At 46.5% G+C, this 121,896-nt stretch overlaps 1 protein-coding gene across 1 annotated transcript; it reads right to left on the reverse strand.

Annotated features, from left to right (window-relative positions):
• Nucleotides 1-58,641: 58,641 nt before the first annotated feature.
• Nucleotides 58,642-121,157, reverse strand: LOC139266599 (retinitis pigmentosa 1-like 1 protein). Its single transcript, XM_070884195.1, has 6 exons — nucleotides 120,612-121,157; nucleotides 115,316-115,493; nucleotides 91,846-96,388; nucleotides 90,686-91,791; nucleotides 60,423-60,484; nucleotides 58,642-58,656 (listed from the first exon to the last, which is right to left on the reverse strand). Exons 1-6 carry the CDS (start codon nucleotides 121,080-121,082, stop codon nucleotides 58,642-58,644), a joined length of 6,375 nt encoding a protein of 2,124 aa, XP_070740296.1. The 5' UTR covers nucleotides 121,083-121,157.
• Nucleotides 121,158-121,896: the final 739 nt, after the last annotated feature.

Below are 121,896 nucleotides of genomic sequence, written 5' to 3' on the forward strand. Positions count from 1 at the left end.
GACGACGTGCGGTGCCCCGCCTGTAAGGAGGTGGGGCACGTCTGCAAGAACTGCCCCGCCATCAACGCCGCTAAAACAGCCAAAGCGGCTAAGACTGGTGCCGCCGCCACTCCTCCCCCTAGTACCATCCGCGTGCCGGGAGCCGTAGGTGTGCAACATCATCAGAGGCCTTTGTCTTTGTGGCCTCCGGTGGGAGGGGGAGAGAACGTCCGCGCAGAAGAAAGGCGCGGAAGAAAACAACTCAATACCCTCCGGATAGTCCCCTCAGTGGGCCACACAGCCCAATCAGCGCACTCGCCCCCGCCCCCCCCACTATCGCCGCTGAGCGCGGTACATTCTGGCATTCCGAGCCCGGGCCCGAGTCCCTGACCGCACCTGCCTCTGCGGGGACTTTGCCACACACGGTCGGGCTCGGGCAACATAATCGGAAGGAGGGAGCGGAGGCGGGAGCCCCAGCAGACATGGAGTTCTCCCTGTCCCCTCCAGGTAAAAAAGGAGGCACCACTCCAAGGAAGCGGAGGATGACCAAGATCACTCTGTGGAGGAGTTGGTGCCCAGCGCGAGTCCCGCATCCCCCACCAGCGCTCCCAAACTACACCAAAGGCGGGGGGGGGAGTCTGTCCCTCGGGAGGGCGAGACATCCAAGGATGCCTAGCCTGAGCCTCCCGGGGATGGGGAACAAGAACTGCCACTTGCGGGGGACGTGGGGCCGCGAAAAGAAAATGTCGTCGCCGGGTCAAGCGTCCCGAGGACTGAGGTAGGCGGGGCCGATGAGGCTGACTCCAAGCCCGCCCAGCCAATTATTGACATCCCCTGGGATCTGCTCGACCTGGCAGAAAAAGAACAAGATTTTAATGAACTTCAGGAACATCTGCCCAATGGGCCGGGGGTGGTGGCGGGGAAGGTGTGGAACCCCAATTGTCGCCCCTGGCATTCGAGCCGGGGGACTTGGAGGACCTGGAGCTGTTTTTTGGCCCAGTCTCGCCATGCTCCCCGGTGCCTGGGGTGGAGGGGGACCCCCGTCCACTGCCGCTTCCTGACCCGGCATCCCAGGAGGAGCCCAGGGGGGACTCCTCTGCCGACGATCCTGGGGGTGGGATCGTGACACAGGTAGGGCTGGATGGTGCGGGTGGGCTGTTTCCCGTACCCCATGCGGTCGACTGACCAGCTGCTGGTGGCGACTTCCCGGAGGGGGACGGGGACTCGTCGGAGAGCGCGGGAGAAGATCTGGAGTCCATCGTCAGTGAGGTGGTGGATCTCCTCGTGCTCGCTGCTGAGTTCCCCCTCATTCCTGTCAAGGAACTCCAGGACTTTTTGGTGCAATGCCAGAGTCGCCACAATAGAGCCCATCTGGCCCTGGACAAATGGTCCGAGCCGGCGCTGCTCATCAGGTCCATCCGCGCTGCCATCAAAACCATGGGCGCGGACAGGACCCTATCAAAACCAGAAACCCTTGAGCTGCGCCGGCTCAGAACGTTCCTCGCTGGGCTGCTGAGTGAGTGGAAGTCATCAAACGACTCCGCGCCCCCCACCCACCCGCCCCCCCCTCCTGTCCCACCGTAGTTTAAGTTAGAAGTTGCACTATGCTATTGTCATGAAGATAACCTTAGCGAGCCTCAACATCAACGGCAGCAGAGAGGCATGCCGTAGATTTAACAATTTTTCGCTTCTATGGGAGGGGAAATATGCGGTGTGCTTCATTTAGTGAGTGTGCCCACAGCAAACGCGCTTCTTTGAAGAAGTGTCCGGTCTTCTAGGCTCCGTTGACGTCGGCGACTGCATTGTCCTCGGGGGGGATTTTAACTGCACCCTCGAGGCGAGGGACCGCTCCGGTGCCCCTCAGAGCATGACGGCGATGGAGAAGTTGAGGGACCTGGTCGGGTCCTTCGACTTGGTGGACGTCTGGCGAAATCTCCATCCCGACTCCAGCACCTTTACTTGGGTGAGGCCTGGAGGCGGATGGTCCAGAATCGACCGCCTTTACATGTCTCGGGTGTACGTTTGCTGCGTTCTGGCGGCCTCCATGCGGCCGGCGCCATGCTCGGACCACCACCTGGTGTGGGCGGAGCTCGCTTCGCTCCGCGTACCGGTGGGGTCCGCCTACTGGCATTTTAACAACCTGCTGCTGGAGGATGAATGGTTCCAGCATTCGTTCTTTCGCTTCTGGGCCGACTGGAGAAGGAAGCAGGGGGGCTTCCCCTCCTTGAGGGTATGGTGGGACGTGGGCAAGGTTCACGTCCGTGTCTTCTGTCAAGAGTACGCGAGGGGGTCAACCAAGAGGCGGGAGGCCAGGGTGGGGCACCTAGAGAAGGAGGTGCTCGACCTGGAAGCCCGTCTCGGTCATGTCGTCGAGGACCCGGCCCTGCGGACGGTGTACGAAGTGAAGAAGGCCGCGCTGAAGGACCTGCAGCTCGTTGGGTCCCGAGGCGCGTTCGTGAGGTCACTGATCCGGTTCCTGCGGGATCTGGACCGCGGCTCCCCCTTCTTCTACTCACTGGAAAAAAGACAGAGTGTCCGTAAGCAGCTCTTGGCGCTGCTAGCTGACGACGGATCCCTGGACTTGGATCCAGAGGGTATCAGTAACAGGGCCCAAGACTATTATGGGGCTCTGTTCTCTCCGGATCCGTCCAGTGAGGAAGCGCGTAGAGTTTTGTGGGAGGACCTGCTGAAGGTTGTCTCAGAGGACGCTGAAAATCTGGACAGTCCGCTAAGTCTGGCGGAGCTGACCGGTGCCCTTGACCGGCTCTCGAGGGGAAAGTCCCCGGGGCTGGACGAGCTGACCGTGGAGTTCCACAGGGCGTTCTGAGATGCCTTGGGGGGCGACTACGTGTAGGTTCTGGGGGAAAGTCTGCCGACCAGGGAGATGCCCCTCTCTTGGTGCAGGGCAATCATCATCCTGCTGCCTAAGAAGGGTGATCTCCGCCTCCTTAAGAACTTGCGCCCGGTCTCCCTCCTCAGCACGGATTACAACATTTTTGCCAGGGTGATGTCTGCTCGCCTTGGCGCCATGCTGGACCACATGATCCACCCCGACTTGGCAGGAGCTGGAGGTCAAAGTCGCCGCTCGCCGAGGGCGCTGGACAGAACTGCTCCGAGTGCTGTCCTACAGGGGTCGAGCGCTAGTCATAAACCAGCTGGTGGCTGCTATTCTGTGGTACTGGCTGGTCACTTTGACCCCTCCCCTTGCATTTGTTGCCAAGATACAGAAGAAGCTGGTGGACTTCTTCTGGAACAACAGGAAGCACTGGGTCTCTGCGGCGGTCTTGAGTCTCCCGCTTAGGGAGGGCGGTCAGGCGTTGGTGTGTGTCAGCACCCAGCTAGCGACTTTCCATCTTCAGATCCTGCAGAGATATCTCTACGTTGAGCCCCCTCCTAGATGGTGTGCGCTGGCGACGTATTTCTTCCGCCAGCAGTACAGCCTCAATTATGACACGCAGCTACTGTTTGTGAGCCTGGGGGATGTCAGGACCGCCGTGCAGGGGTGCCTGTCTTTTACTAGGAACTCATCAGCGTCTGGAACAGAGTCGCCACCAAGCACAGCTCTCCCCCATCTGGAGTGGCAGCTGTCCTGCAGGAGCCGCTGCTCAGGAATCCGTACCTCCACGACCGAGGTTTTAAGTGGCAGGTGGACGAGAGGGCTGTGGCTGGCGAGGTGACCAGGGTCAGGGTCCTGCTCAATGGCGGAGGAGCAGGCTGGATGGCGCCAGACGTGCTGGCATGGTTCCTAAACTGGGCCAACGTGCGGCCAATGCCATCGAGTCGCTAAAAACAGCTATGGGCCCTAACTCCGTTAGGTGTGTCGAGGAGGCTCAAGCACATGTGGAGATCCCATCCGAACTGACCCCCATTCAGACGGAATTCCTCATCGGTGCCAAGCCCCGAAACCTCCCTCGGGAGCCGGTGCCTCACAACTTGAGACTCCTCAGGGAAATCCTCTCCATGACTTTCAGTTCTGCTCAGAGGGGTTTCCTGTACAGGCTGCTCTTGCACAATCTCTACCTTGTTATCCTCGTCTGCCATCCGGACACGCCATGGCACACCATCTTGCCGTCCGGAGGAGGCGGGGGTCCTCAATGGAGTGCACTCAATGCGGGAATCCTCCCTTTATTTATTGGGGACTTGGCCTGGAGGGTGTTACATGGAGCAGTCCCGTGCAATAAGTTTTTAAGTCGGTTCACAGGTGATGCGTTCATAACAAAGGATGAAACTGAGTACTGTGTACAGTGAGCAAGTGTGACCTTAGCTCCTTTAATAAGACTCCAGAGTGCAGGTACCTCGTGGGTGGCCTGCTTATATACTGTGTTCCCAAGGGATGCTGGGATCCCTTGGGACTCCAACAGGTAGGGTCTTTGGTGGTAGTGTAATACAGGTTGCAAGGAGTTAAATACAGAACATCACTTCCCCGTAAGTCAATAGTACACTTATTTACAAGTTGAGACGATCTGGGGCTTTTCGCTCCCTTGTCGATCGTCTCGGTACAAATACGGGTGTGGGTGAGTTGGTCAGTTCTTCACTGGGCTGTTGGGCAGCCGGCCTTGCCGGGCTGCTGGGGATGGTGAGTTCGGCTTCGTGTTCAACCATGATGTCAGTTGCCACTTATGTGTGTGTTGGAGGGTGAAAGTTGGTGGTGTCTTCTTCAGGTTGCTCGTAGCTGTTGGTGAGCCGCAATTTGATTTGGTCCAAATGTTTTCTGCACGTTAATCCATTGGCCAGTTTGACCTGAAGCACCCTACTCCCCTCTTTGGCTATGACCGTGCCAGCAAGCCATTTGGGACCATGTCCATAATTGAGCACAAACACAGGGTCCTTGACCTCAATATCGCATGACAAATTTGCACGGTCATGGTACACAGTTTGTTGATGCCGCCTGCCCTCCACCTGATCATGGAGATTAGGGTGGACAAGAGAGAGCCTTGTTTTGAGTGCCCTTTTCATGAGCAGCTCGGCTGGGGGAACCCTGGTGAGTGAGTGGGATCTGGTACGGTAGCTGAGCAGCACTCGGGACAGCCGGGTCTGCTGGGATCCTTCCGACATGCGTTTCAAGCTTTGCTTGATGGTCAGTTTCAAGCTCAAACTTGAGGTCGAATAAGTACTGGTGCATTTTCATTACCCTGTAAACGTATGCCAGAGCCCCTTTTTCAATCATGCTGTAGGCTCTTTCAGCCTTGGACAAACTCCTGAACGCATAAGCGACCGGTTGCAAAATCCCCGATTCATTAGCCTGTTGTAACACATACCCGACCCCGTATGACGACGCATCGCAAGCTAGCACTAATCATTTATGTTATGTATTTAACCCCTTGAAACTTGCATTACACCTGACCACCAGAGGGCCCACCCGTTGGAGTCCCAAGGGATCCCAGCATCCCTTGGGAGCACAGTGTATAAGCAGTCCACCCACGAGGTACCTGCACTCTGGAACCTGAATATAGGAGCTAAGGTCATACTTGCTCATTACACACAGTACTCAGTCTCACCATTTATTATGAGTATAACAATTGGTGACGAGGTAATGAACAACTGCGCGAAAATGCAAAGAACATTCGGCATCCTGGAGAAGTTCTCAGAAGGGGACGATTGGGAGGCCTTCGTGGAGAGACTTGACCAATACTTTGTGGCCAACGAGCTGGAAGGGGACAAGAACGCCACCAAACGAAGGGCGATCCTCGTAACTGTCTGAGGGGCAACATCTATGGCCTCATGAAGAATCTCCTGGCCCCGGCAAAACCAATAGAAAAATCCTACGAAGAATTGTGTACGTTGGTCCGGGAGCACCTAAATCCTAAGAAAAGCGTTTTGATGGCAAGATATCGGCTCTATATATGTCAATGATCAGAGGGCCAGGAAGTGGCGAGCTATGTCGCTGAACTAAGGCGCCTCGCAGGACTTTGTGAGTTTGAAGGATTCCTAGAACAAATGCTCAGAGACTTTTTTGTACTGGGCATCAGACATGAGACAATCCTTCGCAAATTGTTGACTGTAGAAACTCCGAATCTAAGTAAAGCCACAATGATAGCCCAGACTTTATGTCCACCAGCGACAACACCAAACAGATTTCGCAGAACAAAGAAGTTTCGACCAGTACTGTGCATAAAGTAACGTGGGTTTTGAGCAGAAATGTACAGGTAGAAAGTACACGCTGTCTGCTGTGGCCCAACCTCAATTGACCTAGAGTCTGCCATCGTCTGTTAATGCGAGGCAGTTAACACTCTGTTGGCGCTGCGGAGGTGATCATCGGCCCCATCGATGCTGCTTTAAGCACTATGCATGCAATGATTGCAGAACAATGGGACACCTCCAACGAATGTGCAGGCGAGCTGCAAACCCTGCAAACCACCACGTTGCAGAGAAAGATCGATCCACAGTGGATCAGATTGAGTTGGAAACTCGTACGGAAGAGGCAGAAGTGTACGGGGTACACACGTTCACGCCGAAATGCCCACCAATAATGCTGAAAGTTGAACTGAATGGCATACCAGTATCTATGGAGCTGGACACGGGGGCAAGTCAGTCCAGAATGAGTAAAAAGGCCTGCGACAAGCTGTGGGGAAAGAAGGCACATAGGCCCAAGCTCAGCCCCATTTACACTAAACTAAGGACTTACACCAAGGAACTAATCCCTGTAATTGGCAGTGCAGAAGTCAAAGTTTCCTATGATGGAGCAGTGGATGAACTCCCGCTGTGGATTGTGCCAGGGGATGGCCCCACGTTGTTTGGCAGAAGCTGGCTGGGGAAAATCCGCTGGAACTGGGATGACATCCGAGTGCTTTCGTCCGTCGACGATGCCTCATGTACCCAGGTTCTAAGCAAGTTCCCATTGTTATTCGAGCCAGGCATGGGAAGCTTCTCGGGGGCAAAAGTGCAGATCCATTTGGTTCCCGGTGCACGACCCATCTGCCACAAGGCTCGGGCGGTATCGTACATGATGCGTGAAAAAGTGGAAATTAAGCTGGACAGGCTGCAACATGAAGGCATCATCACGCCGGTGGAATTCAATGACTGGGCCAGTCCGATTGTCCCACTACTCAAGGAGGATGGTACCGTTAGAATTTGCGGGGACTATAAAGTAATGATTAACCATTTTTCGCTGCAGGACCAGTACCCGCTACCCAAGGCAGATGACCTATTTGCGACCCTGGCTGGAGACCTCGGCCTACATGACACAGGAGCTGGAGGAGTCTTCGAAAGGCCTCACCTGCATCAACACGCACAAAGGTCCGTTTATCTACAATCGGTGCCCGTTCGGGATTCGGTCGGCTGTGGCGATCTTCCAGCGGAAAATGGAGAGCCTGCTAAAGTCGGTTCCTTGCACAGTGGTTTTCCAGGATGGCATACTGGTTACAGGTCGGGACACCGTGGAGAACAAGAAGAATTTGGAGGAGGTTCTTAATCAGTTGGATCGCGTGGGGTTGCAAAATCCCCAAATCATTAGCCTGTTGTAACACACACCCGACCCCGTATGACGACGCATCACAAGCTAACACTAATCGTTTACATGGATTATACAGGACAAGCAGTTTGTTAGAACATAACAGATTCCTGGCTTTCTTAAAGGCAGCCTCTTGTGAATTCCCCCATACCCAGTTGTCTCCCTTGCGCAGTAGTACATGTAGGGGTTCTAGCAGTGTGCTTAACCCAGGTAGGAAATTACCGAAATAGTTAAGGAGTCTCAGGAATGACCGCAGCTCCGTCACGTTCTGTGGTATCGGTACGTTCTTGATGGCCTCCGTCTTGGCGTCGGTGGGTCTGATGCCGTCTGCTGCGATTCTTCTTCCTAATAACTCGACCTCCTGTGCCAAGAAAACACACTTCGAGCATTTCAACCTGAGTCCCACGTGATCTAACCGACTAAGAATCTTCCAGATTCTTCAAATGCTCCATGGTGTCCCGACCTGTGACCAGTATGTTGTCCTGGAAAACCACGTTGCGAGGAACAGACTTTAGCAGGCTCTCCATGTTCCGTTGGAAGATTGCTGCGGCTGACCAAATCCTGAACGGGCATCTGTTATAGCTGAACAGACCTTTGTGCGTGTTAATGCAGGTGAGGCCTTTCGAAGACTCCTCCATTTCTTGCGTCATATAGGCCGAGGTCAAGTTCAGCTTAGTGAACGTCTTCCCTCCAGCCAGGGTCGTAATAGGTCGTCTGCCTTGGGTAGCGGGTACTGGTCCTGTAGCGAAAAACGGTTAATCGTTACTTTATAGGACACAAATTCTGACCGTGCCGTCCTCTTTAAGTGCCGGGACAATCGGACTGGCCCACTTGTTGAATTCCACCGGCACGATGATGCCTTCTCACTGCAGCCTGTCCAGCTCAATTTCCACTTTCTCATACATCATATATGGTGCCACCCGTGCCTTGTGGTGGATGGGTCATGTACCAGGAATCAAATGGATCAGCACTTTCGCCCCCGAGAAGCTTCCAATGCCTGGCTCAAACAACGATGGAAATCTGCTCCGAACCTGGGCACATGAGGCGTTGTCGACAGACGAAAGTGCTCGGATGTTGTCCCAGTTCCAGCGGAGTTTTCCCAGCCAGCTTCTGCCAAACAATGTGGGCCATCCCTGGCACAATCCACAGCGGGAGTTCGTGTACTGCTCCATCATAGGAGACTTTGACTTCTGCACTGCCAATTACAGGGATTAGTTCCTTGGTGTAAATCTTAGTTTGGTGTAAATGGGGCTGAGCTTGGGCCTGTGTGCCTTGTTGCCCCACAGCCTGTTGATGGCCTTTTTACTCATTATGGACTGACTCGCACCCATGTCCAGTTCCATAGATACTGGAATTCTATTCAGTTCAACTTTCAAAATTATTGGTGGACATTTCGTAGTGAATGTGTGTACCCCGTACACTTCTGCCTCCTCGGTACGAGTCCCCAATTTAGCCTGATGCACAGTGGATCGATCTTCCTCTGCAACTTGGTGGTTTGCAGGGTTTGCAGGGTTTGCAGCTAGCCTGCACATTCGCTGGAGGTGTCCCATTGTTCTGTAACCATTGCACGCATAGTGCTTGAAGCAGCATTGATGGAGCCGATGATCACCTCCACAGCGTCAACAAGGTGTTAACTGCCTCGCATTAACGATTGATGGTGGACTCTGGGTCATCTGAGGTCGTGCAGCAGCAGCCGGCGTGTACGTTCTGCCATGTATATTCCTGCTCGAAAACGACGTTACTTTGTGCACAGTACTGGCCGAAACTTCTTTACTCTACGAAATCTGTTTGATGTTGTCGCTGGTGGGCATAAATGCCTGGGCTATCGTTATGGCTTTACTTAGCTTTGGAGTTTCAACAGTCAACAGTTTGCGAAGGATTACCTCATGGCCGATGCCCAGTACAAAAAAGTCTCTAAGCATTTGTTCTAGGGATCTGTCAAATTCACAATTTCCTGCGAGGCGCCTTAGTTCATCGACCTAGCTCGCCACTTCCTGGCCCTCTGACCGTTGACACGTGTAGAACCGATATCTCGCCATCAAAACGCTTTCCTTAGGATTTAGGTGCTCCTGGACCAGCGTACACAATTCTTCATAGGATTTAGCTGTTGGTTTTACCGGAGCTAAGAGATTCTTCATGAGGCCCTAGGTTGTTGCCCCACAGAGAGTAAGGAGGATCGCCTTTCGTTTGGCAGCGTTCTCATCCCTTCCAGCTCGTTGGCCACAAAGTATTGGTCGAGTCTCTCCACGAAGGCCTCCCAATCGTCCCCTTCTGAGAACTTTTCCAGGATACCAACTGTTCTTTACATTTTCGTGCGGTTGTTCATTACCTCGTCACCAATTGATGCGTTCATAATAAAGGATGAAACTGAGTACTGTGTACAATGAGCAAGTATGACCTTAGCTCCTTTAAAAAGATTCCAGAGTGCAGGTGCCTCGTGGGTGGCCTTCTTATATATCGTGCTCCCAAGAGATGCTGGGATCCCTTGGGACTCCAACAGGTAGGCCCTCTGGTGGTAGTGTAATACAGGTTGCAAGGGGTTAAATACATAACAACGGGCTCCCAGGCAATTTCTGCGGTCTGGAAGAGTCCCTGTTCCATGTTTTTACGGAATGTGCGAGGTTGCAGCCGCTATTCCTTTATTTGAAGGAGCTGCTCCTCAAATTCTGGTTGCACTTCAGTCCCACTCTCCTGATCTTTGGGCTCTCTGTGCGGAGGGGAGCGGGCAGGTCGATAGGCTTCCTCATAGGATTGCTCCTGGGCATGGCCAAGGGGGCCACCAGCCGGTCCAGGCAGCGGGCGGTCGAGGGGGTCGTTCAGCCCGACTGCCTGCCTCTCTTCCGCGCCTACATCCGGGCCAGGGTGTCCCTGGAGATGGAGCACGCGATGTCCACCGGTACGCTCGCAGCCTTCCGTGAGAGGTGGGTGCCGGAGGGACTGGAGTGCATCATCACCCCCGGCAACCAAGTTTTAATTTGATTTTATGTCTAAAGTTTAATTTGTTTAATTTGTCAGTTTTAGTGTTCCCCCCCTCCCACACCTTTTAGCCAGGGGGCACTTGTATAATTTCTGTTCTTAGTGCCCTAAACGCACCCCCCTCAAAAAAAAAAGGGCACTAGAAACATTTATTTTGGAGTGTGACCCCCCTTGCAGAGGGCATTTGTTTAAAGTACACAATTAAAATAGTTGTACTGGTAACGTGTAGTGTGATTGTTACACCTTTGCTAATACTGGGGAACAAAGAAATGGCAGACCAATTGAACAAGTACTTTGGTTCGGTATTCACTAAGGAGGATACAAACAACCTTCCGGATATAAAAGGGGTCAGAGGGTCTAGTAAGGAGGGGGAACTGAGGGAAATCTTTATTAGTCGGGAAATTGTGTTGGGGAAATTGATGGGATTGAAGGCCGATAAATCCCCAGGGCCTGATGGACTGCATCCTAGAGTACTTAAGGAGGTGGCCTTGGAAATAACGGATGCATTGACAGTCATTTTCCAACATTCCATTGACTCTGGATCAGTTCCTATGGAGTGGAGGGTAGCCAATGTAACCCCACTTTTTAAAAAAGGAGGGAGAGAGAAAACAGGGAATTATAGACCGGTCAGCCTGACCTCAGTAGTGGGTAAAATGATGGAATCAATTATTAAGGATGTCATAGCAGTGCATCTGGAAAATGGTGACATGATAGGTCCAAGTCAGCATGGATTTGTGAAAGGGAAATCATGCTTGACAAATCTTCTGGAATTTTTTGAGGATGTTTCCAGTAAAGTGGACAAAGGAGAACCAGTTGATGTGGTATATGTGGACTTTCAGAAGGCTTTCGACAAGGTCCCACACAAGAGATTAATGTGCAAAGTTAAAGCACATGGGATTGGGGGTAGTGTGCTGACGTGGATTGAGAACTGGTTGTCAGACAGGAAGCAAAGAGTAGGAGTAAACGGGTACTTTTCAGAATGGCAGGCAGTGACTAGTGGAGTGCCGCAAGGTTCTGTGCTGGGGCCCCAGCTGTTTACATTGTACATTAATGATTTAGACGAGGGGATTAAATGTAGTATCTCCAAATTTGCGGATGATACTAAGTTGGGTGGCAGTGTGAGCTGCGAGGAGGATGCTATTAGGCTGCAGAGTGACTTGGATAGGTTAGGTGAGTGGGCAAATGCATGGCAGATGAAGTATAATGTGGATAAATGTGAGGTTATCCACTTTGGTGGTAAAAACAGAGAGACAGACTATTATCTGAATGGTGACAGATTAGGAAAAGGGAAGGTGCAACGAGACCTGGGTGTCATGGTACATCAGTCATTGAAGGTTGGCATGCAGGTACAGCAGGCGGTTAAGAAAGCAAATGGCATGTTGGCCTTCATAGCGAGGGGATTTGAATACAGGGGCAGGGAGGTGTTGCTACAGTTGTACAGGGCCTTGGTGAGGCCACACCTGGAGTTTTGTGTACAGTTTTGGTCTCCTAACTTGAGGAAGGACATTCTTGCTATTGAGGGAGTGCAGCGAAGGTTCACCAGACTGATTCCCGGGATGGCGGGACTGACCTATCAAGAAAGATTGGATCAACTGGGCTTGTATTCACTGGAGTTCAGAAGAATGAGAGGGGACCTCATAGAAACATTTAAAATTCTGACGGGTTTAGACAGGTTAGATGCAGAAAGAATGTTCCCAATGTTGGGGAAGTCCAGAACCAGGGGTCACAGTCTGAGGATAAGGGGTAAGCCATTTAGGACCGAGATGAGGAGAAACTTCTTCACCCAGAGAGTGGTGAACCTGTGGAATTCTCTACCACAGAAAGTAGTTGAGGCCAATTCACTAAATATATTCAAAAGGGAGTTAGATGAAGTCCTTACTACTCGGGGGATCAAGGGTTATGGCGAGAAAGCAGAAAGGGGGTACTGAAGTTTCATGTTCAGCCATGAACTCATTGAATGGCGGTGCAGGCTAGAAGGGCTGAATGGCCTGCTCCTGCACCTATTTTCTATGTTTCTATGTTTCTAAACCAACTAGTTCTTAATAGCAATGTGTTGCTATGAATTGCAAAGAACCCACGAAGCAAATACATTACAGTCAGGTTCTCCTAGTCTCTCACTGTAACTTTGACAGAAGATCGGTGAAAACTCCAGAGTAATGCTATAAACAACCAGTTACACTGGGGGGAATTTTAACCTAAAAAACGGGCAGGATAGGAGCGGGTTGGGGGGGGCGGGATTTAAAGTGTTAAAAATCTGAATCTCGACCAGATCCCGCCTCCAATCCGCCCACTTCCAGTTTTAACGTGGGGTGGGGAGGTGGGGGGCAGGGATGGTCGAGGAGTCAATCTGCTGCCAGGTGGCAGGTCATCTATTTAAATATTATAATGAGGCTGGAAGCCTCTGCTTTAACCTCCATATTAAATTTAACTTTAGCTCGTCGGGTTTTGCACGCCCTGTGAAACACGCCAGCTAAAGCAAGGCGAAGACTGCTGGATCCAGGGTCATTGCCATTACATTTACCTCCTGGTTCCAGGCTCTTTACCTAACCCACCCCTTGCGATCAGAGACCCCCTTCCCCACAAGGCCTTAGATCCCCACCATGAACTCTGCAACTCCCAAGCTCCTCCAGCCCTCTGATGTCATCTGCTTCCTCCCCCTTCTCCTCTTTCATCTCCCCCACTCCCGCCCCCCACTCCTCTGGCCGCTGACCTTTGCTGACAACAACCCCCCTGCTCCTCCAGTCCTCCCTGTGACCTCGATCTCTTCAGCCCCCCCCCTTCAGAGGCTTACCATATAAATCAGGCCCTGCCGTTAAATTCGGCAGGGCATGTGGGAAACCCGCTCTCCCGAGGTTTCCCAACCACTTGGAGCTCTCCCCATCACCCCCCATGCATGCCTCCACCCCCCCGCCCCACCCCTCCTCGACTCCCAACCCCACTTTCCTATTAAAATTCAGCCCACTGTGTCTGCAGGGATTCAGCCAGTCTTCCACCACAGTTACATGGGAGATCAGGAAATCTCTGCAGAAATTTTACCCCCAGGCATCCTCTTGTGCTCTTCTCTGCATTATCTCTGGTGCCTGAACATCTCCCTTGTGTCTTGGCAATCAAAACTGGACTCAGTGCTCAAGGTGCGATCTGACAGGAGCACTGTGCAGGTTGATCAGAACTTCCTCAGCTTTGTAGGACCAGTCTGCCAAAGAACTCATGACAAAGAGTCATTCTGTCCCATGTTCATCTTGGGACTTGGAGATCTTGAGAGAAGGGCTATCACCATCTCAAGAACCTCATAATATTTTGCAGCAGCCGCACCTCATGTGACACGTAGGAGAAGTCTTTGGAATAGGGCACATACAAACAAGGGGTGGACACGGAGACAGAACCACATGAAGTTTTTTTTTAAATAGTTATAATAAACCACAGGAATATTTGATGTAAGATCTGCTTGGTGGTTGGTTCTTTTGTATGACAATGAGAAATAGGTATTGTGTTGATGTTAAAGCTCAGAATTAAATGTAATGGCTAGCTTTGAGGAGCTAAGATTTTACTTAGACCATAGTGAGGCTGTTGATGGGCTGAGACTTCCCAATAATAGTACTCTATTCTTCTGTGAAGGTGCACCAAATAATTCTGTCTCTCAACGATGTGGCAGCGGTTGCCACTACACCTGCTCCCTGTTCTATATCATCAGGCTTTCTACATCTTCTGGCACATCTACCATCAGTGCTTTGCTGACTGCAAAGTTGTGAAGCACACTACATGCAAGACGTCCCCTCCAGTGTTTGTTCCACTCCTCCCCCTTCCACGATGGCCCACGCACGTTCTGCAAGGGGAGGGGGGTAGAGGGTGTGCATGTGGGCTCTTTCTCCTCCAGCTCCAGCCTGCTTTCTGGTGTGTGCCACGTTTCAGGGTATTGTTTTTAAAAGTTTCAAAAATTGCACAATATTTATTTTGTAAATGTGCCAAAGTTGAATGTTGCTGTCATGGTGGAAAAGCTGATAGTCTGTGTGTGAGATGTGAGTTGTGGGTCAATGTGGGTTGTAATAGTGTTGAGTGTGTGAGCATGAGGGGAAGGAGGTGTAGTGAAGTGTACTGCAGTGATTGTAGGAGAGTAAAGGGTGGTGGGGGAGGGCAGTCTTGTGCCCACTGTCAGTGATGTTATTAATGAGGCTGTAAGTGGGGAAGCTGTGATCAGAAAATATTTTAGCACTCTTCTTACCCTAAAAACCGTGGTTAGATCATTGATTTTTTTTTACAGCTTTGCAGCCATGTCCTTGGTGCAATGCTTCTGACATTGACATACTCGGCGAGTTTTTTCCTACTGTCTGCAAAGAAGATGTGTAGAGGGCTTCCTGCACCCGGGGGGAAGATGATGTCCCTCTCCCTATCCACAGCCTGCACCAAGGTCTCCAGTGCAGCATCGGAGAACCTTGGTGCCTGCTCATTCCCTCTTTGGGCCATTTCTTAACCAAGTTTTTCCTTGTCTCGTGCACGCAGAGTGCTCCTCCCCTTTAAAAAGTGCTAGCTGCTTTTAAGTGGTATCATAGACTCGATAGCTGTACCCCCGATAGGGCGTGCAGCCAATGAGTAGTGCAGGTAGCGCTGGCTGCATACCTGGATTATTAAAATCAGCAGGCAGCACGAATACTGTGTGCTGCCTACATGCACATTGACTGGCATGTGCAGTGCATGCCTTGCCCCCTGTGTACCTGATGCTGGGCATCATCTGATTTCTAAGCCATGAATTTTTACTGAGGCAACTTTCACAGTCACAAAGTCATCGGACCTTCTGGCACAGTCTTGCCATAAGCCAAATGGAAGACCAGTGAGTCAGGCCTTTCCATCTGTTCTTGCAGCATCTTGATAGGTACAGAGTCTCTGTCCACCACAAACAAGATCAGCACTGTAACTAGGAGGGAATCCCTGATCAGGGTTTTCCACATTCTGAGCCTTGGGGGACGTTGGCAGACTAGTAAACCGAGTGAAAGCCTGCTGAATGATAGATGTGGGGCTCATCTTGTGGTTGAAACTCAGAAATGTAGTAAACAATGAGGATCGTAAAAGATTTGAGGAGCACATAAATAGACTGGTGAAATGGGCAGACACCTGGCAGATATAATTTAACACAGTGAAATGTGAAGTGATGCATTTTGGTTGGAAGAATGTGGAGAGGCAACATAGACTAAATGGTACAATTATAAAGGAGTTGCAGGAATAGAGAGACCTGGGGGTTTATGTACACAAATCTTTGAAGTTGGCAGAACAAGTTGAGAAGGCTGTTAAAAAAGAATATGCGGTCCTTGGCTTTATAAACAGAGAGATAGAGTACAATAGCAAGGAAGTTATGTTAAACCTTAATAAATCCCTGGTTAGGCCCCAGCTGGAGTATTGTGTCCAATTCTGGCACCACACTTTAGGAAGGATGTCAAGGCCTTAGAGAGGGTGCAGAGGAGATTTCCTCGAATGGTACCAGGGATGCGGGGCTGAGAGAAGCTGGCCTTGTTCTCCTTAGAGCAGAGAGGTTAAAGGGAGATTTAATAGAGATGTTCAAAATCATGAAAGGTTTTGCTAGTGTAAATGAGGAAAAGCTGTTTCCAATAACAGAAAGGTTAGTAACCAGAGGACACAGATTTAAGGTAATTGACAAAGAACCAGAGATGAGATGAGGAGAATCTATTTTACGCAGTGAGTTGTTATGATCTGAAATGTACTGCCTGAAAGATTGATGGAAGAAGATTCAATAATAACTTTCAAAAGGTCGGTGGATAAATACTTCAAGGGGGTTAATTTGCAGGGATGTGGGGAAAGGGCAGGGAAGTGGGCCGAACTGAATAACTCTTTCAAAGATCCGGCACAGGCACGATGGGATGAAAGGCCTCGTTCTGTGCTGTATTGTTCTATGATTCTATGATCTATGAGTCTATTAGCAATTAGACTCATAGTTGATGCCAAAATATTCGAGTGAATATGGAGCAAATGTTATGTCTGCTGGTGTACATGACAAGATTACATGAATCATTTAACTTTATATAAACTGGGAAAGAATTATTACATTTACTTAGGAACCCATCATAGCCTTTTCTCCATACAGTACTTTAAAATGATAGCATATGCATGTTGAGTACATCATGAAATAGTAATAGGGTGCTGATGACTGGTGTGCTGCATAGAAAACGGGTGAGTGCACAGAGACACCACAATTCCTTGATCTAGTCAGGAAGGTTTGCCTGCTAAAGTTAACATTTTGAATCACACGTGTCTGTCAGCAAGGCAGATGGTGCTAGGCTGGATGTTTTCTTTGACTTGGACTGGGCATCAGCAGGGCAGTTCAGGAGCTTTATGAATGAGGCACTGCTACCCAGAAGCAAAAGCTGCAGTGGCATACTTGGGCAGAACCACAAAGAGAAAGAGGGAATTAAACAATATTTATCAAACTTAAAACAAGAACTAAGGCCAGAAATGCTAGCCATGCACAACAGGTTGGTCAGCAATCTACTAATTGACCTGCTGTGTATTCCCAGCATTTTCTGTTTTATTCCGGATTTCCATCCTTCACAATATTTCTTTTTACCTTTAAAACTGGAGCACATTTTTTAATAAGCTTGGAACTTTGTTCATTGTTAAGTTGGTGACTGTTTGCCAGTTCCAGAGCAGTTCATTTCTGGAGTGTTGTTTTGCGTGTAATCAGATATCTGCATTTCCTACTTGAACCAGCATTCATTGAAGCAATTCAGGAGCAAAATTCAAAAGGAAATTGTAGTTAAAAATAATTCTCATCAGTTAATTTCTCTTTCTCATGGTCCTTTTTGCAGATTACTTAAATGTTTGGGAAGGGGAGATGAAACACAGAACGTGTTGTGTGCTCAGTTTGGAGCCCAGATGTTCCCTTTATGGAAGTAAAAGGGGAGACTTCCTTCCTTTTACAGAACAATGCTCACCTGTTGTTGTTTTCTTAATATTATCTACTGTAACAGCCTGTTTTCACACGAGACTTATAAAAGCAATTAAAAAAAGCAAAGAAAGGCTTGCATTTATATAGCACCTTTTACAACCTCAGGACATCCCAAAGTACTTTACAGCTAATAAAGAACTTTTGAAGTGTAGTCACTGTTGCATAGTAGGAATATGTGCAACTAGAATGTCCTCAAATATTTAACAGAGTAATTGTGTGAAAATTCATGTCCGAGTAGCACTATTCTCAAAAATAAGAGAACCTGCTCTTGCTTGCTTTCATATATAATTATACATAATATGATGACCAGTAGGTGGAGCCCCAGGCCTCTGCTGCAGTGTGAGAACCAGCTGCTGATGCTTAAAACAGTGTGATTATATATTCTATCTGATAGCACTGTACTTGCTCAGGATTATTACAGATGACTGACCAATTCAGATTTTACAACCTCTTTTAGTTCAATTCCTCTGATCTGGCTGCTTTAACCTTGCTACTTGGTTTTACAAACTGGATCACCAAAGCAGCACAATTATACTTTAGCTTAGCACTTAACTCTTCTAAATTTGTTGTGAAATCGGTGCTTTTACAATGTTTTCCCATCACTCTATATTTTAAGCTAGGAGTTAAAGTTTCCCTTTAAGAATCATCTCCCACTGCAGAGTTACTTTACTTTTCTTTATGTGATCTCTATGTCATTATATACCTTAGTAAACTAATAAAATAAAATCAATCAGTCGCCTGAAAATGTAAATATCAGACCGCATTTTGTTTCAAAAGGTTAATAATTTAAAATCAAGTGTGTGCTCAACACACCATTACAGTTCTCTTGATTAATGTTTTTGTAAGGTTTTACTTTGATATAGTAGCATCATTTTGTTGTATTGATATTTTGTAATTTCTTCCTCTGATTAATATTGTACTTCCACTCTGTTTTCACATGCAAGCACACGTACAAACCTGAAAGTAAGTTAAGTAAGGACAAATGACTAGTAACATTGCATTGACACATGATAACAGTATTAAGGTGCCAGCCTTGGCTCAGTGGTAGCGCTCTCACCTCTGAGTGAGAAAGTCATGGGTTCAAGATCCACTCCAGAGACTTGAGGCTGACACTTCAGTATAGTACTGACGGAATTCTACACAGTCAGAAGTGCCATCTTTCAGATGAGATGTTAAGCCGAGAGCCCATCTGCCTTCTTAGGTGGATGTAAAAGATCCCGCAGCACTATTTGAAGAGCAGGAGAGATGGTGTCTCCTGGTGTCTTAGCCAAGGTTTATCCCTCAACCAACATCACTAAAACAGATTATCTGGTCATTTATTTCTGTTTGTTCATTTATTCATTGCTGTTTGTGAGAACTTGTTGTGTGAAAATTGGCTGCCGTGTTTTCTACATTACAACAGTGAATACTCTTCAAAAGTACTTCTTTGGCTGTAAAGCGCTTTGGGATATCCCGAGGTTGTGAAAGGCACTACATAAATTCAAGTCTTTCTACTGTTTCTAGCTCTACGAAAATAACAAAAGTGCAACTCTCTTGTTATTCTCGGTGAATATTAATTTTCAAACGTGCTAAACCCAAGCCACCTGGTTGCATCTTTCTCCGTTACAGGCTGTATGATATGAATGTAAGTTCTTCGCTCTTTCTTCTTGCTTGTATTCAAAACTCACCTCATCTATCACTGGAGCTCAGAAAGGAGCGAGATGATGTACGGAATCTGGGGTTGGTGTCCATGTTGCTATCAACCTACTGAGATTTACTCCTTTGATTATGCTATTGCTAAAAGGGAAAAGACCAGTCAGTGACAGGCCTTATCACTTCCCAATTAGCTGTACTCCCGTCACTGCCAGCATTTGATTTCAATATAATAATAGAGCCCTGTCATCGTCAGAAGATGACGTTAGTTATTTATTCCTGTAGCTTTTTGTTTTGATCTACAGTTCTACAATATAACTGAAAAACTATTGGATTATAAATATGAGAACTGAAAATCCACACCCCTGTTAGCACATTCCTACACGAACTCCAGAGAGAGTGCAGCGGATGGGCTGAAAATGAGACCGAGTCCTGGATATGTTAGGTTCTGGCCTCCCACCTGCCCCCCCACCCCCACCTGCTCCCCCCCCCCACACGCCCGAGTTCTCATAAGACCTTGTTGGGTATGGATCTTCTGTCCACCCCTAAAAAAGCTAATTGCACAGGAGGAAATGTGGCAGATGGCTGGGATTCCCAGGTTGGGAGGTCCATGTCTTTGGCCTCAGATCCAGCTGGTGAGACATTGGAGGTTGGAATATCGAAGGAAACAATTAGACTGCTGCTTCAGTGGGAAAGGTGGGGCCCACCTGGGAGATCAGGCCTGGATTGTTAGAATCTCATGGAGCAGAAACATTTTGGGAAATGTTTCATGCAACTTAGAAATTTTTGCACATATGCCTGGGTTGTTGGTCCTGTGAGTTTCGGTCACATGTAATTAAAAACTAAGCAGGATGGCCTTTAATAACATTTCATAAAGTTTCCTTCTATGCCGTGAATTTCTATGATTCTACGATATACTGATATTTTGCTGGCAACATAATTCACTTGTTTTTTTTCCAATATGGCAGGTCATTTGAATGTTACATCAATTTTTATCTAAAATTCTTTTATTAACTAACTCTAGATCTGTGAAGGCTTTTTTTTTCCTTTGTAGTTTTCTGATTTACTTTTCTTGTCTCTAACAGGTAGTGTTGGTGGGAAAGAAAAGTCAGGGAAATATACCAATTAGTACATGATGTGTTTGTCCATTATGCCCTGGAAAGTCTAAATTTATGCCCTCCAAAAGATAAAAGATTATCCCCACAGAAATGGATCTCTTTCTTTATAGATATAAGAGAAATAGACATCTTCGAACCTTCTCAGTATGGTTGATTGGCTCTGGAGACTTTTTTTTTCTGGGGATGGAGAGAGCACATAGGAAAGACATGCAATAATGTTTGAAAAAATTGCAAAAATGTTTCAATTCTTCTGGATCTATTTATCATTTCTTGATGGCTAATGAGTCAACTACACCAGCTTTGGTACTTTGGCACACAGAACGTTGCATTAGATAATATTTATAAAGTGTAAATGATGCTTTGCACTGATATGGTGCAAACTAATAAAAATTCTAGTTTTGAAAAGGTAGAGAAACAGGAACCCTAAGCAACCCCCAAGCAACCCCCTGGCACTAACTTCATTGCAAATATAAAATGAGGATTATGCGTTTAAAAATAATTATGTACAGATTTTCCCTATTTTTAAACTGTCGATTAAGAAAAATTAGAAAATGTCTGGAACAAGTTATTGAAAATCAATATTTAGCATTCGGAACCTATTACATCTATAATATTATAAAAATATTTTTTTTTTACTGAATCAGTTAGAGAAATTGGCGAGTTTATGTTCTGTTCTTACATCTTCCATTTCTTTCTTTACATGAAAGATCACTTGAACCAGTACAAGTGAATTGTTTTTAAATTTATTGTTGTTAATATTTTTATGCAGGGTGGCTGATTTAGTCATGTTGCTGGTATAATTTATGGCCTTATCAATATGTCAGAACATATATCACACAAAAATTTGTAAAAATAAAATACATAATTTTGTTCAATTTAAAATGGTATAAATCATGTTTGCTTGTGTTTTTCCCATGGATGTATTTATAGCTAGGATTTCTCTTGTCTGGACAACTCTTTTTATTTCCACTCATTTTCCTTAGTCTGACATCTTGCACCAAGAAGACAGGTGCATAACCTTCTCCCAGACTCTGGCCATCCCTGTTTAGCTGATAGAATGATTGCCCCTTCTGGTTTTCCCTCACCTAATGGCTAACAGTATAGCCTCAGTTCTTTGTTTCCCTGCTTGATGCAGCTTAGGTCAGGGATCGTATGGTGCATTGCAGGGACCCAAACCTGCATCTATTCCTGCTCAATGCATCCAATGCATCTTTACCACCAGTGGGCTATTTGATATGTTATATACCATTGACTGTCTCATATTTTTTTCTGTATAATGATTGCAAAGTCATTTGTAAAATTCTGTTAAGTGAAACTAAGGGCCATATTTTCTTCTGTTTGATATTTTTATTGAAAACTAAAAAGGGATGAAATGCCAGTTAAGAAGTGCTGATGGGCTAATTGCTCATGCTTAGCATTGCTCTCATGATTGTTTCTACCAAAAGATCAGTTTACAAGAAAATAAATGCCAGTTTAACTGTTTAAGACATTGCTAAATGGAATTATGAAAAACTTGTGCACAATTACTATTGGGTGAGAGACAGTCAAGAAAGGATTATGGGCCCAAATTTCCCCATGAGTTGCACCGTTTTTTTTGGTGTAACTTGATTTTTCTGGTGTATCTTTTAAGTTGCAAATATGGCCATTTAATTTGCGCTAGTGTAAGTTAGGTTTTTTGTTAGGTCAGTTTTTTTTTCAAAAGAGGGCATGCCCAGCCACTTACACCATTTATGCCAATTTGGCCAGAAAAAAGTTGTACTAAACTAATTTAGGGCAACGTATGTGTCCACTTTTGTCCGCACAGAATGACTTTACTTACAATTAAGGAACTGGCGCAAGTAACTACATTTAAGGCACCACCAAGCACCAAGCAAAGCACAAAAAGTAATAAGCAATTAATTAACAAATAAAGTAGAAGGAACCCTGCACCTAAAGCACCAAGACCAAAGTAATAAGCAATCAATAAATAATAAATAAAAAAATAGAGGGAAACCTGCACCTAAAGCACCAAAATCAATCAGTAAATAACAAATAAAAAATAGAAGTCCTACCTTAGGGAACACAGCGGGCCGCCGATGAGGGAACCCATTCGGCCAGGGCTAGGGACGACGTGCTTTAGCCCCTCCCACACAGCCTGCAGCACATGTTTGCCGAAACGGCCTGCCAGAAGCTACTGCACATGCACGCAGACTCTAGCGCGCATGTGCAGAGGTCCCGGTACTGTTTTCAGCGCCAGGACCTAGCTCTGCATACCACCCTCTTTCTTCTGCGCCACGCCAGCTCCACAGACGGCCCGAGAATCGGCCATGATCGCACGGAATTTTTTTGCCGCTGCTTCTGAGGTAAAATGTCGGCGGGGAGCTCGGAGGTGTGCCGAAAAAACTGGAGGGCTAAATTTGGGCCCAAAGCCACTGCCTAAACCATCCTTGAAATAAGCACCAGATATGCCAAATCAGTCCTGATTGTATAGGTAGTGACCTCCCAGACTTGATGGGCTAAGGTAGCTGAAGTTGGATGGGGGCTGCACAGCATGCCAGAGTACTGGAAGATGCACAGAATGCTAGAGACAAGGCAGGGGAAGCGAGGCTGGAGAAAATTGTAGAGGTGGTGCAAGGATGAGTTATGGATCGATTTATAGATGAGGATGAAGGATTTAAAATTCAATGACTTTGGAGACAGAGAACCAGTGCAGGCTAACCAGGACAGAGGCGAGGAGCGCAAGTCAAGATATGTGCAGTAGTGTTTGGTACGATTTGGTGTTCGGGGCAATTTGGAGTTTAGGGATATGATATTGAAAGAGAAATAGAAAAATTAAGTCTAGGAGTAATAAAGGTGTGGAGAAAGGTTTTGATGGCAATGGGACTAAAAGTACACATAGATGCAGGAAAAGATGAAATGGGTCGAGAAGGGGGGAGGGAGAGGAAAGGCTGGGCTCGGCGGCATCTTTATAAAGTAGAACTCAAACTGGTTTGTTGTTTGCTCCTCAGTTTGCCTCCATAAAATGGGACTGCACATGGTCTTCATAGGCAGCTTGTCTGTTCTCTGGAAAGGTCCTTTGGCACACTGGACACTCATAAACAAAGTGCTTCATGACGTGCTGCTCGAAATCAAAGTTCTCCAGGTTGAGCGGGAAGACGACCTCACACACTGGGCACTTTTGGCTGTCAATGTTATCCTCTTCGGTGTCCTGTGAATTCTCCTTGCCATCCTGGCTCTGTACCAAGTCAATGCTCGCACCGGTCTGCGATCCTTCGATATCAGAGTGTGCGGCAGGCCACTCGGCCCAGCATAGGGACAGCGTGCTTCGGCGCCTCCCACACAGCGTCGGGATGCGAGGAGTTACTGCACATGCGCGCACACTCTAGCGCGCATGTGCAGAGGTCCCGGCACTGTTTTCAGCGCCAGGACCTGGCTCCGCCCCCAAATCGAGTTGCCACGCTGCGCCACCATCGAGGTGAAGCTGGAGAGTGGCCAAAATGGGCCTGAAGATTTATGGCACTCTAATCAGTGTAGAAAAGTGGCAGAAATTTGGTGAGTGCGCCAGAAATTTGTACGGGCCAAAATTGGGCCCTATATAACTGCAAGTCAGACCTGAATTTAATGGTCATAAAGAAGATGGTGGTTTTCAATTATTACTATGGAAGTGACGGAATTTATTGGGTGTCTCACATTGCAGCAGCAGGAGGACAAGAGTGTGGTCCAAGAGCACACGGGCCATATGTGGCACAGGACTTACAGGCACTACGCCAAGCACAGGTCGACCACAGCAGAGTCACTATTTGAGCATAAATGAGGACCAGTGACTGAGCAGGCTAGAGATTGGCAGGGATATTTGTTTGAGTACTATATTATATTCACATGACATTACATGCACATTCTGTGTGAATTGATTTTTAAAAATTTGTTCCTGGGATGTGGACGTCACTGGCAAGGCCAGCGTTTATTACTCATCCCTAATTGCCCTTGAGAAGGTGGTGGTGAGCTGCTTTCTTGAACCGTGGCAGTCCTTGTGGTGAAGGTATTCCCATGGTGCTGTTAGGGAGGGAGTTCCAGGATTTTTACCCAGCGACAATGAAGGAACGGCGATAAATTTCCAAGGCAGGATGGTGTGTAACTTGGAGGTGAACTTGGAGGTGATGGTGTTCCCACACGACTGCTGCCCTTGTCTTTCTAGGTGGTAGAGGCCACGGGTTTTGGAGGTGCTGCCAAAGAAGCCATGGTGAGTTGCTGCAGTACTTCTCGTAGATGGTACACACTGCAGAAACGTTGCGCCTCTGGTGCAGGGAGTGAATGTTTAAGATGGTGGATGGGGTGGCAATCAAATGGGCTGCTTTGACCTGGATGGTGTTAAGCTTCTTGAATGTTGTTAGAGCTGCAAGTAGAGAGTATTCCATCACACTCCTGATTTGTGCCTTGAAGATGGTGGAAAGGCTTTGGGGAGTCAGGAGGTGAGATACTCGCTACAGAATACCCAGCCTCTGACCTGCTCTTGTTGCCCCAGTACTTAAGTGGCTGATCCAGTTAAGTTTCTGGTCAATGTTGACGCCCAGGATGTTAATGGTGGGGAACTCGGTGATGGTAATGCCGTTGAATGTCAAGGGGTGGTGGTTAGACTCTCACTTGTTGGAGATAGTCATTGCCTGGCACTTGTGTGGCACAAATGTTACTTGCCAATTAAATCTTTAAGAATTATAGCTTTCCTTAATCTCCATATCTATCCCGAGTTGCTACTTTACAGTAATCTTCCTACCTTACCCTTTGTGCACTTTTTTAAGTCTTGTTCCAGACCTCCTGCTAGGTCCCCAAAGTAGTGAACATAGATTTCAAATTCTCCATGACATTTCTGCTCACTTGTTACGTAAGTATCAAATTTTCAATCTTGTTGCTAAGCCATTTTGCAAAAATTTGGAGCATTGCAAAGCTGCATTGAATAATTTTATATCATTTACACCTGTTAAGTGGATAATTAACTGCTTGAAAAGTGTTCAAAGATCATTTTTGCATGTCATGATGGGTTGTTTTTTCTCATTCTTGCGAATCAAATTTCATTCAATGAAATCATACATTACAAAACACACATTTCCACTTTTTGATTTGTAATGTGGCTAAATGAGATCTAAAATATGATGAATGTTCAGAACTGTTGTCACTGTTGAAATAATTGAGTCTCACAACTGACATCTCTCAACTGACTGAAAGGCTTTGGAGATGGAGAGGTGTACACACAGAACAGCCAGCCATCAGATTCTGCTCTCTTTGAGGTGCATCCGTTTGACCTCACACAGAGCTGTTTGATCATAATATTTTCTCAATAGCGATTGTTACTCCTGACTAGATGGATGGGTTTTGGCCATCCCATTAAAACTAGGGTTGCTCCATAGAAATACATTAAGTGTAATTGATTCACAGTGAGTCTTTGGATGTCCAGCCCATCCAGGTCCCACTTACGTGGCTTCTACTGTATTATCTATATGTCTATCTATATGGCTATCTATCTGTCTGTCTGTCTGTCAGGTGTGTGCCCATAGGGCATGGGAAAAATTTCTCTTAGGGCAAAAAATAAAATACTTTTTCACTATCCTTCTTGGTTCAAACCTCCCAGGAAATTTAAAAAAACACGTAATTGCTTAGTTTAGTGTCTCATCATATCTCTTACAAACTTTTAGCCAGTCCTCTGACTCACTATGAGCAATGTCACAGGAGATCTACTAAAACCTAAAATAAGGTTGACCATATGTAGAAAGTGAAACTGAGGCATTGTTCCTATCAGTTGGAGGTGCGCTTGGATGCTTTGAATATATTATTGTCAATTGCACCTCACAATTGCACAAACGTAGGTCCCCTGCAGTCAGAATCAGGGGAAGTCATAACTGGGAACAAAGAAATGGCAGACCAATTGAACAAGTACTTTGGTTCGGTATTCACTAAGGAGGAGACCAACAACCTTCCGGATATAAAAGGGGTCAGAGGGTCTAGTAAGGAGGAGGAACTGAGGGAAATCTTTATTAGTCGGGAAATTGTGTTGGGGAAATTGATGGGATTGAAGGCCGATAAATCCCCAGGGCCTGATGGACTGCATCCCAGAGTACTTAAGGAGGTGGCCTTGGAAATAGTGGATGCACTGACAGTCATTTTCCAACATTCCATTGACTCTGGATCAGTTCCTATCGAGTGGAGGGTAGCCAATGTAACCCCACTTTTTAAAAAAGGAGGGAGAGAGAAAACAGGGAATTATAGACCGGTCAGCCTGACCTCAGTAGTGGGTAAAATGATGGAATTAATTATTAAGGATGTCATAGCAGTGCATTTGGAAAATGGTGACATGATAGGTCCAAGTCAGCATGGATTTGTGAAAGGGAAATCATGCTTGACAAATCTTCTGGAATTTTTTGAGGATGTTTCCAGTAAAATGGACAAGGGAGAACCAGTTGATGTGGTATATTTGGACTTTCAGAAGGCTTTCGACAAGGTCCCACACAAGAGATTAATGTGCAAAGTTAAAGCACATGGGATTGGGGGTAGTGTGCTGACGTGGATTGAGGACTGGTTGTCAGACAGGAAGCAAAGAGTAGGAGTAAATGGGTACTTTTCAGAATGGCAGGCAGTGACTAGTGGGGTACCCGCAAGGTTCTGTGCTGGGGCCCCAGCTGTTTACATTGTACATTAATGATTTAGATGAGGGGATTAAATGTAGTATCTCCAAATTTGCGGATGACACTAAGTTGGGTGGCAGTGTGAGCTGCGAGGAGGATGCTATGAGGCTGCAGAGTGACTTGGATAGGTTAGGTGAGTGGGCAGATGCATGGCAGATGAAATATAATGTGGATAAATGTGAGGTTATCCACTTTGGTGGTAAAAACAGAGAGACAGACTATTATCTGAATGGTGACAGATTAGGAAAAGGGGAGGTGCAACAAGACCTGGGTGTCATGGTACATCAGTCATTGAAGGTTGGCATGCAGGTACAGCAGGCGGTTAAGAAAGCAAATGGCATGTTAGCCTTCGTAGCGAGGGGATTTGAGTACAGGGGCAGGGAGGTGTTGCTACAGTTGTACAGGGCCTTGGTGAGGCCACACCTGAAGTATTGTTTACAGTTTTGGTCTCCTAACTTGAGGAAGGACATTCTTGCTATTGAGGGAGTGCAGCGAAGATTCACCAGACTGATTCCCGGGATGGTGGGACTGACCTATCAAGAAAGACTGGATCAACTGGGCTTGTATTCACTGGAGTTCAGAAGAGTGAGAGGGGACCTCATAGAAACGTTTAAAATTCTGATGGGTTTAGACAGGTTAGATGCAGGAAGAATGTTCCCAATGTTGGGAAAGTCCAGAACCAGGGGTCACAGTCTAAGGATAAGGGGTAAGCCATTTAGGACCGAGATGAGGAGAAACTTCTTCACCCAGAGAGTGGTGAACCTGTGGAATTCTCTACCACAGAAAGTAGTTGAGGCCAATTCACTAAATATATTCAAAAGGGAGTTAGATGAAGTCCTTACTACTCGGGGGATCAAGGGGTATGGCGAGAAAGCAGGAAGGGGGTACTGAAGTTGCATGTTCAGCCATGAACTCATTGAATGGCAGTGCAGGCTAGAAGGGCTGAATGGCCTACTCCTGCACCTATTTTCTATGTTTCTATGTTTCTATGTTTCTAATTTCTGAACACACAGTAAAAATCTGTCTGCACAACATCTCAGTTACTTCCATGTTTTATAGTTGGTGTAGGAGCGAAACCATTAGTTACCCTCTGTGGCTCAGTGGTTGTACTTTCGCTTCTGTATCAGAAGGTTGTCGGTTCACATTGCACCCCAGAGACTTGAGCATCAAAATCTCTGCTGACACTCCAGTGCAGTACTGAGGGAGACGTTAAACTGAGGCCCTGTCTGCTTTCTCAGATGGACATAAAATATCCCATGGCACTAGAAACAGGATTAGGCCATTTAGCCCCTCAAGCCTGCTCCGCCAATTAATTAGATCATGGCAGATCTGCGACCTAAATCCATACACCCGCCTTTGGCCCATATCCCTTAATACCTTTGGTTAACAAAAATCTATTAATCCCAGATTTTAAATTAGCAATTGAACTAGCATCAATTGCCATTTGCAGAAGAGAGTTCCAAACTTCTACCACCCTTTGTGTGGAAGTGCTTCCTAATTTCACTCCTGAAATGTCTGGCTCTAATTTTTAGACTATGCTCCCGAGTCCTAGAAGCCACAACCAGTGGAAATAGTTTCTCTCTATAGAAACATAGAAAATAGGTACAGGAGTAGGCCATTAGGCCCTTCGAAACTGCACCGCCATTCAATAAGATCATGGCTGATCATTCAACCTCAGTACCTCTTTCCTGATTTCTCTCCATACCCCTTGATCCCTTTAGCCATCAGGGCCATATCTAACTCCCTCTTGAATATATCCAATGAACTGGCATCAACAACTCTCTGCAGTAGAGAATTCCAGAGGTTAACAACTCTCTGAGTGAAGAAGTTTCTCCTCAACTTGGTCCTAAATGGCTTACCCTTAATCCTTAGTCTGTGACCCCTGGTTCTGGACTTCCCCAACATCGGGAACATTCTTCCTGCATCTAACCTGTCCAGTCCCATCAGAATGTTATATGTTTCTATGAGATCCCCTCTCATTCTTCTAAACTCCAGTGAATACAGGCACAATCGATCCAGTCTCTCCTCATATGTCAGTTCCGCCATCCCGGGAATCAGTCTGGTGAACCTTCGCTGCACTCCCTGAATAGCAAGAACGTCCTTCCTCAGATTAGGAGACCAAAACTGAACACAATATTCCAGGTGAGGCCTCACCAAGGTCCTGTATGACTGCATTAAGACCTCCCTGCTCCTGTACTCAAATCCCCTAGCTATGAAGGCCAACATGCCATTTGCCTTCTTCACCGCCTGCTATACCTGCATGCTAACTTTCAATGACTGATGTACCATGACACCCAGGTCTTGTTGCACTTCCCCTTTTCCTAATCTGCCGCCATTCAGATAACATAGAAACATAGAAAATAGGTGCAGGAGTAGGCCATTCGGCCCTTCGAGCCTGCACCACCATTAAATAAAATCATGGCTGATCATTCACCTCAGTACCCCTTTCCTGCTTTCTCTCCATACCCCTTGATCCCTTCAGCCATAAGGGCCATATCTAATTCCCTCTTGAATATATCCAATGAACTGGCATTAACAACTCTGCGGCAGGGAATTCCAAAGGTTAACAACTCTCTAAGTGAAGAAGTTTCTCCTCATTTCAGTCCTAAATGGCCTACCCCGTATCCTAAGGCTGTATCCCCTGGTTCTGGACTTCCCCAACATCGGGAACATTCTTCCCGCATCTAACCTGTCCCGTCCCGTCAGAATCTTATACGTTTCTATGAGATCCCCTCTCATCCTTCTAAACTCCAGTGTATAAAGGCCCAGTTGATCCAGCCTCTCCTCATATGTCAGTCCAGCCATCCCTGGAATCAGTCTGGTGAACCTTCGCTGCACTCCCTCAATATTTTAGAAAATATTTTTATTTACCAAACAGAATAATTAAGGATTGTAAAATCACATACATTTTGAAGAATGTGTGCGGTTTGATGGTTTCACTGTCAGTTGTGGTAGTTAGTGAATAACGAGGTGTAGAAACTGGACCATTTAGAGGAACAATTAATAGATTAGCATATTTAAAGGTGATAAATTGGGCTCATTAATCTATCTGCTGCTTAAGTGTGAATTGTCTGCAAGCATTATAAAATCATACATATAAATGGATATGACCATTCACACTATACACAGAAAGGAGGAATGCATCCATAAAAACTAAATTAAGAACATTTTGAATTTTTAACAAAGGCTTTGGACAGCATTCAATTTGAGTGAAATAGACTGTAGCGTAGTGCCATTTATAGTGTGGTGAAGTAAACAAGGTGTCGGTGCTACCTCCAGGGAATCACTGTGGCACTTGCAGTGATATTATTATGATGAAAGTGATGAGGACTTTTGCAGATAATTCTCCTAATTAATTAACAAAGGCTCTTGTCCTGAACATTCACGGGTGAGCAATCCTGACAATTACGTTGGGATCTCACCCACTGGGAACCTGTACCATAGACCTCAGAAGTGCCCATCAAGATGAATCCTGGCATGACTGCCAGTTTTGGGGGAAGTACTGGATTACCCATGGAAAGCTATTTAAAGTGTCTCCAGTAGCCTTTCTGTACGGGCAAGGGCATGTTAAATATATAAATATTTCTTTTTAAATGTCTTCCTTCTTCTGCAGTTCAGGCCACAGATCCCCAGGTGGGGCCCACATGTGCCCTTCAATGGGCTGGTATATCAAGTGTGCAACTGCCAGTCCTACGCCAGGTGCCTCTGAGGGCTGGGGATATAGAACCACCTGCTGTTGGGAGTCAACAACAACAACTTGCATTTATATTGCATCTTTAACGTAGACAAACATTCAAAGCCCCAGCCCCACCCTCGGCCCTGGCCCCATTCTCTCTAGCACTGCTGGCCTTGTAAGGGTTGGGGAAAGACTCCACCTCTTTCAATACCCTGGAGAATCACTAACCTAAGATGAGGACCCTGCAATTATCTGGGTCCTGGCCTAGTTTTACAGCCTTCCCAGTGCACCCGCTTGGAGTTGTGGCCCCAGTGCATTTTTAAATGACATGCAAATAAAAAAGTCATCCCGTTGAATAATTGTTAGTCTTAAAACCGTCGGGTTTTTGGTGTGTAGTTCGGTATTTATTTTTAATCCTTTTTGGTCTCACAAAATTCAGTATTTTTTTCAGTATTCCAGACTTACCTCAACAGAAGAAAACACAATCAGTTTAAAATGCACTACTTACTTGCCGTGGTGGCAATTGTGGGCATCCTGAATAATACCCAGAAATAGTCCACTCAAACAAGTGTGAGGGAGAGTGCCTCTGTGAACTTGGGGGAGGGATATTGGTTGGAGGTGAAGAATATCTCATTGCCCCTTAACCATCAGTAGATTGATATGTCATTGCTAAGAGTCATAAGATTGTTAATGCATATAATGGCAATTCAAAAAAAGATGTGAGTCAGAAGGTTGTGGGCTCAAGTCCCACTACAGAGACGAGCACATAATCTAGGCTGACACTCTAGTGCAGTGCTGAGGGAGCACTGGACAGTCGGAGGTGCCGCTTTTTAGATAAGACATTAAACCGTGACCCCATATATAAAAGATCCCATGGCATTATTTCAAAGAAGAGCAAGGGAATTCTCTCCGGTGTCCTGGCCAAAAGTTATTCCTCAACCTATATCACTAGAAAAACAGATTACATACAATTTATCACATTGCTATTTGTCGGACCATTTCTGTGCTCTATTTAGCTGCCACGTTTCCAAACATTACAACAGTGACTACACTTCAAAAGTACTTAAATGGCTGTGAAACATTTTGGGACATCCTGAAGTTGTGAATGTGTTATATGAATGCAAGTTCTTTCTTTGTCTAGTGTGTGTCTGTGTAACAGAATGATTTATTGGGATAATGCGATGACTTAAGCACACATTGAAGAAATACAATGGCCCCAATTTTAACTCTGCCCATCTGACGAAAACCTAGTGGGCAGCAGTTAAAAAGAGTCACTTGCCCCCTCTGATCCCGCTGCTTTCCTGCCATGTCCCGATGTTAACCTGCTCTTTTGATGTCAGCGGGAACCAATCTGCAGTTTTAATTAGAGGCCTGAGTAGGGGAGTAGTGATGGTTTTACTGTCAGGCCAGACCTGCCAGGAGCTGGATCGTGGGCCAGAAGAAACTCAGGCAAATAATTAAGTAAATCGAATTCAAGTTTCTTTGTTGGGCCTACCTTGCTCCGGGTCCCTTCCCCTTCCCGCTCCCCTTTATCTCGTCCGAGCCACCTCCTCACCACTTAACTGGTTTCCCAGCTGCCGCTTCCTGCCTGCCAGTCCCGCTCCTACCCGCTGGCCAGGTAGTGGATCTGGTCAGATTCGGGTGGGTCAGAGAGAAATTTACGGTAACGAGGCCCAGCCATTAAGATCGACCAGACCTCCACAGCCCTGGACTTCCCACATTCGTCATCCGCTTCTGGACTGACATGCATCGTACTCGCCCCACCCCCACAGTGAAATCACGGCCGATGGATTAGTGAAGGGGTTAAGCCAGCAAAAATTTTGAGCAGAGCATCCTTTTAACAGGGAGGAAGAAAAACCTCTGGAAAATGTCCCCTCATTCTCTGCTGTATGCAATCACCTGCAGCAAAAGGTAAAGTCGGCCGGGATCTTTTACTTCAGTGAACTAATATTACGAAGTGTTTTGTCAGCTTTTGGCGGTGCCAGCATTTGGCATATGATCAATAGAAGTGACACCAATTATTTGTGCCAAGTGTCCACTGGAATTTGGAGATATATGAAACATCAGTGGAAGACCATCAATCACAGGACCACTGGGGCTCCAGCCTTATCAAGCCGACAGAATACTGAGCATACAGGAGGACCCTTGAGGGCTGAGTGCTCCCCTGAACAGTAGATCATCAAAATCAGTACTTTCAAAATCAAAAAGTAAGATGGAAATAAAGTCTGTGACATAAAAGCTTTCAAAATTATCCACAGTAAAAACAACACAATTATAGCCCAGATTGAAACAAATATAAAATGCAATCTTCAAATTCAGCTTAACTAAGATCTGCACTGCAACTGTTTAGTTTCAAGTTGATGTATGGTCCTATAGTTATTATTAATGATTTTGTGATTTTACCTTTAAAATTTTGGGTGGATTATTTATTATGTCAGCACTATGTAGGCATGATCTATGAAAGGCAGCAATAATCTTTGTTCTTGGCCTCACCAATTTAATGCACCTTGGCTATTAATTATATTAATCAAAAAGGAAAGGGGGAAGCTGCAACATAGAGATAGGTGAAACTCATTAATATCATTTTATAATATGTAGCAGAATTACATATTATTAAAGCAAAATAAAATGTTATCAATAAGTAATTTAAAAAAAGGTGAAGCTGAGACGCTGGAGACTGCTCCTCACACTGCAATGTTCGAGCGGCTCTTTTAGAAGTGCTTGTTTTGCCACCAGTAAAAAGGTAATTAAATTCCACGTGGTCTATTTTTCAGACAGCATTGTTCCATTGCTCAATAAGCATTTATATGCAAAAATGATAGGGGGTCATTTACATCTTCCTCGTTTGGGCGGTAAACCAAAGGAGTGCATTGCCCACTCATTGTAGGACTCGCCTCATGTCCATTTCCATTGATTTCAATGGAATGGATGGGTTCGATAACGGACACTCGATCTGCTCTGCCATTTTACCACTCAGCTGGAAAAGACCCCCTGAATAGAGTAAACAGATAAACTGGCAACAAATATGTGTTATTGTCTTAAAAATATTCCTGTATCTCATCTCTTGAATTTCTGTCACACTGGGCAATTCTTTTCATGCCTGCTTTTATGAGTTTGTGCTCCTGTTGTAGATCCTTGGCCCAGGGGAAGTGCAGTGTAGTATAGGCACCCATGGTTTTCTGCACATGAATTCCAAATATGTGCTCCCACTGGATGAGGCTGTGCACTGGGAACAGAACTTGTAAAATTAACCCTTTTAGCTTTGTGAGTTTTTATTAAAACTAAACTTACATGTTGGAATTTTGTCATGACTAATGATATTTTTATTATGAAAATATAATCCATATAAAGTCAAAATGATAATCCAAAATATTTTTATTATTAACTAGTTGATTTCCTGTGATGTAGTCTACTGACAAAAGTATAAAAAAGAGTTGGATTAAGTAGGCTGCAGCAGCCTCTGGGCTTGCTCTGAGGTTGAATCCCAGATTTATTCAGGGGCCAATGTGTAAGGTTCTGCAAAACCAACCACGGAGACATGTGGCAGGGAGAATGGGAAGATATCATGTTTAAAATGACCAACTGCAGCCAACAGCCTGTAAACAGCGGAGGATTATGGGACTCTGGCCACCCTGTACAGTAACAGACAGTGTTGCAGGGGCATGGAACCGGACAGGGGATGAGCCAGCTACCGTAAGGGGGAAGAGTGTACATTTGGTTCCTCCAGGAAAATGGATACAAGGCAACTTTATATTTTAAAAGGACATTTATCCAGCTTTTCGTGTAAAACCCTCACAGAAGAGGCAACATGTCCAGGCAAAATCGCCCCAGTAATACACAAGGCAACACAAAGAGCATCAGTTTGAATAATTAAACAAAGGCCCACAGGTCTGATGCAACCATTTTGGCCAGCCCAGACAGAGTGGCACCTCTGTTGAGATAGTGAACAACCATCTTCATTCACCCCATCAGCGAGCGACAGGATACAGGAGGTGTGGCTAATCTCCCATTCCAGACAGATCGATACACATCGAATTGCCATTCACAACCCATTTTATTCAAGGAAGACCCAAGACAATGGCATGCAGTTTTGGCACGAAGATGAACGGACTATAAGAAAAGCTGCAAAAACACACAAGGAGGTTGGAGGTTGGAGTCAGCTTTTGCATTGAGTTGTAGAGTTGAGTTAAGAAGGTGGGAGTCAGTTTTCATTGTGGTTGAGTTGAGTTAAAGGGGAGTTGAGTCAACTTTTCACAGGGCCCTCGCTCTGGGGATGGTGTGCTTAACTCCAGCAGCTTTTTGCTTAGGAGCCAACCGAGAGGCAAATAGAAGAAACCGATGCAACATCGAGGGGGAAACCGAACCGACCAACAACGTAAAACCCACTCCAGAGGGACCCCGAGCTGAAATAAGTGCCCCCAGAACCCCGGAGTTGATAGGATTGTGAGTATAGCTCAAACCCCCTCACAGACTCAATTTAGGACAGGAATTGGTAAGAAGGGTGGAAGTGGGAGGTGGGGTTGTGTGTGGGTGGAATGTTTCAACCTCTTATCTTCCCCTTCCCTGTTGTGAGAATTTTTCATGTTGTTGAGTGAGATTGTGCCATTACTGCTATTTACGACCTTTTCCTATGCCCTCTATCTTTGTGTTTACTATTCTAAATAAACAACATTAGCCATTTTGCACTCTTACCCACTGTGTCTGGTGCCTTGTTACTCACCCATCCTCATAAATCGCACGTACAGAACCTCAGGGGAGTGTGGATTCGAACCCATACCCCAAGCTCCCCTTACAATGGCGACCACAAAGGGACATGCGTTGAGTGAGGGTGAAGAGACAGTCAGTCTTGGTGGAGAGGAATATAAAATAGAGGGTAGGATTGCTAGGTATGTAACAGCAAGGATAAACTGCTCAAGGAAGTGGGTGCAGGCGCTGCTGAGGGCTGAACGGCCTGAGGACGCAACAGCCAGGTGGACCCAGAGTAAAGATCATAAAAGATCAGTGGAAAAGGCAGTGTGGCTGATTTGCTTTTGGAAGCAAATACAGGTCTTGGATAGGCAGGTAGACATCCTGCAGACAGAGTAAGCTGAGCAGAGAGAGAAGCTAATAAAGACCAGCAAAGAAAGGGAAAAGCTGGATCAGGATTTAAAGTGGGAGAGGCAGGAAGAGAGAGGGATGGAGAAAGCTATCGCAACCACAGGGAGTACCTTCAGTCCCAGGTAACTGAGGGAAAAGGTTACGTCAGGGGACTGCAGGAGGAACTTGCCCAGGCTCAGAACCAGGGAAGGTTGGGAGAGGGTAAGAGTCTCCAGCTACAGGCTGCGCTTCAGGCGTGCCACAGCAGGACAGAGGCGGATCATCGTTCCTTTCAGGAACAAATTGATCGGCTCACCCTGGCTCAGGCTGAAGCCAAAGCAGCCCTTGTTCTAGCCGGAGCAAAAGCTCTGGAAGTGCCCGAGACTCGAATCCCCACCCGGCCCGACCCCAAAGCTCTGGCCCTAGCTGAGGCAAAAGCCTTTGGCTGGGCTGAAAGCAAGGCACCCAGTAAAGGAGTGGTGTGCCTTATCAGCCCAGCCGAGGTGCGGAAGGGGGAGCATAGTGAAACAGGCTGTGGGGAGGAGGATAGGGAGGAAGAATCCACAGCCCCATTGGGGATCCCGGAGGAGAGGCAGGGTGAAATGCTGGAATCTAAACCTCCGGGACCAGCCCCAATGTGCCACATCAGGCAGAGTAGATTCGGACCACCCGCAGTGGGTCAGGCTGAGGATCCCCTACAGAACCAATACGTGGTTCCCCACAGTGTGACCCAGCTGCAGCAGATGGTGGCCCATGTGAATAAACTTACCCGAAAAGGAGACCCCTCTGTCCACTATGAAAGTAGAGCAGGTAGGAGACATAAATGACTGCGATGAGGCTGAACGGAGCAAACTGCTCCTGTTCTCACTGGACCCAGCCTGTGTCAGGCTCTCTCTGCTGAGAGCAAGAGGGGTCAGCGAACAGTGGCCGCTCTCCAGGAGGATATCCTGGAGGCCATGGGGTTGAACGATGGCTGTTTGTTCTACTGGGTACAGGCTGGGGAGACCCCCCAGGCATTCGCTGATCGACTATGGCCAGTGTATGAGGAAGCCAGTGGGGGAAATTTGGACCAAACCCAGCTGGATGCACACCGACATGGTCGCTGGCTGCGTGCACTGGTGGCAAACAGCCTATCTGAGTTGCGCGCCCAGGCCAACCTGTGGTTCGATTTCAGAGACCCCCAAGCCACAGAGGAGACGGTGTTGAGGCAGCTGACCCTCTCTTTTCGCGATGGCAGAATCGGGGGGGAGAAACCCACCAAGGGGACGGTGTGTGAGATCCGCCCTGGCTCTGATAAGAGAGAGTGGAGGCAAGAAGGGAATTGGCAGGCAGGCAGGGAGGTGGTTTGCTACGGGTGCGGGAAGACAGGGCACGAGGAGGGAATGCCGGGCTCCGAGGCAGGAAAAGAGAGGTCCACAGGCCCCAACCTCAGCCCCAGTCCCCGCGGCCGCAAATCCTCCCAAGCCAGCTGTGCCCAGCCTTCCGCCCCTCTCGAGGGTTTCCTCGCGGCTCTGCAGGCACTCCTTACCCAGACTGGGAAGGTCGCAGCCGTGACCGAGGGAGAAGTTCCTCAGGCCCAGACCAACACCCCTCATGACTAGACCCCAAGGAACCCGTGTACCTCTGCCCGATCACTTATGATGCGTGGAGCAGACCATGTGTCATGATGGGGATTGAGGGGGTCTGAGGGGAGTATCTGTTGGACACAGGGGCCTCGTGCACCCTGGTTCATGTAGACGACCCGACCACCTCACCCCTATCCAGTGGGATCCCCTACTGCCCAACCAGCTTCACTGGAGAAGAACGCGAGAGTTTCTTCTCCAAACCACGGCAGATACACATAGGCACCCTCCACACCATGTGGAAGTGTGTCCTTCTGCCGTGGGAGGGAGTGGGTAAAGGCATCCTAGGGGCAGATTTCCTCAGCGGCCAGAAAATTCTGGTCGACCTGAGGAACCACTGTCTGTGGGGCACAGCTGACACCGGGGAGGGGGAAGGTACAGCAGTCATCAAGGGGAAGCAGGGGAAGGGTTCCCTCTGCACTGTAAAGCCGAAGGAGCGATATGACCTCGACGCTCTGGTAGACGGCACCCCGATGATCTATCAGGCTTTTGTGCGGGCTAACCTGGCGGCATTTGCCAGGCATAAGCACGACTGTGGACAGGTAAACGGGGTAGAGGTCAGAGTAGATGGGGACCCTATGTCTAAGCCCCAGAAGCAGTATAATTTTCCCAGGGAGGCTGAGGCAGACCTAGAGGTCGCATTGGGATCTCTAGTCAGACAGGGAGTGTTGAGACCAATAGCCACACATGTGAACTCTCCACTTTGGCCGGTTAGGAAAACGGACAATTCTTGGAGGGCCACAGTGGACTACCGAGTCCTCAATAAAAATATCCCTGCCTGTGCGCCCACAGTGGCAGCCGCAGCCGACCTAGTGGCAGCCATCCCCGCGTCCGCAGCCGTCTTTACGGTACTGGACATTTTGAATGGGTTCTGGTCCATCCTGCTGCGGCGGGAGGACCAGTACAAATTCGCCTTTACATTCAAAGGGCAGCAGTATACCTGGAACTGTCTTCCCCAGGGCTTCCACAACAGTCCGAGCATTTTTCATCAGTGTATGGCCAACTGCCTGAAAGAGTTCAGCAGACCCGGACAGCTAGTCCAGTATGTGGACGACCTCCTGCTATTCTCCGATTCGGAGGAAGAGCACGGTCTCTTGCTGGCAGAGCTATTGGGACTGCTGCACGAGGAGGGTTTTAAAGTCAACCCTAAGAAAGCACAGATCGGCCAGACAGAGGTAAAATTCCTGGGGCTGACTGTGCGGGCAGGGGAGAAAGCCATTGATGAGGCTAAGAGGAGGTCAGTTCAGGAGTTGCTGGCTCCGACTACAGTTACAGGGGTGAGGTCGTTCCTGGGTCTGACCGGTTACTGCGGGGACTTCATTGAGGATTACGCAGTCATTGCAGCCCCCCTACTCCGGCTCCTGCGCAAAGGCATAGAGTCGGAGTGGGATGAGGACTGTGATGCAGCGTTTACCCGCCTTAAGGGAGACCTGCAGAAAGCTCCGGCCCTGGGAATGGTAGATGAGGACGAGGAATTTTTTCTGGAGGTAGCAGCCAGCGGGGATAGCTTAAGTGCTGTGCTGATGTAACAGCGGCACGGCCAGCTGAGGCCAGTGGTCTACTCCTCCAGGGTCCTCACTGAGGTTGAGAGGGGTTACTCAAACTGTGAAAGGCATCTGCTGGCCACCCACTGGGCTGTGAAGCGGTCGCAGATGTTTACAGGAGTGTCCCCAATCACCCTCCTCACCCACCACACCACCACTCAGATGCTGCTGGATGGGAGAATTAAGGATGGGACAGTGAGCAGCGCACACATTGCTCGCTGGACCCTCCTGCTCTCACAGATGGATTTGAGAGTAAAAGGGATGTGTGAGCCCCGACTGGCAGCCAACATGCTATACCCCGGGAAAGCCCACCGTTGCTCCAATGAGGGGGTCTGGGACATGGACATAGGGCTCCGGGCGGGGATCCATCCCCACGGCCGGGAGATCTATGTTGACGGGTCCAGCACAGTGGTGGCGGGGGAAAGGCTCACAGGGTGTGGGATTTATGATCCCCAGGCAGGTATTGCCAGGGCCATAAAGCTCCCAACCACCATGAGCGCCCAGCATGCTGAACTGTTGGCAGTCATGTATGTAGTCACCCACCCCGACGAATTCCCACGGCCCCATACTATCTGTTCAGATAGTATGTTCACCTGCAATGCCTGCACAGAGTACCTAGCCATCTGGTCCCGTCGCGGGTATACATCTGCAGACGGTAAGCCCCTGGCCATAAAACCCCTACTGCAGCACATCATGCAGGCAGTAGGGACCGGGGCAGACATTTGCATTCACAAAGTAAAAGCCCATTACATACATGAGCCTAGGGCTGCAGGGAACCAAAAGGCAGATCAACTAGCCAAAGAGGGAGCCCGAATGGGAACCAAGTGGAACCCGCTCGAGGCAGGCCCCATAGCAGCTATCCGGGCTGGACAGGGGGCACAAGGGAGCACAGGGGTGGCTTTGGCCCCAGGCCTCCAGCAGGTACAGGCGCGAGATCCCATCCTCAAGTCCGTCATGGACAAGCTGACTTCGGGAGAAAAGGCCGAAGGACCGTACGGAGTCACAGGCATCCATGTTAGGGAGAAGATGTTGTTTAAAGGAGAGCAGTGGATAGTGCCCCAGCAGCATCAGAGGGAGTTCCTTCAGCTGGCCCACGCAAGCCCTGGAGCTGGACACCCCGGACCGGAGGTCACCTGGCAATGGGTGGAACAGGTCGGATGGTGGCCCCAGCTCCGGGAAGACACTTGTGAATTTTGCGCGAACTGTCTTGTCTGTGCAACCAATAATCCAGATCCCCAGAAAAGAAAGGTGTCTCTAGGACATGCAAGGAGGGTAGTGGGACCATGGCAATCGATACAAATCGATTACATAGGGCCCCTACCTGTGGCTAAGGGAGGGTACTGGTACTGCCTGGTTTTGGTGGACACTTTCACAAAGTGGGTTGAAGCCTTCCCTTGCCAACAGCAGCGGGGACCGCCAGGATATTGGTTAGGGAGGTGTTCTCCAGGTGGGAACTTCCACAGTACGTGGAGTCCGACCGGGGGAGCCACTTCACCGGACAGGTCATGCAGGCAACCCTTAAGGTGCTGGGGATTGGGGGGAAGTGGCACACAACCTACAACCCCCAGTCCTCGGGGCTAGTGGAGCGTATGAATAGGATCTTGAAAGAAAAACTCAGGAAGGAGACTGGGGTTTCCCGCAGAGGTGGGTGGAGAGGTTGCCCCTGTTTTGATGGGGATCCGGGCCAGCCAGTCGAAAAGCACGGGGTATTCCCCATACGAGCTCATGACTGGAAGAGCCGTGCGAACCCCGACCCATGTACTTGCCCCGGTCCTGACGGAAGCTCAGGTAATTGAGGTGAATAGGGACCGTTTTACCAAGAGTCTGTTGGAGCACTTCAAGCAGATTCACTGGCAGGCGGCCACTAACATGGGGAAGCAGCATCAGACCAACCGATTGCTGTTGGAACCGAGCAAACACCACGAGTGGCAGGTGGGGAACCAGGTCATGGTCCGCAACTTTGCCAGGGTGGGAGTCTTTGAGCCACTATAGATGGGGCCTTACAGCATTGTCGACAAGGCAAGCCCCATGGTATACACGGTCGAGATGCCCCACCGGGTTAAATGGTTTCACATTAGCCAATGTAAATTGTTTAACCCTAACAAGGCAAAACCTCGTGGGAAAGGGCAGCCCGGAGGGATAATCCCGAAGGGAAGCCCAGGCCCCCAGCCCACCACTGCAGCCCCACCGATCCCACCACAAGGAGCAGTGAGTTGCTTCACAGGTACAAACTACCCACAGATTTGGGACCCACCGGAAGGGGGATTCCCACCTTACATATGGGATGAGGACTCACCTCCACCCATTAGGAGACCCGCTCGGACTCCACAGCTAAGGGTGTCACCGTCCCTAGCAGCTTGTTTTACTTTCCCGAGAGGTAGTAGGGGAAAAGGGCCGCGCAGGGCAGGCAGCCAGTCACTGGACGTGACCCCGCAGCCAAGGTCTCCTGACGGGGAAGGGGTTGTACCGGAGACAGGGGCCGCCGACAGTGAGAGCCTGTCGGGGCTAGCCTAGCCTTCGGTGCAGACAGCCAGACAGCCCAGAGCCTGCAAGCGAGATAGTGGCGGTGGGTCCCAGCAGTGAGTGGTCCCTAGAAGAACGAGAGTCTCCTGACAGGGAAGGGGTTGTACCGGAGGAAGGGGCCACCGACAGTGAGGAGCCTGTCGGGCCTAGCCTAGCTTTTGGTGCAGACAGCCCAGAGCCTGCAGGAGAGAGGGTGGCGGCGGGTCCCAGTAGTGAGTGGTCCCTAGAAGAACTGAGGAAACGCTGTGAGAGTATCAGCTGCGAGTGGTTTTGGGTGGAACCTTTGTACAACCCAAAGCCCCCAGAGGATACGGGAGTCCCCGGCAGTGAGGAGCCTGTCGGGGGGATTTTCGTTGCACCCGAGGGCAGTGAGCCATCCCTGGAGGGGGTGAGGGGCTGTACAGCCTAGTAAGCACCACCAGAAGCTCGGGGGACACCTTGGCAGGGGAGACAGAGGGGCCGCGGAGGTCGGTCCGGTCCAAGAGGCCAAAGGAGAGGTGGTCTCCCCCCTACATTCCCCCGCATAAAAGGAAAACCAAGGAGCGTCCCAGGGATTAGCACAGCCACCCGGGAAGGGTGGCAAGCAGGTTAAAAAGGTGAACAGTAGGTGTGTACAGATATATATAAAGATTTCTCTAGTGTAGTGGAGCTCAGGTGGCCTCTGCAATATAGGAAGTATAACAGTGAGGCTTTTGAGCCAATAGGATAGGGAGCCTGGACTTCTTTTTTTCTCTCACTTCCTCTTTTGTGTAAGGTTTGTTTGTTGTTTCAAGTGTTTATTAGTTGATACCCCTTGACTTCCACAGTAAATTGCGGTTTGCGGTCAGACCGATAGGCACACACAGTTTAAACCCGTGCAGGGGTACTGTGAGGTGCAGACAGAGTGGAAAATGGGGGAGGGATGAGTCAGGGGGCTCAGGGTTTTTGAACCAAATGAGGTTTTGTCTTTCAGAAGTGGAACCAGAGATGAGGAAAATCCTGCTCCTGTGCACCTACATCAGAATGTGCATCGGCTGCCGGGGAGAGACTGAAGAAGCCATTAATTTTGGATGCTCACGGGGGCAGGCACCGACTGTCACCACAGGAGAAGGGACACCAGGGGTAGAGGGGACCGTAATATATACCCACAGGGGAAGGTGGCCAGGGTGGTTGGGGTCCAATTCCACTAGATACTCCAGCCACCCCGGGGTCACGTATGGGGAAGCATCAGTCTTCTGCCCCAGCATTGAGGTGACCGCATCCCGGGTTAGGGTAGTGGTTGGGAAGAGGGTTCGCCTGACCTGTAAGGGGCACATCCCGGTGGGAAGGTGGTGGTGGCTCAGGAAGCTGAGCAAGGACATGGGAAACCCGACAGCAGATTGGGAGAGACTGGACAACAGCACCTTCCGGACCATCACGGGCACCCAGGGGGGAGTGAGTGTGTGTTGGGATAAATGGTGGGAGGCGGAGTTAGGAGTGTATGTGTGCATGTGGGGATCAGAGAAGATATGCCCGGCAGGCATCTCCATAGCGTTCTCCCGACAATGGCAGGATGAAGGGGAGGGGATGGGATGGGACTGGAGCATGGTCGCATGCATAGTAAGCCACCCCAACTCCATCCACGCCACCGAGTTAAACGCACACCTCAGACAGCCACTGCCCACAGCTCCGACCGAACCAACTGACACGGACAGATGCCCTACCACCACCCAGGGACCAGAGAACGGTTTGGTTTTGGTTCCCACGGACAAGCTGCTATACCAGGGGGTCATCCTAAACCTTACCGAGGTGCACCTACCTGAGTGGTGCCCAAAAGAGACAGAACGCCTCTACAAGGCTTTCCTTCGAGAAATGTTCAGGACATTCTATAAGCTCGATTTTGACTATTTGTATAAGACTTTGCTGTACCGTCTACAACCCAAAGACAACGTCAAACCGAAAGGACACAGAAGAGGGACCTGGAATGATGTTTTTACCGATTTCAACACCAGGGCATCAATGATTAATAGCATGGACAATTATGTAGCACATTTCGGATACCACATTCCATTTTTACCAGAGCACCTGACAGATCTGTTCAAAGCAGCACAAAAATCCTAGAAACATTATTTCACCCTACAACAAAAAAACAGTAAAATTGGGAGCCCAGATAGCTGACTTAAATTCAAGGCCCTGGTGGGATTGGGGGTTGGACGTAAAGGTCTCGGCCTGGGACCTCATCCTCTCTCACGCCCTGGTAGTGGCACAGCTGATCATCGTAGCCGATTTGCTGGTGATCTGCTGCCAGCTTAGGAGAAAGGGCTGTCGTTTAAAAATTAAGAAAGCTATGCGGGAGGCCAAGTCAAAGGCCAAACGAAAAGGGACGGCGAGCAAAGTCTATGCAGTATGACGGGATTGATTGTAGGAGCCGAATGTATTGCACTGTAAAGAAAAGTCTGTACCTTGTAAAAGGTCCGTACCTCCCTATCTGTAATACTATGATGTGTGATACTGTGTACTATTATGATTTTGGTGAAGGGTATTGGTTAAGAAGCATTTTTATATTTTCAGTATTGTATTGATTCCAAATGTATGAATACCATTGGTGTATTTTAATGTTTTATCGTGGATTTAGGTAAGATTTGGGGAAGATTGGCTCTGTGAGAGGGAAAAGGTTTTGCTTCACATTTTGAAAACACCCTGAGACCGAGTGTTTTAACGGGGGACTGTAAGGTTCTGCAAAACCAACCACGGAGACATGTGGCAGGGAGAATGGGAAGATGCCATGTTTAAAATGACCAACTGTAGCCAACAGCCTGTAAACCGCGGAGGATGATGGGACTCTGGCCACCCTATACAGTAACAGACAGTGTTGCAGGGGCACGGAACCGGACGGGGGATGAGCCAGCTACCGTAAGGGGGAAGAGTGTACATTTGGTTCTTCCAGGAAAATGGATACAAGGCAACTTTATATTTTAAAAGGACATTTATCCAGCTTTTCGTGTAAAACCCTCACAGAAGAGGCAACATGTCCAGGCAAAATCTCCCCAGTAATACACAAGGCAACACAAAGGGTATCAGTTTGAATAATTAAACAAAGGTCCACAGGTCTGATGCAATCATTTTGGCCAGCCCAGACAGAGTGGCACCTCTGTCGAGATAGTGAACAATCATCTTCATTCACCCCAATCAGCGAGCGACAGGATACAGGAGGTGTGGCTAATCTCCCATTCCAGACAGATCGATACACATCGAACTGCCATTCACACCCCATTTTATTCAAGGAAGACCCAAGACAATGGCATGCAGTTTTGGCGTGAAGATGAACGGACTATAAGAAAAGCTGCAAAAACACACAAGGAGGTTGGAGTCAGCTTTTGCATTGAGTTGTAGAGTTGAGTTAAGAAGGTGGGAGTCAGTTTTCATTGTGGTTGAGTTGAGTTAAAGGGGAGTTGAGTCAGCTCTTCACAGGGCCCTCGCTCTGGGGAAGGTGTGCTTAACTCCAGCAGCTTTTTGCTTAGGAGCCAACCGAGAGGCAAATAGAAGAAACCAACACAACATCGAGGGGAAAACCGAACCGACCAACAACGTAAAACCCACCCCAGAGGGACCCCGAGCTGAAATAAGTGCCCCCAGAACCCCAGAGTTGATAGGATTGTGAGTATAGCTCAAACCCCCTCACAGACTCAATTTAGGACAGGAATTGGTAAGACGGGTGGAAGTGGGAGGTGGGGTTGTGTGTGGGTGGAATGTTTCAACCTCTTATCCTCCCCTTCCCTGTTGCGAGAATTTTTTGTGTTGTTGAGTGAGATTGTGCCATTACTGCTATTTACGACCTCTTCCTATGCCCTCTATCTTTGTGTTTACTATTCTAAATAAACAACATTAGCCATTTTGCACTCTTACCCACTGTGTCTGGTGCCTTGTTACTCACCCAGCCTCATAAATCGCACGTACAGAACCTCAGGGGAGTGTGAATTCAAACCCACACCCTAAGCTCCCCTTACAAAGGCCTTTCCCCTGCCTGGGCCTTCAACTTAATGAGGATTTTACTAAGAACATTTTATTTACAGATACTTCAACCTACATAATTAAACTTTTGGTTTCACCTTTTTAATGGTTGGAGATATTTTAACTTATTTTCAGTTTTTGTGTGGAAGTTTAATGGCTGCCTTCTATACAGACAAACATTCATAAAGAAGGCAAGTAAAAACTACCAAGCTCATCAATGGTGCAACCTTTCGCAGTCTGTCCAGTCACCCATAGCAATAGTAACTCCTGAAAAAGAAAAAATATCTGCAGCCAGTTCAGGAAAAACTAGAAAATTCCTGTCTGATTCTTTAAGCAAACAGGCAAAGCTCCAGGACACCGTGGTTGCCGGGACTCCTCGCAATATTAGCTACCTCGCAATTTACCACCAAAACTTGAAATGTCCTCTTCTCCCAGGAACTTGTCATGTTCTCTTTGAAAGGATTGCAGTAACTCCATGCTCACTGCGTGTCTCAACATTTTGTTCTGTCGGGTAATGATTCAGTGAAAATAAATACTTCCTGGCATCTAATTCCTACTCTGCAGACTTTATAAGCACAACAACAACTTGTATTTATAAAACACCTTTAATGTAATAAAATATCTCAAGGCGCTTCACAGGAGTGTTTTAAAACAACATTTGACACTGTGTCACAAAACGAGAAATTAGGGCAGATGACCAAAAGCTTAGTCAAAGAGGTAGATTTTAAGTAGCGCCTTAAAGAAGGAAAGAGGGAGGTGGTGTGGTTTAGGGAGGGAGTTCCAGAGCTTGAGGCTTAGACAGCTGAGCACCAATGGTTGAGTGATTCAAATCAGGGATGCTCAAGAGACCAGAATTAGAAGAGCACAGATATCTCAGAGGGTTGTGGGGCTGCCGGGGTTACAGAGATAAGAGGGGCGAGGCCATAGAGCGATTTCAAAATAAGGATGAGAATTTTAAAATTGAGGTGTTGCTTAATGTAGGTCAGCGAGCACAGGGATGGTAGGACAAACTCTGTCCTACCATCCCTTTCCATTTCAAATTAACTATCTAATCAGCTTGTATCCAATCCCCTCATCATTTTAAAAACTTCAAACAAAATCCCCTCTAAGTCTATAGGCTAAATTTTCCCCAAAGCTTTTTTTTGGCGTACTTGAAGAGTTACGCCCGTTTTTTTTGGGCCCAATTACGGCAAAAAAAAGTTCTAAGTTTCCCCGTTGGCTTTCTTCATTTTGGCGCAGCCTAACCTGTCCTTTAGTTTTGGGGGTGGTGTCTTGATCTGCGCCAAAAAGATCAGGTTGCCACGGTAACCAGGGACACAATGCGGGCTGAGGCTGTAAAGTGAAACATACAGCCAGCTCGCAACACATTAAAACACATTGCATCAACTTAAAAACATATTAAAACACATTGCATCAACTTAAAAACACCTTAAAATATATTGCATCAACTTAAAAACACATTAAAATATATTGCAGCAATTTACTTCCAATTATTAAAGCCAGTCCCGCTCCCCGCCTGTAGTCCTGGCCGAAGGGTTTGCCGGTCTGCTTCCCTAGCATGCTGTGAGCCCCTTGCCTGTGCCGGTCCAGCTCCTGCTCCAGCTCCAGCTCCCTCATTCACCGCCGCCCCGCCCGCCCCCCACCCCGAGCCCCGAGTGCCTTACCGGCCCACTCCCTGCTCCTAGCCCTGGCCGAAGGGCTTGCTGGTTCCGGTCTCTCTCCCCCCGCTCCCAGCCCTGAGTGCCTTCTTGCCGGTCTGATTCCCCCACCCCGTGCAGCCCTGGGTGCCTTGCCAGTCCGATCCCCCGCCTGACCCTGGCCCCGAGTGCCTTACTGGTCCCGCTCCTTGCCCAGGCCGAATGGTCGCCTCCGTCCCAGTCCCCGCACCTAACTACACCTGAAAGTCTTCCCCCACCCCCTCACCCAATCTCCCCCCGCCACACCCCCACCCCCTTCCACCTGCCCACCTCTCTCTCTCTCCCCCTCTCTCTTACCTTTTCTGCTGCTGCTGTCCAGGCATCTGCTGCACTTACCTGCGCCGATTTCCTTACCTGCGCCGATTTCTTTAACTCTCCAGAAGGTTTCTCTGCAGAGGCCACATACGCTTGCCTAAGCAGAACTGGAGTAACTCTCAGCGGGCCAAAGTTGCCTAAATGGGCAGAATTGGCGTGGGTGGCAGGTTTTGTCCTCTTTGGCTGAAAAAAACGTACCTAAAAAAATTGTAACTAACTGGTGCTGGTGCAAATTGATTGGGGAAACTGTGGATTTCTAAATTAGGCCAAAAAAAGCAGCCTGCTCCCAAAAAAGGGTGCAAATCACTGGGGAAAATTGAGTCAAGGAAAAAGCATAAGGGATCCTAGGCTTCATAAATAGGATTCAGTTATTTGCACTGTTTCTGGCTGATTGTCACTCCATTATCACATGACTTGATTGCTGATTGGTCCCCTTGGAAGATAAGCCACACCCAGACGTTTTTCTGGAGTGTGTAATAGAACTGCCCAGCACAAGTTCTGAGTGACTTTGCAAAGTGTAATTCGAGCCATTCTGACTTCAGAACTCCCATTCAAGCAGTCACACAGAGGATAGCGCTCCCAGCAAAAGCCTCCCAAATCCCTGATTCCAGCCCGTGCATCCCTCCCCCAGCCGAAGTCCCTGACACTCCCAGCCCAAGTTCACCCACTCCCCCTGAGCCCAAGTTCCTTACCGCCCCCCAACCCAAGTGCATGCCTCCGCAGCCAAAGTTCCTGACAAACCCAACCCAAGTGCTTACCCCCAGCCCAAGTTCCTGACCTTAACCCCCCCTGCCATCCCCATCCCCACCCCCTGCCATAGATGGGGCATTGTGTGTGGGTCACGGATTGTTAACAGGTTTATTGGGTATGAAGTGAATAGTGACAGTGTCGTGACTTCCGGATTTCATCCACTGTGGGTGTAAAGGGGGTTGGAAGAATGTCTTCCCTGAGTATTCTCTCTCTCTCTCTCCCACTACCTCTGATGTTTTCTCTCTCTCAGAAGGCCACAATAATGCAAAGACTGGAAGCAATGTTTCAACAGCAGACCCCATGTGGATTCGTCGTGGGCCCACTTCCGGTTCCGGGTCCGAAGCGTCTGCGTATGCATGAGAGGCGTTGGGGGCAGAGTCCAGAGGACACAGGCGCAGAAAAAACAGGGAGAGGTGGCGGGCTGGGGAGAGAGAGAGGCGGCAGGCGGGCAGGGGAGAGAGAGAGAGGCGGGGGGGGGGAGAGAGAGAGAGAGGCGGGGGGGTGGGGAGAGAGAGAGAGGAGATAGGCGGGGGTAAGAGAGATAGGCAGCGGGCAGGCGGGGGAGAGAGGGAGACATGGGAGGGAGAGAGAGAGAGCTGGACGGGTAGAGAGAGAGACGGGGGAGGCAGAAATAGGGAAGAGAGAGAGAGAGAGATGGGGAAGTGGGAGGGGGATCGGAGGGGATAGAGGGAAATCAGGGAAGATGCATCATGTTCTTCCAACCCCCTTTACACCCACAGTGGATGAAATCCAGAAGTCACGACACTGTCACTATTCACTTCATACCCAACAAACCTGTTAACAATCTGTGACCTACACACAATACCGCATCTATGGGGGGAGTGGTAATGTTGGGAACTTGGGAGGCATGCACTTGGGCTGGGGATGGGGGTAAGGAATTTGGGCTCAGGGGGGATGAATTTGGGCTGTGGGTGTCAGGGACTTGGACTGGGGGAGGCATGCACTTGGGCTGGGGTCAGGGATTTGGGAGACTTTAGCTGGGTGCTCTATCCTCTCTGTGACTGCTTGAAGGGGAGTTCTGAAGTCAGTATGGTTCGAATTACACATTGCAAAGTCACTCAGAACTTGGGTTGGGCGGTTCCATACACACTCTAGAGAAATTTCTGGGTGTGGCTTATCCTCCAAGGGGACCAATCCGCAATCAGGTCATGTGATAATAGAGTACCAATCAGCCAGAAACAGTGCAAATAACTAGATCCCAGAAAAAAGACAGTGCATATAGTCACTCTGTTATAACTAAGGGCATTGAGTACAAAGACAAAGAGGTTATGTTCAATGTATACAAATCATTGGTTAGGCAGGGATTAGAATATTACATCCAGTATTGGGTGCCTTTAGGATTGGTGTCAAGACCATGGGGAAGGTGCAAAGGAGATTCACCACGATGATACTAGAAATAAGAAGCTTTAGTTATGAGGAGACACTAGAGAAATGGTGATTCATTAGAACAAAAAAGGCTAAGGGAGAGACTTTCGCATTCATTTTCGGCGGTTTTCTCAGCGGTATAGCTGTTTTTCTGAGAGAAACCGCCCAGCGAAAGTTCCCCCTTACTTTTTGAATGGAACCGCCCACATCGCGAAATGACCACCGGGAGCAAAACCGCCGACGTGCACCTATGTGCACCGCCGAGAGAAGTGCCAGGACGTAAGTTTGGCCTCAATGGAAGCCCATCCAGATCGCCGAGGGAACTGCCCACGGGAAGCGGCCTGAAACAGGGTACTCTGCAAAGAAAGGTAAGTTAAAGGTTCTTTACTTTTTTTTGAAATTGTAAAACGGCGATTAACTTTAAAAATGTCTTGGGAATGGTTTTTAACTATTTATTTTGTTTCTAGTGAAAAAATATTTTTTAGGTTTTCCTCCCTCCCTAGGCCCAACTGCAGCCTCGGGCTAAACTTTTAAAACTTTTTAAGAACCGCCCGTTCTCACTAGTTTCAGCTGTAACCGCCCAAAAACCATCGAGAATCCTGGTGTAAGAACCATTTTCTCGCTGGCCGGTTTTACTTATCTCATTAATGGAAAGTTACGCCAGCGTTAATTGATGAAGCTTAGCGGTCTTTTCTAGGCGGCAATCAGATGGTGAGGGCTCTGGGGAAAGTCTAGCCCTAAGAGTTCTGATAGAGCTGTTCAAAATGATGAGGTTTGGATAAAATAAATGAGGAATGGGGTGCTGTAAAATTTATTGATTCTGCATAATGGAGTTTTATAAAATGTTTCAGCTAGTATCTGAGAATAGCGAAAGATTTGCCAGAATATAAAGATTCTTTACTTAAGATAGTCTCAAACAGCTGAGATAAAGTAGTTGTCACCTGATCAGCTATTTTTTCCTTGTTCTTAATCCCCAGGATAAGTGTAAGTACATCCGATCAGAAATAGAGGAGATTATTTGGACAGCCAACTGATGCAATGTATATTTCCACTGACCTGATAACTCACAAACGTCAGAACCATTAATGAGTTATGACCATGTCACTTAATAGCGATTTGGGTCACATCTCATTTCCCCACAGTCTTTTATTCTTCGTCCTCACCTGATGGTGCTGACTCATACTGGAATATGGGGATTGTTCAACAGCTGCTGCTATCCTCTGATGCCTCAAACTAACACCAATCTTCATGTGTGAGCTCTAACAATAGATTGTGGGGAAATAATAATCCTGATCCTGTCCCCCCCGATGTACATGCACTTTCTGGCAGATGACACTGGATAGCAGTCAGAAGCAGGAAACCTGACTTATTTCTACAAACCCTAATCCAGGGTCATTGAGCCCAACTATGGTGCATCTATGGCCCCCAACTTAGAACGGCCAATTCAGTACAAAGTGGAGATTTAACTTGAGAGCTTCCTGGTCTGTTTGGCTCACTGGAGTTGATCATGTTTGCCCAACGAACTTACCAAATGAGCCTTCAAGGGAGCTAGGTCTTTGCCCCCATTCTCTTGATATGGTATGTGACGATGTAATCTAAATGTAATATTATTTATTATTTTAGTTACTGGAACCATTATTTGCCTTTGAAATGCCTTTGAAGAAAATGACCGAAGCACAGGCTTTAAGCATTAACATCCCTAATCCGCATCGCACAGCAACAATCAGCTAGCAGTAGTGCTGCCTCCAGCTGACAGGTAGATATAGATCTCTGCACATCCAACCATGATATAATTGAACTGATCCACAGGCCAGGGTGTGATCGGGCCTGATATAAAGCACAATTTTCTTTTATAGACAAAATTTCTAATGTGTGCGACAAGGTGCAAATTCCAATGTCATGATTGCGAGTATCAAACACTCCAAGGGTCAGCTGTGGCCTGGGTTAAGTACAGAGTAACCTCATTCAACCCTGCCCCCCAAATTTATCTTAACAACCTCAGACCTCAGAAAAAAACTATTATATGGATGTGACTGTTTTCCACAGCAGCCATTCTCTGAATGAAATTACTAATTTAGTCCCATTTCTGCTGCATTGTATGGGGACTACATTGAAAGTGTGCAAATTTGTTTCACATGTCAGTCAATAGAGAGACAATTCTTTCATTCTATTAGTCAGAGTCAGGGGTGTAGTCAGAAGTGTACATTTGTACATACTCTATACTATTTTCAATTTTTGAAGTGGTGTATGCTTACTTCAAAACTGCTAAAACGATAATGTATGCTTTGGGATTGATCCCCCGATATGAAAATTAGAGAACCCAAATGCAGACATTGCAGTACCTAATGGTCCCTCCTGTCACCCATAGAAGCTGTCTCACTTTCAAATGCTTCATGGTGGCATTGCAGGCAGCTGTAGGTGAGGGAATAATGGCTTCTGTTAGTGGCCACAGAGGCCTGGAAAGTGTAAATGAAACCTCTTATGCCAAACATAAATACCAGAGGAAAAGTAATTACCAGTTCATTGGACTTCAGATCATTCTCTGCCAATATTGTCTGGCTGGTAAATTCCATGCACTGATTCTTCCTCCTTGTGGCCTTCAGATGCCAATGATTTAATTTTTCTCCCAGGCCTACTGTAGCTTCCATCCGCATGGCCCCAACTTCCTCTACATATCCTGAACTCTTGCAGTTCCTGAACTCTCCTGCAGAACCTGAGCTCTGCTCCAGATCCTGAGGACTTGTCCTGGTTCTGAGCTCTTTCAATATGTGTCCAAATCTTTGAGTGCAGCACTGCTGAATGGGAAAGAGGTTGCTGTAATATATTTGCTTCATGGGTTCTTGCTTAAGAATTCACAACAACATATTGCTATTAAGAACTAGTTGGTTTATTAGCAAAGGTTTAACAATCACACTTCACATTACCAGTTCATCCACCAGGCTCACACCCACATTTCTCATCATGGATTCCCTGAACCCAACTGACTGGGGTTTTATTGAGTCTTGCGAACATCATGTGACTGGCTGAGCCACTCCCAACGCAACAGCTCGACAACTATTTTAGTTGAAAAAACAGAAAATCAAATGCCCCCTGATTAAAGGGGGACACACACCAAACATTTTCAAACAAGTGCCACCTTGTTTTTTTGGGGTTTTTTTGTTTTTTTTTGAGGGCACTGAAACACAAATTATACAAGTGCCCCCTAGCTAAAGGGGGGGGGGGGCACTAAAACCATCAATTAAACAAATTAAACTTTACACAATAATAATCAAATTAAAATTAGGTTGTCGGGGATGATGATACACTCCAGTCCCTCCGACGCCCACCTCTCGCGGAAGGCCGCGAGTGTACCGATGGACACCGCGTGCTCCATCTCCAGGGACACCCTGGCTCGGATGTACGCGCGAAAGAGAGGCAGGCAGTCAGGCTGAACGACCCCCTCGACCGCCCGCTGCCTGGACTGGCTGATGGCACCCTTGGCCGTGCCCAGGAGCAGTCCTACGAGGAGGCCTTCGGACCTACCCGCTCCCCTCCGCACAGGGTGCCCAAAGGTCAGGAGTGTGGGACTGAAGTGCAACCAGAAATTGAGGAGCAGCCCCTTTAAATAGTGAAATCGGGGCTGCAACCTCACACACTCCATAAAAACATGGAACACGGACACCTCCAGACCGCAGAAATTGCAGGCGGCCTGGGAGCCCGTGAACTGACTTAAAAATTTATTGCACAGAACTGCTCCGTGCATTACCCTCCAGGCCAAGTCCCCGATAAATAGTGGGAGGACTCCTGCGTAGAGTGCACTCCATCGGGGAACCCCGCCTCCTCTGGACGGCAAGATGGTGCGCCATGGCGTGTTGTGACGGCAGACGAGGATGGCAAGTAAATCTCCTGGCACTCACGCATCCTCTGCAGGTCAACGGGATCCTCAACCGCGAGGAGCACGTCATCGGGGTTAGCCGAGAGGGCGACCTCCAAGTCCGGCCCTTGCAGAGCCATTCCCGTCAACCTCGTCCGGTGGAGGCGCAGGAAAGGCTCCACGCAGGTGGCATATAACTGGTCGGACATGGGGCATCCCTGACGCACCCCTCTCCCAAAGCGAAGGGGTGCCATCAAGGACCCGTTAACCTTAATCAGACACTCCTCGGCGGCGTACAAAAGTTGGATGCGGGCGACGAAATGCGTCCCGAACCCGAAAGCGCGCAGAGTTCCGAACAGATAATCGTGATCCAGCCTGTCGAACGCCTTCTCTTGGTCGAGGGATAGGAAGGTGACCGACAGACCAGCCTTTGGGAATGATGGATGAGGTCCCGGACCAGATGGATGTTAGCATGGATTGTCTGGCCCGGGACCTCAACAGCTCTACAACTCTTTTTGGGGACACAAAATAAACATTAGTTCAAGTGACCCCCAATCTGGGACACGCCAGACACTTTTCAACTGCCCCTTTTTTTTAAATGTTTTTTTTTTGTGTTTTTATTTTTGTGATTTTTTTGGGGGGCATTAAAACCATATATTTTACAAGTGCCCCCTATAAAAGCGGAGGGGGACACTAAAACCGGCAATTAAAACAAATTAAACTTTAAAACATAAAATCAAATTAAAATTTGGTTGCCGGGGGTAACGATGCACTCCAGTCCCTTCGGCGCCCACCTCTCGCGGAAGGCAGCGAGCGTACCGGTGGACACCGCGTGCTCCATCTCCAGGGACACCCTGGCCCAGATGTAGGCGCAGAAGAGAGGCAGGTAGTCAGGCTGAACGACCCTCTCGACCGCCTGCTGCCTGGACCGGCTGATGTCCCCCTTGGCCGTGCCCAAGAGCAGTCCTATGAGGAGGCCCTCGGACCTACCCGCTCCCCTCCGCACAGGGTGCCCAAAGATCAGGAGTGTGGGACTGAAGTGCAGCCAGAAATTGAAGAGCAGCCCCTTTAAATAATGGAACAGGGGCTGCAACCTCGTACATTCAATAAAAACGCGGAACACGGACTCTTTCAGACCGCAGAAATTGCAGGCAGCCTGGGAGCCCGTGAACCGGCTTAAAAATTTATTGCATGGGACTGCTGCATGCACCACCCTCCAGGCCAAGTCCCCGATAAATAGTGGGAGGACTCTCGCGTAGAGTGCACTTCATCGGGGACCCTCGTCTCCTAAGGATGGCAAGATGGTACGCCATGGCGTGTCCGGACAGCAGACGAGGATGGCAAGGTTGAGAGCGTGCAGGAGCAGCCCGTACAGGAAACCCCTCAGCGCAGAACTGAAAGGCACGGAGGAGATTTCCCCGAGGCGGCTCAAGTTGTGAGGTGCCGGCTCCCGAGGGAGGTTCCGGTGTTTTGCGCCGATGAGTAATTCCGTCCGGACGGGGGTCAGTTCGGATGGGATCTCCCCACATGCTTGAGCCTCCTCGACACACCTAATGGAGTCAGGGCCCAGAGCTGTTTTTAGAGACCCGATGGCATCGGCCGCGTGGCGGACGTCGGCCGAATTTAGGCGTCGTGCCGGCATGTCTGGCGCCATCCAGCCCGCTCCTCTGCCATCGAGCAGGTCCCTGACCCTGGTCACCTTGCCAGCCACAGCCCTCTCATCCGACTGCCACCTAAAACCTCGGTCGTGGAGGTACGGATTCCCGAGCAGTGGCTCCTGCAGGACAGCCGCTACTCCAGCCGGTGGAGAGCTGCGCTTGGTGGAGACTTTGTTCCAGACCCTGATGAGTTCCTGGTAAAAGACAGGCAGCCCCTGGCCGGCGGTCCTGACGCCCCCCCAGGCTCACAAACAGGAACTGCGTGTCGTAGTTGAGGCTGTGCTGCTGGCGGAAGAAATACATCGCCAACACATGCCACCTAGGAGGGGGCTCGACGTAAAGGTATCTCTGCAGGGTCTGAAGACGGAAAGTCGCTAGCTGGGTGCTGACGCACACCAACAACTGACCGCCCTCCCTAAGCGGGAGACTCAAGACCACGGCAGAGACCCAGTGCTTCCTGTTGTTCCAGAAGAAGTCCATCACCTTCTTCTGTATCTTGGCGACAAACGCAGGGGGAGGGGTCAAAGTGACCAGCCGATACCACAACATTGCGGCCACCAGCTGGTTTATGACTAGCGCTCGACCCCTGTAGGACAGCACTCGGAGCAGTCCTGTCCAGCGTCCTAGGCGAGCGGCGACCTTGGCCTCCAGCTCTTGCCAGTTCGCCGGCCAGGCTTCCTTGTCAGGGCTAAGATAGACTCCCAGATAGAGGAGATGGGTCGTGCTCCAGGCAAAAGGCCTGAGCTCCTCCGGCAGGGAGTTCACCCGCCACTGACCCACCAGGCGTCCGGAACATTTCTCCCAGTTGATCCTGGCGGAGGATGCGACCGAGTAAATCTCCTGGCACTCACGCATCCTCCGCAGGTCAACGGGATTCTCTACCGTGAGGAGCACGTCATCGGCGTAAGCCGAGAGGACGACCTCCATGCCCGGCCCTTGCAGAGCCAGTCCCGTCAACCTCGTCCGCAGGAGGCGCAAGAAAGGCTCCACGCAGATGGCATATAACTGGCCGGACATGGGGCATCCCTGGCACAACCCCTCTTAAAGCGAAGGGCACCATCAAGGACCCGTTAACCTTAATCAGACACTCCGCGGCGGCGTACAAAAGTTGGATCCGGGCGCCGAAATGCGTCCCGAACCCGAAAGCATACAGAGTTCCGAACAGATAATCGTGATCCACCCTGTCGAACGCCTTCTCTTGGTCGAGGGATAGGAAGGCGACCGACAGACCAGCCTCCTGGGAGTGATGGATGAGGTCCTGGACAAGATGGATGTTAGCGTGGATTGTCCGGCCCGGGACCTCAACAGCTCTACAAACCTGTGATCATACTCGCAGGTGCATACCTTACAGTTGTAGCCGAATGAACAATATTGTAACAGACCCCAAAACACTGCAAGTCGTCTATTTGTAAACTTCAAAGGGCCAACTTCTTTCCTTATGGGCCCACGGAATTCATTAAGTTCTGGTGTCAAGAGCACAGGACAGCAAATGACACAAGGTCAAGTCAAATGTGGGCAGCCATATTATAATGATCAGAAAAGAAAGACTTCCCTCCATAGATCTCTAGGACACATTAATACCCCCATGTAGTTAATCGAACCAACATTTTTTTTTTGCTTTTTCTCCCTTAGCCATTAGTCTATTATACAGCTAGATTCACTTTAATAGCCGAGAATTTCTGGCCCATCATTGCAGCAATGAAAGTGTAACAGAGCAAATTAGCACCTGCCGTGATGGGGAGAGGGTCATTTAAACGATAGGAGTGGCCTCCTGTGCTTGTAGCAGTGTAACAGGGGTGCCCAACAAACAGAGCCAGCACCCTGCTACTCTGAGAGGGGGAGCAAGAGGCAGGAAGTAAAGGTAGCCAAAATATAAAACTATTGCTTCACACACTGGCAGGCCCTTATCCCACAAGCAATTGAGCTTTCTGGATTGCCATTTGCCATTTTAGCTTTGGGGCCTACTTTATGCTGAGAACAGAATCTGCTCTTAGATCTAGAAGTGTGACTGGTGGACCTCCCAATGGAACACCCTCAGACATACTCCTGAACTGTCGACAGGATCTAAGATGAGGAGGGGGTGGGGTCGGCAAAACAAGTGCCCGAGCTCCCAGGACACTGTTCTGGTTAAAAGGGCCAGAAGCCCAGCAAATCAAAATCCTCCGTCCACAAATTATAATTGCCAATGTAAACTTGATGTGCTGTAATTATTGTCCTTGAGGCGAATAGCATTGATGCATTTAAGGGGAAGTACACGAGGGAGAAAGGAATAGAAGGATATGCTGATAAGGTGCGATGCAGTAAGGTGGGAGGAGGCTTCTGTGGAGTATAAACACTGGCTTAGACCCGTCTATTAATATATTAAAAATCCTACATCTGCATGTCATTCCAGTCCATTTTTTCATTATGTTTCTATTTGCATGTTTGCATAAGCAGTTTTCATTATAAATGTGCAAATAGGAACTTATAATGACAAAATGGGCAGGAATAATGTGCAGATGTAGGATTTTTGATATAATAATAGATTGTAACTCTGCTGATAAATCCTCAGTTTTATCTTAGCTAAGGTAAGCTATTCAGCCAATTTTCTATTTAATGTGCAATCATCATCATAGGCACTCCCTCGAGATCGAGGAAGACTTGCTTCCACTCTAAAAGTGAGTTCTTAGGTGACTGAACAGTTCAATACAGGAATTACAGTCTCTGTCACAGGTGGGACAGACAGTCATTGAAGGAAAGGGTGGGTCGAACTGGTTTTCCGCAGGCTCCTTCCACTGTCTGTGCTTGGTTTCTGCATGCTCTCGCCGTTGAGACTCGAGGTGCTCAGTGCCCTCTCGGATGCATTTCCTCCACTTAGGGCGATCTTTGGCCAGGGACTCCCAGGTGTTGGTGGGGTGTTGCATTTTATCAGGGAAACTTTGAGGGTGTCCTTGAAATGTTTCCTCTGCCCACCTTGGGCTCGCTTGCCGTGTATGAGTTCCGAGTAGAGCGCTTACTTTGGGAGTCTTGTGTCCGGCATGCGGACAATGTGGGCCGCCCAACGGAGCTGGTCGAGTGTGGTCAGTGCTTCGATGCTGGGGATGTTGGCCTGGTTGAGGACGCTAACCTTGGTGCGTCTGACCTCCCAGGGAATTTGTAGGATCTTGCGGAGACATCGTTGGTGTCAATGCAATGCAATGCACTGACAGAGAGAAATGACACTTAGCGGGTGAATTTCAGCTCGGGGATCTCCTGTACATCTGCTGCAACTTCAGTGAAAGAGCCTCCGAAATCTCGGAAGACTGATGTAAGCACTGTTTACACTGTCATTGCAGGGTTTTCACAGCTCTTCTGCTGGAGTTACAGCAAACACGCGGGAAAATCATGGTGGGAATTTCCTCCCCTTAGTATTGAATCCTTTCAGGGTTCATTAAAAACAACAGATCTGCCAGTTCCATTGAGTCCAGCTGATTATACGCTGGGACTTCCACTAGCGATCTTGTTGGATTCATCGCTAAACAACCCCTTTTCTGTTTGTGGCAAGAAAAATTCTTCCATTACCCGGAAAAGGTCGAGCCTTATCAACTTCTCATAAAAAGTGATAGCATCTGGAAAATAAACTCCATGTCCTTTAAATAAACTTTTGTGATCAATTCTGGAGTACTCTTAATATGTAAGTAACCACTGTCCAGATATGGTAGCGGGGATAATTGACCTTCCCTGACCACTTATCAGAAGGATGTTTGAGGTTAATCTTCTAATCCTAATTCCAAGATGAATATACACAATTAGTCCAGAAGATGTCAGGCTCGCCTGCCTGCTTATAAATTCTCTCATGGTTTGAAGATCTGTGAGGCACCAATTAGACAGAGTATTTGACTCAACAATCCTGTTCCTCTTGACACTTAATCCTGGATATTCCTGGTAAATGCCACCTAATTTAAGGCAGTACAGAGGCAGCCTGCAAAGGAAATGGGGGAGGAGGGCTTCTGCCTATGTCCTGCTGCCCCCACCTCCCCCTCAAAAAATTTTCTCCCCCAACCCTGCCATAACCTGGATCTTCCTGTCCTAAGCCCACCCCAGATTATATCAATGAAGAAGGGGAGGCATAACTTGCAGGTCCCCACCATTTCCCTGTATTTGCATCAGGTTCCTGTCTCCAGAAAGCACTACCTCTATAAAAGTGGTGTTGAAATTAGTACAGTGTCCCAGAAGCAGGAAAAGATGATGGGAGCCGGAAGTCATGGAAAATAGTGTTCCTGCAGGACTTTGAATACCGGCTTCCATCACGTTATCAGGATTTAAATGTATCTGTAACGAATTTAAAGTCAGAATAATCTTGTAAGTAAATAATAGATTTCCCTCTTGAAGTTCATATGTTTATATCCCAAAGAAAAAGATGATGAGGCCAGGGAGAACAAGAGGAGGGAAGCCTGGAGAATCTGGCATCACATGTGTCAGCACCACCCAAAATGTAGATACCTACACCAGAGGGTCTACTAACCAGGGCGGTGGTATATGAAGGTTACACTTTCCTCCTAAAGCAGCCAGTGAATTATACCAGCTGTTGGCACCAGACCTACAGATTCTTTCTACCAGGGGTACCGGTTTTTAGTGGCTGTAAAGCTAACAACAGCTCTAAATTTTAATGCCACTGGACATGTCCGGGCAGCATCAGGTGACATAAGTCACATAAATCGATCAGTAGTGCACCACTGTATTCTTCTCTTCTTAGGCAGTGCCCCAGAGTCGAGGATGATTTGCTTCCATATTAAAATGAGTTATAAAGTGACTGATGAAACCAATGCAGGATCTACAGTCTCTGTCGCAGGCTGGGCAGATGTTGGTTGGAGGGACGGGTGGGTGGAGTGCTTGATTTGTCGTGCGCTCCTTTTGCTATTTGTACTTGGCTTCTGCGTGCTCCCGGCGAAGAGACTCGAAGTGTTCGGCTCCTTCTCGGATGCTTCTCCTCCACTTTGAGCGGTCTTGAGCCAGGGATTCCGAAGAGTCGGTGGGAATGTTGCATTTTAAAGGAGGCTTTGAGGGTGTCCTTGAAGCGTTTTCTCTGCCCTCCTGGGGGCTCGCCTGCCGTGACGTAGCTCGGAGTAGAGTGCTTGTTTTGGGAGTGAAGTATCGGACGTGCGGATGATGTGGCTCGTCCATCGGAGCTGATCGAGCGTGGTCAATGCCTCAATGCTGGGAATGTCGGCCGGAGAGAGAACGCTGATATTGGTGCGTCTATCCTGCCAATGAATTTGCAGGATTTTGCGGAGGCACTTCTCTAGTGCTTTGAGGTGCCTACTGTACATAGTCCATGTCTCTGAACCATATAGGAGTGCGGGTATCACTACCGCTGTGTAGACCATGAGCTTGGTGCCGGGTTTGAGATCCTGGTCTTTGAACACTCTTTTCCTCAGCCAGCCGAAGCCTGCACTGGCACACTGAAGGCGGTGTTGGACTTCGTCATCAATGTCTGTCATTGCTGCTAGTGGGCTCCCAAGGTATGGGAAATGATCCACATTGTCCAAGGTCTCGTCATGGATCTTGATAATCGGGGAGCAATACTGTGTGGCCAGATAGGTTGGCAGAGAATCTTTGTCTTCCTGATGTTTACTGTAAGGCCCAGACTCTCGTATGCTTCAGTGAAGGTGTCAACGATGGTTTGGTGTTCGGACTCTGAATGTGCACAAACGCAAGCGTCATCTGCATATTGTAATTCAATGGCAGAGGTTGGAACAACCTTGGATCTGGACTGGAGACGTTGGAGATTGAACAATTTCCCACTTGTCCTGTAGATTAACTCCAGGGGAGCTTGGTAAAGGTGAGATGAAGCATTGCAGTGAGGAAGTTTGAAAAGCATGTTGGTACAATGACACAGCCTTGCTTGATCCCAGTCTGCACTTGTATTGGGTCTGTTGTGGATCCATTGGTAAAAATCACGCATGCATGTCATTGTGAAAAAGGCGGAGGATGGTGACAAATTTTGAGGACAGCTGAATTTGAGAAAGACGCTCCATAATCCCTCTCGGTTGACAGAATCGAAGGCCTTTGTGAGGTCAAAGAAAACCATGTACAGAGGTTGGTGCTGCTTCCTACATTTTTCTTGGATTCTCCTCAATCTTCCTCAATCGTCTCCTCCCAGTGGCTGAAAAGTGTTGAAATCTCAACCTCCGAAAAGAATGACTCCGACACTTTCAGCTCCGGCAGAAGTTTCTTTAATTTACTTGCTAGCAAGGGGCAGGTCACACTCAGTCAATGGCTAAGTGAACACCTCCGCAATGGTACAGTTTCACAAGATATTTATACAGTAAAACCCAAGTTATGGCCTCTCCCTGTGTATTGGCTATGTCACGTAGTCAGTGAATACAGATAAAGAGTTAATTACTACATCCTTGTCCTGACATGGTTTCCAGATATTTCCTTTTGTCAGGGTTATTAGTTGGCCAGCCGGCCATTACTCCATGAGAGTGTGGTAATGAGCTATTACCTGTCTTGCATTGTGTCAGGATTGTTCAGTTTCCTAGTCAGTTTATCTGTTTGCATCAGATGGATGAGGTCTCTACAAGAGATAATGGCTGGTGGTTTGAGTCTAGAAGAAAAGGGTGGGGTGACATGGAACTCTTGTCGTGTAGACAATAGGAGAGCATCATGGGGGGGGGGGGGTACTTGTCTCAGCATGACTTGTCTCCTAGCTGTCTGATGGCCATCAGCCATCTCAAACCAGGTTTAGCTGTTTATGCAAGCTGACTGCAACTTCCCAAAAAACACTACAACTTCCCAAGGCATTACAACTTTTAACCACCGGGACCATGTCTCAACAAACCTATCTTTTGTGCATTTCCTAGCCCCGTAACTTCTCATCCGAATAAATCCACACCTGCGCTTCTAACTTAAAATGTCTTAAACTTCCCACATACAGGACAACACTATGAAGGGTTAAAAAAACTTCACTTTGTTTGAAAAAGTGGGTGGAGCTAAAACAAATAGGCAGCTCCACAACCTTTCCAAACAGGTTTCCAGACACAAGAAAAAACACAGAAGCACTCTCATTCAAAGACAAGACATTCACACACTCTCATTCAAAGACAAGACATTCACAAAAGTCTCTCTCCATTCAATAAAGCTTTTTTTTTTTGGCTAGCTTTATTTTTTTTTGAATCCATAAGTCACTATCAGGTTCTCTTTCTTTTTACATTTGATTTACTTCCTCTGTTAATTTTACATGGGCTTGAAGAATCGGAACCCAGGCCTTTTCTATTACTTTCCTTTTTTTTTTCCTCTTCTACCTGGATCTCTGTTTATAAGACACTCCTCTAGACATGTTGTTCTCTCTAAATTAAATGAACCATCGGGTGGAAATGGCCTGTTTTCACCCTTAGTCCATTTTACCCATTCTCTTAGGTGGTCAATTGAAGACTGACCACAATTCTGGAGCATAAAATGGGCTGGGGTCCCTTTTGGTGGTGGTTTACTTGCTCCAGCCCCCATTCTGGATGATTAAGATTTTCCACAGTTTCTGATCTCACAATCCTTTCGGCCAACCGAGTTCTCTACGCCCACTTCTCCTGGCCGTTACGTGGCCTGAAAAGGCTCTTAATTCGGGCTCAGTCTGGGTGTGTGAGATATGTTGGCACGAACTAACTGTAGTTGATCAATCAGTTACTGTTTCTTTTCTTAATCAATCCTTGTGTTTTTTTTTCCGAATCACAATTTTCCCTCGTGACTCTTCCCGTTTCTCTAATGGCAATGTCGCACAAAGGTATTGCACACAACAGTATAACAAGGACAACTAGGACAAACAATATTCACGCGAGTACACATATCATAACCTTACACTCTATCTAAACAAATAATCAATTCTCAGTCTGCGTTGTACGCCACTACAGACCGAGTCCTTAACTTATCCTAATAAAACTTATAAAAATGATAAAACTTATGGTTCCATACCCTAACTCTTATCACATAAGAACCTTTGATCGATTGCGCTTCTCTTTTTTTTTCCTACTCTTATCACATAAGAACCTTTTCCTAAATAAAAACAATAAAACTCTTATCACATAAGAACCTTCGATCGATTAGCGCTTTTTTTTTTCTAATCTTATCACATAAGAACCTTCAGGAACTTTTTTCGATCGACTAGCGCTGTTTCTACCTTACCTACTGAAACCTTCCTCGGGCTGTTTCGAGATTTTTTCAGAACCAGTTCTCTTCTGCTTGCGAGCTGAGAAAGAAGTGGTTATAAAAAATAACTTTAGCTTTTAAATGTCGAATCTTGTAGATTGCAGTACCTCCCCTGTGGATTACATATGCGATTCAACAGTGAAGAAACCTTCTTGTGAGCAAAAGGCTCACCTTGTTTGGCCACTGAAGCCTTTTACTGGAGAGGCACTATGCCTGTATCCATTTTACTCACAGGACAGAGAGTATGCAATCTCGGTGGAACCTCCAAGAAGTAACTGGCGAAATCTTGACCTCCGAAAAGAATGACTCCGACACTTTCAGCTCCGGCAGAAGTTTCTTTAATTTACTTGCTAGCAAGGGGCAGGTCACACTCAGTCAATGGCTAAGTGAACACCTCCGCAATGGTACAGTTTCACAAGATATTTATACAGTAAAACCCAAGTTATGGCCTCTCCCTGTGTATTGGCTCTGTCTCGTAGTCAGTGAATATAGATAAAGAGTTAATTACTACATCCTTGTCCTGACATGGTTTCCAGATATTTCCTTTTGTCAGGGTTATTAGTTGGCCAGCCGGCCATTACTCCATGAGAGTGTGGTAATGAGCTATTACCTGTCTTGCATTGTGTCAGGATTGTTCAGTTTCCTCGTCAGTTTATCTGTTTGCATCAGATGGATGAGGTCTCTACAAGAGATAATGGCTGGTGGTTTGAGTCTAGAAGAAAAGGGTGGGGTGACATGGAACTCTTGTCGTGTAGACAATAGGAGAGCACCATGGGGGGGGGGGGTACTTGTCTCAGCATGACTTGTCTCCTAGCTGTCTGATGGCCATCAGCCATCTCAAACCAGGTTTAGCTATTTATGCAAGCTGACTGCTAAAATGCAGAAAGTTCTGGAAGGACCAGGACTCCATTTTGTTATATATATATTGCAAAGGGCACACAAATACCGTATGGTATCAGCTTAGATAAAAATACATTTCCACAAAAGCTCCTCCCAGAGTTGCAATGTGGATTTCGCCCACTAAGGGGCAAAACAGACATGATCTTCACCGCGCATCCACTGTATTAAACAGGCGACCAATGGCCTGTTCAGGCAGTGCCCGATGTTTTCATCTCCTTACCCAAAGACCCTCCAGAGCAGAGATAGTGAGCACTGGAATTTTATTGATTGGTGAAATTCCCATGTCATTCCATGATGGATTCTATCCATGTGACTCCTTCTAAAATATTTAAAATCTGATTCACCTCAGGTGATTGCTACAGATGCACTATACACAGAAAAGTTGTATTTTGTATAACCATTTAGTATAACAACTTGACATTTGAGTTTTAAAATGTTGTTAGAAAGTTTATTGAACCATTGCTAAAGAGACTACGATATTTGGAGGATGGAGTTTAACTTGCAGTGGGTTTCCGACAGGGCATTGCTCCTGGCAGGAGGAACTTTAACTCTCCCTCATTGGCAGGAAACAAACAGAAAAGCAGTTAAAATGGAATGGCCCCATTTCCCCACTCTATTCCCCATTTTAACGCTGCTGGCTTTGGTGGCCGACGAGGTTCCTATCGGAATCCAGCAGGAGCCTCATTCATAAATACAAATCGAGGTCCTGTGGCATACATGGGATCCCGATGGAATTTTAACCAGCACCTGAGTGGGATATCCCACCGCAGCCGCCCCCGCCAGGCAAAGCTATCAGGAAGTTAGCAAGGGCCCTGAAGCAAGGTAACCAAGGGCTGCCCGCTGGCACTCAGGTGGGAACGAGGGTTCCGGAGGCATCTTGTGGTATGGAGAGTAGGGGGAGTCAGGGAAGACACTGCTGCAACTCCTGGCACCTTAAAGCAAGTAACAAAACCTCTGCTTCTAATCGTCTTCAGACCGCTGACAGGAAAGCCACAATGCCTTCACTGCTCAGGCTGGAGTAAAAATTTGGGATCGGTGATGCCATAGGATCCCGATCTTTATATTTAAAGGAGGACCCTGCCTCTTCGGTTGGATGGCTTAGCCGCCTGTCCAGAAATACTGTTAAAAATTATAAACTTGGGATCCGGGCAGTACATCGGCGGTAAATTACCCAATGAATTACCCGGTGGTTTGGGTTAAAATCCCACCCTTACTCAAATGCCACAGTGTCCATAATCAACCATTAGAGATACTGCTATTCAAAAAACACTAGCCTGAGGTAATACTTTAAAACACATTCATGTGGAACACGTGCCCTAACTTGCTTTTTATGAAAGAGTGAAATAATCTTTGCCTACTTAAAACAGCACTTAACAGAGAAGCTGGGTAGATAAGAATAAGTAATTGATCTGATTGGCTGGATCCAAAGCGGATGTGAATACTAATGAAATCAGTAGTTTATTGTAAGCACATTTTCTAGATCCTCCTTCCTGACTATCTGAATGAAAGAAACCATCAAATGCTGTGGATATTTTATTACTATTTTTAAAAGTGACTAATGTTTAAACTGCATTGTGAGTGTAGAACTAGAGGATACGAGTACAGAATTCATAAACCTCAAGGTAATCTAGAAAAAAAATTGTTCTACAGAATGGTGGATATGGGCCAAATTGGCTGAAAAAAACAACAATGCATGCCGTTCATAATGTATAAACCAGCCAGAAACTTGTACTGAGGAAGAGAGATCCTGTGAATTGCGAATCGCCACAAGTTGCTGGCCAATTTGCATCGCTCCGCCGTTCGCTGTGTGAAAACGGCATCTCGTCCTTAATCTCCTCGTGATTCGTGAAGTTACTGCATGTGCACATTAATTGTACATTAAACTCGCCACAGAATGCTAAGTCTAGTAATCAATAGTGTAAGTACACTTTTAACAACCTGATAGTTATTAATGACTGCCAATCAACCTCTCTGCCTAGAAAGTGAACAATTAAAATTGTGGAGTCTCATTCCCTCAGTTTGTGAAATGTTGTCGAAGATTTTTTAAACCTCAAATTTTAAATTTTAAAAAACTTTTCCTTTCTGTCTTTTTTCCTCTCATAATCCAATCTTTACCTCTCTTTCTGTACCTGATTTGATATTGAATTCACCCACTCGAATTCACCCTTCTTCTCAGTTCTTCCTCTGTTTCTTTCTCAATCCTTTAATATCATTGGTTAAGGAGATGCCCTGTTGGTCCCGTTGTTCACCAAGGTACCAGATGCCCTATTACTCTCACCAAAGCGTTATCAGCTCACACTTCCAGTGACTTAAAGGACCATCCTTTTATGGCTGACTGGTGCAGGAAAATGTCTAGCGAACCAGGCACGCCACAAGATGCCAAGCTCCAGCAAATTCTGGTTTATTACTATGTTTATTAACTGATACCTGATTAATATCTGATTCAAGTTTATGGAAATAAACAAAGAAAAGATGATCAGATATTCTAACATAACAAGTCCTGTGTTGCTGGAATCCTGAAAAGTCTTCAATGGATAGCAATTGGCTAGGCTTAAATATAGAGGAATTTTGATTGATTATCTGAGAGGACATCTGCCTTTAAGAGACACATGCCAACCATAATACATATTAATTTAGTGCTAATAATGGCACTATTTTTTAAGACTTTGTTCAGGCACTTTATGAATTCTGTTGGAATTTTAAATTTGGATCAGAATTATATACAATATAGCAATAATAAGAATGCTTCATGGTGTTGTTATTTGCAAAGAATATTTCTTGAAAGTTCTGATCAGTATTGCCTTTCTTTATTTTGAGGGAGACAAAGTTCACAATGTATTTTTATTGTGATCTTAAATTCTTAGATAAGCTATGGGGTCGAAATTGGGTTTGGGCGTTGATGAGGCAGTGTCATTGCCTGAGTGCTGAATTTAGCACCAGGCGTTAGGTGCCACCTCAAACTGCCAAATTCAGTTTTTATGCCCAAAGATGAGAGAGCGTTGCACACTCATCATCGGGTGCCAACAAGGCGGGAGCTCAGGAGGCCGACTCAGTTTTGTGACAGAAGGCTGCCAGCATGCGAGCCGGAAAAACGTGAAGAAAAAAAACAAAAACTTCTCTGACCCACTGCTACAACAAATAAATAAATGCTGAAATAAATAGAAACATAGACATAGAAACATAGAAAATAGATGCAGGAGTAGGCCATTCGGCCCTTCAAGCCTGCACCACCATTCAATAAGTTCATGGCTGATCATTCACCTCAGTACCCCTTTCCTGCTTTCTCTCCATACCCTTAATCCCTTTAGCCGTAAGGGCCATATCTAACTTCCTCTTGAATATATCCAATGAACTGGCATCAACAACTCTCTGTGGTAGGGATTTCCATAGGTTAACAACTCTCTGAGTGTAGAAATTTCTCCTCATCTCAGTCCTAAATGGCTTACCCCTTATCCTTAGAATGTGTCCTCTGGTTCTGGACTTCCCCAACATCGGGAACATTCTTCCTGCATCTAACCTGTCCAGTCCTGACAGAATTTTATATGTTTCTATGAGATCCCCTCTCATCCTTCTAAACTCCAGTGAATACAGGCCCAGTCGATCCAGTCTCTCCTCATATGTCGGTCCTGCCATCCCGAGAATCAGTCTGGTGAACCTTCACTACACTCCCTCAATAGCAAGAACGTCCTTCCTCAGATTAGGAGACAAAAACTGAACACAATATTCCAAGTGAGGCCTCACCACGGTCCTGTACAACTGCAGTAAGGCTGCTCTTATACTCAAATCCCTGAGCTGTGAAGGCCAACATATCATTTGCCTTCTTTACCAGCTGATTTGTCAAGCATGATTTCCCTTTCATAAATCCATGCTGACTTGGACCGATCCTGTCACTGCTTTCCAAATGCGCTGCTATTTCATCTTTAATAATTGATTCCAACATTTTCCCCACTACTGATGTCAGGCTAACCGGTCTATAATTCCCCGTTTTCTTTCTTCCTCCCTTTTTAAAAAGTGATATTACATTAACTACCCTCCAGTCCATAGGAACTGATCCAGAGTCGATAGACTGTTGGAAAATGATGACCAATGCATCCATTATTTCTAGAGCCACTTCCTTAAGTACTCTGGGATGCAGACTATCAGGCTCAGGGATTTATCGGCCTTCAATCCCATCAATTTCCCTAATACAATTTCCCGCCTAATAAGGATTTCATTCAGTTCCTCCCTCTCACTAGACCCTCGGTCCCCTAGTATTTCCGGAAAGTTATTTGTGTCTTCCTTCGTGAAGACAGAACCAAAGTACTTGTTCAAGTGGTCTGCCATTTCTTTGTTCCCCATTATAAATTCACCTGAATCTGACTGCAAGGGACCTACGATTGCCTTCACTAATCTTTTTCTCTTCATATATCTACAGAAACTTTTGCAGTCAGTTTTTATGTCCGCAACAAGCTTCCTCTCATACTCTATTTTCCCCCTCCTGATTAAATCCTTTATTCTCCTCTGCTGAATTCTAAATTTCTCCCAGTTCTTAGGTTTGCTGCTTTTTCTGGCCAATTTATATGCCTCTTCCTTGGATTTAACACTATCATTAATTTCCCTTGTTAGCCATGGTTGAGCCACCTTCCCAGTTTTATTTTTACTCCAGACTGGGATTTACAATTGTTGAAGTTCATCCATGTGATCTTTAAATGTTTGCCATTGCCTATCTACCGCTAACCCTTTCATTATCATTTGACAGTCTATTCTAGCCAATTCATGTCTCATACCATCGAAGTTACCTTTCCTTAAGTTCAGGACCCTAGTCTCTGAATTAACTGTGTCACTCTCCATCTTAATAAAGAATTCTACCATATTATGGTCACTCTTCCCTAAGGGGCCTCGCACAACAAGATTGCTAATTAGTCCTTTCTCATTACACATCACCCAGTCTAGGATGGCCAGCCCTCCAATTGGTCTAGAAAAGCATCCATAATGCACTCCAGGAAATCCTCCTCCACCGTATTGCTACCAGTTTGGTTAGCCCAAACTATATGTAGATGAAAGTCGCCCATGATAACTGTTGTACCTTTATTGCACGCATCCCTAATTTCTTGTTTGATGCTATTCGCAACCTCACTACTACTGTTTGGTGGTCTATACACAACTCCCAGTAGTGTTTTCTGCCCTTTGGTATTCCGCAGCTCCACCTATACATGATTCCACATCATGTCCTTCCTTACTATTGCGTTAATTTCCTCTTTAACCAGTAACGCTACCCAACCTCCTTTTCCTTTCTGTCAATCCTTCCTGAATGTTGAATACCCCTGGGTGTTGAGTTCCCAGCCTTGGTCACCCTGGAGCCATGTCTCCGTGATGCGAATTATATCATATTCATTAATTGCTACCTGTGCAGTTAATTCATCCACCTTATTACGAATACTCCTCGCATTGAGGCACAGAGCCTTCAGGCTTGTCTTTTTAACACTATTTGCCCCTTTCGAATTTTGCTGTAATGTGGCCCTTTTTTAGAAATAAAGAAAAAAATCTGGGCGATGCCACCTGATGATCCCCGATGTTCCGACTGCTTTTTACAGGCTGTACGAACGCCTGCGGGAAAGGCCACAGTAGAAAACAAATATCGCGGCAGTGGCGCCAAGGGGGCACTGCATCCTCATTGACTTCACCATGTGGGTGGCGATAGAGGGTGCAGGGTTACCTCTTGGTGCTTCCAACAATGCCCAACTGATTTTCTACAGAGGTGTGGACACCGCTCTCTGCCGACAGTAGGTCTTTGCCGCTCATTAGCCGCACATCGCCGGTGTTAACGGGCGGCGTTATCAAACAAATTTCGGCCCCTATGTGTTTAACTGCCCTACATTCATGAAGAAGTTTGTCCAAAGGAAATATCAAGAGCATAAGAACATGAGAAATGGGAGCTTCACTAGGCCATTTGGCCCTTTGAGCCTGCTCCACCATTCAACAAGCTCATGGCTGATCTTCTACCACAACTCCACTTTCCCGCACTATCCCCATATCCCTTAATTCCCTTTGTTCCCCAAAATTTATCGGCCTCTGTTTTGAATATACTCAATGACTGAGCATTCACAGCTCTCTCGGGTAGAGGATTCCAAAGATTCACATAGAAACATAGAAAATAGGTGCAGGAGTAGGCCATTTGGCCCATCTAGCCTGCACCACCATTCAATAAGATCATGGCTGATAATTCACCTCAGTACTTCTTTCCTGCTTTCTCTCCATACCCCTTGATCCATTTAGCCATAAGGGCCATATCCAACTCCCTCCTGAATATATCTAATGAACTGAGTGAGTGAAGAAATCTCTCCTCATCTCAGTCCTAAATGGCCGAACCCTTTTTCTGAGACTGTGGACCCTAGTTCGAGACTCCAGGCAGTGGAAACATTTTCCAAGCATTTATCCGAAAGAATTTTATATGTTTCACTGAGATCACCTCTCATTTTTCTAAATTCTAGGGAATTTAGGCCTAGTCTACTCAATCTTTCCTGATAGGGCAATCACCTCATCCCAGGAACTAGTCTAGTGAATCTTTGTTGCACTCCCTCTGTTATGTATGGAGAAAGAGTCAGAATGAACACTGTGAGCTCAAAATAAAGTGTGACCGTAGTCTTTTATTGCAGGTCTCCAGAGTGCCTCTCCAACCTGTGAGGCCCCTTAAATACCTGTGCTCCTAAGGGATTATTGGATCCGTTGGGACTCCAGGGGATGAGCCCTCTGGTGGCTACACAGAGTACATACAAGTTTACATATATAACAAGACTCCCCCGCAAAGTCAATAGTATAACTATTTACAAGGTGAGTCGATCTGGGGCCCTTCTTGCCCTGGTTGATCGTCTCGGTGTGAAAGCTGGTATTGTTGAATCATTTGTTGGGCCCTCACTGGGCTGCTGTGCAGCTGGCCTTGCTGGACTGCCTGGTGTGTTAGTTTCTGCTGGGCTGCTTCGTGGTCAACCGTGGTGCCAGTTGCCACTGACGTGTATGTTGGGGGATCAAAAAAGTAGGGTCCACGATGGGTTGCTCAGGATAGTCCATGAATCTGAGTTTGATTTGGTCCAAGTTTTTCCGGTGAATGAGTCAATTTGAAAGTTTGACCCAAAACACGCTGCTCCCGTCTTTGGCCACGACAGTGCCGGGAAGCCAATTGGGACCTTGTCCATAATTCAATACAAATACAGGATCATTGATTTCAATCTCGCGTGACATATTTGCGCTATCATGGTATGTACTTTGTTGAAGCCACCTGCTCTTTACCTGTTCATGTAGATCAGGGTGAATTAACGAGAGCCTTGTCTTAAGTGCTCTTTTCATGAGCAGTTCAGAAGTTGGGATCCCAGTGAGTGAGTGGGGTCTCATGTGGTAGCTAAGCAGGACTCGGGATAGGCGAGTCTGCAGTGAGCCTTCAGTTATCCTCTTCAAGCCTTGCTTGATGGTTTGCACTGCTCTCTCTGCCTGACAATTGGACGCTGGTTTAAACGGGGCAGATGTGACATATTTGATCCCGTTACGGGTCATGAATTCTTTGAACTCAACACTGGTAAAACATGGCCTGTTGTCGCTCACCAGGACATCGGGTAGGCCGTGTGTGGCAAACATGGCCCGCAGGCTTTCAGTAGTGGCAGTGGACGTGCTATCCGATATTATCTCACGTTCAATCCACTTAGAGTACGCATCTACAACCACAAGGAACATTTTACCCAAGAACGGGCCTACAGAGTCGATGTGTACCCTCGACCACGGTTTGGAGGGCCAAGACCATAAACTTAGCAGCGCCTCCCTGGGTTCATTGCTTAACAGCGAGCATGTATTACATCTGTGAATGCAGGACTCTAAGCCTGCATCGATACCGGGCCACCACACATGGGATCTGGCTATCACTTTCATCATTACAATGCTTGGGTGGGTACTGTGGAGGTCATTGATGAAGGTGTCTCTGCCCTTCTTGGGAACCACTACACGATTGCCCCACGGATTGCAGTCTGCCTATATAGACATTTCATCGTTGCACTGCTGGAATGGCTTTATCTCTTCCTGCATTTCCACTGGGACACTGAACCAGCTCCCGTGAAGCACACAGCTTTTGACTAGGGATAATAATGGGTCCTGGCTCGTCCAGGTTTTGATCTGCTGGGCAGTGACGGGTGATTGCTCACTCTCAAATGCTTCCATAATCATTGCTAAATCTGCGGGCTGCGCCATTTCCACCCCTGTGTTGGGCAATGGCAACCTACTGAGAGCATCGGCGCAGTTTTCTGTGCCTGGCCTGTGGCAGATGGCGTAGTTGTATGCGGACAACGTGAGCGCCGATCTCTGGATGCGGGCCAATGCGTTGGTATTTATCCCTTTACTCTCGGAAAACAGGGATATGAGTGACTTATGGTCAGTTTCCAATTCGAATTTTAGCCCAAACAGGTATTGATGTATTTTCTTTACCCCACAGACACACGCTAACGCTTCTTTCTCAATCATGCTGTAGGCTCTCTCAGCCTTAGACAGACTCCTGGATGCATAAGCAACCGGTTGCTGTTTCCCGAAATCATTAGCTTGTTGCAATACACACCCGACGCCATATGACGACGCATCACATGCTAGTACCAAACGCTTTCATGGATCATACAACACAAGCAATTTGTTTGAGCATAACAATTTTCTCGCTTTTACAAAGGCATTTTATTGGCTTTTGCCCCAAACCCATTCATCCCCTTTCTGTAGTAAGACAGGCAGTAGTTCTAACAGTGTGCTGAGACCCGGTAAGATGTTACCAAAGTAGTTCAGGAGTCGCAGAAACGACCGCAGCTCCGTCTCGTTCTGTGGCCTTGGTGCGTTCTCGATTGCCTCCATCTTTGCGTTGGTGGGCCTGATGCTGTCCGCCGCAATCCTCCTTCCCAAGAACTTCACTTCAGGCGCCAAGAAAACGTACTTCGAGTGTTTTAACCTGAGCTCCACACGGTTGAGTCAACTAAGAACCTCCTCGAGGTTCTGCAGATGCTCGACTGTGTTCCGACCTGTGACCAAGATGTCGTCCTGGAAGACCACAGTGTGCGGGACCAACTTCAGTAAGCTTTTCGTGTTTCTCTGGAATATTGCCGCCGCTGATCGAATTCCAAACGGGCATCTGTTTGTGCGTGTTGATGCAGGTGAGGCCCTTTGATGATTCCTCCAGTTCCTGCATCATGTAGGCTGACGTCAGATCCAGCTTCGTGAACGTCTTTCCTCCCGCCAGCATTGCAAAGAGGTCGTCGATCTTTGGTAGTGGGTATTGGTCCTGCAGGGAGAAACGATTGATAGTTACTTTGTAATCGCCACAAATTCTGACAGTGCCGTCTCCTTTGAGGACAGGAACGATCGGGCTGGCCCACTCGTTGAACTCGATCAATGAAATGATGCCCTCTCGTTGCAGCCCATCTAGCTCGATCTCTACCCTTTCTTTCATCATGTACGGTACTGCTCTCGCCTTGTGATGGATGGGTCGCGCCCCCGGAATTAGATGGATCTTCACTTTTGCTCCTAGGAATTTCTCAATGCCTGGTTCGAACAGTGAAGGGAACTTGTTTAAGACCTGGGCACACGAAGTGTCGTCAGCAGGCGATAGCGCTCGGACGTCATCCCAGTTCCAGCGTATCTTTCCCAGCCAGCTTCTGCCGAGCAGCGTGGGACCATCGCCTGGTACCACCCAGAGTGGTAGCTTGTGCACCGCTCCATTGTAAGAGACCTTTATGGTAGCACTGCCAATTACAGGAATCAGTTCTTTTGTGTAAGTTCTTAGTTTCGTACGAATTGGAGTTAAGACTGGCCTTGAGGCCTTGTTGCACCACGGTCTTTCAAAAGTCTTTTTCTCATGCTGGACTGGCTTGCGCCCATGTCCAGCTCCATTGACACCAGGAGTCCATTTAGTTCATCATTCAGCATTATTGGAGGACAATTCATGGTGAATGTGTGCACCCCATGTACCTCTGCCTTCTCGGTCTGAGGCTCTGGTTCATCGTGATCCTCCGTGGATCTGTCCTCCTCTGCAACATGGTGGTTTGCAGGATTAACAGGATTAGCAGCTTGCCTGCACATACATTGGAGGTGTCTCATTGTTCCACAGCCCTTTGAGTCGGCATGAATGGAAATGATGATCACCCCCGCAGCGCCAACAAAGTGTTAATGGCCTTGCATTCATCACCCTTGATGGTGGACTCTGGGACATCTGCGGACGTGCAGCTGCAGACATGTGTAACCTGCCCTGTATGTTGCGATTTGAAAACAACATCACTTTGTTCACAGTACTTGTAGCAGCACTTGTGTGCTGAGAGATTTGCTTAGTATTGTCACTGGTTGCAATGAACGTCTGGGCTATCGCTGTAGCCTTACTCAAGGTTGGGGTCTCTACAGCCAAACATTTGCAAAGTATGGTTTTGTGGCCAATGCCAAGTACGAAAAAGTCTCTGAGCATGTGCTCCAAATGTCCTTCAAATTCGCAATGTCCTGCAAGGCGTCTTAGCTCGGCAACATAACTCGCCACTTCTTGGCTTTCAGACCTTTTGTAGGTGTAGAATCGGTACCTCGCCATCAGAATGCTTTCCTTCGGGTTCAAATGCTCTCGGACCAGTGTGCACAAATCATCGTACGATTTCTCCGTGGGTTTCACTGGAGTGAGCAGATTCTTCATGAGGCCATACGTTGGTGCCTCACAGACGGTGAGGAGGATCGCCCTTCGTTTGGCAGTGTTCTCTTCCCCATCTAGCTCGTTGGCCACGAAGTATTGGTCGAGTCGCTCCACAAAAGTTTCCCAACCATCTCCCGCCGAGAATTTCTCCAGGATGCCCACTGTTCTCTGCATCTTTGGGTTAGCTATCTGTAAGTCGTCGCCAGTTGTTATGTATGCAGAAAGAGTCAGACTGAACACTGTGAGCTCAAAGTAAAGTGTGACCTTAGTCTTTTATTGCAGGTCTCCAGAGTGCCTCTCCAACCTGTGAGGCACCCTTAAATACCTGTGCTTCCAAGGGATTATGGGATACCTTGGGACTCCAGGAGATGAGCTCTCTAGTGGTTATACAAAGTAAATACAAATTAACATATATAACACCCTCTCAGGCAAATATCTCTTTCCATAGTTATGGAGACGATAACTGTGCACAGTACTCCAGGTGTGGCCTCACCAATGCCCTGTATAACTGTAGTAAGACTTATTTACTCTTGTACTCTAATCCCTTTGTAACAAAAGCTAACATACCATCTGCTTTCCGATTTCCTTGCTGTACTTGCATGTTAACTTTTTGTGATTGATTTACAAGGACACCAAGGTCCCTCTGAATGCAAACACTTCCCAGTCTTTCGCCATTCAAAAAATATTCTGCATTTTTATTTTTCCTACCAAAATGGATAACTTCACACTTCCCCACATTGTATTCCATTTGCCATGTTCTTGCCCACTCAATCAACCTGTCAAATCTCTCTACAGCCTCTTTGCATCTTCCTCACATCTTATTTTCCCACAATTTTATATCATCAGCTAACTTGGATATGTTACACTCAGTCCCTTCATCTAAGTCATTCATACTGATTGTAAATAGCTGAGGTCCAAGCACTGACCCTTGCGGTACCCTACTAGTTAGAACCTGCCAACCCGAAAAAGCCCCGTTTATTCCTACTCTGTTTTCTGTACATTAACCAATCCTCAATCCATATCAATATATTACCCCCAATCCCATGAGTCCTAACTTTGTGTAAAAGCTTCTTGTGTGGCATCTTATTGAATGCTTTTTGAAAATCCAAATACACTAAAAGAAGAAATTCTTTATTTGTGAATGTGATTGTCATGAAGTCCAATTTGGCATTTTGTTCAAGCTAAGGATGTATTTTAACGTATGCATTTAGTACAGTATTAAATGTAATATGATTATTTTGCATGTCACACTCCTGCCTTAATTTCTATCAAATATTTATCATGTGACAGATTAACCTAACAATAACCTGACGGTGCCATGTTTTGCTTTGATTTTCAAAATTTATCCCCAATTACGGCAGGTAAATGTGCTGATGAATTGACAGGAGTTTTCAAAGAGAACTAGAATATCTAATCCATGGAAACATGCTACCAACTATAATCATCATCCTCATAAGCAGTCCCTCGGAATCGAGGAAGACTTGCTTCCACTCTTAACATGAGTCCTTATGTGGCTGAACAGTCCAATACGAGAGCCACAGTCCCTGTCACAGGTGGACAGACAGTCGTTGAGGGTAAGGGAGTGTGGGGACAGGTTTGCCGCACGTTCTTTCCGCTGTTTTCTGCATACACTCAGCGATGATACTCGAGGCGCTCAGCACCCTCCCAGATGCACTTCCTCCACTTAGGGCGATCTTTGGCCAGGGACTCCCAGGTGTCGGTGGGGATATAGAACTTTATCAGGGAGGCTTTGAGGGTGTCCTTATAATGTTTCCTCTGTCCACCTCTGCCTCATTTGCCATGAAGGAGTTTCGAGTAGAGCGCTTGCTTTGGGAGTCTCGTGTCTGGCATGCAGACAATGTGGCCTGCCCAGCAGAGCTGATCAAGTGTGGTCAATGCTTCAATGCTGGGGATGTTGGCCTGGACCAGGACACTAATGTTGGTGCGTCTGTCCTCTCAGGGGATTTGTAGGATGTTGCGGAGGCATCGTTTGTGGTATTTCTCCAGCGGCTTGAGATGTCTACTTTACATGCTCTCTGAGCTATACAGGAGGGCGGGTATTACTACAGCCCTGTAGACCATGAGCTTGGTGGTAGATTTGAGGGCCTGGTCTTCGAACACTCTTTTGCTCAGGCGGCCGAAGGCTGTACTGGTGCACCGGAGGCGTTGTTGAATCTCCTCATCAATGTCTGCTTTTGTTGATAAAAGGCTCCCGAGGTATGGGAAATGGTCCACGTTGTCCAGGGCTGCGCCATGGATCTTGATGACTGGGGAGCAGTGCTGTGCGGCGAGGACAGGCTGGTGGAGGACCTTTGTCTTACGGGTGTTTAGAGTAATGCCTATACTTTCGTGCGCCTCAGTAAATACGTCGACTATGTCCTGGAGTTCAGCCTCTGAATTTGCGCAGACGCAGGCGTCGTCCGCGTACTGTAGCTCGACGACAGAGGTCGGGGTGGTCTTGGACCTGGCCTGGAGATGCCGAATGTTGAACAGCTTCCCACTAATTCTGTAGTTTAGTTCCACTCCAGCAGGGAGCTTGTTGACTGTGAGGTGGAGCATGGCAGCGAGGAAGATTGAGAAGAGGGTTAGGGCGATGACGCAGCCCTGTTTGACCCCCGTCTGGACGTGGATTGGGTCTGTAATGGATCCGTTGGTAAGGATCACGGCCTGCATGTCATCATGGAGCAGGTGGAGAAAGTTCGTCAACCAACTATAAGAAGCAATTAAGGTATCACCTTGCCTTATATTGCCAGCACATTGGTCTTTGAGTCTGAAGCTTGTGGGTTCAAGACCTACCCCAGGGCTTAAGTATAAAGGGGGTGAATTTCCACAGGGGTGCTGTTATGTATGGAGAAAGAATCAGACTGAACACTATGAGCTCAAAGTAAAGCGTGACCTTAGTCTTTTATTGCAAGTCTCCAGAGTGCCTCTCCAACCTGTGAGGCCTCCTTAAATATCTGTGCTCCCAAGGGATTATGGGATTCCTTGGGACTGAGGGGGATGAGCCCTCTGGTGGCTGTGCAGAGTAAATGCAAGTTTACATATCTAACAGGTGCTACTATTCCTACATTACAACGGTGACTACACTTCAAAAGTACTTCATTGGCTGTAAAGTGCTTTGAAACGCCTTAAGGTCATGACAGGCGCTATATAAATGCAAACATTTATTTTATTCGTAAGAGGAAAGACTGTGTTTACACCAATTTCCCTGGGTTTCTGTGGCTCTTCTGCTGAAGTATAGGAATGATTGAGAGAAAACCAGTGGAAAATTACCCCCATAATAAGAATATAAGAACATACGAAATAGGAACAGGAGTAGGCCATACGGCCCCTCGAGCCTGCTCCGCCATTCAATGGCTGATCTAATCATGGACTCAGCTCCACTTCCCTGCCCACTCCCCATAACCCCTTATCCCCTTATCGTTTAGGAAACTGCCTAGTTCTGTCTTAAATTTAATCAATGTCCCAGCTTCCACAACTCTCTGAGGCAGCTAATTCCACAGATTTACCTCAGAGGTGAAATTTCTCCTCATCTCAGTTTTAAATGGGCAGCCCCTTATTCTAAGATCATGCCCTCTAGTTCTAGTCTCCCCCATCAGTGGAAACATCCTCTCTGCATCCACCTTGTTAAGCTCCCTCATAATCTTATACGTTTCACTAAGATCACCACTCATTCTTCTCAATTCCAATGAGTAGAGGCTCAACCTCCTCAACTTTTCCTCATAAGTCAACCCTTCATCTCCAGAATCAACTTAGTGAACCTTCTCTGAACTGCCTCTAAAGCAAGTATAACCTTTTGTAAATATGAAAACCAAAACTGCACGCAGTATTGCATGTTTGGCCTCACCAATACCCTGTATAGCTGTAGCAAGACTTCCCTGCTTTTATACTCTATCTCCTTTGCAATAAAGACCAAGATTCCACTGACCTTCCTGATCAGTTGCATAACCTGCATGTTATCCTTTTGTGTTTCATGCACAAGTACCCCCAGGTCCTGCTGTACTGCAGCACTTTGCAATCATTCTCCATTTAAATAATAACTTGCTCTTTGATTTTATTCTGTCAAAGTGCATGACCTCACACATTCCAACATTATACTCCATCTGCCACATTTTTGCCCATTCAATTAGCCTGTCTATGTCCTTTTGCAGATTTTTTGTGTCCTCCTCACACATTGCTTTTCCTCCCATCTTTGTATTGTCATCAAACTTGGCTATGTTACACTCAGTCCCTTCTTCCAAGTCGTTAATATAGATTGTAAATAGTTGGGGTCCCAGCACTGATCCCTGCGGCACCCCACTAACGACAACCAGAGATTGAACCATTTATCCCAACTCTCTGTTTTCTGTTAGTTAGCCAATCCTCTATCCATGCTAATATATTACCCCCCAATCCCGTGAACTTTTATCTTGTGCAGTGACCTTTTATGTGGCACCTTGTCAAATGCCTTCTGGAAGTCCAAATACACCACATCCACAGGTTCCCCTTTATCCACCCTGTCCGTTACATCCTCAAAGAATTCCAGTAAATTTGTCAAACCTTACTTCCCCTTCATAAATCCATGACGACTCTGCATGACCGAATTTTGCTTTTCCAAATGTCCTGCTACTGCTTCTTTAATAATGGACTCCAACATTTTCCCAACCACAGATGTTAGGCTAACTGGTCTATAGTTTCTTGCTTTTTGTCTGCCTCCTTTTTTAAATAGGGGCGTTACATTTGCAGTTTTCCAATCTGCTGGGACCTCCCCAGAATCCAGAGAATTTTGGTAAATTACAACCAATGCATCCACAACCAATGCATCTTAACATAGAAACATAGAAACATAGAAAATGGGTGCAGAAGCAGGCCATTCGGCCCTTCGAGCCTGCACCACCATTCAATATGATCATGGCTGATCATGCAACTTGAGTACCCCACTCCTGCCTTCTCTACCCTGATCCCTTTATCCGTAAGGGCCACATCTAACTCCCTTTTGAATATGTCCAACGAACTGGACTCAACAACTTTCTGTGGTATAGAATTCCATAGGTTCACAATTCTCTGGGTGAAAAAGTTTCTCGTCATCTCGGTCCTATATGGCTTACCCCTTATCCTTAGACTGTGACACATGGTTCTGGACTTCCCCAACATCGGGAACATTCTTCCTGCATCTAACCTGTCCAATCCCATCAGAATTTTATATGCTTCTATGAGATCCCCTCTCATTCTTCTAAATTCGAGTGAATATAAGCCTAGTCGATCCAGTCTTTTTTTATATATCAGTCCTGTCATCCCGGGCATCAGTCTGGTGAACCTTCGCTGCACTCCCTCAATAGCAAGAATGTCCTTCCTCAGATTAAGAGGACAAAACTGCACACAATACTCAAGGTGTGGTCTCACCAAGGCCCTGTACAACTGCAGCAAGACCTCCCTGCTCCTATACTCAAATCCTCTCGCTATGAAGGTCAACATACCATTTGCTTTCTTGACTGCCTGCTGTACCTGCATGCCTACTTTCAATGACTGATGTACCATGACACCCAGGTCTCGTTGCAGCTCCCCTTTTACTAATCTGTCACCATTCAGATAATAATCTGCCTTCCTGTTTTTGCCGCCAAAGTGGATAACCTCACATTTATCCACATTATACTGCATCTGCCATGAATTTGCCCACTCACCTAACCTGTCCAAGTCACCCTGCAGCCTCTTAGCATCATCCTCACAGCTCACACTGCCACCCAGCTTAGTATCATCTGCAAACTTGGAGATATTACATTCAATTCCTTTGTCTAAATCATTAACATATATTGTAAATAGCTGGGTTCCCAGCACTGAACCTTGCAGTACCCTACTAATCACTGCCTGCCATTCTGAAAATGACCCATTTATTCCCACTCTTTGCTTCCTGCCTGCCAACCAATTCTCTAGCCACATGAATATATTACCCCCAATACTATGTGCCTTAATTTTGCAATCTAATCTCTTGTGTGGGACCTTGTCAAAAGCCTTTTGAAAGTCCAAATACACCACATCCACTGGTTCGCCCTTATCCACTCTACTAGTTACATCCTCAAAAAATTCGAGAAGACTTGTCAAACATGATTTCCCTTTCATAAATCCATGCTGACTTGGACCGATCCTGTCACTGCTTTCCAAATGTGCTGCCATTACATCTTTAATAATTGATTCCAGCATTTTCCCCACTACCGATGTCAGGCTAACTGGTCTATAATTTCCTGTTTTCTCTTTCCCTCCTTTTTTAAAAAGTGGTGTTACATTAGCTACCCTCCAATCCATAGGAACTGATCCAGAGCCCATGGAATGTTGGAAAATGACCACCAATGCACTATTTCTAGGGCCACTTCCTTAAGTACTCTGGGATGCAGACTATCATGCTCTGGGATTTATCGGCCTTCAATCCCATCAATTTCCCTAACACCATTTCCTGAGTAATAAGGATTTCCCTCAGCTCCTTCAGTTCCTCCTTCTCGTTAGACCCTCGGTCCCCGGTATTTTCGGGAGGTTATTCGTGTCTTCCTTAATGAAGACAGAACCAAAGTAGTTGTTCAATTGGTCTGCCATTTCCTTGTTCCCCGTTATGAATTCACTTGATTCTGACTGCAAGGGACCTACATTAGTCTTCACTAATCTTTTTCTCTTCACATATCTATAGAAGCTTTTGTAGTCAGTTTTTATGTTCCCTGCCAGCTTACTCTCATGCTCTATTTTCCCCCTCCTAATTAAACCCTTAGTCCTTCTCTGCTAAATTCTAAATTAAGGCCCTTGGATGCAAGCCATCAGGTCAAGGGGATTTATCTGCCTTTAGTCCCATTATCTTACTGAGTACCACCTCGTTAGTGATTGTGATTGTATTAAGTTCCTCCCCCCCTTTGCCCCTTGACTATCCACTGTTGGAATATTGTTCGTGTCCTCTACCGTAAAGACTGATACAAAATATTTGTTCAGTGCTTCTGCCATCTCCATGTTCCCCATTACTAATTCCCCGGTCTCGTCCTCTAAGGGACCAACATTTACTTTAGCCACTCTTTTCCTTTGTATATACTTACACTGTAATGTTACGCTCCGGTGCAGTACTGAAGGAGTGTGACATTGTCGGAGATGTTTATGAGTGAGATATTACATAGAGGTTCCATCTATCTATGCTAGTAAGTCAAGTAGATGTAAAAGACCCTATTGCTTCACTTGATGAAGAACAGAAAGTTCCCTCATGTCCTGGCCAGCATTCCTCCCTCAACCAACTCATAAACAGATTACCTGGGCATTCATTTGCCTTTCGTAGAACCTTGCTATGAGCAAATTGGTTGGTGCATTATCAACATAACACCCTGATTGCATTTCATAAGTAATTCATTGGTTGTGGAATCCTTTCAGGCGTCCTTTGGATGTAATAAGATGCAATTCAAGTGCATGCTCTTTCTTCCTTCACTGTTTAGTATTCTCCTAAAATCCAAATGAGTTATGGATTGCTTAAAATCTATTATGCAGCAACAAAATGTATGTGCTAATGTGTTAATTCATTTTATTTGCTTTGATGAGACACTTTGCTAATTGTAGAATCCATGAAATATAATTATTGGCATCCTGCTATTTGGTCAAATCATATAGCAACTCTCTGTCAGAACTAATGAGGGAATTTTAAACAACATTAGACAACAAAAAGACATGGCTACATCAACGTATTTATTTAAGAATTCATTAGCTTTTCCATACACCTGAAAATGGAATCCAAATTCTAGGCAAAATAGCAAGACAATGCTGCAAAAACTGCCACTGTTTTTAGTTTTAAATGGTTTTACACACATTATTGTAGAATATGTAGGAATACACAGTAAAGAAGATAAAAATTCAATCCAACACATCATTTCTGGCTAATCAGAGAAGTGTCTACTGCCGAATGAAATGCTAGAAAGTCATACATAATTACTAGGAAATAAAGCTATTTGCGAAGCAGCATTCCAATTAATGCAATTAGATCATTTATAAAAAGTCAACACGTTTCTAGATGATTGTCTAAATTGTGGAATGTTGATGTGTTTCTGATTTTCTAACCATCAGAGTGATTTATAAAACTTGGAGATATATGATTGGGGGTTATGATTGTTTATACTGTGGCGAAAAATCCACAGGGCAGTCGGATTTCAGCGCACATCCCGTAATGTGTGCACCGCTGTGTCCAGAATCAAAAATATTCTCACAGGCTAACAATCCCTTAGCCCTTGATCTTTGGCCTTTGTAACGTGGCCAAAAATATATTCAAAAATGGTGGGGTTCTGGACTGAGGACTACGCTCCTCCGGGGGGGGCCCACAGCTGTCATTCACCATTCTGATGTCTATATTTCACTGATTCTCTGAGGATGGAGAGCCAGGAACTACCAGCATTTAGGAGTACCAGCCACTGGCTATGCCCCATCCTATGCTGCTAGTTTTTTTTTCTGGCAGGTTGAGGCTCCCCTTACTATACTAAATATGTTGGCATTAAAAACACTGGCTGAAAATTGAGGTTATGTATGTGTTCATACTGTACAGAGCAGATGGTGACATTCTCTGGTTGTCCTGCTCACCACACCACAGCCTACTTTTTCTTAAAGTTGTTTTAAATATTCAGTTAAATATGTCTAATGTTTTGGATCTTCTCTCCTCCAAGCTTTTTTAGCAAATTGAACTTTTACTTTTTCAGCCTATAGCTATCTCCAAATCCCCGATTGCCACTTCAGGGAAGATCCAAGTTTGGACCTCCAGCATCTCTTGCACCTATTTTGTTTCTTCCCAACTTTTTACAAACTTTCTCCAGGTCCTTTTGGCTCCATTCCTCCATTTCGGCACACAGCCAAGTCTTTTTGTGTAACAGATCAAGCCTCTGGACTGTTCCCATTAACTGTCCCCCCTCCCCACAAACTTTGCAGTGCAGCACATTCACCACTGAGTCAGAAGGTTGTCGTTTCAAGTCCTGCTCCAGATACTTGAACACTATTGATAATGGTAGGCTGAAGAGCCATGCAAAGAGTAGATCTAACAGCAGAAGGGGAGTTGACAGAAGCAGTTTGGCTAGCAATTACTGGTGATGAAGGCAACAAAGTAAATTTTGGCAAATGCTGCTATTGATTTCCAGCTCAGATGAAAAGAGTAAATAATTGAAATGATTGGGCAAATATAAAGCTGCAGGAAATATTAATGTAATAATGATGGGGGAATTTCACTATCCCCAGAGATAAAGTGGATGGATCAAGGATAATTGAAAGGAAGGTGGCGCAATACCAACAATTTTATAGAGGTAACTAGTAATCTCGGGTCATGGACACTATTGGTGGGTGCCCATGTCATTTACAGGCCAACCGGGGCATCCGCGCCTGGTGGGGGAGGCATGGAAACTTGCTGCAGCAATAGGCACGCAGACCTCAGTGAGCAGAACAGGAACTTTAAAACAGAATCCCAGTTTACCTGTAGACAAGTTTCTGTACTGCAGCCAGTTCTTCTGTGACCAACTGTCATAGGAAAACCGGCCTTTTAAATGTTAAATATTCCCTTAGCAACACTGGATGCCAGGGGCATAAAGGCAGCCTCTTCTCCCAGCAGTGCTAGGATGTAAATGGACGAAAAAATATTTGTATGACATATTTCCCTCATTTGGATGGTATTCTTAATCAATGTTCCCTGTAATTTTTTGAGGCCCTGCGGCCCCCTTAAGCGCCTGCACAGCCCATTCAAAATATTGCACATGCGTGATTTTTCTATTGAAAAGCTGGCAAACCATCTGCGCAGGAACGCTGCAGCCCTGCGCAGCCGTGCAGCTTAAAGGGAACATTGGTCGTAATATAGCTGCATATTTGTGGGCACGTGTATTATTCACCACCCCAAAATTTTATTTACATTTATTCATGGGTGTGGGCATCACTGGCAAGTGTGACAGGTGGGATAAAAGGGCTGGTACTCAGCATAACTGGGCCCTACCTCAATTTTCACCCTCGCCTTCTCAGAGTATGGAATTTTAATGCCAATTTCAGTGCAGAAATTCAGTTCCCATGTGAAGCTGGAGATTAGTAGCAATCTATTTCTCAGAGTGATTGATGCAAATGAACTTCCAGCAGAGTTAGTCTGTGCTAATCGATTACACTCTTTTGAAAATAACTTGCACGATTCTTTGACAGGAAGTGGAGTTGACGTTTTGGGGGATAGATTTAAGCACAAGTAATTAAGTAGTTATAGAATAATGTGATAGGTTATTGAGTATATGACAAGCATTTATGGAGGAAGCTCAATGTTTTGTTTTTCCTTAGGAATTTTAGATTCAGTTAGTTGGAGACCATCACAATACTGTGGAGGGAACAGGCTCAATGTTGAATGGCCTCTCCACAGTCCATAGTTTCTTATGCTCTTATGCTTATTGCAAAATGTGGAAAGAGCTTTATTATAAGTGCATCAGCCAGATTACTTTCATTCCTGTTAACAGATTTAGATTGCATTTAAACCTCAGCAGCATGATTACATGTACCTGTCCGGTTGATTTGGGTTTGTTAGTTCCTATTTAAGGGCAATTAACTCTTCATTTAGGTAAACAGGATATTTGTATCCAAAGATTATTACTTCCTCAAATATAAGGAAAGAAAAGTCAGGGATGTGAATTATCAGTAATGCATTTTCAGGTAAAAAAAAATCATCCATCATGGTCATTGGATACAGATACCTCCAAATGCCAGAGGAATTGTTACATTTTAAGACTTTTTGATACCAATGACTGTAGATGTATAGAAGCACAAGAGTGAGCAGTGGTGGTATTGGATGGGCAGTTGCCAACATTGGGGAGAGCAACACTGGCAGTTAGAAGCTTGGGTGGTATTGAAATAGCCATATTAGTTGTCTGCAGAATGGTATTGAAAAGGAAAGCGTCAGTAGGGCCATACACTGAGGGAAAATAGGCTTGACTTTCCTCATCGCAATGCCTAGGGATTGCTCAGTTCCCAAGTGCAATGGAAAGAAAAAGGAAGGAGAGACTTGCTACATCAGGCCTTCACTGCCACTACACTCCCTGAAATTTCTGGGGCTTTCCCAGTAGGTGAATCTAGGTTTGTACCTGCAATAGTCACAGGCCATAGGGAAATAAGGCAGGAAAGAGCATTGCAGACCCTCCCACCTCAATTTCCAGCTCATATGTTCAAGGGACACCAAACGTAAGGGTGCCCCAAAAATCTAGTGATGGGATGTATGTCAGGACATTCCTCAGGTAGGAGGGGCATCAGGAGCAAATGGAAAAGGAGCAGCATATCAGCTAAGAATTAAAAAAATTACTTGGGGCCTTCTGGCTGCTCTCCTCTTATGTTAGCGGCATGCACTCCTATTTCCATCCCTGGTTCCAACGCAATCATTAATAGTGTGCACTGGACAGCAAAATCATGCGGATTGAGGTCTTGACAAACATTTTGGGTGTAATGCACCTACCTAGAGCTGGGAGGAGGTAGTGGTAGAGGAAGATTGGCCTTACTGTGTCTGAAAATGCTACAACCTAACCTAGTTATAACATAGAATGACACAGAAATACAGCACAGAAAAAGGTAATTCGACCCAACCAGTCCATGCCGGCGTTTATGCTCCACTCGAGACTCCTCCCATCCTTCCTCATCTAACTCTATCAGCATTATTATTAGCTCTGTTTGCAATTTCATTGGTTGCTTGCCTATAAATAAATTGAACAGGACTGGAGCTTCCATCCACACCCATATTACACTAAAGTCCCTTCACCCTCTGTTTAAATTACACAAAGTTTGAAGTACCATTTATTGGATTTTCTTTGCAGTACAAATAGATATTCGCCTATCTGCTGAAATCAGTTATTCTGGGCCCAAGTTTCGGGCCGCGCCTAAAACGGCGCAGCCCGGACCTGGACGCCCATTTTTTGCGCCAGAAAGTGCGCCTATAAAAAACTTACCTATTCTTCGGCTCCCTGCAGGTCTTCCAGCACATAGATTGGGCTAACCAAACTGGAAGCAATACGGTGGAGGAGGATTTTCTGGAGTGCATAAGGGATGGTTTTTTAGACCAATATGTCGAGGAACCAACTAGGGGGGAGGCCATCTTAGACTGGGTGTTATGTAATGAGAAAGGATTAATTAGCAATCTCGTTGTGCGAGGCCCCTTGGGGAAGAGTGACCATAATATGGTGGAATTCTGCATTAGGATGGAGAATGAAACAGTTAATTCAGAGACCATGGTCCAGAACTTAAAGAAGGCTAACTTTGAAGGTATGAGGCGTGAATTGGCTGAGATGGATTGGCGAATGATACTTAAGGGGTTGACTGTGGATGGGCAATGGCAGACATTTAGAGACCGCATGGATGAACTACAACAATTGTACATTCCTGTCTGGCATAGAAATAAAAAAGGGAAGGTGGCTCAACCGTGGCTATCAAGGGAAATCAGGGATAGTATTAAAGCCAAGGAAGTGGCATACAAATTGGCCAGAAATAGCAGCGAACCTGGGGACTGGGAGAAATTTAGAACTCAGCAGAGGAGGACAAAGGGTTTGGTTAGGGCAGGGAAAATGGAGTATGAGAAGAAGCTTGCAGGGAACATTAAGACGGATTGCAAAAGTTTCTATAGATATGTAAAGAGAAAAAGGTTAGTAAAGACAAATGTAGGTCCCCTGCAGTCAGAATCAGGGGAAGTCATAACGGGGAACAAAGAAATGGCGGACCAATTGAACAAGTACTTTGGTTCGGTATTCACGAAGGAGGACACGAACAACCTTCCGGTTATAAAAGGGGTCGGGGGGTCTAGTAAGGAGGAGGAACTGAGGGAAATCCTTATTAGCCGGGAAATTGTGTTGGGGAAATTGATGGGATTGAAGGCCGATAAATCCCCAGGGCCTGATGGACTGCATCCCAGAGTACTTAAGGAGGTGGCCTTGGGAATAGTGGATGCGTTGACAGTCATTTTCCAACATTCCATTGACTCTGGATCAGTTCCTATGGAGTGGAGGGTAGCCAATGTAACCCCACTTTTTAAAAAAGGAGGGAGAGAGAAAACAGGGAATTATAGACCGGTCAGCCTGACATCGGTAGTGGGTAAAATGACGGAATCAATTATTAAGGATGTCATAGCAGTGCATTTGGAAAGAGGTGACATGATAGGTCCAAGTCAGCATGGATTTGTGAAAGGGAAATCATGCTTGACAAATCTTCTGGAATTTTTTGAGGATGTTTCCAGTAGAGTGGATAAGGGAGAACCAGTTGATGTGGTATATTTGGACTTTCAGAAGGCGTTCGACAAGGTCCCACACAAGAGATTGATGTGCAAAGTTAGAGCACATGGGATTGGGGGTAGTGTACTGACATGGATTGAGAACTGGTTGTCAGACAGGAAGCAAAGAGTAGGAGTAAATGGGTACTTTTCAGAATGGCAGGCAGTGACTAGTGGGGTACCGCAAGGTTCTGTGCTGGGGCCCCAGCTGTTTACACTGTACATTAATGATTTAGATGAGGGGATTAAATGTAGTATCTCCAAATTTGCGGATGACACTAAGTTGGGTGGCAGTGTGAGCTGCGAGGAGGATGCTGTGAGGCTGCAGAGCGACTTGGATAGGTTAGGTGAGTGGGCAAATGCATGGCAGATGAAGTATAATGTGGATAAATGTGAGGTTATCCACTTTGGTGGTAAAAACAGAGAGACAGACTATTATCTGAATGGTGACAGATTAGGAAAAGGGGAGGTGCAAAGAGACCTGGGTGTCATGGTACATCAGTCATTGAAGGTTGGCATGCAGGTGCAGCAGGCGGTTAAGAAAGCAAATGGCATGTTGGCCTTCATAGCAAGGGGATTTGAGTACAGGGGCAGGGAGGTGTTGCTACAGTTGTACAGGGCATTGGTGAGGCCACACCTGGAGTATTGTGTACAGTTTTGGTCTCCTAACCTGAGGAAGGACATTCTTGCTATTGAGGGAGTGCAGCGAAGGTTCACCAGACTGATTCCCGGGATGGCGGGACTGACCTATCAAGAAAGACTGGATCAACTGGGCTTGTATTCACTGGAGTTCAGAAGAATGAGAGGGGACCTCATAGAAACATATAAAATTCTGACGGGGTTAGACAGGTTAGATGCAGGAAGAATGTTCCCAATGTTGGGGAAGTCCAGAACCAGGGGTCACAGTCTAAGGATAAGGGGTAAGCCATTTAGGACCGAGATGCGGAGGAACTTCTTCACCCAGAGAGTGGTGAACCTGTGGAATTCTCTACCACAGAAAGTTGTTGAGGCCAATTCACTAAATATATTCAAAAAGGAGTTAGATGAGGTCCTTACTGCTAGGGGGATCAAGGGGTATGGCGAGAAAGCAGGAATGGGGTACTGAAGTTGAATGTTCAGCCATGAACTCATTGAATGGCGGTGCAGGCTAGAAGGGCCGAATGGCCTACTCCTGCACCTATTTTCTATGTTTCTATGTTTCTATGTTTCTGCAGCTGGGCACGGCGCAGCACAAGCTGTAGGGGGTGGAGCCAGGTCCCTGCACTGAAAACAGTGCCGGGACCTCTGCACATGCGCGCTACAGTGGGCGCACATGTGCAGTAGCTCCAGGCGGCCCAAACTGTGGGAGGGGCCCGAAGCATGCAGCCCCTAGCCCTGGCCGAATGGTCTCGCTGGGACTGCGTGAATAAGGCTCCTCCCACCCGACCGGACCCGACCCGACCCGACCCGACCCGACCCTCCCCCCGCTCCCCCCGCCCCCGGCGACCCAACCTCCGCTCCCCCTCCCCCCGGACTTCCTCGACTCTCTCCCCCCGGACCTCCGTGACTTTCTCTCCCCCCACCCCCGGACCTCCACGACTCTCTCTCCCCCCACCCCCCCGGACCTCCGCCACTCTCTCTTCCCACCCCCCGACCTCCGTGACTCTCCCCCCCCCCCCTCCGGACCTCCGTGATCTCCTTCCCCCCCCCCCCACCGAGACCCGACGCCACCTACCTGTAAATCCAGCCCGAGGTCTTGGGCCCGGCCGTTCAGCCTCCTTCTCTCCCTCCCCCCGCCCTCTCTCCTTCCCTCCCCCCTCCTCTCTCCTTCCCTCCCTCCTCTTTCTTTCCCTCCCTCCCTCTCTCCTCTCTCCTTCCCTCCTTCCCTCCCTCCTCTCTCCTTCCCTCCCTACATCCTCTCTCCTTCCCCCCTTCTCCCACCCCACCCTTCTCCCCCTCTCCCCCACCCTTCTCTCCCTCCCCCTCCCCCTACCCCCTTCTCCCCCTCCCCCTTCTCCCCTCCCCCTCCCTTCTCCTCCTCCCCCCCACCCCCCTTTTCCCCTTCCCCCCACCCCCCTTCTCCCCCCCACCTCCCTTCTCTCCCCCACACCTCCCTTCTCCCCCCCCACCTCCCTTCTCCCCCTCCCCCTCCCCCTCCCACCCCCCTTCTCCCCCTCCTCTCGCTGTCAGAAACACAGACACTGACAGACAGAGAGTGAGAGACACACACACACACAGACAGAGAGATAGAGACACTGACAGAGACACACTGGGGGACCGTCCCAGCACGCTGTTGGAGGATTCCCGGTGCTGCAGTCGGTAAGTAGAAAATGTTTTATTTATTGATTTTTTTTTTTAATTATTTTTTATTAATTGTTTTTGGTTGATTTATTGATCTATTTATCATTTATTATTGATGATGGCTCTTTATTTGTAAAACTGAAGTGTTTAATGTTTGTAAACTTCCCTTTAAACCCTAGCCCCCCCCCCACCTCCCCCCATTCCCTACGCCTGATTTGTAACCTACGCCTGATTTTCTAAAGTGTAGACAAGGTTTTTTCGAACATACAAAAATCTTCACTTACTCCATTCTAAGTTAGTTTGGAGTAAGTTTTCACTGCCGAAACTTTGAAAACAGGCGTAAGTGGCCGGACACGCCCCCTTTTGAAAAAAAAATTCTGTTCCAAAGTGAAACTGTTCTAACTGACTAGAACTGGAGCAAACTAAATGCCGAGAATTTGAATTTCTAAGATACTCCGTTCTACACCGGTTGCTCCAAAAAATCAGGAGCAACTGAGGCCGAAACTTGGGCCCAGATTGCTAAATTAAAGTTGTTTAAGTCAAAATAAACATTCTGATTAGACTCACTCAGTCACTTTTTTGAATATTTAAAAATCTAGATCATCCTCACCGAACTCACTTTGACCAGGGTTCTTTGATATGTTTCTCATAGAAGCTTTTTGATCTGTATCTGGATCTGAATTGTTCTCAGATGCTTCAGGATTTGAGCAAATACTTTTACTATCTTCATCTGATGAGCTTTCCGGGTACATTTGAGAAGATTTGTTTCCTGGACTGTTTGAGCTGCTACTTGTAGCTTCTTTAGTGTTAATCTGAACAATATCACCATCAGTGTCCTCCTTTGCAGAATCTTCTGGCATTCTCTCATCGGATTGCTGTGGGCAACTAATAACATCTAATGAAGCACTTAGTTCTTCTGGTAATTTTGCATTCATGTCTTCTATCACCTTTTCATTTTGGCTTTTAACAGCATTAGATTTTACATGCTCATCAGAAAGTTCTGAAATATCATCATCCAAATTTTTAGCCTCATCTAGCTCTCTATTGTTATTCTCCGCAGTGTCTCTTGTATCGTTTTCTGGCATCTCTTTATCATTTCTGTGTTGATTTTCATCTTTAAAAACATCATCCTCTTTATCTTCATTAGGTTTTATATTTGGTGATTCTCTACCTCCTTCACTTTTATCTTCTAGATCATCTTCGCATTTATCCGGTTGTTTTTCCTTCTCATCAATATCCTCCAAATTTGGACCTACTGCATGGTTACCAGTTGGCACTTTTTCCTCACCCTGATTCAATTTGTGATTTTCACATTCATCGTTCACATTGACATTTTCTTGATTTTCATTCACTGGTTCATCGTTTCGAATCAAATGTTCTATTTTATTTTGAACAGGTTCCATTGATTTATTCTCACCATGCTTATTAATTTCCCTATCCAACAATTCCTCGGGTCCGTCTGTATCAGTGACAGGTTTCGTTATTTGCTCATTACATCTATTCATTTTCATCCTAAGGATCTCCCTCAAGTCAAAGTCTTTAACAATAGGAATATTTGTCTGCTTTGCGTTTGTTGCAAGTTTTGGAGCTTTACATTTTTCCATGCAGGAATCACAAGGACAGAATTTATCAAGGTTAAATTGTTCATGTACATTAGTAGTGCCACCTAATATTTCACTAAAATTCGAATCCTCATCACTTATCAGAGATGAAATATCATTTGTACTGTGATCATGATTACATTTTTTAGAATGTGGAGAAAGCGTTTGCATTTTATACATAGCTTTTAGCCGTCTCCGTCTTTGATCAGTTTGCTCAGATGATTCACTTCTACGTGGTTCCTGTGGAGGTAATGGCTTGCTCCTTCCTGCTCTGCCTTGGACTTTTTTTAGTTCACTTGCAATGGTTCCGTGGATTCTCTTACCGACATCTTCTCTTAAATCTTCAATCATCTGTTCTAATCTATCACTATCTTCTAAATTCCACTTAATTTTAAATTCATTCATTGCATCTACATAATGTGTAATAAACTGCTTTTCCATTTTTTTCAGCAGTTTCAGCAACCAGACTGGGTCAGGATCAATTAATTTCCTCTGTGTTGGCACAGGCTCTTGGTCTGCTATGACAGCTTGTGCTGCACAACAGTGATCTAGTGTTATTTGCTGTGGTGTTTTTATTCTGCCAGTACTATTGCATTTTTCTGTTATTTTATGATGCACAATTTTCTCTTCCTCAGGATCATCTCTATCTATTGCCTCATTATGGTCTTTTGCCTTCGTCTGATGAACTCTATCTTCCATGTCACAGCTGTTCCCAGCTGATCGTTTTATTCCCTCTCCATCTGATGCAACTTGTTCCTTTAAGTTTTGGTTTGTTTCCTGTGGACTTTTCCCAGTGTCGATGTCTACATTTTCATCCAAATCCTCACCATTATTACTTTGTTCATCACTGTTCCACTGAACACGACAAGCTATGTCTGGAGTGACCGGACTGGACGGTGTAACATCTGACTGTGATATTTTTGAGTTTCTTGAAAGGGATCGTTTTTCAATGTTATCAATCTCTTCTGGCTTGTTCTTTGAATTCCTGCAGTTTCTTAACTTTGGTTTCCTACAAGAAGCATTAGCCAATATTGATTCTGCAGATGATATTGAGTGTTCTTCATTTTTCTCATTTGGTTTACCACCTATCACAGATTTCTTATCAAATGAGTTTTTCATTAAAGAAGGTTGATTTTGTTTTGATGCGTCATTCTTTTTATTAGTAAAGGTTTTAAAATCTAAGTTACTTTTTTTTTTCTCCGTTGCTAGAGAGACATTAGTTGCCTCACCCACACTACCATCTCCTGAACCCCCTGATCCACTATTCACATCCACTCCAGAGGAAGACACTGGTGTGACATTATCATCTGCTGAATTATGGCCTTTAAATGTTTTTGAATGTTTTCCAGCAGTTTGAGAAACCTCGCCCTCACCTTCTTTTGCAATGTCAGTAAACCAGAGTGACTTTAAGATGCTTAGAAGCTCTTTTTGTGCAGAATTATTTGTATTATTGAGCTTGTTTGCAGAATCCGAGGATTCTTTGTCAAAAAATTGCAGACTGGCAATGCATGTCAAAAGGGCCTTAGCTGAATGGCTTAGTTTTCTTTCAAGTGAGAGGTTTAAATCAGGCAGACTGTTTGACCTACCCAATTTTACTTTCTGTCTAGAAGAAAGAAGAACTTTTATAACCTCAACAGAGGAATGCACATTGTTGGACAAAACTTTCTCATGCAGGTGATTAGTCATAGGCATTACAGAAGAGCAAGAACTAATTGGTTTTGACTGTAAAATATCTACCTCTTTAACAATATGTTGGCCAGCACTCTTTCCTTCTGCTTTTGGGCTTCCACTGTTTTCCAACTTTACCATCTCGGAAATCTTTTTCTTTTTTGATTCCTGATTACTTACAGTAGATTCCTCTTCACATGGTTTCGCTTCTAATGTTGTGGTAGCCTCTGCTTCACTTCTTTCCCCTTCTAGCATCACATCTATTGCAGATTTTTCACACTTATCTTGGAATTCCTCCGTGCTGTCATATTTTATGAGCATGTTTTCGGATGGAATTTTTTTCAGCCATTCATGAACAACCTGTTCAAGCGATGCATTTGGCAATACACCGAGTATACGATCATTCTTCCCACAGGCAACTGCAACAGTATGTGTGGATTTTTTATTTTTATTCTTTTTGGTATTATTACTATGCTTACATTTTTCTTTGCTGCTGACTTTTTCACTGTTTCTGTCACTGTCACGTTTATTGACGTTTTCTTTGTGAGGTTTATCTCTGGTACTTTTTTCACTTAAATTGGATCTAGTTCCTGATGTGGTTGGCCTGGATGCAGGAGGATTTTGCCCTGTTACTTTATCAGTAGTCATGCTGCTTTTAGATGTGAGACCTGAGTCTGTTAATAACTGTGGGGTACTTTTACCATCAGCCATTTCCTTTTGTGAAAAAGACTGAGGCATGTTCTGAACAGAAGCATTTTCTGTAAATGACTTTGTTTGAGTTATTGTATCTTCATCTACTTTACAAGACATAAATTCTATCTCTCCTACATTTGATAATTTTGAAATACCGGTTTGTTCTAGCTCATCTTCAACTTGTTTTTGCTCTTGACTTTCAGCTTCAGCTTTGACTCCAGATGCTTTAGAAACAGTAGAGAAAATGCTACTAGCTGTTTCACTTTTCTCACGCTCCATTTTTATATTGGTTTCTATTTGTAAACCTTCTGAAAAACTTGATGTATGTAAAGTTGGTCTGTTATCTTCATTGCTTGTTTTTCCTTCTTCACCAGCTTTAAAATGTAGTTTTGAATTACCAGAGACAGATGTGGAAGGCCTGCATTCATCCTCTGACTTGGCCTTTCTACTTCTACTTGTACTGTTAGAACTGCTACAATTTATTGATTCAGAGTGTGAGGATCTCTGACTTTTGTCATTGGAGTTCTTCACAATCATTCCTGCATGTTCGCTCGGTGACAATAGTTCGTAATGAATGGAAGAAGCTGGCTGATATTTTAGTTTCACTCCATTCTTTTCACTTAAATCTTCTGAACACGAAACATTGCCGTCTTTACCTACAGTGAGTGATGGTGTCACCTTCCGTGCTGCTGAGGATGTAGATGACCAGGAGAGAACAGAATCTGCACGGTCAGCATCTGCATCCATGTGTGTTGTACATTTATTGCTCTTTTTGGAAGATGAGTAAGTTGTGTTGCTTCCTGGTCTTCCATTCATGTCATTATCTTGGAAATGTAGTTCATAATTAATGCCATGGACTTCAGGAGAAGATTGTCTTTCTGATTCATTTAAGTTTTGTTTAATATGTCTGTCAGTTTTTGATTTCCTTGAAGATAATGACATTTCACTAGCTGGCCTATTGTCTTTATATATTTCTCTATTTGGATTTTTATCCCTGTGGAGGGAGCAACTGGATACAACTGAATATGCTTTTCCTTCTTCAGCATATCCAGCATTCTTTGTGGCATTTGTTTTACCACTGAATGGGGTGGAGCAGCTTGATGCGGTGCTTAAACATAAATAGTTCAATGCAACCAATTCTTTACAACCATCAATTGAATGATTTGAACAGCTTGAAGATACATTTTGAGCTCTTCCTTCTGAACTTCCTTCGTCTTTGATTTGTTTGTTGCATTTCAAGCAATGGAAGGATTCAGCGATGTTACTTACTGATTTATCACCAGCTGCTGTACTATCAACTTCTTTTAAATCAACTGGAGCCTCTTCCAAGCTGGTGGATGATGTTGCTGGCCTGTCTGCTTTTGCTTTATCTGCTGTTTTAACTGCAGCCTTCCTCTTTGAAGAAGCTGTGGAATTGCTTGGTGAAACACAAGAGAGGTCTTCATCATTTGAGTTTTGGTGACTGATGTTTATAGAAGAATGTGATGAAATACAGTGGCTAATGGCACTGTAACTCCTAGAAATAGATGCTCTACTTTCATGATGTCCTACAGTCTTAGAAGCGGATGTACAGCTACCACTTTGGCTACTACAGCAACTCACAGAGGAATATTCTACTCCTCCATCTCCATTTTCCACAGTCTCCGAGTGGCTTTCCATCTGCTGTACAAAGTGCTGTGTATGTTCCTCACTAGCTGTTGTCTGTACGCTTTCAACAGATTCCCTTTTGTATACAACTCTCCAGCAAGGTGATGTACTTGAGCAAGAAGAATGAGTGTGTCCGCCAATTCTAGAGTTTCCTTCTGTAATTTTATCAGCATACATTGGATTTTTCCAAATGTCATACCCCTGACAATGTTTGCAGCAGTTCTCACAGTGGTTTTCTTCAGGTTCTGTTCCATTGTGCTTTGAAGTGTGGGAGCCATTGGCATCATATTGTTCAAATGACTGATCAAAACCATTGTCAGGATTCCTTTGCTCAACCTGTTCTATGGCACAGTCTTCTACTGAACATAAATGCTCAGTATTGGTTTTCCCTGCTAAACTAGACCTCCTGATCTGTGTGGACCACTGAAGTGTCTCACGATTAAGCAAACGAAAGCGAACCTTCATCTCGACTGAAAGGCTGCCATCCTTGTTCACATGAACTCTTTTCTCAATGTCATCCTCTATCATAGAATCAGTAAATTCGCCAGTTTTTTTGTGTGGGCGCGAGTCCATAAATGAAGCATAACCACTGTTGCTCGATGACATGTTCAGGCCATTAGGACATGATTTATCTGATGATAATGAAACTCTGGGTGACCTAGATGGTGATCTGGGATGAATTACACTTTTCTTGGCTTCTAAACCAAAGTTAGCTATAAAGTACAGAATGGCATTTCACCAGAACAGTCCAAGAATCCCAACAGTACGAGAGGGAAGATGTTTGCCGAGCAAAGTTTGATGTGGCAAAGAGAGAGAAAAAAGACAAAAGGAGAGAAAATATATTTAATTAAAATTTCATAATGTTGAAATCTATCATGACAGAATAATTTGAAGTATATTATAAACTGAAGCAAGGACAAAAACAGCAGATAATATACATAAAATAAGAAGATTGCAAATGTATGCTGTTATAACCATTAAGATCAACTCACTGTTGATAAAGAGAAAACATTTATTTTAATTCAATGGCATTGTATTAAAATATAAATTTGAAATGATTACAACATTGATGTTAGGATAAATATTAATTTCTCAGTGATCTTTAAAGAGTTTTACTATATTATCACATGGTATAATTCTTTAGAATAGTTCACAATAAATGTAAATGCAGATCATCATCATCACCGTCATCATAGGCAGTCCCTCGGGATATCCAAACATATATAGGAACATATTGGGGCTAAAATTCAGCCTTCCAAAAAGGCCTCTTGCCGCCAGAAAGTGGCGGAGTTGAATGACCGCCGATTTGCGGTCCAATGGCCGCCAGCGGAATTCACCTTGGGGGCTTTTCTGGTCGTCCCCACATCTGCCCCACTGCTGTCGACCCATCCTAAATGCATAATCAAAACGCGCACCGCCGATTTCCCGCACCTCCATCTAAATTCACTTGCAAAAATCTTCGTCCCGTCGTGCGGTGCCCCCGACAACTTTTTCTGTTGGTGCACTGTGACTTTTTCTGTTGGTGCACTGTGTTTTCAGTGTGTGCGGCGTGGCTGTGCGGCTCTCATTCAAAGGGAGGGCGCACTGCCGCGGCGCCATGATTTGTTTTGTCGGCCGACTGCTAGGTCGGGCTGACAATTATGTCCCCAGATTTGTCCAGGCCGCCAACAGGCAGCCTGGCACCCCCTCTTGGGTAATGACGTCATCAGCGCCAGGCTGATGACTGACAGCGACGGAGACTCCGTCCTGCCCTCAACTTCCGCCCTTCTAGAGTGTTCACTGCCGCATTTCAACCCCCATTATGATTGACTTCTGGCCCACTCCAAAAAAATTGCCAAAGGGCTGAATTTCACGCAGGAGGCCACCTCAACCACAGTGGCAGAAAAAACACTTCAACTGCAGTACGTGCAACCCGTTTCGGGTGGACCTGAATTTCTACCCCAATATGTTCATAGTGAGATAAGGCTATCCAGCCTAATGTTTATTTTATCTTGAACTCCTCCTCCCCCACCATTACCTGTTGATGCTGTACTTCAAGGAACATTAAGATCCTAAAATTGTGCCATATGATCAGAGTGGTCTGAAATTACTCTCTCCACCATTTTAGCAAAGGCATTAACCCATTTATTTCAAACACATTAGCAATAAGTCACTAGTATGCTACACCCTAATTTCAGAGTCAGTGGGAGAAATTGGCCTGGATTGTGCCTCCTGTTAGCACCCGCAAAGGGCGGTAATGGGGCACTAAGGGTTACCGACCGGGCACGACGAGATCACCGACGCCCACAAACTTGCCTGGCGGTTTTGCGCTGGCGCTAACACTTACCGCCTCACTCTCTTGTGCCCCAGCGATCGTGATGTCATCCAGTGCGCAGCACCCCATTACTGCCCTAGATGCAATATTCTCTCCCGCCCCCCTGCTGTATCACCAGGCATCAACAACGGCAGCTGCAGGAGGTGTTATCCCCTCGGCTGGCCGCTTGGGGAGCTCTAATTAAAGGCAGTGGTGGTCAGTTTGGGCAACATTTATTTTTCTCCCAGTGTGTTATATTTTGCTTTTTTTGGACTCTGCGATTGCTCAGCGCTGCATTCTCAGAGTGTTTGGGGCTGCTATGCACCTAACGCAGATACAGTAGACCAACATAGATAGCAGGAAAACGTAGTCACCCCAGCATTAGCCCTTCCCCTTAATTAAGCAAAGGAGCCTCCAAAGACGGCAATGCTGCATGGAATATTGTGTGGTGCTCTGCCGCTACCACCCCTCTCACTCCCTTTAGCGCTCTAAGGGAAGTGATAGCACTTGATTTAGCACTCTGCTTCCCTCTTGGAGCGCTAAAGAACAAGTTCCCATCAACAGCAAACCTTTCTCGCCTGCAATTTCTAGCTAACCTCCTTCTCTACCTCTACTGAAAAAAGAATCAAACTACTATTAATACCTCTGTAAACCTCACACCCTCCTTAACAGCTATTGAACTGATAAATTCCAATTATATTTATGTAATCTGACTGTGGGGGATTTAGTTTATCTGCAATTATTCTCGTTTAAATTAGACTGCTTTTCAAATAAACATTATATAAACACAGATTAGCTGAAAATTACACTTGCACTTTTTAAATTTATTTGTTTCTGGGAAGTGGGCATTGCTGGCAAGGCCAGCATTTACTGCCCATCCCTAATTGCCCTTGAAAAGGTGGCGATAAGCCGCCTTCGTGGACTGCTGCAGTCCTTCTGGTGAAGGTACTCCCATAGTGCTTTTACAGAGGGAGTTCCAGGAATTTGACCCAGCAACGATGAAGGAATGGCGATATATTGCAAGTCAGGATGGTGTGTGACTTGGAGGGGAACTTGGGGGTGATGGAGTTCCCAAGCTCCTGCTGCCCTTGTCCTTCTAGATGGTAGAGGTCGCAGGTTTGGGAGGTGCTGTCGAAGAAGCATTGGTGAGTTGCTGCAGTGCATCTTGTAGCTGGTACACACTGCAGCCATGGTGCGCCAATGGTAAAGAGGGAGTGAATGTTTAAGGTGGTGGATGGGGTGCCAATCAAGCGGACTGCTTTGTCCTGAATGGTGTCGAGCTTCTTGAGTATTGTTGGAGCTGCACTCATGCAGGCAAGTGGAGAGTGTTCCATCACACTCCTGACTTGTGCTTTTTAGATAGTGGAAAGGCTTTGTGGAGACAGGAGGTGAGATACTTGCCGCAGAATACCTAGCCTCTGACATGCACTTGTATCCACAGTATTTATGTGGCTGGTCAATGGTGACACCAAGGATGTTGAAGATGGCGGTTTCGGTGACGCTAGTTCCGTTGAATGTCAAGGGGCGGTGGTTAGGCTCTCTCTTGTTGGAGATAATCTTTACCTGGCACTTGTGTGGTGCGAATGTTGCTTGCCACTTATCAGCCCAAGGCTGAATATCGTCCAGGTCTTGCTGCATGCGGGCATGGACTGCTTCATTATCTGAGGAATTGCGAATGGTATTGTGGCTGTGATGATTGGCCTCCAACAACCACAACTATTTTCCTTTATGCTAGGTATGACTCCAGCCAGCGGAGAGTTTTCCCCCTGATTCCCAGTGATTTCAATTTTACTAGGTCTCCTTGATGTCAAGGGCAGTCACTCTCGCCTTACCTCTGGAATTCAGCTCTTTTGTCCACGATTGGACCAAGGCTGTAGTGAAATCTGGAGCCGAGTGGTCCTGGCGGAACCCAAACTGAGTGCAAATGAGCAGGTCATTGGTGAGTAAGGGGCACTTGATAGCACTGTCGACGACACCTTCCATCACTTTGCTGAGTAGACTGATGGGATGGTAATTGGCTGGATTGGATTTGTCCTGCTGTTTGTGGATAGGACATACCTGGGCAATTTTCCATATTGTTGTATAGTTGCCAGTATTGTAGCTGTACTGGAACAGCTTGGATAGAGGCTAGCTCTGGAGTACAAGTCTTCAGCACGACAGCCAAGATGTTTTCGGGGCCTCTGCTATATCCAGTGCACTCATCCATTTCTTGATATCAGTGGAGTGAATCGAATTGGCTGAAGACTGGTCTCTGTGATGGTGGGAACCTCAGCAGGAGGCAGAGATGGATCATCCACTCAGCACTTCTGGCTAAAGATGGTTGCTAACACCTTATCTTTTACACTCATGTGTTGGACTCTGCCATCATTGAGGATTAGGATATTCATGGAGCCTCCTCCTTCTGTTAATTGTTTAATGGTCCACCACCATTCATGACAGAATGTGGCAGGACTGCAGTGCTTTGATCTGATCCATTGGTTGTGGAATCACTTAGCTCTGTCTACAGCATGTTGCTTCTGCTGTTTAGCATGCATAGAAACATAGAAACATAGAAAATAGGTGCAGGAGTAGAGCCTGCACCACCATTCAATAAGATCATGGCTGATCATTCCCTCAGTACCCCTTTCCTGCTTTCTCTCCATACCCCTTGATCCCTTTAGCCGCAAGGGCCATATCTAACTCCCTCTTGAATATATCCAATGAACTGGCATCAGCAACTCTCTGCGGCAGGGAATTCCACAGGTTAACAACTCTGAGTGAAGAAGTTTCTCCTCATCCCAGTCCTAAATGGCCTACCCCTTATCCTAAGACTGTGTCCCCTGGTTCTGGACTTCCCCATCATGCAGCCCTGTATTGCAGCTTCCTCGTGTGGGCACCTCATTTTTAGGTATGCCTGGTGCTTCTCCTGGCATGCTCTTCTATACTCCCCATTGAATCAGGCATGGTCCCCTGGCTTGATGGTAAATGGTAGAGTGAGGGATATGCCGGGCCATGAGGTTATAGATTGTGGTGGAATAAAAATCTGCTGCTGTTGATGGCCTACAGCACCTCATGGATGCCCAGTTTTGAGATGATAGATCTATTCTGAATCTATCCCATTTAGCAAGGTGGTAGTGTCATACAACACGATGGAGGCTGTCCTCAATGTGAAGATGGGACTTTGTCTCCACAATGACTGTGCAGCGATCACTGCTACAAATACTGTCATGGACAGATGCATCTGCAACCGGTAGATTGGTGGGGATGAGGTCTAGTAGACTTTTCCTTTGTGTTGGTTCTCTCATCAATTGCTGCAGGCCCAGTCTGACAGCTATGTCTTTTAGGACTCGTCCAGCTCGGTCAATAGTGCTACTACCAAGTCACTCTTGGTGGTGGATATAGAAACATAGAAACATAGAAAATAGGTGCAGGAGTAGGCCATTCACCCCTTCGAGCCTGCACCGCCATTCAATATGATCATGGCTGATCATGCAACTTCAGTACCCCACTCCCGCCTTCTCTCCATATGCCCTGATCCCCTTAGCCATAAGGGCCACATCTAACTCCCTCTTGAATATATCCAACGAACTGGACTCAAGAACTTTCTGTGGTAGAGAATGCCACAGGTTCACCACTCTCTGGGTGAAAAAGATTCTCGTCATTTCGGTCCTAAATGGCTTACCCCTTATCCTTAGACTGTGACCCCTGGTTCTGGACTTTTCCAACATCGGGAACATTCTTCCTGCATCTAACCTGTCCAGTCCAGTCATAATTTTATATTTCTATGAGATCCCCTCTCATTCTTCTAAATTCCAATGAGTATAAGCCTAGCCGATCCAGTCTTTCTTCATGTCAGTCATGCCATCCCGGGAATTAGTCTGGTGAACCTTCGCTGCACTCCCTCAATAGCAAGCACATCCTTTCTCAGATTAGGAGATCAAAACTGCACACAATACACAAGGTGTGGTCTCACCAAGGCCCTGTACAACTGCAGTAAGACCTCCCTGCTCCTATACTCAAATCCTCTCGCTATGAAGGCCAGCAGGCCATTTGCTTTCTTTACTGCCTGCTGTAACTGCAGGCCTACCTTCAGTGACTGATGTACAATGACACTCGGGTCTCGTTACTAATCTGTCACCATTCAGATAATAATCTGCCTTCCTGTTTTTGCCACCAAAGTGGAAAACCTCACATTTATCCACATTATACTGCATCTGCCATGCATTTGCCCATTCACCTAACCTGTCCAAGTCATCCTGCAGTCTCATAACATCCTCCTCACAGCTCACACTACCACCCAGCTTAGTGTCATCTGCAAACTTGGAGATATTACATTCAATTACTTCATCCAAATCATTAATGTATATTGTAAATAGCTGGGGTCCCAGCACTGAACCTTGCGGCACCCCACTGGTCACTGCCTGTCATTCTGAAAATGACCCATTTATTCCCACTCTTTGCTTCCTGCCTGCCAACCAGTTCTCTATCCATGTCAATACATTACCCCCAATACCATGTGCCTTAATTTTGCAATCTAATCTCTTGAAAGTCCAAATACACCACATCCACTGGTTCGCCCTTATCCACTCTACAAGTTACATCCTCAAAAAATTCTAGAAGATTTGTCAAGCATGATTTCCCTTTCATAAATCCATGCTGACTTGCACCGATCATGTCACTGCTTTCCAAATGCGCTGCTATTATATCTTTAATAACTGATTACAGCATTTTCCCCACCATGATGTCAGGCTAACCGGTCTATAATTCCCTGTTTGCTCTCTCCCTCCTTTCTTAAAAAGTGGGGTTACATTAGTTACCCTCCAATCCATAGGAACTGATCCAGAGTCTATGGAATTTTGGAAAATGACCATCAACTATTTCTAGGGCCACTTCCTTAAGTACTCTGGGATGCAGACTATCTGGCCCTGGGGATTTATCGGCCTTCAGTTTCCCTAACACCATTTCCTGACTAATAAGGATTTCCCTCAGTTCCTCCTTCTCGCTCGACCCTCGGTCCCCGGTATTTTTGGGAGGTTATTCGTGTCTTCCTTAATGAAGACAGAACCAAAGTAGCTGTTCAATTGGTCTGCCATTTCCTTGTTCTCCATTATGAATTCACCTGATTCTGACTGCAAGGGACCTACATTAGTCTTCACTAATTGTTTTCTCTTCACATATCTATAGAAGCTTTTGCAGTCAGTTTTTATGTTCCCTGCCAGCTTACTCTCATATTCTATTTTCCCCCTCCTCATTAAACCGTTTGTCCTCCTCTGCTGAATTCTAAATTTCTCCCTGTCCTCAGGTTTGTGGCTTTTTCTGGCGAATTTATGTGCCTCTTCCTTGAATTTACCACTATCCCTAATTTCCCTTATTAGCCACGGTTGAACCACCTTTCCTGTTTTATTTTTACTCCAGACAGGGATGTACAATAGTTGCAATTCATTCATGTGATCTTTAAATGTCTGCCGTTGCCTATCCACTGTCTACCCTTTAAGTATCATTCACCAGTCTCGTCTAGCCAAATCACGTCTCATACCATCGAAGTTACCTTTCTTTAAGTTCAGGACCCTAGTTTCTGAATTAACTGTGTCGTTCTCCATCTGAATGAAGAATTCTACCTTATTATGGTTATTCTTCCCCAAGGGGCCACGCACGACCAGATTGCTAATTAATCCTCTTTTGTTACACAAGACCCAGTCTAGGGTGGCCTGCTCTCTAGTTGGTTCCTCGATATATTGGTCTTGAAAACCATTCCTTATACACTCCAGGAAATCCTCCTCCACAGTATTGCTACCAATTTGGTTAGCCCAATCTATGGGCCCAAGTTTCGGGCTGCGCCTAAAATGGCGCAGTCCGGACCTGGACGCCCGTTTTTCGCGCCACAAAGTGCGCCTAAAAAAAACTTACCTATTCTCCGGCTCCCTGCAGGCCCTCTAGAGTTGGGCGCGGCGCAGCACGAGCTGTAGGGGGCGGAGCCAAGTCCCTGCGCTGAAAACAGTGCTGGGACCTCTGCACATGCGCGCTACAGTGGGCGCGCAAATGCAGTAACTCCAGGCGCCCAAAACTGTGGGAGGGGCCAGAAGCACGCAGCCCCTAGCCCTGGCCGAATGGCCTCACTGGGGCTGCATGCATTAGGCTCCTCCCACCCGACCGGACCCGACCCGACCTCTGCTTCTCCCCGCACCCCCCCCCCGCCCTCCCCGGCGACCCGACCCCTCCGCTCCCTTCCCCCCGACACGACCCGACCTCCGCGCCCCCCCCCCACCACGACACCCCTCCTGGACCTCCGCGACTCTCCCCCCCCCCCCGGACCTCCGCGACTCTCCCCCCCACCCCACAGACCTCCGCGACTCTCCCCCCCCCCCACAGACCTCCGCGACTCTTCCCCCCCCCCCCCCCGGACCTCCGCGAACCCCCCCGAGACACGACGCCACCTACTTGTAAATCCAGCCCGAAGTCTTGGGCCCGGCCGTTCAGCCTCCTTTCATCCTTCCCTCCCTCCATCCTCTCTCCCTTCTCCCCCTCTCCCCCCTCCTCCTCTCCCCCTCTCCCCCCCTCTCCCCCCTCCTCTCTCCCCCCCTCCTCCCCCTCTTCCCCCTCCTCTCCCCCCTCCCTCCCCCTCCTCTACCCCCCTCCTCCTCCTCCTCCTCCTCACCCTCCCTCCTCCTCTCCCTCCCACCCCCCCTTCTCCCCCTCCCCTCGCTGTCAGAAACACAGACACTGACAGACAGAGAGTGAGAGACACACACACAGACAGACAGAGAGATAGAGACACACACACAGACAGGCAGAGACACACTGGGGGGGCCATCCCAGCACACTGTTGGAGGACTCCCGGTGCTGCAGTTGGTAAGTAGAAAATGTTTTATTTATTGATTTTTTTTTTTAATTGTATTTTTTATTAATTTTTTTTGATTGATTTATTGGTTGATTTATTGATGTATTTATCATTTATTATTGATGATGGCTCTTTATTTGTAAAACTGAAGTGTTTAATGTTTGTAAACTTCCCTTTAAACCCTAGTCCCCCCCCCTTTCCCTACGCCTAATTTGTAACATACGCCTGATTTTCTAAAGTGTAGACAAGTTTTTTTCGAACGTACAAAAATCTTCACTTACTCCATTCTAAGTTAGTTTGGAGTAAGTTTTCACTGCCGAAACTTTGAAAACAGGCGTAAGATGCCGGACACGCCCCCTTTTGAAAAAAAATTCTGTTCCAAAGTGAAACTGTTCTAACTGACTAGAACTGGAGCAAACTAAATGCCGAGAATTCAAATTTCTAAACCAGTTGCTCCAAAAAATCAGGAGCAACTGAGGCCGAAACTTTGCCCCTATATGTAGGTTAAAGTAACCCGTGATAACTGCTGTACCCTTACTGCATGCGTCCCTAGTTTCCTGTTTGATGCCCCGTTGAAGTCCCCCACCCAGATTATATTCTGTGACCTTGTTATCCTCAGTGCTTCTTCCAAGTGGAGTTCAACATGGAGGAGTACTGATTCATCAGCTGAGGGAGGGTGGTAGGTGGTAATCAGCAGGTGGTTTCCTTGCCCGTGCTTGACCTGAAGCCATTAGAGTTCATGGGGTCCAGAGTCAATGTTGAGAACTCCCAGAGCAATGGTATACCACTGTGCCGCCTCCTCTGGTGGGTCTGTTCTGCCGGTGGGACAGGACATACCCAGGGATGGCGATGGAGAAGTCTGTGACATTGGCTGAAAGGTATGATTCTGTGAGTATGACTATGTCAGGCTGTTGTTTGACCAGCTTGTGGGACAGCTTTCCCAATTTTGGCACAAGTCCCCAGATGTTAGTTAGGAGGACATTGCAGGGTCGACTGGGCTGGGTATGCCTTTGAAGGGTCCGAAGCTGGTGCACTATGTTGGCAAGTTGTGCACTATGCTGGCATTTTTAATACATTTTTCACCCTAATACGTTTGCTTTGAAGTTTGGCAATTTAAATATTAGTGTACAAACACTTAACACATCTTCGGAAATTATGTTGCCTGGAATTTTAATAAAGGTATTAAAATAAACAGGTGGCACCTTCTTTAAAAATAAGCAGACAAATGTCATAGTTGTGTATTAAGTATTCATACATTAATATTTGAACAGCCTAATTTTAAGGCAATGGGTTTTTCTTATAGAACTACTTGAAGGACGTTGCTACAAGTGCTTATATTGTGTAATAAATCAAGGTTAAAAGAATCCAGGTAAATTACGTAATAGTGCTTAATTTTACTTGAATCAACTGAGCTGCAATTACATTCTGTGCATTTTACATAGAATTACATAGAAAATACAACCCAGGAATAGGAATTTTTCCAACCAGTCCTCCATATGAGCAGTTAATCCCATTTGCCTGCCGTGTTCTTTTACCCCTTGAACCCCCATTCCTTCAACCACCTATCTAATGTATTCTTAAATGGTGACATGGGGGGCAGGGATTTTAACCGTACAAAATGGCTGGGTAGTTAAATTGTTAAAAATGGGATTCCCGACCAGATCCCACCTCCAGCCCACACACTTCCAGTTTTAACGGAGGCGGGACAGGGGTGGGGGACCAACCTGCTCCCAGTTGGTGGAAGGTCAATTTAAATATTATAATGAGGCTGGAAGCCTCTTTTTTAACCTCCATCTTGTTTTTAACTGCATGTGAATGGGTTTCACACAATTCGTGAAGCCCGGCAGTGACAGCAAGGCGGTGACTGCTGGATCCAGGAGGTAAGTGGCTTTACACCAACCTCCTGGATCCAGGGCCCAGGCCTAACCTACCCCCCACAATCAGAAACCGCACCACCACCCGCACAAGGCTTCCGATCACCCATCCCAGGCTCCCCACACCCCAGCCCCCGATGGTGTTGAGATCGGCGCCGAATCTCCGATGGCCAGCCATGATCTTTCCTTCACCCCCACTCCCACCATCCGGCCCCGATCCTCAACACCACCCTCCCATCCATTTAATGGCGTGGCCCGACCCCCGATCTTCAACCCCCCGCACCCCCCTCCCCCTATCCATTTAACGGCCCAGTCTGACCTCCAATCTTCAACGCCCCCACCCTCCCAATCCCTTTAACAGCCCGGCCCAACCACCAATCCTCTACCACCCTCCCAGATTGGGTGATACTTTTAAAAATCTTTTTCTCTGCTAATTGTATTCTCTTTCCCTCTCTTCCCCCATCTCTCATCTCATGAACAGGTTAAGTCCTTGCTGGGATATGTTTCCAGGGGACTTCTGGTACCTTGCCCTAATGGTCATAGAAACATAGAAACATAGAAAATAGGTGCAGGAGTAGGCCATTCGGCCCTTCTAGCCTGCACCGCCATTCAATGAGTTCATGGCTGAACATTCAACTTCAGTACCCCATTCCTGCTTTCTCGCCATACCCCTTGATCCCCCTAGCAGTAAGGACCTCATCTAACTCCTTTTTGAATATATTTAGTGAATTGGCCTCAACAACTTTCTGTGGTAGAGAATTCCACAGGTTCACCACTCTCTGGGTGAAGAAGTTCCTCCGCATCTCAGTCCTAAATGGCTTACCCCTTATCCTTAGACTGTGACCCCTGGTTCTGGACTTCCCCAACATTGGGAACATTCTTCCTGCATCTAACCTGTCTAACCCCGTCAGAATTTTATATGTTTCTATGAGGTCCCCTCTCATTCTTCTGAACTCCAGTGAATACAAGCCCAGTTGATCCAGTCTTTCTTGATAGGTCAGTCCCGCCATCCCGGGAATCAGTCTGGTGAACCTTCGCTGCACTCCCTCAATAGCAAGAATGTCCTTCCTCAGGTTAGGAGACCAAAACTGTACACAATACTCCAGGTGTGGCCTCACCAATGCCCTGTACAACTGTAGCAACACCTCCCTGCCCCTGTACTCAAATCCCCTTGCTATGAAGGCCAACATGCCATTTGCTTTCTTAACCGCCTGCTGCACCTGCATGCCAACCTTCAATGACTGATGTACCATGACACCCAGGTCTCTTTGCACCTCCCCTTTTCCTAATCTGTCACCATTCAGATTTGAACCTAGAAAGTATAGCTGAGATTTTCCACTGGCTCTGCACCTACCTAACTAACTCTGGTGTATTTTCTGGGCTCAGCATAATGGGCAGGTTTGTGGAGGGATTCCTACCTGAGCCAGGTGGCCCACCTGATGGGGACAGGAGATTGGCTGTTGCAGGGCTCAGATGCCGGGTATTGTGGTGCAGGGCTGGCTGCTTGCAGGACAAGCTGAAGAGGATGGGCAATTTATTTTTTGAAGTTTTTTAATTTGCAGGGTACTAGAGTGCAATTAATTGCCCCGTGATTGATTGAGGAAGATTACATTATGTTTAGTCTTTGGCCATTTGATTTTTTCCCCAAATTTAAACATAATCGTCTAATTATTCTCGATTTCATGAGCTTCGCCAGTGGCACAGAGCATCACATATGTCATGCACCTAATTTGCAATATGTTGTATCATGCAAGGTATATTTGTGGAGCAAATAGAGGCCAGACTATACGCAAGCATGAACCTCATTTAAATGGGCCCCTTGTGTTAATAACGCTCCACATTGAATTTCATGAGATTGATTGAAGAATTTGCCAAAGCACAGCTCACCCATATAAAATTAGTGTATAACAGTTCAATGGCTTGATTTGCTTTAATAAAAAATTTTGGGGATGATTTTCATTAAGGCCTTCACCTGCCCAAGTGCCGCCTAAAGTGCCGCCGATGGCCGGCGAGGTACCGGACGGTACTTTCGGTGGGATATTCATTGCCGAGGTCCCTCAAAAGGTCGGCGGGTGGCAAATGGATGACATATGCTGCCAATCTGGGCGTGAGGTTGCATTCTCGGCGGCAGAGGCGCTTGCCGCCCAAGTGCTACTGAGGATGGAGTCGGGCTCACAGAGGGTCGAAGACCTGAAAAAAAAATGCAGCAGTAAAAAACTAAAAAAACTATTGGAAGACCTCCAGGGAACCCCATGCAGGTAAGTCATGTTATATATGTAAACCTGTAAATACCATGTCTAACCACCAGCGTGATTATCCCCTGGAGTCCCAAGGGATCCCACAATCCCTTGGGAGTGCCTGTATATAAGGAGGCCTCACAGGCTGGAGAGACGTTTAAGATCTGTAATAAAGGACTATGGTCACACCTTACTTTGAACTTACAGTGTCTAGTCTGATTCTTTATTCAAGACGTAACAACTGGCGACGAGATACAAATGACGAACCCCACCGCAACAATGCACAGAACCGTGGGCATCCTGGAGAAATTTTCGGAGGGAGATGATTGGGAAACCTTCATAGAGCGACTCGACCAATACTTCGTGGCCAACGAGCTGGAAGGAGAAACGAATGCTGCCAAACAAAAGGCGATCCTCCTCACCGTTTGCGGGGCACCAACTTATGGCCTCATGAAAAATCTGCTTGCTCCAACAGTGAAACCCACAGACAAATCATATGATGAGTTGTGCACACTGATCTGGGAGCATATAAACCTGAAGGAAAGCGTTCTGATGGCAAGGTATCGGTTCTACATGTACAAGAGGTCTGAAGGCCAGGAAGTGGCGAGCTACGTCGCCGAGCTAAGACACCTTGCAGGACATTGCAAATTTGAAGGACACTTGGAGCACATGCTCAGGGATTTCTTTGTACTTGGTATTGGCCATGAAGTAATACTTCGCAAACCTTTGACTGTAGAGACCCAAACCTTGAGTAAAGCCACAGCGATAGCCCAGGCGTTCATCGCCACCAGTGACGATACCAAACAAATTTCTCAGCACACTAGTGCTGCAGCAAGTACTGTGAACAAAGTAACGTTGTTTTCAAATTGAAATGTACAGGGCAGGACTTACATGCCTGCAGCTGCACGTCCGCAGATGACTCAGAGTCCACCATCAAGGATGGTGAATACAAGGCCATTAACACCTTGTTGACGCTGCGGGGGTGATCATTGTTTCCATTCATGCCGCTTCAAAGGATACGTTTGCAAGGGCTGTGAAACAATGGGACCCTCCAACGTATGTGCAGGCGAGCTGCAAACCTTGCTAATCCTGCAAACCAGCATATTGCAGAGGAGGACAGATCCACAGTGGATCACGACGAACCAGAGCCTCAAACCGAGGAGGCAGAGGTATATGGGGTGCACACATTTATCACAAAGTGTCCCCCGATAATGCTGAAGGTTGAATTAAATGGACTCCCGGTGTCCATGGAGCTGGACACGGGTGCAAGCCAGTCCATAATGAGCAAAAAGACTTTCGATAAATTGTGGTGCAGCAAGGCTTCAAGGCCAGTCCTGACTCCCATTCGTACTAAACTTAGAATGTACACAAAGGAACTGATTCCCATAATCGGCAGTGCTACCGTAAAGGTCTCCTACGATGGAGCGGTGCACAAGTTACCACTCTGGATGGTACCGGGCGATGGCCCCACTCTGTTCGGCAGGAGGTGGCTGGGAAAGATACGCTGGAACTGGGACGACGTCCGAGCGCTTTCGTCTGTCAACGACACCTCATGTGCCCAGGTCCTAAACAAGTTTTCCTCGCTGTTCGAACCAGGCATCGGGAAGTTCCAAAGAGCAAAAGTGCAGATCCACCTAATTCCGGGGGCGCGACCCATCCATCACAAGGCGAGAGCCGTACCGTACATGATGAGAGAGAGGGTGGAGATTAAACTGGGCGGGCTGCAACGCGAGGGCATCATTTCGCCGATCGAATTCAATGAGTGGGCCAGTCCGATTGTTCCAGTCCTCACGGGAGACAGCACCGTCAGAATCTGTGGTGATTATAAAGTAACTATCAATCGTTTCTCACTGCAGGATCAATACATGCTACTGAAGGCAGACAACCTATTTGCAATGCTGGCGGGAGGAAAATGTTCACGAAGCTGGACTTGACCTCGGCCTACATGACGCAGGAGCTGGAGGAATCATCGAAAGACCTCACCTGCATCAACACGCACAAAGGTCTCTTCATTTACAACAGATGCCCGTTTGGGATTCGATCGGCCGCGGCGATATTCCAGAGGAACATGGAAAGCTTATTGAAGTCAGTCCTGCGCACGTGGTCTTCCAGGACGACATCTTGGTTACAGGTCGGGACACCGTCGAGCACCTGCAAAACCTTAGTCGGCTTAATCGTGTGGGGCTCAGGCTAAAATGCTCGAAATGCGTTTTCCTGGCACCTGAAGTGGAGTTCCTGGGGAGAAGAATCACGGTGGACGACATCAGGCTCACCGATTCAAAGACGGGGGCAATCAATAACGCACCGAGACCACAGAATGTGACGGAGCTGCGGTCGTTTATAGAACTCTTTAACTACTTTGCTAACTTCTTACTGGGTCTTAGCACATTGTTAGAACCCCTACACTCTTTACTGCATAAAGGAGATGAATGGGTATGGGGTAAAAGCCAAGAAAATGCCTTTGAGAAAGCTAGAAAGCTGTTAAGTTCAAACAAATTGCTTGTGTTGTACGATCCATGTAAACGTTTGGTACTAGCATGTGATGTGTCGTCGTACGGAGTCGGGTGTGTATTGCAACAAGCTAATGAATTTAGGAAATTGCAACCGGTTGCTTATGCACCCAGAAGTCTGTCTAAGGCCGAGAGGACCTACAGTATGATCGAAAAAGAAGCGTTAGCGTGTGTTTACGGGGTAAAGAAAATGCATCAATATCTGTTCGGGCTCACATTTGAATTGGAAACAGCCCATAAGCCTCTTATATCCCTCTTTTCTGAAAGCAAGGGGATAAATACGAATGCATCGGCCCGCATTGAGAGATGGGTGCTCACGCTGTCCGCATACAACTACGCCATCCGCCACAGGCCAGGCACAGAAAACTGTGCCAATGCTCTCAGTAGGCTGCCATTGCCCACCACAGGGGTGGAGATGTCACAGCCTGCAGATTTAGTCATGGTAATGGAAGCATTCGAGAGTGAGCAATCACCTGTTAGCACCCGACATATTAGAACCTGGATGAGCCAGGACCCCTTACTGTCCTTAGTAAAAAAAACTGTGTGCTCCACGAGAGTTGGTCGAGTGTCCTGTTAGAGATGCAAGAGGAAATAAAGCTGTACCAGCGACGCAGAGATGAAATGTCTATACAGGCAGATTGACTCCTATGGGTTAATCGGGTACTGGTGCTAAAAAAGGGCAGGGCACTTTCATCAGTGATCTCCACAGCACCTACCCAGGCATCGTAATGATGAAAGCAATAGCCAGATCCCACGTGTGGTGGCCCGGTATCGATGCAGACTTCGAGGCCTGCGTGCACAAATGTAATACATGTTCACAGTTAAGCAATGCACCCAGGGAGGCGCCACTAAGTTTATGGTCCTGGCCCTCCAAACCGTGGTCCAGGGTCCATGTCAACTATGCAGGCCCATTTTTGGGAAAAATGTTCTTAGTGGTTGTCGATGCATACTCCAAATGGATTGAATGCGTGATAATGTCAGCAAGCACGTCCGCTGCCACCTCTGAAAGGCTACAGGCCATGTTTGCCACGCATGGTCTGTCTGATGTCCTTGTAAGTGACAATGGGGGTGTTTTATCAGTGCCGAGTTCAAGGAGTTCATGACCGCAATGGGATCACTTCTGCCCCGTTTAAACCAGCGTCCAACAGTCAGGCAGAACGAGCAGTTCAAACAATCAAGCAGAGCTTGAAAAGGGTTATTGAAGGCTCACTGCAGACTCGCTTATCCCGAGTCCTGCTTAGCTACTGCACAAGACCCCATTCGCTCACTGGGGTCCCTCCCGCTGAACTGCTCATGAAAGGGGCATTTAAGACAAGGCTGTCATTAGTACACTCTGATCTATACGAATAGGTAGAGAGCAGGCTGCTTCAACAGAATACATATCATGATCGCGCAAATGTGTCACGTGAAATTGAGATAAATGACCCTGTATTTGTGTTGAACTTTGGACAAAGTCCCAAGTGGCTTCCTGGCACTGTTTTGGCCAAAGAGGGGAGTAGGGTGTTTGTGGTCAAACTCTCAAATGGACCTCACCTGCAGGAAACAAGTGGAGCTGAATCCACGGCCAGATTAGCCATAATCTTGTTGAATGGCGGAGCAGGCTCGAGGGGCTAGATGGCCTACTCCTGTTCCTAATTCTTATGTTCTTATGTTATGTTCTTATGACCAAACCAAACTCAGATTTACGGACTATCCAGAACAACCCACAATACACTCCACCGTTTTCGGCCCTCCAGCACACACACAAGTGGTAACCGCCCCAGTGGTTGACCATGAAACAGAACCCATCACCTGCAGCAGCCCAGCAGGACTCACCACTCCCAGCAGCCCAGCAAGACCAGCTGCGCAGCAGCCCAGCGAGGGCCCAACAAACGACTCACCAAAACCAGCAATTGCACCGAGACGATCAACCAGGGAAAGGAAGGCCCCAGATCGACTCACATTGTAAATAGTTACACTATTGACTTTGGGGGGGAGTGTTGTTATGTATGTTAACCTGTAAATACCATGTCTAACCACCAGAGGGCTTATCCCCTGGCGTCCCAAGGGATCTCACAATCCCTTGGGAGCACCTGTATATTAGGAGACCTCACAGGCTGGAGAGACACTCTGAGATCTGTAATAAAGGACTACGGTCACACCTTACTTTGAGCTTGCATTGTCTAGTCTGACTCCTTATTCAAGACGTAACTAGTTGCTGTGGAAAATTTAAAAAAAAATGTTCACTTACCTTTTTTTCAGGTTCTTCATACTCACCGTCGGGGACAGACCAGCCTCCAGCCAGTGGTCCACCCCCGTTCTGCCGCTGAGTCCCGCCGACTCCCGCCCGCAGGAATCTGGGAGCTCGGTGGCCGGAAGGTCAGTTGTGCCACTCGGCCTTCCGCTGACATCAGCGGGCGGTTCCCGGCGGCTCTCCCCTCCCACCCGCTCCGGGCCACCTCAAAAGTGGCACTGGGTGGATCAAGAAGAGCAATGATGGCGGCAGTGGGCGGCAGCGGGTGGTGAGGTGATGAATTTTCACCCCTAAATTTCATAAATTGCCCGTTGCAAAAATACCTCAGACATTACACACGTAACCCAAGCAGACATATTTACAAATCAATCTAGTTCCACCTGCGTATGTCAGATGAGACCTTTCTTCACAGCCTCTGCTTTACTGCAAATGCAGTGACAGATCTATGACATCATCTTCAAGCTGACTTGCAGACAATTTGAATGACTGAGGTAGCCACTTCCCATCGCATATGACGGTCACTATGATATTATGCATCTCTGTTGCAGGATCCTTCCAGGTCACCACAGAGGATGTCTACCAGATAAGCCAGTCTGCAAGACATACCTGTATAAAACAAGGTACTGTCAGCTCATTTAACATGGGAAACACCTTTTTTACTTTCCCAGTGGAAAGGAGACACCAAATGAAGAGGACATGGAACTCTTAACATCTGTAATACATTAGCATGGATTGAGGACCTTAAATAAGGCCAAGCTGTTCATAATGGCAGTGCCCTATTTAAATAATGTGCTGCAGACTCCTGCCAACTAAATTGATAGCCTGGCCGGCGGGCAGGAGCACAAACAAGCGGCAGGAGGCTGCAGCCAGGGACCAGTTGGGACGGCCCCCAGCAGTCAGTAGAGGCTGAAGGCTCCGGGCCACAACTGATGCTTGCGGGGGGTGGGGGGGGGCGGGAGGAGGCGGCGGGGGAGTGAGGACACTGGGGCCACCATTGGGGAGAGGGGACGAGAACATCTGGGCCTCGATCTGGGCTGGGGGAGGCCAAAGACTTCCTTGTGAGGCCTGGGGGGTACATTTCTCCTCTTCCTGACCCACAAGAAGTGCTAAAGGGGCTCATCTTCGGTTACCTTGGGCAGTTGATACCTCCCCCCTTGGATCTACAGCTGGGCCTCCCACAAGTCGGGCCCCCCCCGCCCTCTCACTTACTGTGAGCACCCCTTCACTGCATTCACTGCAACAATACCTCCAGTCACACGTCACACGATACTGCAAACTCCGTTGCTTCTTTCAGCCTTCAGCAGTATACTTATAGGCAACCTCCTATTACAGATGACAGCAGCCCTTTAAGAACTGCCGGCTCGCTCAATTTTGCAACTTGCAACTAACCAGCTTTCAAGGCAGACTCCCTGTGCACATTTTCCATGTGCAGGGAGTTTATTGAAATGAAATGAAAAGAATTGCAAAATTCAGTGTGGTCAGCCAAAAGGCAAGCGCATCCCTGATTTTGCTGGACTCGTACAATCGGGCTATTGTTTTAACCACTTCAGAATTAAAGCCACGTGGGCTAGATTGTTATCCTCTTCAATGACAGATTGAGCACTTTTTAGCTTTGTTCATAGTTGCATTCCATTTTTATACTTTTAAAAAATGAAATGAAAAAAAAAAGCACTAACCGTTTTTCTTGACAGCAACTGATTCATTATTAACATTGGCATGAGATCGCCTTGACAGGCCTGGCAGCTTTTCAGAAGATCTTCTTCTGAAGTTCGGATTCACAATTGGTTTGAATGCTTCATGTCCAACACACACCAGAACATTAGGGCAATGAAAAAGAGCCTGCAGGGTATCAATCTGTAAAATACAAGCATTACCTTTCTCAGATTAGGAAATATTTTTAAATGCGTCGACATTTTGGTAAAGTTTCCTTTTTTTCTTTTGACGACGTGTTATCCTTCAATAAACGAAGCGCCATCTTTCATCCAATTCTCCTCCCCCCATCCCAAGCCACCAACCTCTGATACTAGCAGCATACTTCACTGCCAAAACTGCTGTTGGACAGCAACCAAGGGACACAGAAAGAAACCTGATAGACATAGCACGGGCCTGAAATTCCATGGAGCCTTTCAAGGAGGCAAAAGTGCAGTGGGGCAGGACTTCCAACCCACTTGTTTACTCAGCCAGTGATCCTATCCAAAATCTCAGGGATGAAGTAATTTAAATATGCAGAGTGGGTGCCCCATCCATTTGGGGGCAAAACAGAGGTGCTCACCTCGTTAAGGTGGTGGAAATAAGAGTGGCACCCTGCCACTCCGCTAGAGAGTTTCCAAGCACCCAAGAAAAGCGACTTAAACACTTATTTATAAGGGAATACTTAGAAATGTGATTGATCCCTCTGGGAATGAATACCTTGTTTTGCTGCATCAATGGGATCTTCCTTTATGCTGGGCCTATCAAACATTGCTCTTGGACATAATGGGCAGAAGAAGCACTTGTCCCTCTTGCGTGCAATTTCCTGCAAGACTTAGGTTGGCATCAATCCAGCGGAATGGCAGCAAAATAGCATCACAGTTCTGTCTTCCCTGGCCCCCTGAATTTCAAGGTCCATTGCTAATAGTCCTTGCCTTTCCCATAGGGCATAGCCTGGTCTCCACAGACTGGCTCCTCATGCAGTGAAGCTGGTACTGGGAAGTCACTGGATTGAGGAAATGAAATCACACTCTTCCATTCTAATGTACAGCATCACTCCACTGTTCTAGATTTATAAAACAAGGTGGACCATGATTTGAATACAATATATGACTTTTTGATATGATTATTCTATATATGTGATTATATTTTTAAAAAATGTCGAAGAAATGCTGCACACTGCTTAGGATAGTTCTCACACCAATACAAGGTAATGCATCATTACATACCACATGTAGAATGCAGCAAACCAATCATAACGGGGCAGAACTTCCGCCGTACGAAGTTTCTACAGACCCGGGAAGGCATCGGAAAAGCCCGTTTTCAGCGCATGCGAGGATATTTGTATGTGGAAGTTTGGACTATTTACCCATATCTTGCATGGCAAATATCCTCAAAACTCTTGCGCCTGAAAAAGCAGGCCCATAGCCTACTTTTACAGGCATAAGAATTTAAAAACCTATAAAAAACATGATTAAAATAAAAATTAAAAAAACACATTTATGTTAAAACCCCGCTCACTCAGATAATGTTATTTTAAACCCTAACCCTAACGTTTTTATAAAAATCGGCAATTTTTTGTACTTTAAAAAATGTGTAACATTTTTAATTTCTATTAGTTTATTGTGTGAGGTGTTTTTTGAATGTTTTATGTATTTTTTGTGAGTTTTGGGGTTTTTCTCATTCATTGTAAAAGGAGATTTGTAACTTACGAAACTCCTATTACAATGAATGAGAAAATACTTACCTGTGATTGGGTGTCCAGGCACACGTGACTCCTGCAGACGTCCTGACGTGCACATGCTGCGTGTCGCAGGGAGAGGAGGCCAGTGGATTGGGAGTGTAAGCAGGTGCAGCAGCTTCAGGTAAGTGCGCATTTTATTTCTATTCTTTATTGATTTTCCCGTGGGAAGTCCTCCTCGGAATTTCTGCCCCAACATTTCACTGAAGTACTTTCGATGCAAACATACGAATAACCATAGAATGCAATGGATTTAGGGAGCGAAATTGCCCCTTTTTATAGGCCCGCTAGTGCCTCTGGTTTTCGCTCAGGAGAGGGTGGCGCTACCGCCTCCTGGGAAATTGCCCGTGAGGTTGCGGAGGCAGCGCCTCCATGACCCATGATTAGTGCCCCTGGCTGCCGCACAACCCGTGATGATGTCATTGCCGTGCTCGGCAACCCCTCACTGCCCCGCGAGACTGGCATGGGCGGATGTCAACGCCAGCTTTGCAGGTTGCGAAACTGGTGGACATCCAGTCTCGGGGCGGTGATTAAAGGGGAGGGCGCCATCTTTTTTTGTTGGCTGACTCCGGGACCCTATTGTGCAGCTCAGCATTTCGTCTTGGGTATCGGGCTGCTAGCCTGGTCACACGATGGCAAAGTGGAGGCCATCAGAGGCCATGCAGAGTGTACAGCGGCCCTCCCCTTTAATCGAAGGGGAGGGGTGTTTGAAGCGCGTCAGTACTACATGGAGCACCTGCGTAGTGCTTGACTTTACCGCCCCAGTAGCGCCCTGGGACCCACCCCTAAAGGAAGCGGATCCGCGTTGGGGGGGTGGGACTTCCGCGGCGGACGCTAAAAGTCCTGGCCCCAGAAGATTACCGCCCCCAATCGGGGCACGGGGCGCGGGACAATTTTTCCCCCTTAATGTATAACGCTACTGTGTAACACTGGCCAAGATTTATCAATATGCATAGTTCCAAGTGCAGGTTTGGACCTTTGCGGGAAAAACACGGGATGGAAGCAGATAATTGAGTGTAAGTGACATTTAAAGGGGCCGCAACAATTAAAAAGGTTGACAATAATTCTAAAAACCTTTGGAAAGGCTCAAAAGCCACATGAGGCATTTGGAATTAATTCAGCAGGATGATGCCATGGAAGGAACATTATATTGATGAAGAGAAACCTGCGATACTGGGAGTGTGTCCACTGGAGCAGAGATGGCTACGAGGAACTCTAATAGAGGTATTTAAAATTATGAAGGGTTTTGATAGAGTGAAGATGGTAAGGTTATTTCCTCCGGTCGGGGAGTCAGTGATGAGAGGCCATTAATTTAAAATTGTCCTAAGAGATTGAGAAGGGAGATTGGAAGAAGTTCCTTTACACTGAGAGTTGTTGCAGCATAGAATGCTTTGAGAATGGTTGAGCAAAGATCATTGAATCTTTGAAGGGAAGATTGGGTAAATATTTGAAGCCGAGAAAGGCTTATATACATTTAAGCACACTAAAAAATCTATTTGCCATTCCATAACCTGCCATCTAACGGCTTCTCTTGGATGCTCATTAATTTAGCATTGTGCCCTCTAATTCTGCGCAAATTAAATACCCTTTTTTACATCAGATTAAGGTATTGCATGGAAGACTGAAGATATCGCCCATATAGCTTCTAGATAATTAGGGTTGTATATTTTTGCAGTGTGCCTGGAGTTCCACAGTCAGGAAACGTGATGAATTTCATAGAACTGTTTTACATACATTTTAGGAACTTCGATTAAATTAATTTGTTTCCCCCCAACTTCATTGAACTTCGGGGACTTAATGGAAAAATGCACTTTGTGAAAAACATACTCATCTGAAAAAAAAATCAGATAAGCTTTATCAAAAATCAAAGAATGACAGTTTTCCTCTGGTCCAATATTTTGTTGGTTGCTTTAAAAAAATAATTTAATGATTTTTACAAGTTTCTCTGGTCAGTCCAGCTTTTGCCAGTAAGCTCCTTTCATTGTCTATTAGAGTTTTCTGAGGATGTAACTAGCAGGGTAGATAAGGGGGAACCAGAGGATGTAGTACATTTGGATTTTCAGAGGCATTTGATAAGGTGCCACGTAAAAGGTTGTTACATGGGATTGTGGGTAATGTATTGGCATAGATTGAGGATTGGTTAATGGACAGGAAACAGAGAGTAGGGTAAACGGATCATTTTTGGGATGGCACACTGTAACTAGTGGGGTACTGCAAGGTTCAGTGCTTTGGCCTCACCATTTACAAATTACATCAATGACTTAGAAGAGGGAACCGAGTGTAATCCAAGTTTGCTGATGATACAAACTGCTGTGAGAAGAACGTAAAGAGGCTGCAAAGGCATATATACCAGTTAAATGATTGGGCATTCTTGTAGTATAAGGTGGGACGTGTGAAATTATCCACTTTGGTAGAAAGAATGAAAAAGCAAAATATTTTTTAAAAGGTGAGAGACTAGTAAATGTTGGTGTTCAAAGGGATTTGGGAGTCCTTGTACACGAATCACAGAAAGTTCACATATAGGTACAGCTAGCAATTAGGAAGGCAAATGGTATGTTAGCCTTTAATGCAAGGGGGTTGGAGTATAAGAGTAAGGAAGTCTTTCTGCGATTATATATGGCTTTGGTGAGACCACACTTGGAGTACTGTGTACAGTTTTGGTCCCCTTATCTGAGGAAGGATATACTTGCCTTATAGAGAAGGTTGACTAGATTGATTTCTGGGATGAGAGGCTGTCCTATGAGGAGAGATTGAGTAGAATTGGCCTATATTCTATGGTGTTTAGAAGAATGCGAGGTGATCTCTTTGAAACGTATAAAATTCTTAAAGGGCTTGGCAGGGTATCGAGAGGTTGTTTCCCATGGCTGGAGAGTCTAGAATTCGAGCTCATAGTCTCAGGATAAGGGGTAAGCCATTTAGGACTGAGATGAGGAGAAATTTCTTCACTTCAGAAAGTTGTGAATCTTTGCAATTCTCTACCCCAGAGAGCTGTGGATGTTCAGTCAATGGATATATTCAAGACTGAGATCGCTAGATTTTTGGGCAGTAAGAGAATCAAGGGATATGGGGAATAGGGCGGGAAAGTGGAGTTGTTGTAGAAGTTCGGCCATGATATTATTGAATGGCGGAGCAGGCTCGAGGGGCCATATGGCCTACTCCTGCTCCTATTTCTTATGTTCTTGTGCTTTTATGATGATTGACATTCATCCTGATCCTGAACTTTGATCCACGGTTCCAAACTGATACCAAAACAATCAATACCTGCTGGGGCTACATAACATACAGTTAGCCTTGCTGCAGCTGACTTATCCATTACTTTGTAAAACTAGGATCAGCATCCAGGACTGGGAAGAATGCGTATCCTTGCTCCTAACGTATTGGTTGTTGTCTAACGAATCAGATACCTTTGTCAGCAGAACTGCTTTCTTCCTTCCATCCCATCCCTAATATTTCTGTTTAATTCTATTAAGTACATAGTTATAGTCAGCACATACATTGCAACAATAAATTGTAAAATTTAACAAAACTGAATAAGTACTTACATTTCTTCCATCCACTGTAAAAAGTTTTCTCACATTGTACTGCATGAGCTCAGAAATTTCATCGAGAAAACTTCTGAAGCTGTGTACATTTCTCTTGTGCAAAACAATTGAGTAATGGATGCCAACATTCCCATTTTTTATAAGTATTATTTTTTTATGTGCCGTATGAATACGATTTACTTGATGGTCTTCCTGCCTCACCCTCTGTGTGGTGTGTCGACGGATACTCGTTGGGTTATTGCCTTGCCACGTAGCTGGTTTTCTCCCAGCTGTGTTTATATTGATTGGCTTGACATGTTTTTTATCAGAACAGAGATATGAGCCTCCATCTTCCAACTGCTCCAAACTGTTAATGCTGTGAACTCCATGAGGGGTTGTCACTGTCCGCACACCAAATGGAAGAGAAACCTTCTGGGTGAGGTCATCCAGGAGGGCATCAAAGGTCTTAAAGGTCCGTGTGTTTACAGCCATTTTTACTCCAGTGAACTGAGGGTCACCACTCTTGTAGAAGGTTATTTTCTTTGCTGGAGTTACCTCACTCAGGTTGGTGCCCTTGGTAACTGAATGCAGAGGCTGTTCAAAGTTGAACGGATAGATAGCAGAAGAGTAACCCAGAGAATTTTGATTCATCTTCCTCTGTTAGACAAACCTGAAAACAGAAAAACAAAGTTTCATCTCTTAGATCCAAATTCAAAGAAATTCACTTTCTCTACATCATAGCTTTACTGGAAGATTTTACTCAATTTTTCTCCCCTTCTCTTCGAAGTGCTGACTCATATTCGTGTATGTTTCCTGTAATGGACCAGTAATTTGCTCAAGTGGTCATTGTTTATACATGAGCCTAGATAGTGTGTGTCAGTAGATTATTTGGAGAGAGGGGGATGGGGGCATCATGCCCAAATTTAATGTTATGCTCACCTGATGTTCAGACACGTGAACCTTCTTTTAGTGCTTACTGGAGAATAAATAAGAATTAGAATCATATTGATCATAAAAGCTGTGGATTCACTACTGTCCTACGAGGTGGGGAACCTGCCACTCCTATCTGGTCTAGCCTACACGTGCTTGTCCCACACTATGTGGTTGACTTTAAAGGCCTCAAAGCAGCTAGGAATGGGCAACAAATATTGTCTTGTCAGTATCGTCAACATTCCAAGAACAAATAAAAAAATGTGAGTGATCAACACGTGGAATGGAGTGTAGGTGTAAACCTTGGTATCATTGAAGAAACAGATACTGCAGTGGGGACTGCAGGATCCTTCTGGATAGATGAACTAAGGTGGGA

This window comes from Pristiophorus japonicus, chromosome 7, assembly GCF_044704955.1.
Source record: "Pristiophorus japonicus isolate sPriJap1 chromosome 7, sPriJap1.hap1, whole genome shotgun sequence".
Classification (NCBI taxonomy): Eukaryota; Metazoa; Chordata; class Chondrichthyes; family Pristiophoridae; genus Pristiophorus; species Pristiophorus japonicus.

Bases quoted from the DNA above. Each gene is read 5' to 3' on its own strand.
- LOC139266599 (XM_070884195.1), bottom strand. From the start codon at position 121,082: ATGGCTGTAAACACACGGACCTTTAAGACCTTTGATGCCCTCCTGGAT. The intron at 115,494-120,611 runs GTAAGTACTTAT...TGTATTTTACAG, and splicing joins TTACAGTGGATGGAAGAAAT to ATTGATACCCTGCAGGCTCT. The intron at 91,792-91,845 runs GTATAAAATGCA...TCATGATCACAG, and splicing joins CGGAGACGGCTAAAAGCTAT to TACAAATGATATTTCATCTC.